This window comes from Canis aureus, chromosome 2, assembly GCF_053574225.1.
Source record: "Canis aureus isolate CA01 chromosome 2, VMU_Caureus_v.1.0, whole genome shotgun sequence".
Taxonomy (NCBI): Eukaryota; Metazoa; Chordata; class Mammalia; order Carnivora; family Canidae; genus Canis; species Canis aureus.
In genome coordinates, this window is record NC_135612.1 from 69,168,148 (window position 1) to 69,312,326 (window position 144,179).

General features: G+C 42.7%; 1 protein-coding gene and 2 long non-coding RNA genes across 3 annotated transcripts; 2 read left to right on the forward strand and 1 right to left on the reverse strand.

Annotated features, from left to right (window-relative positions):
* Positions 1-35,204: 35,204 nt before the first annotated feature.
* On the reverse strand, positions 35,205-39,235 carry LOC144290951 (uncharacterized). Its single transcript, XR_013358423.1, has 4 exons — positions 38,208-39,235; positions 37,202-37,329; positions 36,540-36,648; positions 35,205-35,917 (listed from the first exon to the last, which is right to left on the reverse strand). It is a non-coding gene; the product is annotated as an uncharacterized LOC144290951 (long non-coding RNA).
* A 4,084-nt stretch (positions 39,236-43,319) lies between these two features.
* Positions 43,320-73,861, forward strand: HS3ST1 (heparan sulfate-glucosamine 3-sulfotransferase 1). The gene is made up of 2 exons (XM_077878165.1): positions 43,320-43,462; positions 72,089-73,861. Exon 2 carries the CDS (start codon positions 72,144-72,146, stop codon positions 73,071-73,073), a length of 930 nt encoding a protein of 309 aa, XP_077734291.1. The 5' UTR covers positions 43,320-43,462; positions 72,089-72,143; the 3' UTR covers positions 73,074-73,861.
* A 15,385-nt stretch (positions 73,862-89,246) lies between these two features.
* On the forward strand, positions 89,247-102,455 carry LOC144301337 (uncharacterized). The gene is made up of 4 exons (XR_013368155.1): positions 89,247-89,534; positions 91,455-91,510; positions 91,917-92,176; positions 102,098-102,455. It is a non-coding gene; the product is annotated as an uncharacterized LOC144301337 (long non-coding RNA).
* The last annotated feature ends 41,724 nt before the right edge of the window (positions 102,456-144,179 follow it).

The window sequence follows — 144,179 nt, forward strand, 5'->3', positions numbered from 1 at the left end:
CTTGGCATTGCTCTCTTATTAATAAGATTCAGACAAAGCCTAGCCTTCCGGTGCAAAAGTGAAAACCCACAATGGTTTAAAAATGATTTTCTCTAATCAGGCTGCATCTCATTAGTTGTGCTTCTTTTCTTTTAGATTCTGATGTTTGCAGAAGCATTTTGTAGGAGCATTATTTAAAACATGTCCTCCCTAGTGTGCACCTGCCTCTTCTTGCAGATTATTCTTCCTCAATCTTTCTGAGTTGAAGATTTGTTTATTCAACTTAATCTAAATCTCAATGAAGAAATTCTTCTTTTCGTCCTTCTCTTTTCAAAATAACACAAGCTAGACTTGCCTAAAAACATTTATAGAGGCCATGCCACTTAGTTTTCATATTGAAAACTAAATGATGGTAACTGCCTCACCTAGCTTCCTTGACACCCCAGATAATGAGGTTTTTATACCTCCTATGATAACTTGTCACTAAAAAGGATTCACTATTATGTCCGTCAGGGTAGGCTAGGTCATGCTGTGATAACAACCAAGTGTTACGGTCATGGGGGCTTGGCAGAAAATAAGTTTTTTCCACACACAGGGTCTAATGTGGTTTGTTCAGAATGCTTTTCCATCTAGTGACTCAGGGATCCAGGCTGTCTTCATATTATAATACAGCTGCATTCGCATGTCATTTCTTTTACTATTTTTTTCATTTCAACTTTTTATTTAAATTCCAGTTTATTAACATCTATAGTGTAATATCGTTTATTTTTAAATTATTTTTATTATATTTTTTCTTATTATTTATTTATTTTTTTAATTCAAACTCAATTTGCCAATGTATATATAGTGCATCACGAGTTTCAGATGTAGTGAACACTACATATTGTATAATATTAATTTCAGGAGTGGAATTTAGTGATTCCTCACTTACATATAACACCTGATGCTCATCACAAGTACTCTCCTTAATCCCACCACCTATTTAACCCATCTCCACCCACCTCCTTCAATCAACCCCCATTTTGTTCTCTGTGGTTAAGAGTCTGTTTTATGGTTTGCCCTCTTTTTTCCCCTCTACGTTCATCTGTTTTGTTACTTAAATTCCACATATGAGTGAAATCATGTGGTATTTGTCTTTCTCTGACTGACTTATTATGCTTAGCATAAAACACTTTAGCTCCATCCATATCTTGCAAAAGCAAGATTTCATTCTTTCTGATGGCTGAGTAATAGTCAATTGCATATATATGTATATGTATATGCATATATATATGCAACTTTATCCATTCATCAGTCGATGGGCATTTGGGATCTTTCCATAATTTGGCTATTGTGAATAATGCTGCTATAAACATTAGGATGTTTATGTCCTGAACATTGTGTCCCTTCAAATCAGTATTATTGTATCCTTTAGGAAAACACTTAGCCATACAAGTGCTAGATTATAGGGTAGTTCTACTTTTAACTTTTTTTTTTTAAGATTTTATTTATTCACTCATGATAGACACACAGAGAGAGAGACAGAGGCAGAGACAGAGGCAGAGGGAGAAGCAGGCTCCATGCAGGGAGCCCGACATGGGACTTGATCCCCAGACTCCAGGATCGCACCCTGGGCCAAAGGCAAGCGCTAAACTGCTGAGCCACCCAGGGATCCCCTACTTTTAACTTTTTGAGGAACTTCCATAGTGTTTTCCAGAGTGACTACATATGTCATTTCTAGGGTCACTTGATCATGGTTAGAGAGGAAAGGAGCACACAGGCTTGTAACTGCCTCAGCCTGGAAGTAACGTATGTCACTCTACTTCTGATTCTTTGGCCAATAAGACTCATGTGACTTCCACTTAACTGCAAGGGAGAGTGCAGAATGAGGGGGGCTGCATGAAATAGTTGGCAAGTAATGTCTCTGCCTCAATTACACGACTGATTTGATGCTGTGCTGAGCCAAGTTCAGAAGAAGCACGTGGGTACCATAGAATTTTCAGCATATTGAAATCATTATCCAGAAGTAATCTGGAGTACAAGTACACGTGTTCTGAAGACAGTATTTGACTTTGACCATTCTCCTAGATACCCTGAGCCTCAGAACATTCATCTGTAAAATGGGGAGAATACCACCATAGGCAGGTTGGGAGGAGTAGACATAGTGATTACAAAACATCTGGAAAAGACCAAATAAGTGTCTAGTTTTAAAAGTAGCAATTATCATTGTATTTTAGTGATAATGATAAAAAAGCAATATTATCACTATGCAAAATAATTAATTAGTTATATTTAATTTGCCAAAAATAATGAAAACAATTTTGAAATATAAGCATCCCTAAGACTCCCTAGCTGAGTTCAGAATCAGTTTTGACCTTACATTTAATTTACTTTTAGCAGAAAATGTAGCATATTATTACCTTTAGAATTTCCCATTTCAGATGGAAAAAAAAATCAAGCTTTTAGAGTAATTGCAAAATTTTTAAAGGGACCTCAGTGAAAGCAGAGAGGGAAGTTTCCATGGCAATATCTGAACGACACAAAGGGAAAGGAAGAAGAGAAGGGGGAGCATTTAATGAGCACTTACATGATGGTAAGTGGTGTGCTTGGCATTTTATATCTGGTATCTGTCTAAAACAAGGGGAAAAGCTATGAGATCAGTATGATGGTCATAGTTTTATGAAAGAACAAACAAAAACCAAAGGTAGAGATAGCTTTCTCAGTCAACCGTTTAAAACATGGCCCGAGTAGGATACAAGCCTACCTTTGCCTGCACCTGGTGCTCAGGCTATCCCAGCACTATTGAGCATTGAATCTTTCCATGTCCTGTGCTGAATATCCCATTTCCCTGGCCTTCTTTCTCTTTGTTCCCAGCCTTTATAGGGGCCTTTCCAGGGTTAGCATACAAAGCTGTCTCCACTCTGACCTCTCACCAGCACACCAGGCTCCTATTTCCTTCTGAAAATAGGATTCCTTAGGTCCATTGCCTTGCCTACTCACGATCCTCCTTGTAAGAAGAAGCCTATGATACCAGATGACAGAGCAGTGGTGTAGCACAGACATCAGTGGCAACCATCCTAGCAAGGATCACTTGGGCAAGAATTATCAATGGCAGCCCAGTCCAATGGAAGCCCAATCCTCTGATAAGGAGCAGAATACTTCCCTGGTCTCAAAGGGTCTCCCTGCAGAGTTTTTAGTAGTTGAAAGGAGACAAACAGTAACTATACAGTAGAGAAAGTAGATGATATATTGTGTGATCAAAATTAATATCAGCAAGGAGGAGCAGATGGCCATCACATGCCTCTGGATGTGACGTGTTGAGAAGGAAACACCATCACATATGATTATTGCTGTCAGAACACATAACCTGCATCTAATCATAGGGGAAACAGCAGACAAACCCACACTGAAGAGTAGTCCACAGCTGGCCAAGATTCTGTGAAATGTCCATCTGAGGAATCTTCCAGATGAAAAGAGACAAAGCATATGTGGCCACTAGCTGGACCGTATCCTGTACCGGAAGAAAGGGCTTTAAGGACGTTATTGAGACAACTGACAAATATGGGATATTGGAAGTTAGATTAGATGAAAGTGTTGTAGCAATGTTACATTTTCCAAATGTAACAATATTGTGGTTAGGAGAATCGTCTTATTCTTAGGAACTACACACTGAAATATTTTGAGTAAAAGGGGGGAATGTATGTAACTTATTTTCAAATGATTCAGAAAAGCAAATAATCATTTTGGAATTTATAATTTACACACAAGCTTGTGTATGTATATGCAGATGTGTGTGCATATATATATGGGGGGAGGGAAAGAGAATGAAAGAGATGAGATGATATGACAAATGTCGCAAAATATTAAAAATTGCTGAATCTGGGAAAAGTATATTGAGAGGAAGAACTATTGCCAGCAATTCAATGAGCTTTAGAAGTTTAAATAAATTGAAGTTTCTATTAATAGCAAGCAATTGCTATGTGCCCATCATTTGCTATAGATTGTCCTAGGCAGGTCCCTAGCATTCCTTCTAAATTTTTCTTAGTGGCTCTGGATGTAGAAATTATGTCTTCATTTTCATGTTTAGACATGAGGAAGTTGAAACAGGCTGCTCGTGGCAGAATGTGCCAAGGTCTTGAATTTGAATTCAGATCGGGTTTATTCCTTTTCACTGCAAGAAGGGACAGTTCATGTGATGTCGGGCAGGAAGAGGTGAGGCTCCAGCTTCCAGCTCACAGCCTATTGGGAGGGTAGAGAAGGAAGATAAAGTAATTAGATTCCTCAGTGTGCTGTGGTAAGTGCTGTTAAATTCTTCCACCCAGTATTTATTGCGTACCTTAACTGTGTGCCAGATGTTCTGCTAAGCTCTCTGGGACCAGAGCTGTGGACAGCAGAGACTCAGGCTCCACCTTCCCAGAATTTCTGTTCCATGGACAGATGGGGCTGACCCTGGTATGCGGGTGCTGGAGGCTCACAGGAGGGGCACCTACTCCACACCAGGAGGTTAAGGCATGTTTCCCAGAGGGTATCCTACTGGTGTCTTAATGGTTTTTCAGAGATAGAAGAACCTAGGAAATCTTGCTCATTCCTGTGTTCTGAAAACCTGGCACATAGGGAATTCACTATTGCTGAATCTAGAAAAAGGATATCCGAGTGTTCTGTATTGTGTGTAGTCTGTACTAGCCCTGATCTCATGAATGAATGGTTGGATGAAGGAATGAGTGTGTGAATTCCCTCATGGGACCGCAAGAAACCCAATGGGATCAGGTCTCTCAGAAATTTACCCTCCCTGTCATCCTTCCAGGTCATCAGAGCAAGCCAGTAGGTTCCAGCAAGCCTGTCCCTCCCTGATCTAGCAGTGAGTGGCCTTGGTGGTGGTGGCAGCGTGGTAATTAACCACAGTCATGGGTGTTCCCACTGTCCTGGCTTCTGTGTTTTGCCTTTAAGATGAGAGGAAATGCTTTATTAAGCAAAGCCATTCAGATCTCTCTTTCCTTCTCTCCCTTTTTGTCTTGATTTGCTGAACACTTTTTTAGGCTCTTGTGTTCACAGAAGAGAACAAAGCCACCTTCTCGAAGCTGTACCCTGGGTTTCGTTTTTGCCAATGCCATCCAAAGCCAGCAGCCCACGTACTTTTGTAGGTCAGAAACAAGTGCCCTCCAGCTTCCTCCAAGACGTCAGAATCAGCTCAGTAACGGAACGGTGTGCTTTCAGTTTTCCTCAGTGCTTTGGCATGATCTCATTTCATTTACAGAGTACACGTACAGAATGTTAGAGGCTCTTGTGGAGAAAATACTTGGGGATTTTTCACACTCCTTTTGGTAAACCTGGGAAGGAGCCTCGGGCCTGCCCCAAGGGGGAGAGGAGGTCTCCAGCTGGCCCACTTCTCTGCCCTTTGCTCAGCCAACCCTGCCAACTGGAGCTGCTTGCTTATTACTGTTCCATACCCTGGAGTTCCAGGAAACATTCCACTTGAAAAATAGATCTCACCACCGGGGGGGGGGTAGAAAAAAAAAGTTTGGAGCTGATCGATCAGCTTAAACACCTTCATAAACAAACTGAGGCTGAGAAAGGGAATCATTTGCCTGAAATCACATAGCTAATTAGTGATAGAGCAAGGAACGAAGTCCTCATCCTGGGTATCATTCCATTTTGTACTCTAGGGCATGAAATTGCTGGATGTGGCAAAAACAATCACAGTGAATGGAAAGACCCAATGATTTGGCCCAAAAGGAGAGAGAAAAAAAAAAAAAGTAATAAATCCCTGAGAGCTGAAGTTTCTGACATGCCCCTCTGTAACTCACCCAACACACACACCCTCTGTGCCTGTGGAATCTGAGTTCCCTGACTCTGGAAGGTTGTAGAAGGTCTGCTGCATGCATCTGTTCCTCCAGGACAGGAATCCTATCAGAAATACCACTTTCCCCTCCAGAAACTGCTCTGGGCACAGTAGCTCACCACCATCTCTCTTGGCTGCTGAATGTTCTCGCAGGTAGGTAATGACTGGCAACATTCACCCCTGTCCTCGATGACTAAGAGATTGAATCTCAGGCGTCACTGAAACCACGGATGGGAATGCTTCCTTTCTAATATAAAGTGACAAGGGTTCATGATTTTCAAGCTGCTCTAAGCTGCCTTGCTGGGGGCATAGAAAGACAATCTGCTTCCAGGTGAGGGACTCCAGTCTCCCCTACAACTTTCAAAAACCGTGGAAGAGAGCAAGTCCCCGAGCTACACAAAGTTCCTTCGAGAAGGCAAATATGGGTCTATTTTAGCTCCTTCCCATAGGGGCACCGTGGGCAGGGAGAGGCTGCCTGTGGGTGTCACTCTGTGCCCTCTGGAGGTGCTGGGCAGGAGCAGGAGGCCAGGGCAGTGACTGCACTGAACCAGCAGCTCCAGGATGGGGATGGGTCTTCGGGCAAACCTCACACCCTTAAATATGCTTCCTCCTCCTATAGAGAAGGTGTCTGACAGCCTCCTTACTTAGAACTTCTTGTAGTTGTTTTCATACTGTCTATCCTTCCTTCCCTGTGACCTCTCCCTCTATCTCTCTCTCTCTCTCCCTGTCTCTCTGTTTTTTTTTCTTTTTTTTTCTTTTTTTTTCCCTCTCTCTCTCTCTTTGTATCTTTCTGTGTATCTGTCTCTGTGTGTGTCTCTCTCTCTCCATCCCTCTGTCTCTCCCCACCCCCGTCTTTCTCTCTCTCTCTCTCTCACCAAAAGATACCACTTTTTCCTGTTCAATCCCTATAGAGAGCACCACTCTTATTTATTTATAAAAGAGTAACAACAGTGAAATTACTGAGAACCATAGAAAGGAGTTAAAAGCTAAAAGCTTGAAGTGTTGATGCTCTGTGAAATTATCCTGATTTGATGGATTCTAGAGCTGGGCATTGCCTTCCTCTGTCATGTGAATAAAATGTTATCTTTTCATTTTAAAGAGATCGTTATATTGGTATCTCTTTGATGACGTATATGGGTTGTTTCCTTTCTGTGAAGATTGAAGGTTCATTTTCGTACTTACAAAGGAAATTAAGGAATATCTATTTAATGTTTGCAGCTCAGGATCTGTACTAATAGTCCTCATTGCTTTTCTGCTCTGACTGCCCGGATGAGCAGAAGATGAACACATATTGTTGTTGTTTGTTATATTGCATGATGGTAATATTGACTAAATAAACAAATGAAATGACCTGTCCAATTTTCCACATGAATCAGAGATTAGAGTTGACCCAAACATCTTACTTTCTTTCTTCTTCTTCTTTTTTTTTTTTTTTTTTTTTTTTTCCAAATCACCTGTCTTGGAATTAACCTGAGTTTGGCTTTCCTCTCTTACACCTGCAGGAACACCTGTGGAATCCGTGAAGTGATCACATTGACTTGTTCCTCTGAGCTTCTTTCTGAACATGTAGAATGGAGCTAATACTACTACTTCAAAGGGTTGGGGGCTGGACTGAACAAGAAAATATGTACTTTAGCATGGTATCTTATATATTTAATAAGCCCTCAATAAGTGTAATGTCCTTTAATTTCCTAGAGCTACTGATATGGTTTATAGTTCAGGCATAGATTTGCAGCTCCTGTTCTATAATGCAGATCATTGAGCTTGGAGAAGCACAATGAACTGATCGAGATCACATAAATGACAGGCATCAGTGGAAAGCCCTAGTTCACAATCAGGGGTGATTTTGCTTCCAGGGGACCTCTGGCAATGTTGGGAGATTTGGGGATGTCACCACAGGGGAATCATACTATTGGCATCCCAGCATGCAGAGGTCAGGGATGCGCTAAACATCCTGCGATGCATAGAACAGCCCCTACAGCAAAGATTTGTCTGCACTAAAATGTTAATAGTGCCAAGGTTGAGCAACCCTGGTTTTCGATCTATGTGTTCTGACACCAAATCAAGAGTTATTTTAATTCACCTTACATGGCCCAAAGTACCTCAAAGCACCTTGTAAAACTAAAGTGCTATTTTTGTTATTTGAAAGGCAGTGTAATATAATAGAAAACTTTAAAGTTTGACATATCTGGGTCTATTCTCAGCTCTACCACTTATTAACATTTAATCTGAATGACCTCAGGCAAAAATTAACTCATCTGAGCCCTGATGTCTCTGTTTGTGAACTGTAACAGGATGCCTCAAAAGTTAGAAAGAATATAAGTGAATGAGCTCAGTGCCAGTACACAGCACAGGTCCCTTCATGGCAGCTAGGACAAAATTATTATATAGTTGACCTATCATTTATGGATCTGGGTGTTGATACACGGGATAAATTTCATTTTTGTCAACAAATATTTATGAATACCTCATATGTGGGAAACACTGAAGGTGCAAAAATGAACCAAATGGAAAGGTTCTTGTCATGATGGAAGCTACATTACAGATGAAGGGAAATGGATGAGATGTAAAGACAGGGAAAGAAATCACAGAGAATTATAGAAGGTGGTCAGGAAGGTCTTCTAGGAGGAGGCAATTGGAGTAGAGATCTGAAGGGGGAGAAGGCACAAGAGTGAAGGGAAAGGAACAACACCCTAGAGGAAAGGACTAACAAATGCAAATCTACCAGGCAAGAGGCATTTGAGAAGGAAAGCAAAGATGTGGGAGCATGGAGCTGCCAGAGGAAGGCAGTAGAACAAGGGTCTTTCACCCTGCAGAGAACCACAGGGAAGAGCATTAGAGGGATAATGAATTGTCGCTTAGCTCCAAATAATGCCCCATTGCAGGTTTCCACCTCCAAGAATGAACCATGAAGTTTATCACCCCAGAATCCTGCCTTGAAAAGAAACCATCAATTGACTTGAGGTCTAATGCCAGATCTCCATAGTGAGGCTTTGTTACAAAGAAACATAATGTTCTGAGTTCCTCTAGGTTCACTGGAGATGGAGAGCCAAGAGGGGCCTACTTTCTAATTACTGAGGTAGACAGAACTCAGGGCATGCTTTAGTGAAGGTTAAAAAAGCATGCCTCTTCGGACTCCAGTAAATTTTAGGGATTTGATCAGTGACAAAAAAGACCAAGCAACTAACATGTCATGGTCCTCATTTATCTCCAGCTTGGGGTTTGGCTCCAGCAAGAGTGAAGGCTTGACATTCAGGAACATTTGGGGGAACCCAGGACATAATGAGAAACTGATGACATCATTCTTCAAGGAAAGCTTGGGAAAGAGGCCAGCCCCCAGGAGAAGTGCTCCATGTGCCCACAGTCTACACAAGCAGAGGTGAAGCTGAACAGAAGTGGAGGGAGAAGGCCAGACAGTTGGCTCCAAGGAGCCGGTGATGGTGTCCAGAAGTTCCCCACTGACATGAGGAGGCGATAGAACATTACTGAGAGCACAGATGGTCTAGCAGATGCTGAGAGTCATTCCCTGAAAGAGGTTGCATCGTGAGAGGACGCTTGTCTCTCAGTAGAAGAGCCAGGATCTGGAACTCCAGTCATGAGGTTCACATACTGACCACTGGGCAGTCTTCAGTTCGGGGAGGGCACCGCACCAGATCAGTCATTGGCTGATTCCAGTGTAGACTCTGGTGGCACGCGCGGATCTGTGAGCCCCTCTTCTCCATGTCCCCCAACGCCATCCTGGTGAAAAATAAGGATATGGGGAAGATAATCCAAAAGACTATTTAACACCAAAAACATTTAGCACTAAGGAAATGCATTATTCCAAAAGGATCACTTCAATTATTAGATAGGATTTAGCTTTCCAAATTGAACTAAATTTAGATATTCTTCCATGGCCCAGTAGAGTAGAAAAACTAAATAAGAACTAAAAATAGAAAGGTATTTTTTTGTTTTTGCATATTTTAAGTGTACTATGAATACATGTGACCCCACAACACACACAAAATAATAAGTAGTTGAGTTGATAGCAATCTAGAACTTTCCCAAATTGAAGTTGAGCAGAAAAACAAAATTATCTGTTTCTCTAAATAAAAGAAGAAAATCAAGCCAACATCAGATAGGAAAAGAGACTATCCTTTTGTAAGAGAGCCAACTTCTCTATGAACCTTGGATATGTTTAATCTTGTCCCTTGTACCTGGTACCTATCTTTTCCTTTTCTTTGTCTTTGGGGCTGCCCCAAACTCTGTCTACTGACCTGTTCATTTCTGATGAGTCAGCTCCCTGCTAGAAAGAGCCTGTCTGTGGTGAGAGCTGCCAATTCTGGACTCAGGGCTTATGGCCAGGGTTGCTAGAGAGAATAGAGGATGCTTACTTACATTTGAATTTCAAATAAACTTTTTTTTTTTTGTAGAAGTATGTCCCAATTTTCCCTACAATACTACAGGCGGCATAATTTTACTTAAAAATATATTGTTTACCTGTTTTAAATGTAATTGGAAACTCTGTATTTGTTAATCTGGCAACCTATTTTGAGCAATAGCAAACCTAGACTCTGATCTTGTGCCAAATCAAAGGGTAAATGGATCCCACCTCACTATCCATCTATACTCTGCCCCAAATTGAGAGACAGGCAGACCTTACCTCTAGTATTTATAGATGCATAAATATGAATGTAAGTATAATTATAGACATAAATATATTTTAAAACAGGTTTTGGGGGCAGAATGGCCTGGAAGTTTAAAAATGCCCAGCTACCCTGGATCTCACCGTGGAAAAGAGGAGTGCCTTCTCTTCATATCAATGTCACTGGACCTCACAAGGATCTCCTGGTAGGTATCATTATGATTATTTTACTAAAGAGGAACTTAGTTTCAAGGGGTAAGGCGACAGTGAATCACAGTAAAAAACAAATTAGATTTAAAGCTTGTAAGACCAAAATTTGAATTTCAACTCTACCCAGATATTACTACCAGAAATACCTTGATATATTTAAGCCTCTAATTGTCATCTTTGGGAAAATAAGACATGGAACACTGGGGAGAGGGAGTGTTTCATTCCTTAATGTACACAAAGTATCAAACGGTACTTAGGGAGATACCCAAAACATGATAGCTACTGGCATTAGTTTCTATGTGGTTAAGTTTCCCAAAGTGACGCCATGACTAAAACCAGGGACCTGGTATGTAGCATGATCATGGGCACGTAGAGATATTTTAAAAAGCTGATTTGAATTCATATCTAGTACTCAGATAACTCCTTCAGGTTAAGCATTTGCCTCCCATATAGCCCTGTTTTGAAATGCAAACCATAATGGAGTATTCTAGTAATACCTTGAATCGTGGACTCTTTTAATGAATTAAATTTATTGAGTGCATTTTCTCATCAACAGCAGACTCGGCCAGGGAAATCTCCTGAGTATGCTATTAACGTTTTCTTATGGGGTGGGCCCAAGCTTTGGGTCACCTCTGAGTAAAGATAGGGGTAGAAAGTATGAGAAGAGAGGGTAGTGACATGAGCAAAGGTAAGGAAGGATGTGGGAAAACCAGGGGCACAAATGGGGATAGCGAAGATCAGTGAGGGACTATAGGAACAATTTTGGTTCAAACCACTTTGGTGGCAAATTATCTTCCCCAACCCCCACCTCTTTAAGAAGTACAGGAATAGCCACAGTATTTCCTAATGAGGCACAAAGGAGTAAAGTTAGTGAAATATATATTTGAGTGAAACTCAGCCTCCTTTTTTACACTGGCATTGACAGCTAGGAGTCCTGGGAGGTGGGAGGGAGAGGGCTGAGTGTGAGCACCACAAATGCACACTGCACATCCCTCTGTCCCAATGACTATTGAAATCACACCTATTTCCAACTCCAAACCACCTCTGGAGCCCTGCTAGGAGGTTTACTTCTGAAGGGGTTTCAGTGTATGTAGAAAATCAAATATATTACCCGCACTTTCTTTAGTGTTCAATGTAATTATAATAAGTATATTAAGTGAATTTTCTCTAAACATTTAAACTTACACAACTAATAAATCAAAAATGTAAGTTTTACTAATCTTCTTACACATTTAGAAGTTAATTACAAATCTTAGTCAAATTCCTATCTCAATAAAAGCATAACCCTAGTGTGCCACATTCCCTTAAGTGCTTCACACACCTTAAAATCGGCATGATATTCACAATAATTATAAAATATTTATATTTATACTAAGCCTATGATAAAATTAGTGATTCTATAGAGTTAGCTAATTTCTCATTTATTTATGTACCACAATATAATTTAATGCATCTTTCTAAGTTACGGTCCCCTACCAAACAAAAACATTATGGTAGACCTGCTGAGATTGGGAAGTTGTCCATGAGTTAATTATTGACCAAAACAAGGGACACGATTGGGACTTCCAAAGTGACTCAAACCCTAGCAGCTATTCCTTACCTAGGTTCCTCTTAGAATCATGATAGACTCACTATGTCAGTAAGAATGTCTCCAGGCATGCCTTTTCCTGCAACCTGATGTCTCTGCACTCTTCCTTCATTACATCTGTGATATGGAATATGTTGTAGCCAAAATTGTATCCTTCATCAAATTCATAATTGTAAGTTCTAACCCCTAGTACCTCATAATATAACTGTATTTGGAAATAAGATCTTAAAGAGGTAAGTACATGAAAATGATTAAGTGATTAAAGTCATAAGGTGGACCTTCATCCAAATGACTGGTATTCTTATAAGAGGAGGAAATTGATCTTGATGGGGCTCAGGGCACATTGCACCAAAATATACAAAAGCGGCATATTGAGTATTTTGAATTAAAGTTACTTGAGAAACAACCAGTGCAAGAAGGATACTCTGACTCTCCTCTCTCTGTCCTCCTGAAAGCAGGAATAAAGCTGCCATGTTCAAGGTCCCTTTCTTGCACCAGGAGGTAGAGAGATATCCTTATCACCAGAAACAAGGAATTCAGGGGCCAGACCCTGCATAAATAAACTCTGCTTAATTTCCTCCCTAATTAGTACTAATTAGTACCTAAGCCTAAGTGCCTTGTCTTGTCAGTTCTACAAATTTATTCTTTCTTTGCCTAAAAGCTATATGAACTGCCTGCTCTGGTCACTTCTTTGGGTCTCATATTTCTATGAAATCCTATAAGTACAAATTAAATTTGCTTTTCTTTTGTTAATCTGTCCTATGCCAATTTAATTATTAGACCAGCCAAAAGAACCAAAAGGAGTAGGGGGAAATTTTCCTCTCTCTGATGGTCTCCAAGGAGTCTTGGTTCTCTTTAGTTTAAGAACCATTTAGGATTGGAGAATGAGATGTGGCTGCCCAGTGTCCTTGCCAGTGCTTTCCACGTGAGTCCTGGGGCACAGGAAGACACTGCCGCTAGACCTCTCTATGGGCAGAAGGGAAAAAAAAAAACTATTTCTAGTCAGGGTCATGAAGTTCACAATTACACTTCTAATTTAACTTTAGGATTAAGAAGTTATTTTAATTTATTTCCACTTCAGTTTGCCTAACTTAGATTTTACCCCATCACCGCAACTGAAATTGTGTCTCCTTTTGTTTTTATTTTCTCTTTATATTTCATTGACCACCATTTGTAATTGCTTTATGGACCCTAAAGAACTCAAAGCACCTCATAAATTGTCTCTATCTTTTTTCAACGGTCAGTATAGAGACAAGGTAAGTCAGTCTCTTATACAGATATTATAAACACCATCCATACAGTACAGGGTCCCATAGGGTCATATTTCCCAAGCCTATGGCCTAATTTTCTAAAGATGCAATTTACAGGCTGAATGACCTTTACTCACTTTCCTGTCCGGATCTCACTTAACTCATCTATAATTCTTTTTTTTTTTTAAAAAAAAGGGGGGAAAAAAGGGGGAAAAGGGGGGGGAGGAAAGGGAAGGGAAGGGAAGAAAAAGGGGGAAAAAACAGATCTCAAATTTTGTGATTTGAGAATGAATTAAGTCTGGGATCGAATCTGCTTCATTAACTAAAAGATCCTGACAGGGTGAATGTGGAGCTGAGACACCCCTGTCCCATAAAACCAAACACTAAATGTCACTCAGCCATTCCTTCCCCATCTGAACCTGAAGATTAAAAGGATTAAACTGTGTGAAAGCATTTTATAAACTTAAACCATGTGTAAATTGTCTGCATTTTTATTATGAATTACCCATCATGAGTTATGTCAGGCATTAAGGTGTTAAGGTGCTCACCTAAGTATCGGCAGCAAGGTCCTCACAAAGTCTGCATATCCTGGATTTCCAATTCAGTGCTCTATCCACCACCAGATTATGCAGCATTTCAAATATGAAAATGAATTCCATGGATGAGAAGCAATCATTCACCCATGGGCCAGGCTCTCATCTTTCCCTGCACACCTGTCAGGAAGAGACCCAGCCAGAAAGGCCCCACTTACCTGAGATAAAGGCCAGTCCACTAAGGACTGTGACGCCAGGCCCTCTGCCCTTAAGTCATGCAGCAGACAGCTGCATTTAGGTTGTAAGTCACGCAGGCCTTCCTGGCCTATTTTATTCATCCCAGTTCCCAGGGATGACACTCCATACTCTGAATTAGAGGCATACCTTTGTTTCCATTTCAGTAGAACCAAAGAAAGAAAGCTCATGATACAGCAGTTTAATTAGAGTATGCAAATCACTATGCTCCCATTTCCCTCCTGTGTGTTCCAGACCTCGCCTTCTTGACAAGAGGAGAACACAGTTCAGGAAAGGGGGAGAATGGAAACAAAGAAGGCAGTTGGCCCTCCTCCACAGCAGTAACAGGTGGTGAAGGATGAAGGACCACAGTCTCACTGCCATGGGTGCTGCCACGTGACATCATTCACATGTTGACCTTGTGAGATGTCTCTTTGGCATGGCTAAAAAGTACAAAGGGTACACTGCAAACAGCACGTGGCTTTTGTAAATTTATTTTTAATAAGTATATGTTACAGTATACTCTTTTATGTACAGTTTTATGAGACCTGGCATAGGCCAGTGTAACCATAACCATAATTGAGATATGGGACAGTGCCATTAACACACAACAGCTGCTTTGTACTCAAACCCTTTGTATTCAGATTCTTCACCTACCCTGTAACCCTGGCGACCGTCATCAGTTCTTCATTCCTATAGCTTTGCCTTTTACCCAATGTCATATAAATGGAAATCTGGTTTTGTTCATTTGCATAATGTGTGATATATTTGAGATTGGTCCCTGTTGTTGTGTGTTCTTGTTTGTGGCCCTGGGGCAGTCTATTGTATGGATACACCAGTGCTTGTTCATCCATTCATCAGTTAATGGACATTTGTGTTGTTTCCAGGTTTGGGTGATTACCAAAGAAACTGCTAAAAATATTTACATACATGTTTCTGTGTGATCTAAGTTTTTACGTCCTTGGATAAAGACATGTAGAAGTAGAATTGCTGAATCGTGGTTTGAGTGCATTTAACTTTGTAAGAAATTGTCAAACTGTTTTCCAAAGTGATTGTACAATTTGCATCTCCATTGGCAATGTATCAGTCTACAACCTCACCAACATTTAGTATTGTCAGGTATTATTATTGTTGTTGTTGTTGTTGTTATAGCAATTCTAGCGAGTATGTAGTGGCATTTTATTCTGGGTTTAATCTGCATTCTCCTTATGACAGATGATGTTGAGCATCTGTTCATGTGCTTACTTGCCATCATTTATTTTCTTTAGTGAAATGTATGTTCAAATCTCTTGTCCAATTTTAAATGAGTTGTTTTCTTATTCCCAAATTCCATAAATAATTTGTAAGCTTACAGTTTTTATTAACTTTTATTAAGTAAAAGCTGAATAGCCAAGATTACTATAAACAAAATTTAAATCACTGATAGCAACAGAAAGTTAGATTTTAAGAAGCCCAAATATTTATAGTTCTAGAACATTGCTTCTAAAAGTTTAGTGTGCAAATGAATCACCTAGAGATCTTGTTAAAAATGGCGATTCTGATTCAGTGGAGTAGCGCTTGAGCCTGAGAATTTGTATTTCTAATAAGCTTGCAGGTGACATTGATGTCAATGATGCCTACATCACATTTTAACTAACACGTATCTATAAGATCTTGGTTCAAATCCTCTTTTCTAACCTCAAAACTGGCCAAAACTCATCATGGAAGTAAATCTTCCTTTACTTTGGGAAGAAAAAGGAACGTGAAATTAATAAAGCTCTCTAGATATACTGCTAAAATTTGAATAGGTATGTCATAGAGTTCATGTGCCAAAGATATGTCCAAGATTATGCTGTCACATTGGTTGATTTTGCTATGTAAGAATAGAGGGATTTCCTCATTGAAGTCACGCCAATAAAGAAACAGTTATATATGTCCCTTATTAGGATAAACTATGTTTTTATCCTCAAAATACTTTGTTGTAGTCATTGTTTGAAGTTACCTTTTTTTAAGTTAAAATTTTTTGTATTTTTCTCCCCATGATATGGAAGCCAGTGGGTTGTTCAACCTAGGACCTTATTTTATTGTCCAAGTCTCTTTGAGGCTGGAATTTCTGTCTCATTAGCTAATTTTAAAAGAATTAGAATCCTACTAGCCTAAAGAATAAAATTATTTATGATTTTGGAAAATGTAAACACTTGTTGTAAAGGTGTTATATATACATTAGTTTGTAACCAAGATAAGCCATTGAGATTCAGGAAGAAAATATTAAAACTTCTATTTTCATTAATTTTTAAATTTAAAAAAAATAAGAAAATTGCATTTCACTGTTGTTGAGTATATCAATTGACACATGGGTCCTCATTCTGTCTTTATGACATAAAGTAGTAGATAAAGAATTCTATTTTGGACATAAGCTTTAAATCTCTGAGAGATATTTTAATGTAAATGTCAAGTAAATAGTCTGGTAGTCACAAGAGAAGGAGGGTTGGATCCATAAACCAACAAGGTTCCTTAATAGAGAGGGAGTGTATAGGGTTGCTTCAGTAACAAAGGAAGGCATTCATGGAAGGGATTTCTAACATTTAGAGTTTCAGTAGAGGAGGAGGAACAATCAAGAAATACTGAGGAAGAGGCAAAGAAGTCAAGAATGGCATGGAGAAGCAAGCAGGCTCCCAGTAGAAAGTGGTATTTCAGAAAATAGGGTGCCTGGGTAGCTTAGTCAGTTAAGCTAAGCATCAGATTCTTAATTTCAGCTCAGGTCATGATCTTGGGGTCATAGGATTGAGCTCCCCACCCCTACTCCATTAGGCTCTGCACTTAGTGCCAATTTTGCTTGGGATTCTTGCCCGCTGCCCTTTCCCTGCTTGTGCACACCATCTCCCTCTAAAATAAAGACAATATTCAAAAAAATAAAAGTAAATAGTAGGCAGAGTTTCAAGAAAGATTGAGTCTGTGCATTATTACTGGAGGGCTTAGTAAAATGAAGGCAGAACATGCCTATTGGATTTGATTACTGGGACCTATGCCACTAGTGATCTCCACAAGAGGGAGGCCATCACTAAAAATCCCATGTGCAAAACGCAAGCACATTTATTGTTGTTGTGAACAGAGTTTTTTTTATTTTGGGTGTAAATAAATACATGAATGCTCTAAGTAAAATTTGGGGGACTTAAAAATTTACAAAAGATGAAAAACAGAAATGTGCTTAAAATTGATTACCAATAACACTATCATCTAAAGGCAATCTTTGTCATAATGTTGTGTGTCTAATTCCTGTGTCTTCTTACTTGGTAGTTTTTTGGTTTTCTAAAAGCTCTTCCATATAATTGAGATTATATATTATGCACTGATTTTTCACTTTACTTTTTAACAAACACATTTTAAATGCTTTGTAAGCATAGCATACCATAAAGTGAACATACCGTACAGATATTCATCCCATTTAGATCGTTTCCAATTTGAAGGCTATTATAAATAAAGCTGAATGAGCATCTTTCGGTAGAAACCTTCCCCCCAAATATTTTGGATAATTTTCTCACAGAGGAATATCCAGGAGGTAATGTTTAGGTTCTATGTTATGAGTACCTTCAAACTCTAAGGAAAGACCTACTTTAGACAAATATTGGTTTGCTGTAGATGAAGAGAAGCACCCCAAATTGACCCCAAAACAATATAAACCCTTGGCAGTTTTAATTAAGCAACTTCCACAAATATAACTTCCCATTTCCTTTTCTTGTGATTTGAAATATTACTTTTCCATCTCTTCCTCCAAAGGTCTAGAACTTCCCTAATACTGAGCAGTAGAACATCACTTCTTGTAAAAAGACAGTAGGGTGAGGGGAGAAAGAGAGAGGAGGGAAGAGAGGAGAGAAGCTAAGACAAGAAAAGAGGTCATTTGCTGCCATTAATTTTAAGAAAGTCTGAGTCTTGTATAAACTTTTTTTAAAGATCTTATTTTATTTATTCACTCATGAGAGACACAGAAAGAGAGGCAGGCAGAGACATAGGCAAAGGGAGAAGCAGGTTCCATGCAGGGAGCCCGACGTGGGACTCGATCCCGGGTCTCCAGGATCACACCCTGGGCCGAAGGCGGACGCTCAACTGCTGAGCCACCCAGGCATCCCATAAACTTTTCTTTTTTTCCAAATATTTGTCTTGTCAGAAGTAGGAAAACTGGTATGTAGACACTTATCAGTTTTAGCTTCTCTCACAACTGACCTCTCCTGTCTGCTATCTGCAGGCTCCCATTTGGGAAACCTCTATTTTCTAGAGTCTTAAGGAGAAGCGCCTGGCTGTCCCTAGAGAAGAAAAAGCAACCACAGCTTTTCTAGTCCTGGCTTGATCATGAGGAGGCTGGGATATAGATTGGGCTCAGCAAATGGACAGTCAATGCTAGGGTTTGGCTCTTGAGGGAGCAATGCCATCATAAGGGTACAGAGGTCTATTTTTATTGCCATGACGGTCTGAGCAGACCAGCCCATGCCTGTGTTTGACCTCTGCTGTAGTCCTTGATGGTCAGCTCTTCCTGATTATTACCCATCTCCACATTTGGTCCTCCTTGTTGTTCTATGAGCCCTAAGAATCCTCCAATAACGCTTTGCCTATGTTGTCATGAGTCAGTCTTTGTTGTTTGTAAGGCAGTCTCTGCTTAGGCCGGATAAGCAGGGTCAGGCCACATGTAGGACTTTGGACTTCATCTTTAGAGCAATAGAAAACCACTATTTTTTGCAACACAGGACTAATTATCTGTGGAGAGAGGATGAGGAGCGTTAAGTAGGAAGAATGGCAGCAAGAACAAAAAGGTATAAGCAGGTGAATACTTGAGGTCTTCAAGGAGCAGAAAGTAGGCTGCTTACCAGGAGCAAGGGCACACTCAACTTCTGTGTCATTCAGAGGCTCTGAATATCAGGGAAGGAACGTCATGTGACTATATGTGTCTGGAAGCGGTTACAAGGACAAATGAAGATTCCTGGAAAGACATTTTATGTAGCTCCTGTGTAGACCCACAGAGCCATGTTTTGTCCAGTTTATGGGGCCAAACAAAATGAATAATTTGATAGTAATCTTTCTTTCTGACAGCTCTCGACCCCCCCCCCCATACTCATCTCTGACATGCTAGACAGAAATAGGCCACACAAGCTTAGAGCCTCCTCTCTCACCTCCGAGAAGAGTTTCCTAAGCTTCACTGATAAGATTCATCTGCAATTGTAGTTAAAAATTTAACCTCCCAGGTTCTTGCTTCAGAAGGTCTGATTCAGGGGGACAGGAGTGGAACCTGAGAATGATTTTTAACATGTTCTGTCATATGGTCCTTGTCACCATGGAAGTTTAAGAAATATCACTGTGAAGTCTCTTACTTGATAAAGGTATGGAATACACACCTAGCAGGGATTTTTCTGATCATCTGTAGTTTCATCTCAAAAAGGAGTGGTTTGAAGGTCCAGAGTAAGCGTTCTTGATTTTTCATACACCAGTATCTCTTGGAGGGCTTCTAAAAATACACATTGTTGTTCCCACCCCCAGAGTTTCTTATTCAGAAGGTCTGGATTGACATCTGAGAATTGGTATATCTAAAAAATTCTTAGGAACAGCTGAAGCTCTTCTGGTCCTGGATTAGATTTTTGAACTACTGACATAGAAGGAACACAACGTCCCCAGGTGCTCAACACATAATTCCTCAAAGGAAACCCCCTCCCAATCAATAAACCCTCAGAACAGAGGATCCTCTGTACAGAATTACAAACCCTGAGGAACCAGAGACCTAGACTTTCTCTCCCACAATATATCAGAAAATAAAGTCTGGAATTGTCAGTGTGGTCAACAAAAATACTTGACTATATAGTTCCAGTTCTAACAAATAGAACAAATAGAAGCGAAGTAGGAGATCGAAGGGAATGGATATCTGTATAGAGGTGATGTTTCTACAGTATAGCCTTGGGAGACCCATGGCAGAGTTAAAGCAAGGAAACTGAGGCAAAACCACCAGGGCCTTGGGACACATCCATACATGCTGGGAGGAGGATAGCCAAGATACAGGGAAGGTTGTGCTGAATGTGGTGCCAGGGTGAGGCCTGGGGAGTGTTGATAGAGCCAGACTGGAGTTTCCCACTCTCCCCTGCCACGTGCCACGCTCTGGTGAGACACAGAGCATCATGCACAGAGTTAGGACCACAGGACCCAAAGGATCTACCTTTAAGAAGGCTTTGGGTAAATGCCAGATAATATAATGTTCTAAGCACTTTTCATGAAAGAACTCTCTTAATATTCACAGTAACCCAGTAAGTAAATACAACAAACATCACCTTTTACAGATTAAGAAACAAGGCAACAGAAAAGCCAAGTATCCTGGTGGAAGTCACAAGGTAAGCACTCAGTGGAGCCACATTTCAAATCCAGATCACTTGACTTCAGAGACTACAGGCCTAACCTCAACATACTGCTATTGCTTCTTAACAGAATGCATATTTCTTGATCATCTGCTACTTTCAAGTCATTATTTTAGCTACTGGGAGTGGGGACTACAGGAGGGTGAAATAAAATAGATAAATACTTTCCCTTGCCTTGAAAAGAGTAAAATCTGGTGGGATGGACAGACTTACTTACAGCAAACCCCGAAACAAGGCAGATTTCAACTATAGGCATCTATGTTTCGTTAAAAGCTACGGGGATACAGAGAAAGAACTGTGGGGCTGGATGGTAAGTTGTGGAGATCCCCAGGATCCTTTAATCTAGGCCCTAAGTGGATTGTAAGCAAAAAAAATAAAAACCAGTCCCTCCAGTGTTGATGCTTGAAAGAGGATATCTTGGAGGAAGTAGCAGCTGATTGTGAGGCTCTGACCTCATTTTTCAGATTCTCCTTTACTTTGCACCCCTCTCTGATTCCTGCTATCACCATCCTGCTGGCTTCAGAGGGTAGTAATCTTTCTCAAACACTGGCCCAGACACAAAAGACCTTTCTATTAACTCCCCACTGTACAGCTGAGGCCAGGCTGAAATTAACAATAATGAAAATCAATAAGCCCTTTACTAAATGCTCAGGCACAGAAACAAGAAAATAAACTGTCCTATAATATCAAAACTCTGTCTAAGAGGACTGCTCTGTCCACACAGAACCCTGGGGGAAGGACATGATCCCTGTGATGTGTGTTCTTCTTAGACCCTGGAATCCTTGAGTTCACAAATGCTATTTTCATCTCTGTCTGATATCTGGACTCCTCAAAGTCTAGACAAGGAGATGGAGGATGACCTTCCCTGGATCTGGTGCCTGCCCTCTTAGGTCCAGCCTTCTATGTTCCAATTCACCTCTTCTCCAAGTAATTGGAAGTAATTGGCTTTTCTTTATGGCCTTTCAAAGAACACCATGGCTACCTTGTCTGAAATCAAGTCGGACACTTGTTAATTAACTGCCTGAATTTGATACAGGTACCTTATCTTCCTGAGTATCTACTTTTCTGTTGGTGAACTTAGCCGTGTGAATTAGTGGTTAACTCAGTCTCCTTTCTGACCTTTCTATAATTCTAGGCCCATTTGTGGGCCTGACTCAAGTTGCTCATCATATATATTTTGCCTCAGGAGTAATAATACAAAAAAAAATTGAACCTGAACCTGAAAGGTCAAGTCTATGAGGAAGGCACATGTGCCTAAGCTCAAAGATCCATTGCTTTTAAAGGACTAGACTAGGTGAGTGGTACCTGGGCTCCTGGGTTCTCTGTACGTATATACATAGTATTGAAGGTACATTAGTGCTAAGGGAATCTAGGGGCTGTTTCCATTTCTGGCAAGCTCAGCCACAGTAAAAATAGTGTGCCTGGTACAAATAAAAGGCTGAGTCATCAACTTCTCCCTCAGGCCCCAGTGTCCAGTCTGTGAGCCATCAGAAATGACTAGCAGGATTCAAGCTATTGCTTTCTTATGATCTACAAACCATTGCCCTGGTCATTCACCAAAGGGCCATTAGCACATGTATGGAAGCAACAGAATTTTAACATGAGGGTGATGATGATGATAATAAGGTTCAAATTCAAAGAGGATAAAGCCCCAGTGGAAATACAAAAAGGCTTGAGGTGACCTTATTGACATTACCATCATCATATTTACTGTGTATTGAAGGCCACACCATTCACTGGAGGCTTTTCACCAGTAAGAGGCCTAGAGTATTGCATGTTTCTACTTCGACAGGAGGTCTGAGAGTGCCAGACCCAGAAGACATAACAGAGCCAAGATGGAAATGCCTCTCAATGAGAGTAAAGGTGAGACCAAACCTGGAAACTCTGCTCCAATGGAGAATCAAAGCTAGGAGACCAAGATGGTAGAAAACAAATATTGAGACCTGGATGCAGAACCAAAAGATGCAGAAGGTAGAAGAGGAGAGCCAGGACCACTGAATGAGATGGATGAGTAGAAGATCATTCTGGGCAAATACTAACAAAAACCAAAACCCAAAACCAAACCAAAACAAACCAAAACAAAACAAAACATAACACAACTCTACTTCTGAAGTTGGATATTAAGAAGGCTTTTTATATCCTAGTGGAATAGTACAGGGGAATCATGAAAGTCTCTATGTCAATCCAGCTCAGAAAAAAGAGACAATGAGCTTGTGTTTTCTGGGTTTCACGGTGAATTGGCTTCCAACTGAATTTGGTTTCCACCACCTAATTGCCTGGTGTATTAGCTACATATTGCTGAGTAACAATGGACAACAAGCTTAACAGCTGGAAACAATACACATTTATTATATCATTGTTTCTGGGGCTCAAGAGTCCAGTCCCGGCTTTTATTGGTTCTCTGCTTCACAGTCTCATCTGGAAGCTACAATCAAGGTATTGGCCAGGGCTGCAGCCTCACTTCAAGGTTTGACTGGGGGAAAAAATCCTCTTCTAGGCTCATGTGATTGTTGGAGGCATTCTGTTTCTTGCAGGCTATAATAGAGGGAAGCTCAGTGTCTTGCTGATTATCAATTTAAAGCTACTCTCATATCCTTGCCATGTGGCTTTCCCCTCAGGGCAGCTCACAACATGCATGGCTCCTTCATAGCCAGAAAGAGAGCATCCTAGCAAGACAATGTTATAATCTCATGTAATATAATTGTGTGCATGCAATCACCTACATCCCATCACCTTTGCCATATTCTAGTGGTTTGAGGCAAGTTAGAAGGCACATCACACTCAAGCAGAAGGAATTATGCAAAGGCTTGAATACTAAGAGATGAAGGTTATGGGAACCAACTTAGCATCTGACATACATAAATAGACCTGCTAGTTGGTGCTGAATCTCAATACTACTCTACTGTTCTCCTTGAGAAATTAAATAAAGATACCACAGTATGTGATGTAGCCTGATATACAGGCTCCTGAACCAGAGTACAGATTTCACTAGGTATGCCAGAGTTGATGGGACAAGGCTGTTTCTCCTACCTTGGCTAGTAACAGAATTTCCATCCCCAAGATTAAAGCCTTCCTTTTCCCAAATAGACGGGAACCATGGACCAGATGAAATGAGGCAGAGAACTTAACAAGGAAAAGTATTAGGAGCTATATTGGGGTTCCCTTAACCTACTGCACGAGTTGAAGCAAATTTTGGTAATAAAGGCCTATGAATAAAGCTTAAGGGATTTGGTTGACTCAGTATGAGTCAGCAGTGTGATGTGGCTGCCAAGAATAGCAAAGGCTGTGTTAGACTCAGTGTAATTAGTCCAGATGGAGGATTAGTCCAGAGATGACCCTTTCTCACTTGCACTGCTGTGGCCACCCATGAAGGCTAGTGCTAATTCTAGATCCCACATTCTAGAAGGAACATGGGTAAATTAGTGTACCTGCCAAGGAGAGTCCCCCAAAGGTTAAGGAGGTTGAAGATAACAACAATGGAAGATAACAACGGGATGATGACTGGGAATATTTAATCTGCAAAGGCAAGCTTGTGAAGCCAATAGGAGCATTGTTTTAAAACACTAGTCTTATGGACAAGATATTGGGCAGGAGGGAGGGTCATATGAGCCCAAGAGATAGAACCAATGTCCATAGTGGAATTACTGGAGAATCAGATGTCTGCTCATAGTTAGAAACATTTCCCACTGGGCAGAGCCGCCGTAACAGAGGACAGATACTTATCACTGGAGATCTTCCTTAGGTCATGCAGTTCTTGAACAAACACTCATTAGTTCCTACTGACTGCCAAGGACCAAACTGTGCAGATGCCCAACAAACAAAATGTATTCCCTATCTTCAAGGACTGTACCTTGAGGACAAGTAAATAATTTCAATGAGAGACTGAAAGTAACCAACAACCCCCAAGCCTCGTACTTTTATTTCTTGCTCATGTCATATGCAGGAGGCCACAGCTCGCTTCCTGTGGCTCTAAGTGCCTTCTTATTCTGGGACTTGGGACAGAAGAACCAAAATGCTGGTGGAAACTTTTGATGCCTTTGAAAACTTGGGCTCCAGTGAGGCTAACTCGCTCATTTTGCCTTGGCAGCAACCAACGTGTCACTACCAAGCCTCGCCACAGGGGTCGCTGTGAGTCACACAAAAATTGGCATGTATGTGCTACAGAGAAAAGGAACCAAATGATGAGCAAAAGTACAAGTTTCCTAGTGTCCTCAGACTCATTCTGTGGGCATTAAGAGGACGAGATTTTGTGGAAGGTGCAACTATTTAGAAGGGCTTCAAGGAAGAGGGGGATCACTCTTGACTGTATTGGGCTAATCCTCCTCTCTTTCTAAAATCTCGCTATGTTCACATTTTTATATGGTGTAATCCATTTCATTTTTTTTAATTGAAATTCAATTAGCCAACATACAGTACATTATTAGTTTCAGATGTAGAGTTCAACAATTTGTCAGTTGTGTATATCACCCAGTGCTCATCACATCTCGTGCCCTCCTTATTTCACTGTGAATATTCAGAAATCAGTTAGCTCTGGTCTGAGCAAGATGGTTTTCTTGCCTGGGAAGAAAAGTGCAAAAACAAACTTTCCACTCGGGGAGTGAACTCTACAGAAATTTAAATGAGGTAAATGAAATTTAACAGTTGAGAAATTACAACTGTGGAGAAGTAGGTTAATCCAGGGACAAAAGAGAGTGAATCAAGAGAAAAATATAAGATGCTGAATTTAATTAAGGGACCTAGAAGGAAGATATTAGTAGCCATTCTCCATGAGGAATAATAAATACTGCATGTCATTTGGGTTGTAAAGGCCTAAATTATGGTCCTCCTCACGCTTCCCTCCTGAAAAAGAAAAGAATTTATTTAATCTATCTATGAAAATTTCACAGATGGAGGGAGCAAAGCAGGCTGATTACAGTGTGTTTATTTGTTTGTTTATAAGAAATTCTTATTGCCTTGGCCACTGGGAGCAAAGCAATTCCCAGTATGGTAGAAGAGAAAAATGGTCCCTTTTATCCTAAGTGTGGCTGGTGAACCAAGGGAAGTTGGATGAAGCAGGAATGGGCGCTTGGCCCAAAATACTTCATTGCTCACATTGCACGTCCTTTAATGTTTAATACATTTTATTTCTGTGTTCGGGAAGGTTTTGTTTTTTTAACCTCCTGGTGCAAAACCATTCTGCTAAAACTTTTTGAATTAACACGCCAAACACCAACTGCAATGTGCAGGGGCTGTGAGATGCTTCTTCAGTAATTTTCAATTTGAAAACTACCTTGTTCTCCTTGGAGGAAAAGCGCAATTTTAATATTTTAAAAACAGTGTGCTGATGGTAGTAAAATTACAGCAGCGTTTCACTTCCAAAGTTACCCTTGGGGTCCTGGGTGGGCACAGCGAGGGGTGGAGGTGGTGAGTGCCAATCCTTCTGGCCACGCAAGACAAAGTCACATAAACAGAAGTGACCACTAAGAAAAGAGGCACATCTGAAATAAGACAAAAGCATTTATTTGGGGTCTCAGAATCACAACTTGGGGAGCAGAGATTTGGGAAGCAACACAAGTCTTGTCCACTAGGGAACAAAAGTCAAGGGTTTTTAAAGGCAAAAAGGAATGCTTGTATACCTTGTTTACAAGGAATTTGGGTTGATGTTGGTGGCAGAAAACTAATCTTGGCTACCTGTTATTGGTTGTTAAGGTTCTCACTCACTAAGTAAAAGGCTATTACTCTGGCAACTTGCAGGTTTTTGTGCACAGTCCCTGGGTTACTTGCAGTTGGGCCCAGTTCAAAAGTTCATGGTTCCATCTATTGAGAACATGCATAAGGCCCATGTCCTTAATGATTCCCTGGTTCCATTTTAAGACCTTGACATAAGTAATTCTATTTTATTTCAACTTTCACAGAAGGAGGAAGGCCTCTTTGGAATTCTGTACCCACAGCCTGTTAACAGTGGTCTTGGAGAATAACAATAATAAACATTCATTGAACACATGCTGTGTGCCACATATGGTTCTAAATTTTTACATAGATTCACTCATATAATCCTGGCAACAGTATCATGTGAGATAGGTATTATTATTCTTCCTATTTTCTAGGTAAGAAAACTGAAGCCCAATAGCTTGCCCCCAAATATGTAAAGATCTTCTCTAAGTCAATAACAAAAAGGTAAACAATCCAGTGGGGGGAAAAATGGACAAAAGACATGAATTGGCACTTCATAAAAGGGGATAGCCAAATGTCATTAAGTGCAGGAAAATGTGATTGATCTCATTTGTCATCACAGAAATCCAAATTAAAACCAGAATGACACACCACTACATGCTCAATTGAATGCCTAAAATTAAATAGACCGATGGTTCAAATGCTGGAGAAGAAACTCACACACTCCTGGTGGGGAAGGAGTCGGCCCAACCTCTTTGGAAAACAGTTTGATGTTAACCACTCAAGTCAAACATTTGCAAGTCCTGCAATAAAGCAATTCCACTCCCAAATGTAGAGCAAATATAAATATTTGCACCTGTGCACCAAAAAAAAAAAAAACAAAAAAAAAAACATGCACAAGAATGCTCACAGAAGCATAATCTGCAAAGTCCTAAATTGGAAACAATCCCAATACCGTCAACAGTAGGATGACTAAGAACATTCAGTATGTGCATACAGTATATGGATGAATCTCAAAAACAACACTGAACAAAGGATTGAAACACAGAATACTGTAGGACTGCATTTAGACAAAGCTCCAAAGTTTGTAACATTAGTTTCCAGTTTTGAAAGTCAGGAATGTTGTGACCTTGGGGGAGGACAGAGGGAATGATGATGAAGAGGAGGCATTGTGGTCTTGTGGAATTACCTCTGTGTTCTTTGCCTTGACCTGACTGGTAAAGGAAAGGCTATCCATATGTCTTAAGCCACTTCTTTATTTCTGATTCAAGAATTGGGCTAGGGCGAGGGTTAACGAGGTGGAAGAACGAGTGAGTGACATAGAAGACAAGTTGTTAGCAAAGAGGGAAACTGAGGAAAAAAGAGACAAACAATTAAAAGACCATGAAGATAGATTAAGGGAAATAAACGACAGCCTGAGAAAGAAAAACCTACGTTTAATTGGGGTTCCCGAGGGCGCCGAAAGGGACAGAGGGCCAGAATATGTATTTGAACAAATTCTAGCTGAAAACTTTCCTAATCTGGGAAGGGAAACAGGCATTCAGATCCAGGAAATAGAGAGATCCCCCCCTAAAATCAATAAAAACCGTTCAACACCTCGACATTTAATAGTGAAGCTTGCAAATTCCAAAGATAAGGAGAAGATCCTTAAAGCAGCAAGAGACAAGAAATCCCTGACTTTTATGGAGAGGAGTATTAGGGTAACAGCAGACCTCTCCACAGAGACCTGGCAGGCCAGAAAGGGCTGGCAGGATATATTCAGGGTCCTAAATGAGAAGAACATGCAACCAAGAATACTTTATCCAGCAAGGCTCTCATTCAAAACGGAAGGAGAGATAAAGAGCTTCCAAGACAGGCAGCAACTAAAAGAATATGTGACCTCCAAACCAGCTCTGCAAGAAATTTTAAGGGGGACTCTTAAAATTCCCCTTTAAGAAGAAGTTCAGTGGAACATTCCACAAAAACAAGGACTGAATAGATATCATGATGACACTAAACTCATATCTCTCAATAGTAACTCTGAATGTGAACGGGCTTAATGACCCCATCAAAAGGCGCAGGGTTTCAGACTAGATAAAAAAGCAGGACCCATCTATTTGCTGTCTACAAGAGACTCATTTTAGACAGAAGGACACCTACAGCCTGAAAATAAAAGGTTGGAGAACCATTTACCATTCGAATGGTCCTCAAAAGAAAGCAGGGGTAGCCATCCTTATATCAGATAAACTAAAATTTACCCCAAAGACTGTAGTGAGAGATGAAGAGGGACACTATATCATACTTAAGGGATCTATTCAACAAGAGGACTTAACAATCCTCAATATATATGCCCCGAATGTGGGAGCTGCCAAATATATCAATCAATTATTAACCAAAGTGAAGAAATACTTAGATAATAATACACTTATACTTGGTGACTTCAATCTAGCTCTTTCTATACTTGATAGGTCTTCTAAGCACAACATCTCCAAAGAAACGAGAGCTTTAAATGATACACTGGACCAGATGGATTTCACAGATATCTACAGAACTTTACATCCAAACTCAACTGAATACACATTCTTCTCAAGCGCACATGGAACTTTCTCCAGAATAGACCACATATTGGGTCACAAATCGGGTCTGAACCGATACCAAAAGATTGGGATTGTCCCCTGCATATTCTCAGACCATAATGCCTTGAAATTAGAACTAAATCACAACAAGAAGTTTGGAAGGATCTCAAACACGTGGAGGTTAAGGACCATCCTGCTAAAAGATAAAAGGGTCAACCAGGAAATTAAGGAAGAATTAAAAAGATTCATGGAAACTAATGAGAATGAAGATACAACCGTTCAAAATCTTTGGGATGCAGCAAAAGCAGTCCTAAGGGGGAAATACATCGCAATACAAGCATCCATTCAAAAACTGGAAAGAACTCAAATACAAAAGCTAACCTTACACATAAAGGAGCTAGAGAAAAAACAGCAAATAGATCCTACACCCAAGAGAAGAAGGGAGTTAATAAAGATTCGAGCAGAACTCAACGAAATCGAGACCAGAAGAACTGTGGAACAGATCAACAGAACCAGGAGTTGGTTCTTTGAAAGAATTAATAAGATAGATAAACCATTAGCCAGCCTTATTAAAAAGAAGAGAGAGAAGACTCAAATTAATAAAATCATGAATGAGAAAGGAGAGATCACTACCAACACCAAGGAAATACAAACGATTTTAAAAACATATTATGAACAGCTATACGCCAATAAATTAGGCAATCTAGAAGAAATGGACGCATTCCTGGAAAGCCACAAACTACCAAAACTGGAACAGGAAGAAATAGAAAACCTGAACAGGCCAATAACCAGGGAGGAAATTGAAGCAGTCATCAAAAACCTCCCAAGACACAAGAGTCCAGGGCCAGATGGCTTCCCAGGGGAATTTTATCAAACGTTTAAAGAAGAAACCATACCTATTCTCCTAAAGCTGTTTGGAAAGATAGAAAGAGATGGAGTACTTCCAAATTCATTCTATGAGGCCAGCATCACCTTAATTCCAAAACCAGACAAAGACTCCACCAAAAAGGAGAATTACAGACCAATATCCCTGATGAACATGGATGCAAAAATTCTCAACAAGATACTGGCCAATAGGATCCAACAGTACATTAAGAAAATTATTCACCATGACCAAGTAGGATTTATCCCTGGGACACAAGGCTGGTTCAACACCCGTAAAACAATCAATGTGATTCATCATATCAGCAAGAGAAAAACCAAGAACCATATGATCCTCTCATTGGATGCAGAGAAAGCATTTGACAAAATACAGCATCCATTCCTGATCAAAACTCTTCAGAGTGTAGGAATAGAGGGAACATTCCTCGACATCTTAAAAGCCATCTATGAAAAGCCCACAGCAAATATCATTCTCAAAGGGGAAGCACTGGGAGCCTTTCCCCTAAGATCAGGAACAAGACAGGGATGTCCACTCTCACCACTGCTGTTCAACATAGTACTGGAAGTCCTAGCCTCAGCAATCAGACAACAAAAAGACATTAAAGGCATTCAAATTGGCAAAGAAGAAGTCAAACTCTCCCTCTTCGCCGATGACATGATACTCTACATAGAAAACCCAAAAGTCTCCACCCCAAGATTGCTAGAACTTATACAGCAATTCGGTAGCATGGCAGGATACAAAATCAATGCCCAGAAGTCAGTGGCATTTCTATACACTAACAATGAGACTGAAGAAAGAGAAATTAAGGAGTCAATCCCATTTACAATTGCACCCAAAAGCATAAGATACCTAGGAATAAACCTAACCAAAGATGTAAAGGATCTATACCCTCAAAACTATAGAACACTTCTGAAAGAAATTGAGGAAGACACAAAGAGATGGAAAAATATTCCATGCTCATGGATTGGCAGAATTAATATAGTGAAAATGTCAATGTTACCCAGGGCAATATACACGTTTAATGCAATCCCTATCAAAATACCATGGACTTTCTTCAGAGAGTTAGAACAAATTATTTTAAGATTTGTGTGGAATCAGAAAAGACCCCGAATAGCCAGGGCAATTTTAAAAAAGAAAACCATATCTGGGGGCATCACAATGCCAGATTTCAGGTTGTACTACAAAGCTGTGGTCATCAAGACAGTGTGGTACTGGCACAAAAACAGACACATAGATCAGTGGAACAGAATAGAGAATCCAGAAATGGACCCTGAACTTTATGGGCAACTAATATTCGATAAAGGAGGAAAGACTATCCATTGGAAGAAAGACAGTCTCTTCAATAAATGGTGCTGGGAAAATTGGACATCCACATGCAGAAGAATGAAACTAGACCACTCTCTTTCACCATACACAAAGATAAACTCAAAATGGATGAAAGATCTAAATGTGAGACAAGATTCCATCAAAATCCTAGAGAAGAACACAGGCAACACCCTTTTTGAACTCGGCCATAGTAACTTCTTGCAAGATACATCCACGAAGGCAAAAGAAACAAAAGCAAAAATGAACTATTGGGACTTCATCAAGATAAGAAGCTTTTGCACAGCAAAGGATACAGTCAACAAAACTCAAAGACAACCTACAGAATGGGAGAAGATATTTGCAAATGACATATCAGATAAAGGGCTAGTTTCCAAGATCTATAAAGAACTTCTTAAACTCAACACCAAAGAAACAAACAATCCAATCATGAAATGGGCAAAAGACATGAACAGAAATCTCACAGAGGAAGACATAGACATGGCCAACATGCATATGAGAAAATGCTCTGCATCACTTGCCATCAGGGAAATACAAATCAAAACCACAATGAGATACCACCTGACACCAGTGAGAATGGGGAAAATTAACAAGGCAGGAAACAACAAATGTTGGAGAGGATGCGGAGAAAAGGGAACCCTCATACACTGTTGGTGGGAATGTGAACTGGTGCAGCCACTCTGGAAAACTGTGTGGAGGTTCCTCAAACAGTTAAAAATATACCTGCCCTACGACCCAGCAATTGCACTATTGGGGATTTACCCCAAAGATACAAATGCAATGAAACGCCGGGACACCTGCACCCCGATGTTTCTAGCAGCAATGGCCACGATAGCCAAACTGTGGAAGGAGCCTCGGTGTCCAACGAAAGATGAATGGATAAAGAAGATGTGGTTTATGTATACAATGGAATATTACTCAGCTATTAGAAATGACAAATACCCACCATTTGCTTCAACGTGGATGGAACTGGAGGGTATTATGCTGAGTGAAGTAAGTCAGTCAGAGAAGGACAAACATTATATGTTCTCATTCATTTGGGGAATATAAATAATAGTCAAAGGGAATATAAGAGAAGGGAGAAGAAATGTGTGGGAAATATCAGAAAGGGAGACAGAACGTAAAGACTGCTAACTCTGGGAAACGAACTAGGGGTGGTAGAAGGGGAGGAGGGCGGGGGGTGGGAGTGAATGGGTGACGGGCACTGGGGGTTATTCTGTATGTTAGTAAATTGAACACCAATAAAAAAAAAAAAAAAGAAAAAAAAAAAAAAAGAATTGGGCTAGGGGCACCTGGGTGGCTCAGTCAGGTAGGCGCCTGATTCTTGATTTCAGCTCAGGTCATGATCTCAGAACTGTGAGATCAAGCCCTGCCTTCAGCTCCACACTGGGCATGAAGCCTGCTTAAGATTCTCTCTCTCTCCCTCTCCTACTGCCCCTCAGAAAACAAATAATAATTCTGCTATAGGTCTACATGCCCTTCTTTAGAATTCCATGCACAATAAAACAAGAATGTTTTTTCCTTCACCAGGAAAATACTGAAGTGTTTATACATTAATTGAATTTTTTAAATCAAACACCTTGTCCCTACTTGTACCTGTTTCTAAGAAACTGGGAATCCAAATGTACAACAACTGTTATGCTTAAAAAAGTTAAACTTAAAAACTCTAAGTACAACAGACTGGCAGTTTCAATTTCATTCTTTATTTCCCTTATCATTTACCCAGTCTTAATCCAGGAATTGCCTTTGGGTGACTAGTGGAATTATTGTCTTGTTTTGTTTTTTCCTTATTTCTAGTTTCCTGTGATTTTCTAAATTAGCTATAATGAACAAATATTACTTTTGCTAAAATAAATGCAAAAGTGTACTTTAAAATGTAGCTGAGGGCAGCCAGGGTGGCTCAGCAGTTTAGCACTGCCTTTGGCCCAGGACGCAATCCTGGAGACTCGGAATCGAGTCCCACGTCAGGCTCCCTGCATGGAACCTGCTTCTCCCTCTGCCTATGTCTCTGACCCTCTCTCTCTGTGTCTCTCATGAATAAATAAATAAAATCTTAAAAATAAAATAAAATAAAATAAAATAAAATGTAGCTGAACCCCTGAATACAGAGAGGTGGAAGTATAAAAGTAATACTGTCTTCTCTTGTGTATCACTCTGTATCTGCAAATGCTTCTTTCACTCCTCACTTTTGCAGTAAACTCAGTAGAGAATTTTGCCTTTTCAAACTCTTCTGTTGAAAGCAAGCCCGTGATTCTGGGACTCCAGCCCAGGTCCCACCTCTTTGTGAAGTTTTCCTTCCTTGACCAGCCAGCTCGAAGCAGAAAGTCTCTAATGGTCAAGTTAAAATGATCTTATTTCTTTGAACACATCAAATATTTTGAAGGTTCGTACATGTTCCTAGGACATAGCAGTATCCATCTCCTGACTGAATGAATGACTTATTAATCAATAAGTGCCTCAGAATTTAATTCCGTGTTTACTTTCTTTATTTTCTATTATAACATGTAATTAGAAAAGTCATGTGGAAGTTACAGGGAGAAAATGTTATAAAACACAACTTTAAGGTGATGTTCCCAGGATCTTAAGAAATAACACATTGCATTTCTTTGACTTCAGGATGTTTTCTTTTTACATTTTATATTTATGGAATTGGATGGTCTCAGGATGGATGGCACCTGACTGTTATTGTTGGCCATGCTGCTGTCATGACCCTGACGTCATTGCCTGCTTCCAAACTGGTCTCTGTGGTCTCTGTCTCCTGAAGTTCATGCTTTCCAGTGACCTCAACCTCTTCAGTGTGGGCTGGACCTACTGACTTGCTTCCAACAAATAGAATGTGACAAATGTGGCAATGTGTCACTTCCAAGATTAGGTTATAAAAAGATAATGCCTTCCATTTTAAATGCCTTCTTTTGGTGTCTTACTTGTTCACTACAAGGAAGCCAAATGCCATGTTATGAGCATCCCCATGGAGACACCATGTGGCCAGGAACTGAGGGAGGTTCCTGGAATGGTCAGGGAGGACTGGCCCTCAGTCCAACAGTTGCAAGGAACCGGATCCTTCCAACAGCTAAGTAAGTGAGCGATCCTCAATCACCAAGCCTTCCCATGACTACAGCCCTGACAATCGTACGCCTTGCCTAGAGCCTGAGTTACTCTAAGCCAGAGGATCCAGGTGAGCCATGCTCGGATTCCTGACCTACAGGCACCATGAGATAATAAACGTGTGTTGTGTTAAGGCGTTGACTTTCAAGGTAATTTGTTATGCAGCAGTATATAGTTAATACACTCATCTGCTATCACTTCCACGGAGATATTAGCATTATTTGATGTACATGTGGCAAATATAATTGTTTTTAAATATTTTGAAAAAGATGTACTAACAATTTGCATTGGAATAAAGAGGTAGCAGGTAGGCAACAGAAACAGGGCACTGGGGTAATATGACTTTAGGAAGGCAATGTTCTTATTTGTATGAACGATCAGGAGTTCTACGCTCTCTTACAAAGCAACACCAAGTACTTTATGAGACTGTGTTAGTTGTCTAGGGCCACCCTAATACTGTACCACGAAGTGGGTGGCCTCAACGACAGAGCTGTATTTCCTCATTTTTCTGGATCTTAGAAGCCTAAGATCGAGATGTTGGTAGGGTGGATTTCCTCTGAGGGCATTTCTCCTTAGCTTGTAGATGACTTCCCTCTCCACGTGATTTCACAAAGTTGTCCCTCTGTGCATGTCTATGCCCTAATCTCCTCTTCTTATAAAGACACCAGTCCTTGGATTAGGGCCCATACTAGTGACCTCATTTTCACTTAATTACTTCCATAAAGCCTCTAACTCGAAATAGAGTCACATTCTGAGGTCCTGGGAGTCAGAACTTTGCCTCTTGAATTTTGGCATTGGCACCAGGGAACTCATGACACAATACAAGTAAACATATTAACCTTCTAGGTATTAGGATACAGACATCTTTGGAGGTCATTGTTCTGTCTCTATTTGGGTGCATGATGGAAGAAAAAGTGTGGAGAATTTCTACATGCCCCGCATGAATGGCATGTCCCACCTGTGAGGGGACTAGAGCTGGCCTAATCAGAGGTAGAATAATGTGCTCCGCACAAGAAACAGCTCCTATTCTCAATTATTCCAAAGAAAATAAGCTAGTTGTTTGATTTTCCATGGGGCCCACTTCTTGCTGTGTTTTGCCAGTTCAACATCACTTGCTTTTCAGGTGAATGCAAGTCAGATCAGGCAATATTAACATTCTGGATAATAGCACCATCTGAATTCAGGGACAGAATTAATATTTTCCATATGCAGCCACTCAGAAAACATTGACCTGCTATGTGCTGCACAGTAGCTGTGTCATCTTACCTACATCTCAACGTACTGCATTCTGCATAAGTACCATTACATTTGTTTGTTTTATTTTTTTTTAAGATTTATTTATTTATTCATTGGAAAGAGAGAGAGAGAGAGTTAAGGGGGGAGTTGGGAGAGGGAGAGAGTCCTCAAGCAGGCTCCCTACTGAGTGCAGAGCCCCTACCAGGCTGGATCCCAGAGCCGTGAGATCACGACCTGAGCAGAAACCAAGAGTCTGATGCTTAACCAACTGAGCCACCCAGTCACCCCACATTTGTTTGTTTTATAAAGAAAGAAATGAGTTCAGAGCAGACACACCAATGGACTGGACTGGCAGAGGTTTGTACTCAGCTTTGCCTGAACCCAAAGCTTTGCTCTTTAGAACTGGCCTTCTTTGTGCCCCTGTGATTTTTCAGGCAACAATGAGTTTTAGGGCAGATGTTGTCTGTTCCCAAGAAGAATTGTTCCCTTAAAGGCCCCGTAATCCAGAGGTCATTCAGGTGCTTAGGAAAGGAGATAGGGTTTGCTGTATTTCTTCTTTCTAAGAAAGAAAGGACAGGACATCTGACTTAGTTCCTTTTTGTAATAACAATGGATATGGCTTCAGTGTGTACTATGTGGAAAGTGGTTTACAGTTAACAAGAGAAGAGTGTCTTCATTTCCCCCCCTTTAGTGAGCAAGAAATGGAAGCTAAGTAACTTGGGTGAAATCACAGAGCTAATATTTCAGAACCCCAGCAACATGATTCTGGAACCTGCCCTCTTGGGATTTGTGATATCTACTGAATTCTGGGGAGGTTCATTCACATTCTTTTTCTAAGTATGAATAGGGCTAAAAGACAGACTATGAACACAATAGATTTACAACCACCCCAGGAAAGACCATGGCCGTGGTAATAATTAGAGAACAGGACAGGACATAATGAGCTCTGATTTCTGGCAAGGGGTACATGAATCAGCAGCCAGGAAAGAAAGGAATCAAGGGCATTAATCAGTTTTGGGGTTTTAAACTGGCCTCAGAAATGGCACCCCTCTTCCCTGCCCATGCAACAAAGACTAGGATGAATGAGAGCCCAGTAAGTCTGGTCTCACTGATAGAAGTGAAGCTGGAGAATGTAACCATGTGAGAGCCAAAAGGTCAACACCAGAATGGGACGCACTTACCTGGGGAGGGAGAGACAACCCTAGACCAGAGCAGATCTCTCCAGCTGGGAGGACACCTAAGGAACAGTAAAGCCTAGCAGGTTGGATGCTCTCTGCAAGCAGCTTGCTCCTGAGAGGAAGAAGGGCAGAGCTGATGAAGCATCTACAGGTTTTCTCCCCAAGTTTGCCAGTAAGTAAGTCCATCTGTCTCCCTAGGCAGGTAGAGTGTTCCTGCCAAACACTGCCACTTCTAGAAAGAGGGGAATTCATAAAGGCAGGCCAAGGGTACATAAAGAACAAGAGCTGGGAAGGGCATTAGAGCTATCATAGGATACCCAAGACAAATTCTGATTTCCAACTGCATGACGACTGTGTCCAGCTCACTTCTGATCTCCAGGGCTGGCAGAGAGTCGGAGCTATAGAACTCAGTGATGCTGAAATGAATGAGCAGGGACACCAGTGCTGAGGTTGGAGGCACCACAAGAAATTCAGGGCCCCAAGGTGAGATCAAGTATGCTGGGAGCTGCATCTCCATAGCAGCTTTTGTTTTTAAGGGCTGATTGAATGTGGGGAGAGAAAAACAATTATACTGAGAACTGAGCTTTTTAAGCTTAGCATTTCATTTTGTCAATTAGTTTACTAAATGCAATTATAACAATACCATGAATATTGGATTTAAATACCTTATGGATAGTTAAATTTCTAGAATGTAAGTACATTTTCAAGGCATGAAGAGGAACTCAGATCTCTGCTTCTTCATTCGGAGATAAAATACAAAATACACTGGAGACCTCTTCCTAGTTGCATAAAGCTAACACATGCAGTAAAAAGAAGAAAGAGAAAATTATATCATGAGATGGAAAGAAAGCATAGAAGGACTTGATTTTGACCTGGTTCTAAATCCAGCATTGCTAGCTCTGAGACCCTCAGGAAGTTATTTAACTTCTCTGCATTCATATGAAAAATAGGGATAAAAAGAGAATGCATTCAAATTGCCTAGCCTAAAGCTAATCAGCAAATGCCATGATTTTTATTTACCTCTACATACCTCTTCCTTGTTTCCCATACTGTTTGATGGGTTTTCCTAACTTTGTACAAGTCAGTCAATTTTATAGCAGTTTACAACAAATAGTGCTACAATAGATTGAGATATGCTAAATTGATCACTTAAAATATGAAAGCCTATATATATTTTAATTTAAGAGTTAAATTGTCTGAGCTTCAAAGCATGCTAGGAAATACTACCATCATAAAGGAGGGGCTCTTATGAGTGTCATTGTAAACCTCTTCATAAGCACAGTATTCCAAAAATCTGGGGAAAGAGAACTCTAGCATCTTTCAAGAGATGCTTGCTTTGGCTGGGTTTTAAATCTGGAATCAAAACAAAACTTAGAAAAGAGAAGGCAACCCTGTCAGTTTTTAGGGACAATTGGGCCGTGCTGGAAAACTTCAGGGGGTACTCCCAGGGGAGAGAGCTGCTAAGAAAGGTATGCTGCTTGACGCTGACAGTGGGGAGGATGTGAGAGTATGATAGTCACAGTCCAAATGCTCCCTGGATCTCCCTAGTGTTCAGAGAATCAGGAGCTCGTGAGAATCATCCGACTGAATTGTAATTTTTCTGTTCATGCATGTCTGTGAGCTCCTTCAGGTAAGGGATTAAATTTTATACTTCTCCATAAATATACCTACCACAGGGCTGCTCTATGGGAAGGACATAGCCAGCACCCAGTCGATGTTTCAATTCAATTGGTGAGGCTGGAGAGAAAGGCCAAGATCTTAATTTTTTAATTTTTTTTTTCCTGAGAGTTGAACTTAACAGCGTCCTTGAATAAGGCCAAAAAGAGAAAATCAGCAAGACCTGCTCATCAAAGCATCGGTCAGCTTTGGTCCCAGCAAACCTAAAATCAAAGGGAGTGTCACAATTTCCCACTGCCCTGAAGGCATTCCAGCACGCAGCAGGGCCTGATAATTTGAAAGAGGGGGCCATTTCAGGCTTGCAATATTGCAATTTTTGCAGCACAGATGTGTGTGATTTGGGGCAAGGTTTGACACGGGATCAGAAATAAAAGCAATATGTTATCTAGGACTGTTTATTCAACACAACAAATGGACTGCAGAAAATTGCATTTATCATACCTACTTTATCTGAATCAATTAGGCATTCATTCTATACAATATCGCCATCTGCACAGAGCCAGTCACAGGACCCCAAGGTACTTTCAGGGCCTCTCAAAAATGTTTTAACTTCTTTTAGACCTTTCAAGCCTCAATACATATGGAAATAAATGAGAATAATATATTGGTCTTTATGTCGATGCAGTCATGAAATTTAATTTTTAGTTCATTAATTAATTTTGAAGCCGAGGTCCCACAGAGGTCAAAGTTATAACTCAACCCTGCAACCACACATGCAGAGAATAAATCTAGTGTCATAAAGGGGATAAGCATCCTGTTTTCAAAAAAGCATAACATAATCTACTCATCATAGATGGGTGGATTGTTTTTAAGGATGTAGGTAAAGTTGGGAGCTGGACAGGCTGGGGGAGGGGAGAGGCAGGAGATGGGGGCGGTGAGTCAGAAGGAGTCTTGATCCTACATTTTTTTCTGGATTTGACCCTCATTCTCTCTCTCCCAAGCTGGCTGCTCCAGCTAATTAGCAAATCAAAAGAAATGGAAACAATTCTAGACCTGAGCACAATCAAATTAGCTGGAGTTATTTGAGGATACCATTTTCACACAGCGTAATCATGCTCTCTTTGTTTTGGTCAAATGAGTGAAAATCATCTTTCCAACCCAATGCCCGCCCTCCCCCACCACCTCTTGCCCAGCCAGCTCTCTGGATGGTGGCATTGCATATCTGTTCTCATCAGTTTTGCACACGATCTTTTCTATAAAGACAGGAATGCACAATGTACAATTAGACAACACCTATCAAGCTTCTCATACAACAGGGACTTTTTAAAAATACATCTGACTTTTCAGATGATTCAGCAGTAAGAGCCATTAGTGCACCATCTAAATCAGGACTTGGAAAGTTTATTAAAATTGGATTTTTAACCTGATCCCAATTTCCTCTGCTTATAAAGAATCCCATTGGACTCCTTAATATTCATGCTATTAACCTGAAAGATTCAAACTGTCATTATGAGAGGAAAGACTGTACAAGGTAGGTAGCCCCACAGGCAGGAGTTACAGATAAAATCATAGTGAGCCCAGGCAGGTAGAGGTACTGTGGATCCTGAATATCTTCAGGAGAAGCAGCTCTCTCTTTGTCTCTCTCCTTTTCTCATAAACTCCCTCATCCATGACATATTTGGGGAAAGAAAACAAACAAATAACAAAAGCAAATATAAGCAAACCATTTAATTACAGAGAGCACTGGACTAGGAGTCTAGTTCTTACTAGAATGGTAGCTGCCTTGGATAAATCACCTCTACCCCTAGTGTCCTAATTACTCCCACTCACTCATAACATGACTTTAAACTTCTTGTGCCTAAAATAATAATAATAATAATAATAATAATATAAATATAAATAAACTTCTTGTGCCTTTGTTTTCACAAAATGAGGAAATCATATAGGCACCTGGATGGCTCAGTTGTTTAAGTGTCTGTGTATGTTTGGCTCAGGTCAAGATCCCCAAGTCCTGGGATCAAGCGCTGCATCAGGCTCCCTGCTCAGTGGGAAGTTTACTTCTCCCTCTCTCTCTCTCTCTCCTGCTTCTGCTCTCTCTCTGTTTCACTCATTCTCCCTTTCAAATAAAAAAAATATAATCTTTATTAAAAAGAATAATAATTTCTAAGAGGGTTGGTACAAGGACAAAATGTATATATCCTATAATCCATTTTGCAAGGACCTGGCCCAAAAGCCTTGAATGCAGCCCAGCTGGTATTACTGATTGTTGGTTGAACTCATAGCTCATTTGTTTTTGTTTCCATTTTATTGTCTCAGCCTTCCTCTTCTGCAGAACATAGTTTGTAACTTAACTGATGCCAATGAGTTTCGGTAAAGATGGGTTGTGGGGGTCAGTCTACGTTCTCCTTGAGGTTAGATTCTCTGCTTCTCTAGGGCAGTGCTGGTGTCTTCACTGTCCACCTCTTGCTCAGTACTGGCATAGTGTTGAACACATACTAGGTGCTCAACAAGACTCTGGTATCTTATGATATCAGCAGCATACAGATCATCTATTAAAACCCTCTCATTTTCCACGTGATGACACCGAGTAAGAGAGTCTTAGGCCACATATGTATGAACAGCAGCCATTCTTCAAGTGGACCACCACCATGTCTCCTGTGAGCCTCCATTCATACACTGACAGCTCTGAAATGGAAACACATCTGGCCTAATTCAGCAGTCCTTGGAAATTGTTACAAACTCTTTTTTTTTTTTTTTTTTTAGGAGTATACCATGTTTCAGACACCATGCAAGGCTCTGGGGAGACATCATCTATGGCTCTCATCATGATTGTGCTGCACCCTCAAAGTGTTTCTAATGTAGTGGGGAAGACAAATCTTTAAGCTGATGTTGTCAATACAATATCCGTGTTGTTACAGCAGAGCTGAGTTCTGGTGGCATATAAATGCCCAGTTAGGAAACCTAACTTATGCCCAGAAAAGGTCAGAGGAGGCTGTTGAAGAGAAATGACAAATGTCTTGGCAGAGACATAAAGCTAACTATGGACGAAAGAGCCAAATGATACTTTCTTACTGTCTAAACATAAGAACGTTGATCATTGATCAATGAACATTGCTAAAATTAAAAAAGAAAAATGACAGAAGCTAAAAATGCAGTCCTCAAATTCTTAATCCTTTGCCCCATCTACTTGGAGCTGCTTCCTGCAAGTGAAGCTTAGAGCAGAGACTCAGGGCTGGGGCCTAAGTTCTAGTTTCTTTTCAGGACTCGTAGTAGGGAACTAAGCAGCTCAGTTAACCTGTTTTTGGCTCCCAGCTAACGGAATCACTGCCAGCCTCCCTTTGCATCTGGCAAATGAACAGTGGTCTGTTGCATGGTCTGAGTCCATGCAACAGAAGCACTTTGAACTCTCAAGAAAAAGTAATCACACAAACTTACAACATCAAAGCTGCTCCCTATTTTGAAGAACCCATGATCTGCACTGGGCTTAGCTTCTGGTAGGAGCTTAAGGATACCAGTAATTGGCAAGCGTTTATCTCAGACTACCATTTGACCTGCACAACCTCCTACACGATTTTACGCAGCTTCACAGAATGGGGGGGGGGGGGGGGGTAGTGGTGGGGGAGTAAAATCACTTTTTTTAAGCTAATATAAATTTAAATGCTGAGACTTTTCAAAATGGGGCTTTAATGTGACTTACAAATTCATATATATATATATTCATATATATCTAAAATACACATATCAATATTAGTCTGGCTCAGAGAAGAAGACAGGGTTACAAAAACCCCTAAAAGCTTATTTTCCAACACAAGTCTTGGTCTTGGCTTCCCAGATGCTATTGGTCTTATCAGATAGCCAGAAAATGCTGGTCATTGCTTAGCTTTCTAAAAGGGCAGTAGGTAACAACACATGAGCAAAGGGGTCGACTTCCTATGGCAACCATTCCATAAATGGCAAAGCATTTTTATACCGAGCAAGATTACTGGCAGATTTCTTTTTTAAAAAGTTAAATGACAAAGTCGAATTCTTCCAAATATTTACCTTCCAATGTTTAAGATATGGAAGATCTACTGAAATCTCACCTAAAGTAAATTACTTTGTTTTTCATTTGGCAATTTTTTTTTTTTTCTCTTTCCTTGCTCATTTCCTCCTGTCGGCTGGCCTGCCTAGGAGGGCAGCTTCCTCGGGCTCGGTCGGTAAACGGGGCAGCGGGCAGCGGGCAGCGGGCAGTCGGGCCTCTGTAAGGAGATCCCAACCCCACGCCCCTGGACATCTGAAACCTGAAGTTGAACTACTTGGAGGCTGGTCGAGTTCTCCCCCCCAAAACCTCCAGCTACAGGATCGGGGTGGGGGACACCCCCTGCTTCATTTCAGAGCTGACGTTTGCCACCCTGGGGTCTAGCAAAAACCAGAGGCGAACTCTCCGCGCTCTCCCGGTAAATCCGCATCCACTCCGGGGCGCGAAGCTGAAGGGCAGGGCGTGCTCGGTGGCGAGCCCGAGCCGGGGCGCTCGGGACCCCGCTCCCTGCGCGGGGGGTCCGGGCCGGGCAGCCGTGTGCGCTCCGGGGGCCGCTCCGTTGGCCTCCAGGGCGGCGCAGGGGGCACGCGCGCCTAAGGTGGGCCACCTGCGGGGAAGGAACCGGGCGGTGAGGCCGCACGGGCAGGGGCGCAGACCGGGGACCGCGCGGGGCCGGGGAGCGCGGGGGCGGGGGCGGCGGGGCTGGCGCACGGGCCTCGCCTTCCCCAGCAGGGGGTCCGCAGGGGACCCGACCTCCCAGCCTCGCCGCCCAGGCGTCCCCCAGCCCACAACCGGCCCCACGCTCCCGGCCGCGCGGGTCCCCGCCCCCGGAGCAGCGGCGCCGCGGGGCGGGCGGGCCGGGATGCGCTCGTCCGCTACCTGTCGGCGGGAGGCGAGCACCGGGCGCCCGCACGCCGCGCCGGCGGGACTCGGGGCCGCAGCGGAGCGCGCCGGGCAGCAGTGGGCGCTCGCGATCCTCCGCTGCCCTGCGCGCTCTCCCTCAGGGCCCGGCCTCCTCCGTCCCCTCCTCCTGCTCCTGCTCCTCCTCCCGCTCCTCCCCTCGGCGGGACTGCTCGCCTAGCCTCCCGCCTGCACAGTCCCCGGCGCGCCGGCAGCCACCAGACGCCGCCACCGCCGGGTCTCCGCGGGTGCCCGCGCCCCTGCCTCGGCCGGCCGTCCCGAGGCGCCCCGAAGCTCGTCCGCCGGCCGCCGGTGCTCCGCGGCCCTGCCCATGGCTCAGCCCGAGAGCCGACTTCGGGCGCCGGACCGGCTCGACAGCGGCGCGGCTCAGGTGAGTGCAGCGCGCTTGGGGCGGGGGCCAGCCAGCCTGGGGAGTGGCAAGACGGGGGGGGGCGGGGGGCCCTCACCTGGCGTCTGGGACTTGGAGCGAGCGCAGAGCCCAAGGTGAGTCGGGGCTGGAGCAAGTGGAGTGGATGTTGGGGGAACGAGGAAGGAGAGACCCGGGGTTTCCCATCCTTCTCACCTTCTGCTTGCCTAATAAGCTCTGCAAATCTTGAGGGACTGTTTTCTGTTTTTTCTTTCTTTCTTTTTTCTTTCTTTCTTTTTTTTTTTTTTTTTAATGGACAGACATTCGGGTCTGTGACTTTGTGCATTGGATCCTCTCCCAGCCGGGTCAGGGGGCTCGCTGGTGCCCGCCGCATCTCCCCAGGACGGTGCAGGGCAGCCGGAGCGCCGCGCGCAGCAGAGCCCGGGTACCGCTCCGGCTGGGAACCGGGGCCAGGGATACAGTCAGCAAAAGTCAGTGAGTCGAGAGAGCATCCCGGGGGGGGAAACCGAGGTCTGCTTTGCCTTTGCATTTGGCCAGAGTGGAGGAGAAGGTGGGACACCTCCCGAGGGGCGGGGATGCTCGGGAGGAGAGAGATGAAGGCTACGGGCAGTAGGTCGCCTCTTTTCCGAATGGCAGTTCTACACCGTCCTGCTTTTCATTTTACTTTTTACCTATTGTTTTTTTCCCCTGCGTCTTTCTATTTGGAGCACCTTGGGTGGTGGCGGCAGGTGAGGGTCGGGGGAGGCGTGGCGCCCACCCGCGGAGCGAGCGAGTCGACCCCTCTCGGCCCCAGCGGCGCACTCGCACGCCTGCCGTCTCCAGGTGCGCTCTCCCAGCCGGACGCGGACCGCGCGCTGCTCCCCCTTCTGGCCCCAGCCTGTCCCGGGAGCCGGAGGGCCGGCTTCCAGAGCCGGGGAATAGGATGGAGAAGCGGGGATGCAGGACGCGGGTGCGGGGTGCGCTGGGCTCGGCGGTTGAGTGCCGGCGCTCTGCGCCTCCCAAGTCACCTCCTCCGCCGCCGGGCGCCCGCGCTTCCCCGCGCACCCAGGCCGCTGGCTCGCGAGCGGGGCCGCATCCCTCCTCCACCCTCCACCGTGCAGGACCAGACGTTGCCTCGCGGTGCCTCGCCTCGCGCGCGTCTCGCTCCTCCCCCAGCATTATCCGAGGGCTATTTTTATCCACTACTTGCGAGAAGATGCTTTGGGGAGATTCTGGGGAGGCGACTCCAAATCCACTCTCTTCGCGCTGCGCTCCCAGCAGCGGCACCCTGCTAGCTGGGAGCAGCTGCAAGGAATGACCAAGGGATTGCGGGTGGAGTGTACCGGGTCCTCCTCCCTCGGTCAGCGCTCTCGAAACCCGGCACCGCCCTCGGCTGCGCCGCCCGCCGCTCGCCTGGGCAGCCGGTCCCCCGAGGGGTCCCTAGTGTCCCGGGCTCTTTCCTTGGCCGGCTTCTATGGCTGCAGCCCGGGCGCACGCAGGATCCTTTGGGTCCCAACTCGTGCGTTCTCGCTCTGCAGCCCAATCGCACTTTAAAAGATTGAAATGCAATGATCAGCTTCCACTCAAGGGTTAATTCCAGGAATTCCGTCTTAAAAAGGAGCGGGGTGGGGGGAGGGGGAACTTAACCTAACTTCTGCCTGCCTGTATTTCTAAAGCCCGTCCTTTGGCGCTTGGAATTATTCTTGCTTTCGGCGTTTTCAGTAAAGATTGGGTGCAGTTAGAGTAAGTCTGACCTCGAATAAGCCTGACCTCGTGAAATTCCAGGAGGTGGACGCTTCGGCTGCAAATCCGCATCCCCGTGTTACCCTTTTTTATTTCCAGGGCTTACGTTCTTTTATTCCCATAAAATTGAAGAAGGAACGTGTTCAAATGGACCATTGTGTTACATAAGGTTTTCTCCAGCGCTGGGAAGAAAAAGATCAGTTTCTTAAGGAGCCTTTCCGGGCTTCCGTGGGTCCCTCTAACTCTCAGCCGAGTGTGTGTGTGTGGGGGGTGGGGGGGGATCAACAACTTCGTGACTGCGCACTCACTCCTAAGTCCCAGGAGTTAATTAGGACAGTAGCATTGAGTGAGGGTTGGTGAGGCAGCCTGGTGTAGGATGCACTGCAGCTTTAAGATGGGAATTTTTTTTTTTTTTTCCTTTGGGAAACTGGTGAGAAAGTGGTACGTTAAACTTGGATTTGAGATCTGGAAAAGCCCAGGGGTTTTAGTTCTGTCATTGGGAACCCTGGTATGAAGCGATGAATCCTCCAGCTTAAAGAGGTGCTTTGCACAGCGTAGATGTTCAGAACCCTTTCCTGGGACTCCACAAGACAGTAGAGGCTTGTGCTTTTGTTGTCAAAAGAGGAAACTCCTTTGCTGGAAAGGCCTTGAAAGAACTCTTTGAAGGGAAAGCAATGTGGAAGCTTTTCTTACCTGGAATCACCGTTTGGTGGTGACTGGAGGGGCTGGAAACATGGACTGCTTTTCCCTCTGCCAGGGCATCTACCCAGGGTAGCACATACCCACCGTGAGTACTGAGTCTGTTCTCTCTGTTGAGGCTAGAGATTGGGGAGAGCAACACTAAAATATATTGATGTCCTGATGGAGATGATGGAGAAGTCCTGATGAGTCAGGGCTCAGACAGCAGGTTGCAGGGCTTGTCTCCAAGCTAGAGTCCTTGTTCAGAGAGACAGTCTTAGTCTTGGAGGGGGTGAAGGTGAAGCTGGGGAGTGGTAATGTTCTAGCTGCTATGTAGGAAATGCAGGAACTTTTCAGGGGGTCATTGAGTTGTTTCCCACAGCTTTGATCTATCTTCCTTCAACTCCACCAATGACCCAGTGTTTCCCTCTGAAACTGCCCTAAGTGGGGAGGCTGGCGAGCCTGCTAGCTGGATTTGGAGCCAGCTTCTTGCCCTAGACCCGAAGCAAATTATCTTTCCCTCTCTCAGGGAGAAGATCTCTCAAGATTCTTCCTCTGAAAAATAGACTGAAAGGTTATTATGAGAAAGTGAGAAAATGTATGTGAAGAGCATTTCGGCAATTCTAAAACCCTGGTGGAAAATGTTCAGGGCTACTTAACGTGCTTTTCCTATTGGTCTATTTTAATGTTAATTTTAATTACAATTTGTGTATGTCTGCGTGAATCGCATATGCTCAACTTTAAATGGAGAGGATTTCATATAATGGGCCAGTATCTCCTTGTGATCACCTGAAATCCATTAGTGCCAGGCCTCAGTGCTTCTCAGAATGGTTAGTTTCCTGTTTTCAGAATCAGAGTTAAATTTTTTTAGAGTTTTTTTTTTTCTTTTTAACTTCATGGATTTTATATGTCCTAAGTCATATCTATATATCTATATCTATATAACTATATCTATATGGAGGAAGGGCCTTGATGCTGATTAATCAGAAACGGAAGATAGTTGCAGATGAGCGTATCAGTTGGGGAAAAGTGATACATGATCAGTTCCAGGAGATGACCTGAATCTCCCTTGTCTAAAACTGTCATCAGCATAAAGCACAGGCTCTCATTTTCGGTGGTCCAGATTTGCCCCCAAGACCTAGCTAAGTGCCTAGCCACTTAATAAAGGCTCCATAAGTATTTTTTGAAATGAGTGAATGAATGCTTGAATGGAATCTTCACAGCAACCCTGTGCTGTGCATGGGCAGATGGCATGATTTCTATTTTAAAGATCTGGAATCTGCAGATCAGAAGGAAAGTTAACTGATTCTCTGAAGGTACAAAGGATTCCAGATTGGAGTTCTGGTCTGTCTGTTCTTGTTCTGCTCCGCTGCACTGTTTGCATTGCCTATCCCTCCCCTCATTACCTAAAGTCCTCCTCATCTGTAGTGGACTTCAGCGTGTTGGTAGGTGCTCATGGAGGGACTTTTCAAGAAAGCTCATGGAGCTTTCTCTCTCTCCTTATTGTCTCCCCGGGCCCTGAGCCGAGGTCCGTAGGATGATCTCACCTGGGACCTGGCATCTTGAGGGACTAGCTAAAGGACACAAGGACAGCTAAGTGTTCATTTACCACCCAGAGTCGTGAATCAAGTGGCGTCAGCAGCAGCATGAATATCTCAGGATTTCCCCGGGGTGCTGTTCCCATGGCATGATCCTGACATGTTCCCTGACACTAACTAAGGTTCCCTTCATTCCTTCTCTTTTAACAAGCCTGGCTTTTCAACTTCTAATCAATTCCTAGAGGTAATCCTTAGTCTTCAAGTAAATTCCTTTTTCTCTTTGAGTTAGCCAGCATTGTAGCCAGCTGATGGACAGCCTCTCCCGATCCATCTTCAGGCCTGCCTCCGGCATGAAGCTTTCTCAGCCTCCTCTACCCACAGGGAATTAAGCTCATAGCATTTTCAGGCCATTAGAATAATATTTACCGGGCCATAGTTTGTCAATAGTTATGTGGTACCACCAGAGTTCTAGAAAAATGAATACATTATTCTTCCGAGGAATGGCTTGAACATAACAGAAATAGATCCCAGTGGCATCTTTACTTTTTTTCTCCATGTTGCCTGCTTTTTGGTAACTTTCCAGCAGGGGTCGCACACCGAAATGCATTCGGAGGCCAGGCCTGTCACAGCCTGAGTGAAAGGGGCCTCAGGACCTGGGCCTGGGCCAGAAGTGTGGCCACTGGAGCTCAGATCCAACCTAGGGTTGCCAGTTGGACCTCCCGCCAAGCCCTGCCACATTTTATTTTCCTTTTTTTTTTTTTCCTCCTAAATGGGCTGTAAGTTCACAATTTTAGATAGAACCTACTGAGTTTTAAGTGCCAGCAGCTAAGTCAATATTTTAAAGTAATATGTGGGCCAAGCAGAACTCTTCAGTAGGTAGGCCTTATATCTGTCCCACAGGCCTCCGGTATATGGCCTCTGGTTTCTGGGGTTAGAAGAGAAATTGGTGGGAATATGAGACTCAGTAATATTAGTTACCTGGAATGTTGGGGCAATGGTGTATAGGGTGTGCTGTGTAGATGGCAATCCAGTGAGTTGACCTTTGTGTTTATGGAGTGTTTGCTTGTGTTGTTTCTGTCCCCTGTTTTAGGAGGCAGTTACAACGATCACATTTAGTAGACCTTTAACATGTGCGTACTGAGTTCCGACCATGGACCAAGGATCCTGCTACTCGCCGGTCATCAGTAGGGGATAACAGATGGAAATCCTTGCCCTTGTACTTGCCTTCTAGAGGACGGGACAGACAAAAGCAAAATAAAGAAGTATGATCTGTCCTACATTAGGTAGTGATGTGCTAAGAGTAAATCAGGGGAAGATCCATCTGAGAATCCAGGGTACCTCAGGCGGGTAGCCAGGGATCTCAGTTCAGTCTCTGACTCAACATATTCAAAGCACAATGTCATTGTCTGACATGAAAGATTTCTGCGTGTTGGAGGTTGAACCCTTGATTATATTCTCGGAGTTGCTATTGTGGGTAAACTCCTGATAGCAGACTGTTCTCTTAATTTTAATGAAATTGACTACTGAGCCCATTTATTGAGTGTCCACCTTGTGCCAGACACTGGATTAAGTGCTGGAATACATTCATGAATGAAACCCATCAAGGACCAGTCCTCAAGGAAATTGTAGACCAGCATGGAAGACATTAATAAATGATGACAACAGAGTAGGTAACTAAGGTGAGCAAGTAGCGTAGGAAGGCTGTCTTTACTGCTGAGTTTGTGATATTCGGCACCTTCTTTTTGTTTTTTTTGGACTATATTTATTGGGATGCCTGGGTGGCTCAGCGGTTGAGCGTTCTGTCTGCCCTCGGCTAAGGGCTCAGGGCATGATCCAGGAGTTCCCAGATCAGGATCCAGTCCCATATCGGGCTCCCCGCAGGGAGCCTGCTTCTCCCTCTGCCTATGTCTCTCTGCCCTTCTCTCAGTGTGTCTCTCATGAAATGACTGTATTTATTTATTCATGAGAATATTTTATTTCATTTATTCATGAAGTATTTTAAAAATTGGTTCTATGTGTGAACCGTACTTATGCCCTTTGAAACCCTGATACACCCTCCCCCAAACTGCCCCAGGCTTTTGGATATTGACTGTCGTCACCATGGTGGCAGTTATGCAGGAAAAAAAAAATAGGTTTTCTCCTTATAGGGAATTTACAGTATGGCAGTCATATAAATTAGCATGTTTTTGCATACAGGTGGGGTGGTAAAGGCCCTGTGCTTGGGCCTCTGCTTGTGGACAGACCTTTCCTGGAGAACACCTCCCTCCAATCACTGTGTTTATTTCTTTCATTGCAATACTTTGTCTCATAGCAGGATTTGTGGCAGTAATGTTTATCTTGCTACTTGTTCCTTCCTCGGCTGACTTGCTTACCCTCTCTGACTCTCCATCAGAATCCCTGCCCCAGGGGAGCAGACATCTGGACCAGCACCAGTGTTTCTCCCACCAGCTTCTAGAACAGTATGCCTCCTTCCAAGTGGTTACTCAGAAAAGAAACAACAGGCAACGTTTCTTTCTGGGGGAACTAGGGAAGGTTTCATGAGGGAAGAAATATTTAAGGAAAGAGAGAGGCATGGAGAGAAGAGCCAAAAAAGGATGATAAAACAGAGTCAACATTTGTATAGACCCCCCCCCACAAACCCTCACTGAGGCCTCATTGGTCCCCATTAGGGATTCCCTGTGTGGTCAATCCAGGTGAATAACTGGCATCTTTACACCCCCCTCCCACTTCGCTGAACAGATCCTGGCTGTGCAAAAGCACTCTGGCATGCAAAGAATGAAAGAGATTTTAAAAGAATTTTTAAAAAATGGGGGAAAAAGAAGAGAAAAGAATGAAACATCTAATAATTCCTTATTTCTGTTTAGTGTGATAAGTCTGGGCAACTTTTCTCAGATCCTCAGGAGGAGGACGGACGGGAGACCCCAGATCCACAGCCGCGATTCTCCTCCACCTGCAGTGAGCAGATGGCTCAAGGTGGAACTCCTTAAGTCCCTGGAGGACCAGAGGAGCCCGTATTTTTATATAAACGAAGAAATATATTTAGATTTAAAACATTCGCATCTCCTTTCATTCGTGGAGAACTTCCATTTCAGCATTTTCCGAGATGCATTTTGTGTCTTGTTGAATTTCCCCTAGAATTCCTGCCGATTAGGTACACCCTGCAGTAAGCTGTTTTATGTAAATGTCTCCACTCCTTAGTTTAGTAAATCAGAGTCCTGTATCAGCAGTTAAATACAGCAGGAGAAAGGTGATTGCAGATGCAGCTGAAATGAAAAGCATGCTCGCCTCGCTGTGCTCAGAAAAATAAATACTCGAGTGGCGAGGAGCGAACGCGGGCTGGCTGCCTCCTCCAGAAAACTCGCTGGCACTTTATTTAAATTACGTCTTACACCAGATTTTTTTTTCCCCCCAGTGTCCTGGATAGGAAGGAGGGAGAAGGTGACAGGGACAGATTTCTGGGATTAGATTTTGGAGTTCTCCCTGTGGTGGGGAGAGCAAGGCTTTTGAAGTCACATCTGTTTGAATTTGTCATCTCGCCCTTACGGACTATGTCATCCTGAGATATAGACAATTTTCTGGGCTTCAGTTTTGTCGTCGTTCTAATGAGAATGATAGGAGAGTGCCAATATGCAACGCTTAGCCTAATGCTCAAGAACACGTATGTTCTTGTGTGGCATTGCCAGGTTTTACAACTAAAAATACAGGACATCCAGTTAAATTTGAACTTCAGAGAACCGACATGTAATGTTTTAGCACAGGTGTATCCCAGATTCTAAATATTAAGGGATTATTCCTTGTTGTATGAAATTCAAATCTAACTGAAGGCCCTGCATTTTATTTTTTTATTTAAACATTCCTATTCTTGTGGCGACGGTTCTGAGTGATTACTTTGGTGAAAGTCCTGGAACTTTAGGAAGCTGGAACAGGGAGGGCACAGTAATCTTGATGGTGATGTCATCTTGACCTTGGACCAGGGTGTGGTCCAAGGAGAAAAAGGAAGGGTTGTTTTCTCTGGTGAGCTAAGCAACTGATCAAAGCAAGGCAAAAGCTTATTTGTTTGCTCAAAGAAGCAAAAGAACTGTGAGTCCAATGAGGTCTCACAGTGCACTTCGTAAGTGAGACAGATTCTCTCCCAAGGGGTGACAGTGTGCGCCGGATTATTCCCAACACCCTCTGGAAGACAGTCTTTCCACCCCATGAGGTCACCAGGGTAGCGTCTAGTCCACCAATGCAGTGCCTTATTCCACACAAATACTGCTCCGAGCACGTTCCTGTAGGGCTGGGATTGCAACGACGAGGCCCACACAAGGGCTCCATTGAGGCCACTGAAGGAAACTTTGTGCTTTGAAAACCCACACCTGCAAACGCTCCCTCATCCGCTGAATCCAAAGCTAATAAAACTGTTCCGGGGCATTCCAGACTTGCTCCTCCAAGTAGATGACCTCAGGTGATAAATTGAGTCAGAGAGCTCCCCTAAGACCACTGGAGTAGGTTGTTCTGAGGATGGCAGTGAAAATGTTGCGTTTCCATTTTAGGTAATAACCTGGTGGGGAACTAAATTAACAAGGCTTCTGTTGCATGTGGACTTTCCAAAGCAGTTTTAGGCTTTCTTAGGTACTGAGATATTGCTCATGCCCAGATCATTAGTTTCTGTTGCAGAGAACATTACTAAATCCGCATTTAACCCGAGATGCTCACTAGCCATGTGCTTCTGCGCAGCCTGGACCAGAAAGGGGGCAAAATGACACAACAGTTAGCACACAGGCTTCTGCAACTTGAGATCTGGTTAGAATCCACTTTGCCGCTTCTCAGCCACACCGCAGGGGGCGAATTACTTCTCATCGCTAATAAGCCTCCATCTCCACATCTGCAAAATGGGCATAAATTTAAATTGTTGCAGATGATCGTTTAGTGCACATTAAACCAAATGAGTATGGCAAGCATTGCCACAGTGCCTGAATCATGGTTAACATAAAAAGAAAGGCCGTTATTGGGATGTCAGAAGCCAGCCGTAAGCTCTAGATTGCACAGGGTCACGTCAGAGACCAGGATTGATCTCACGCATCATATTCATGGGAGGGCATCTGAGACTTTTGCTCTTTATTTCTCTAAACTTAATTTGTATAATTTAAGCAACACTTATTTCATTTTCTGAGCCAAGAGGTGAAAAACAGGCATGGAGAGAAGGTATAGAAGGGGCTGTTAGGGCAAGTGTGGTAGAGAGAGGAGGGGGATCCCAAGAAAGAGAGAAGGGAAGAAAAGGAACTGGACAAGCCAGGGCAGGGAAACTATTTAAAAAAAAACAAAAACAAAAACAAAAACCATAGAGACTTTTAACACTGGGAAACACACTGAGGCTCACTGGAGGGGAGGTGGGTAAGGGATGGAGTAAACTGGGTGATGGACGTTAAGGAGGGCACGTGATGGGATGAGCATTGGGTGTTATACGCAACTGCTGAATCACTGAACACTACATCTAAAACTAAATATGTACTTTATCTGGGGTAATTGAATTTAAATAAAAAAATAATAATAACCAGAAGAGTTCGAAGAACAGGGAAGGCCAGGACGTGTTGTAAAGAGGCAGTCTTCAGGAGACTTGGTCTAAATCCCCATGGTGTCATTTAAGTACATGCCATCTCCCCACCCTTCCCCAGGGCTTCTCAGGACCCCAACTGAATGCCCATGCCCTTGAGGGAAGGACACAAAGCTGTCTTGGTGAGATGCTGGGCGAGAACAAGGAATGGGATATAAAAAGTGAAGCTCAGGCCTCCCTCCCATTCTGTGACAGCACAAAGTCACAGATAAAGACAAAAGACAAAGGGACCCAGTGCCATCTTGTGGAGGGACTGGCCATGGTGCCTTTCATGGTCCTCTCAACTGCAAGGGGGTTTGTTGCTCTTGGTTTGGTTTTAAATCTGCATTTGTTAAGCATCAGCTCTTCTAAAGAGGGTTTCAGGGCGGTGTCTCTCCTGCCCTGTTACTCCCCGTGAAGTGGTTTCATGCTTTTGATCTCTAAGCCCTGTCTGCACACAGCATAGGAACCGACCATTTCCATGGGGATGGGCCCATCCTCCTCAGTCTTTCTCAAGGGGAGAGCATCCTCTGGAGATCGTGGTGACTCTGGCCACAAGAGGATCCCCCTTGCTCCAGAAGGGAGCTTATTATATGACTTTGGAGGAATGATTTTGTTTTTGCAAACCTTAGTTGCCTTACCTGTTCACTGGATTTGTACTTCCTCACGGGCTTTTGTGGTGAGAATCACATGATGTAATACATGGAAAACACCTGTTTGAGCTAGTACAGACTAAACGTCCATAATGCAGTAGTTCATAGCACCTGTTACCTTTTTGTGCTGGTAAGGCTGATTTTATTTGAAAAGCAAGGAGGTCCTTGAGGATCTAGCTGTGTATCCCTTTCCAGCCTGCTTCCTCCTCCTGGCTGATCCCCCTCCAAGGAGTGAGAGGGCCGTGGTGTTCCCAGGTGGCAGTGGCCCCTCTCATCATCCTGCTCTAACTTAGGAAGTGAGCAAGGTGGGGGGAACTCTCTCCTTTTAATCGGGAAAGGAAATCTTTCTGAAAAGCCTGTGCAAGATTCCCGCATAGGGGGACGGCTGGGTGGCTCAGTCAAGCACCTGCCTTCTGCTAAGGTCCTAATCTCAGGGTTCTGGGATCAAGCACCAGCTTGGGCTCCTTGCTCAGTGGGGAGCCTGCTTCTCCCTCTCCCTCTGCCCCTACCCACATGTCCCTCCATGCTTGTGCACTCTCTCTCAAATAAATAAATACAATCTTAAAAAAAAAAAAAAAAACCCAGTAGGTTCCATTTACCAAAAATTTGCTCACAAGCCCACAGGTCAGAATTACAGAAGAGGAAATAGAGGTACACAGTCATTTGAAATGGTAGAAGAGAGCAATTAATTGAATACAGTAACCCCGAAATGGTCTCTCTTGCCTTTGAGCAACTATTACACTCCTGTTCGTACCTTGCAGTCCTTGCAGCAGACGATTGGTCCTGCTCAGTTTCATGACTGAGCTGTCTTCAGCTGAAATACAAATCTTCTATTCTTCTCCTTTCACTTTGATTTTCTTTCCCAGCTTTGTAACTTTTACTATCTTTTGCAATCTGCAGTAGTTCTCTACGTTAATCCCTCCCCATGACCCAAGCAAATTTTGCAAAACCTCATCAGGTCCCTGCCCTAACCCCTGATGTTTAGAACCTAATGTCCTGGATCCCCATGACTTAGGGCATTAGCATTTCAGTGCAGGACCCTTAAACACAGGGAGAGATGTGGGGCTAGCCACGTTGATTCATGGCAGCATCGCCTGGGGCAAGGTAATAATCTCTAAACTTCACGTAGTCTTCATGACTTTTAATTATGCATTTTTATACACTTACCTATTTAATGTTTAATCTGTTTCAGTAGATTAAATTGTAGGAGGCTGGAGATGTTGTCCAGAGCCCCCAAAGCTGGATCAAACCTGAACCTGCCTGGCAGACAGTTGGCATCCAAGAAATGATTAAGGATACCCTGTGTTTCGGAGTTGTGGGGATGAAATGTGGTGATTCCTACAGAGTATTTAATGTGCTCAGTGGATGATCAAAGAAGGCTTAGCTTTCCTTTTGTTGTTTTGTTTTTTATAATAAAAGTAGTACAAATTCACCTCCTGCAGCATGGCACTCCGGTTCCCATCTTTCAAGCCTCTCCCTTGCTGTTACCTGTTTTACAGGACACCTCACCTTCAGACCACAGCACAGCCACCCCGAGTCCCCTCAATCAGTCAGGATTGTGGACATTCCACCCTGTGTGGTGGGAGTTGTTCCTTCTGTCGTTCTCCCCAGGCTCAGACTATCATTCTCTCAGGCTTGTCTAGGGTGTTGTCCCGATCCACTGCCCCCACTGCGTGATGAATATGCTCCTGGTAGCCCTGTGGACCACCCTAGAGTTGTGCTCTGTTTGAAGGTCAGCATGGCCGTGTGACTTGCTGTGCACAAAGTGAAGTGATGTGTGTCACATCTGGCCCAGAGCTTTGAGAGCCGGCTCATGCCTTGTGCATTTGCTTTTCCCCTCTGACTCGGTGACATGCGCTATTTGAGACAGCAGGTGCTCTGTCTTTCTAGGTCTCTGCGAGACTTCACTGAGCAGAGGCCTGCCACCAACCCACATGCGACAAACAGCTAAGGGAGGAAGTGCTGCTTGAGGAGGGGGTGTTTATCTCGCTTAGCCTAGCGTGGCCTGACTGGGGCCCTGCCTTTTCAGTCGTCCTGGAGCGTGCCTTCCCACACAGGTGACACTGGTGTAATTACTTGCCGGCCCAGCTGCATCCCTCAGGAAAAAGCTTCCCCGGAGGGCAGGACACACCACTGCTTCTAGAGCTGTGCACCCCCTCATGCCGGGTCTGGGATGTCGGTGCAGGATTGCTGAGGGATAGGGGGACCTTCATGGTGAGAAGGGGTGGGAGGGTCTCCTCCGGTGGTGGGGTTGGGAAGTTAAAGTGCCATTATGAGAAATAGAAATAGTTTCTGAGACGAGGCTGGTGTTGCACTTCCTTTCTCTGGAGCTTAGATGGGTGACTATTCTATGTCCCCCACCAGGGAATTAGGGTGTCCGAGAAAATGTTTGCTGGGTAGAGTCACTGCTACCCAGGACCCTGCCTATCTCAGCCATGACCCCAGCACATCCCAGCAGGACCCCAGCCTCATCCAATCCTGTTCCAGGGACATCTTTACACCTTCAGTCTTGATGCTCGGGCCTGCCTTGCAGGCTTATGATCACCAGCCACTCATCCTTCACCACACAGATTCCTGAAGAAGCAGCAGAAGGGCTGTGGGTTGGCATCGAGCCGCTTGTTAGGATCCTGGTTACACAGGCCACAGGACCTGCTGATTTCAACTCTCCCATGTGTTCACAAGTGCCTTCACCTGCTGCCTTTTCTCACTTGAGTAGTGCTTTATGGTCCTCTGCTAAAGATGGCACAAAGGCTAATTATCTCATAATCGTTGTCCTTTAAAAACATTACATTAAGGGCCACTTTATGCTTTGAATTCTGGCTTTTTCTAATCATTTGCATCTCTCTGCATAGCTATCTACACAACAGAATTTTCTGCTTTCACCGAAGAATGCTCTTTTTCTGATTTGCCAATTGGTGGAATGTTGTTCTTTCTTATGACAATTATTTATTTAAGCAGACTAGTTGTTATAAAACCTAAATTATGGCTATTAGTGTCCTTCTGTTCTTCTCTTCAAGCCAAGGTCATCAAGCTACTGCTGATTGAGCAAATATTATTGAGGTCCTATGTATTAAGGATCGACCTATCCTTTGTCAGATGGGCTAAGGGTTTTTTTTTTTTTTTTTCCTATAATACCTTATTTAATTCTTATAGCCACTCAGGATGATAGAAAAAGCATTCCCTTTCTTTGGTGGGGGCCCAGAGAGGAAAATGACTTCTCCATGGGCGAATAACTAAGACAATCCCAGTAGATCTGAACTCACTTGCTTAGATCTTTTGTCACCATTCTCTCATTTCCGTATGTCCTTGTTCATAGGCTTTATGTCAGATTTTGATTAAAAGCATTGAACTTGATTTTTGTCCAACCACCAGACCTCAGAATGTTACTCAGGGGTCTCTTCCATGAAGCATGTCCCAAACTACCCTCTTCTTGGCTAATTTTGAAGTTGCTAAAATAGTGTCTATTTCATAACCTCATTGAGTTAGAAGTATTTGTTTCCATATCTCTCCTCCTAGACAGTGGGACCCCTGGGGGCTGAGAGGGGACCCATCTTCTTCCGGTGTCCCTGGTCAATGCTAGGGAGAGGGCCAGCATTCAGGAGGCCTGAGGTCTGTGTCCTGGGCCTAGACTCCTGGGCAGTGTCTGGGGAAAGGAAGAAGGAAGATAGTATTCATAAGAGGAAGTCCCCTTGAAATCCAGTTTTCTAATCCATTTTGGTAACTCACATTATTCAATGTCTTTGTCTCTGTGACTCTAAGCATTTGAAGATGAATTATGGAAAGCCAAAACCAGAAATCTCAGTATGATCCTCAAAGCCTCATTTAATTGGAACCATTTTTCCTTGTCAATCCTACTCCTTTCCCATGACATATTGGACACTAATGAGCCTGCTGGTTTAGGATTGGTACCAATCTGGAGACAAGACCCTCCTGCATGTTCAGACCAGTTGGTGGGGGGGATGAAAGTGGTTGTCAAGGTTAAAAGGCAATGTAGCCTCAGTCACTTTTGTTCTTTTGGCACCCCTGGAAACTCATTGTCTTAGAAACATCCTATGGGCTGGCAGATTGCAGGGCCTCAACATTCGTGTTGGCTTCATTAATGTGTTAATGGCCTTGAGGGATGTTAGAGATCAGGAAGTCTTGAAAACTCAGTTCATCATTGGAGCTGTCACATAGGTGCATACACACATGCCTATAAACATGAACACAGGGATCCCTGTGTGGCGCAGCGGTTTGGCGCCTGCCTTTGGCCCAGGGCGCGATCCTGGAGACCCAGGATCAAATCCCACGTCAGGCTCCCGGTGCATGGAGCCTGCTTCTCCCTCTGCCTGTGTCTCTGCCTCTCTCTCTCTCACTGTGTGCCTATCATAAATAAATAAAAATTTAAAAAAAAAAAAAAAAAAACATGAACACATAAGTACTCGCAATCACACGTGCACACTCATACAGATTTTGGCCAATAGATTCCTTTTGGGAGGGATTGGCTGGGGTCCCTCATGAGAGAACCCTACTAGGGTCCCTGCAAACTCAACTGACATAGCTCCAAGAAGGAGTAATATAGAAAATCCCACGCAGACTCCTGTTTCTCCTTCACTCCCTCCCCAGCTAATAATGCCTTTGTTTTTTCCTTCTGGTTCACCAGGAGTTGGAGAAAGAAGTGCAGTCAATGGAACATGGTAATGCATTCTCACATCATTTTTCATTGATCTTGAAACACAAAAATAAACTATTTCTAAATGTCAGTCTGCTACAATTCTTTTTAAAATTATTCTATTTATTTATTCATGAGAGACACACAGAGAGAGGCAGAGACACAGGCAGAGGGAGAAGCAGGCTCCCTGTGGGGAGACTTGATCCCTAGACCCCGGGATCACGACCTGAGCCACAGGCAGATGCTCAACCAGTGAGCTACCCAGGTGTCCCTGCTATAGTTCTTATCTCATGACACATGAATGTGGCCAGAAGGTTTTAAGTGTGATGCATGTATGGACATTATTCTGTTGACTGTGAGTCTTTCTGCCCTGCTAACAAGCAGCCTGGCAGGAGCTCCCTTACAGACCTAACCCCAATGCATTTGCCACACTCTTTGTGCGCCCTTCCCCCCAGTTTCCACCTGACCCCTGCAGTGTTGCATGAGGCATTTGAGGGAAGGGACAGGATGTCAGTTTTGTCTCCAATTCCAGTGCCTGGTACATAGCAAGTCTATTTAGATCTTGGCTCTGATTTATGGGTATCCTGGATGGACAGATGCTTTGGTTTTCTCAGCATGCTAATATTCTTCAGAGGTTTCTTCTTCCTTTATTTAGAGAGATTCTGAGTATTCTATGTGGTAAGAACCAAGTAGCTGGACTCCTGTGGCAGGCTCTCATCCCTCTTCTGTTGTCCTAAGCAATTCTGCTCACTCCCAAACTTACATATCTCACTCTAAGCAAGAAAAAACCCTGGGGTAAACTCACTCCATACAGCTGGGAAGGTTTTTAAGTTGACCCTTTAGGGTACAGTAAAGGGAAATCTTAGCACACTACACGCAACCCCTCTGCCCCAACCCCAGGCTGAAGGGCTTCTTATAATTGTATATTTTATTGTCACTGAGAAACATCCCATATAATGCTAGTCATCTTGTTTGGTTCCAGTAATGGCCAAGCATCCTTCATAGATTATCCCCAAATCTAATTAACCCACCTTTTAATCAGGTCTTAAGTTCAATTAATATTCATTGAAGGAACACTGAATATGATCTGAATAGAACCAAAGAAGCAGGTGCAGTTAGGGAGATCCTACTCAGGGGAACCGTCTTTTCCTGCTAGAAGCTCTATTGTTTCCCATTATTCAAAAGACCTCAGCAGTGTAGAAATTTAATATATGTTGCCACCTTTAACCTTTGAAGTGTTAGACTGATGCCAGCACAAGTGATGAAACTATATGGTTTACTTTCATAGTAATCATTTTGTTTGGAGTTTTGCATAATAGTGTCTTGCCATGACAAACAGTTTTGTTTCTTGATTCTCTAAAGCCCTCACATTTTAGGTAGATACAAGAGGGCAGAGGATCTTCGAATTTATGACCTGAGTGTTTCCTGCTGTAAACAAGACTTACAGTAATTCTGCGTCCTTACCAAGGTCACACAGAAATCAGGGAAGAACTTGGGGCAGAACCTTACCTCCAGAAGCCACAGCTCAGCATCCTGTTCACTTGTGTGTATAATGGGCTCTTTTTTTTTTTTTAAGATTTTATTTATTTATTCATGAGAGACATAGAGAGAGAGAGAGGCAGAGACATAGGCAGAGAGAGAAGCAGGCTCCCCGTAAGGAGCCCGATGTGGGTGGGACTCGATCCCAGAACCCTGGGATCACGCCCTGAGCCAAAAGCAGATGCTCAATCACTGAGCCACACAGGTGCCCCTAATTGGCCCTTTCAAGCAAAGAAGACTTTGCAGAGATGCATTTTATGTGCCCGGAATGATCTGTGCGAGCGATATTGACTGCCTGAGTAGGACCTTTCTCAGCGAGAATGTTGGAAGCCGGAGATCAGTGGCAATGATGACGTTTGGCGAGGGTTTTCTTATTAGCGCTTCATGTGTTAAGTTCCATTTAATCTTCATGACGATCTACAAGGTTGACGCTGTTACCAGCCCTACATTTCAGGTGACAGAACGAGGCCCACAGAGTCACATAACTTGCTCTTGATCTCCAAGGGGGAGAAAGGGATGAACCAGAATTCAAACCCACCCCCTTAACCACCAGCCTCCCCCATCTGAGCTCTTATAATTCATCATGATTCCCGAATGTCTTCCCCTAATGCCAGGTTGTTTCAAATACTTTGTCATAAGAAGTGAATAATATTTTAAAAGTACAAAATGCAAATCATTTTGCATCAACATTCAGAAAGAATAAGTGAGCGGGCTGGTGATGCTTTAACTTCACATGTAGTATGATAGTTAATCTGACGATACTGAAACAAGGTGACAAGAGATCCCGGAGAAGGTTGTGTCAAGTGTGAGGTCTAGGTGTGCTTCTGGGTAGATTACACAGCCCTTCAGGAGCGAGATAATAAGACAGGTCCTCCCTGGTCAAGTAAACCCTGTATAGAGAAAGTAAAGCTCCAGTCAGAGGCAGATAAGACACTCATTTTGTAGAACTTGGAGCTTCTGAATAAAGGAATATTCAAGTTGATTGATGTTTTTCACGTTTGTCAAGTGAGGGATAGAAAGACATCATAGTCGCATGTGCATGTGTGTGTGCAGTAGAGGAAAAAAAAAAACAAAACCTGTGCTGTTGTTTTATTCAGGGCCATCACGTGAACAGCAGCTATTTAATTCAGGACGGGATGAAACACGGGTGATACAAAATCAAAACCAGCGATGGCAGCCCGCTTTAATTGTCCCTATGTGCCATTTCCCCTCAGCTCTTCACAGGCAAGGCACGCTTCTTCCTCACTGATCCGCTGGTGCGTTTCACGGTGCCTGTCAATGCCAAGTGCTCACTTCAGTGTCTGTTTTTAAATGATCGTGTTAAACCAAGAACAGGCATAACTCAAAAGGAAAGACAAAATCTTGGGCCAAACATGAGCAGCGGTTTCCAAGATTTTCCCTTCACTCTCCCCAACTTGGAGCGCGTAAGTGATGTCACTGAGAGTTAGGCTCAGGACCTGGCGCTTCCTTCCATGGCTCTTTTCCCTCCTGTCTTTCTAAATCCCTGAGCCCGAAGCATCTCCAGATGCCACACCTGCAGGCTGGGGCAGCTTTACACCTGCCACTGTGTCCCACAGACCGTACCTCCCAACCAGCCCCAGCGTAGGAGCAGACCCCAAGTCTCCTCCCAGATGATGCCAGGACATCCGTTGTCCTCTCCAAGGGATCATATAGGGGCTTCCCTGCTCTTCCTCCATCCATCTCAGTGTCACCTCCGGGCTGTCTCATAGCTGTGGCCAGATCTATGGTCACACTGACCATGGTGAGGACTCTCCTTCTGTGTGTGTCTTCTACTTTACAGGGTGCTCTGAGGACAACGGCTGGATCGTTTCTATATCCCCCATAACTGAGAACAATTTTAGAAACATTGTGGGTGCCTTGAAAAAACAATCACCTCTGGGCAGAGTCTGGACCTCAGGCATCATCAGTGTGCAGGCTTACCTGTCAGTCTTTTTTTCCCCACCTTCACCTTATGTGGCAACTAATACCTGTCTGTGATACTCATGAAAATCAGGAGTTTTCACATAAATATCCATAGCTGGATCTTGAAAACTTCAAAGATCAGGCGCTGGTCCTTGGTCTCCAACATCTGGGCAGTTGACAGAAGCTGGGTCCTTAAGGCAGATCCATGCTTGCTGCAGTCCCCACCAGCCAGCCAACTTTGTCCCCAGATATCACCTGTTACCCCAAGAAATACGCAGCAGTCCCAGGGAAACCTCTTGTCTTTGCTTTTCCCTGTTAAGGGCTGTGGATTATTTGGCCTGGGCAGCTGTAATGAATACCATTGACGACGTGGCTAAAACAACATACATCCCCCCCCCCCCACCATCACCACCCGCCAAGCCCCCCCAGTTGTGGTGGTGTCTGGGAAGTCTGAGATCAAGATGCCCTCAGACTCCGCTCCTGCTGAGAGCTCTCTTCCTGGCTTGCAGGCAGTGTCCTCGCATGGCAGAGAGAACACCCTGGTCCCTCTTCTTATCCCATCACTAATCCCGTTGTGAGTCCTTCCCTTATGACCTCATCTAAACCTAGTTATCTCCTGGAATCCCTGCCTCCAAATACCATCCCATTGTGGATTAAGACTTCAACATATGAATTTTGAAGGAACACAGACACTCAGTCCATACAAACTGGCTTAAGAAATGAGGTAAATCCCCCCTCCACTTTGCGTCTAGGGGAAGAATTTCCTTTGTTTGCTCACATTTATTTCCAGCCCCAGATTATCCTAATGTCCTCTGCCCTAACACAAGAGATGCACAGATTTCCATGTGTCTCGTGTCTGCTGGGGTGGGAAACAGGAGACCTGGATTTCCAAGTTGGTTTAGCCTCTGCACTCTTGACCTTGAGGTTCCCATGCTCCTTCTACCTTACCCATCCTGCAGGGATAAGGACCAGACAAGATGATGGCACATGGCCCTTGGGCTTCTGATACCCTGTGTGTCTTTGCTGGCTATTTCTGGGGGACATGCTAGGGATTTGTGGCTGCTCATCACCTGTTGGGGGTGGGGGGCGGTGATGACTCTCTGGGCTCAGAAGCTCCTACAGTCACATGACCCCTGTTGGGGGTGGGGGTGAGCCCACCTGGAGCAGAGACTGAAGCTGCACACCCCCAGGTACGTCAAGGCAGTGGGCCTCCCTGCCTTCTGCCTACCAGCACGGCCCCTTTCCACTCAGCTGCGCCGAGTAATAAGAGAGGCCCCGTCCGCCCTCCTGTCACAGAGCTGCGCCATGTACTGCCTGTGCCAGCGTGTTTCTGCTTCTAATGAAGGATTTATTTAGGTCACTGCTGCCTTCTGTGCACAGCCAGGCAGATTAAACACGTTGAGCAGCTCCTCCTCCTCTTCTCTCGCTGGGGCCTCACCGCTGCACACACCTGGCCACTCCTCGCTCGTGCAGGTGCAGGGGGTGTTGAGGGAGGACCCACTGCATGGCCCCTTCCCAGACAGACAGCCAGGAACCTTTCTGCATGTCACTGTCCTCTCTTCCTTGAGCTCCTCTTTGGTTGAGTCACTGCAGTACTTTGGATCATGAACAAATGTGTTTGACTAATTATCATCCCCAGATCCCATTTATACCCCACAGCCTTTCTTTTTTTTTTTTTTTTTTTTTTTTAGGGACAAAAATAGCTACCATGATTTGAGGGCTTGCCATGGGCCAGGCAATATGGCAATATCTTCAGCATCCACATAGAGCGTTTTAGTTAATCCTTGCAATTAGTATATAGAGCCAGTGCATTGGATCTAAGGCTCCAAGTTTCAATGCTGTCTTGTGGATTTGAAATTATAGAGCTGTGGTTTGAACCAGCGTTTTTGGCTCTAAATCCTCTGTTAATTTCAGCATGTTCCCTCTAACCCCCTCTGCAGCTAATTCCACCTCTGTAGCCAGGCTGGTCCCTCTCTATTTTGTCTACCATGAATAGTTTCCAGTCCTGGAATTAAAAACAAACTGCCCCAACAATAGGAAGAAACAAAAACCAAAGGAACATTGGCCGTCCCCGGCCCAAGGCCATGGCGAATAGTATCTGAACCTGAATGGGCCCCGGGCATTTGGAACTCATGGGGTCCTTACCATTCTAAGGGCTTAGGGTGGCCAGGCCAGCTCCCCCAGGGAGCTTGTTAGAAATACAGACTCTTGGGCCTCTCTCCAGACCTCCTGGATCAGAATCTGCATTTTGAGCTATATCTCCAGGGGACCGGTGTGCACGTCTGAGTTTGAAAAGCACTGTGCTAGGCAATTACAATGGGGCATCCCGAGCTCCTGGGAAGGACACTGTACTCACCCCCTACCAGCAACTATTCATTCAGGTCCTTTGGCCCTAATCTTTCATCTCCTTGGAGAAGAATCTTATGTGAACTGGCTTCAGACTTCCTATGGGACACGTTGCATTTTTCATCCTCATGGTTTTGTGGAGTTCTCAGAGGCTCAGAAACAAGACTGTGATAGAAATATTGTGGCCCCAAATCCCTGTCACGCCGTGCTGCCCTCCCTGGCTTGCCCAGATACCTTCTTCCTTCAGTTCTCCAGAGTTCTGTTCGTTATCCAGGTAGGCTTTTATAAATAGGGAGAACTCCCAGCGCTGCTGTGGACACCAGGCAGCATAGTAAGGCTGGAGGAAACAGCGTTCGAAAAGTCCTCTTCGTTCTCAAGGGGAAAATGGACCAATTACACCTCCTTTCCCCAGACAGTCGATGTGACCCAGGGAAACTTATTTACATTATGTGGACTGACCTTGGGTCTTTTCTGCCCTGAACCCTTTCCACCCCATGTGAGGTAGGCCTCACAGCAATTACCATAAGTAAATCCAAACAAAAGCGGGTGTCAACATTTGTTGAAGAGTGTCATGTGCAGGCAATTTCAAGAAAATAAATATTTATGTAAGTCTTGAGATATCACTGTCCTTTCATAGACTGACAGGCACAAGCTGAATCTATTTCCTCCTTCTTGGTTTCCAAGCTGACCTGCCAAGGATGGAAATTTGACACCACCACGCTGTGCTCTTCAGTAGTTGTTTAAAGGTGAAAGTGAAGATGTTTTTGACTCCTAAAGTTGAACAAAAAAACTTACTCTGTTGATTGCTCAGAAGTTTGGTTGGGTATGGAAACGGCAGTTCTGTTGTTCTTACTGAGGTTTCAGTACATTCCAGAAAATTAAATCACTCAGCACCCTTGGATGCTTGTTCTTGTCTGGCAGTATAATCTCTCTCATCCTTTCTACTCTTCTCATCTTCGTGGATAAGCTCTCCCCTCTGTCTGGAATGCATTTCCCCTGCTGCCCACAGGGAGATACCACCACTCAAAGGAAAAGAAGCACAGCAGGCTTTAGAGATGGCCCATGGAATGTTCGTTCTCTCACTTCCTAGGTCTGTGACCTTGGGAAGGTCGTTGAACTTTAATAGCTTGATCGAATATCTGTCATGGGGAGAAAGGCAGGCCATTCACATTTGTTGAATGCCTGCTGTGTGCCAAGCCCTGTGCTATATATTTGGCAAGGGTAAATGTCCTTACCAACTTAATGCCAACTTAATGTTGATGGCCTCCATATGGAAGTAGGTTTTGCCCATTTTACAGAGGGGTATTTTGAGCCCTTCTCAAAAGGGCTGCCGTTCAGACAAGGAAGACACTTACCTGAGTTCAGAGAGCTATAAGGATACCATCCTGAATCTGCCCAATTGCAAAAGCTCTTTTTTTTTTTCCCCACTACTGCACATTACCTTTTTGTTGCTTTAAAAAAGGAAGATAAAATGAGAATAACCACCTCCTAGTTTTGTTGCGAGTATTAGAATTCTGAGTTCATTTGTGTACTCATGCTCACTGCCTGGAACACCCTGAGCACCCAGTTAGTAATCTCTTCCTTTCCAACCCTTTCATTATATCCCTTATGGGACTTGTGGTTGAGCATTTTGAGCCTCCTTGCCATCCAAGAGGAGCTACTGGTCTGTGCCAGCTGTGCCACTAGTATTTGTTGAGGGGCTGGAAAGGTGTCCATAGACAGAGGGATTATAGGCAGCACTATTTCTGATGCATTAAATTTACCTCTCGTGGAATATTCTAGTTATTTCTCTTTATCCATGAATGTGTTGCAGTGGTGGGACTGAGGGAATATATTGTAGTTAATTACATTTGAAATCTAGGTCATGATGTGAATTATGTAATAAGAAGACTTAAGGAGAAAATTAAAATATTTTGAAGGGTTATTTCACTGCTTCCCCTCCTTTTTTAATTAAAATATTTTCTAGACTCTCAGGTGATCTTGTCCAGTCACCATTAGAAATCTTGAGACCCTCTTTCAACATCTGGTTTCTGCCTGACTCTCTCGGGATGAAGAAGTAACTACCATCTGATACAGCCTTTTTCATAGACAAACTGTTCAGAATGTCCTTCTATTGAATTAAGAGCCTTTCTCAGTACCTTGGGCCATTTGCTTAACCTTCTGCTACATCAACGTGTTCATTCAGCAAATAGGATCGCTAGCACCCACTGTGCACAAAAATCATACCAGGCCCCAGGGGATGCAGCAGAGAGGAGTCAGGACACCATTTGGGAGGTTCTGATATTGGCATTGCAAACAAGCAAATATAGTTCTGGATAGTACATGAGGAATATAAAACAGGATGATGGGAAAGAATATGGTTAAAAGAGAGCAGGTGGGCCCGTGTTGTAGGGAAAGCCAGTGTTTGAAATAAAATCTGAATGACAAGAAAGAGCCAGGCCCAGAAAGCCTAAGCCTCAGGATGCTTAGAAGAGAGGGAGCAGCAAATAAATGCCGGAGCCCAGAGCTGGGAGGTGTTCAAAGGAACAGAAAGGTCAGTGGGGTGGGAGCTTGGCTTGAAGAAGCAGATTGAGGCCAGAGGGATAGGCAGCTCCCATCCTGGGGGATCCCTGGGCCTGGAAAGGAATTTGGATTTAATTTCGAGTGCAAGGGAACCTCCATCTGAAAAATCCTGTGGGCTGTCCCTGTGTCACCCATGCCTGGCATGCAGTGAACACCTGCGTGGTAGGGCCCAAGGAAGCCTAATGTTACTGATGGGGAAGACTTGCCTTTTTACATTTTTGCAAATCAGAGCTTGGCTTATCACTGCAGGACCAAGAAAACAGCATCTTTGATAAAGGGGAGTGAACGGAGAGGGGGCTAGATCTCTCTTTGGAACCTTTTAATCCATCTACAAAGGGAAGAGGAGGGTTTGTTTTGCTCATCCTTCCAAGAAACCCTGTCCCTCATCAAAAGATCGTTACCAGGTATGAATGTTTGACAGGACCAGAGAAGCATATCGTCAGGCCCAGCAACTACATGTACCCTTACTCCAGGCATCACCAAGGAGTGAAAGGGGCAGCGACATCCCTGACTTTGTCTGCTCAGGTGGAGTTTCCTAGCTCAGCCTCTACCTTTCTGGACAAGGCCCTGAATGTCTCTGAGCCTCACTTTCTTGCAGGGAGATCAGTTCTGTTCAAGACTTGGCAGTGAGCATCACAGGGGCCCAGTGTGCGAAGTTGCCAGCCTAGTGTCTGCTCAGTAACAAGTGCTGCAGATGGGAGCTGCCATCATTGCTTTTGGCAAAGCAGGAGGCCTGGGCTCCAGGTACAGTTGAGCATTCTTTCACTGCCTGTGCCAGCTCAGGGCTTCAAACTTCCAGAAGGTTCCATTTGTTCAATATTACCTGGTTCGCTCCTGGAGAGAGGATGATCAGTTTCTCCTTATCCTGCCTACAATTTCAACTTGGCTTCCTCCTACTTTGTGAGTGGGGTGAAGGGATCTGACTATTCAGAGAGCACTTTCTCCACTTAAATTAAGAATTGCAACTCTGCTGAACTCTGTGTACCCCTGCACTCCCATTTCAGCTGCAACCAGCCACATATGGCCTGAGATGCGCTGTAGGAGTAAATGGATACGCACTGGATTCTGGGGACGTGGTGGAAAAAAAAATAAAAGCAAAACATCTTCTTAATTTCATATAGGGATTATGTGTTGATGAGATACTGTTTTGGATGTTTGGGTTAAGATAAAAGTATTTCTTTTTCTTAATGTGACTCCTGGGTCATTTGAACACTTATAATAAAAGCTATAATAATCAATGCTTTGTCACAGGGCGAGAGATGGCTAAGTGTCAGACACTGAAATAAATGGTGGTTACTGCCACCTTTAGGAGGGGTGACTGTGGCCTTCATGAGCATCTCTTGATTGCCTAGAAATGCTGGGATTTTTCTGGGAATGTAGTAAAACTCCATGTTGTACTTTTATTTATATAACTCACCAGCTGCATGACTATTATGGGGCAAGGGCTGTGCTTGGTGTTACGGAGAGGAGAAAGTATTGGCAAAAATGGAAAGTTAATCTTATAACTCAGTTAAAATGTCAGATAGGTAGCATAAGTTCCATAAATTTTGATATTTGTCTGATAAATGAAAAAAGTGCCTATGTGGCTCACATTAATATTTCTATTGATGAATGCCTCTAGATACAGGTCACCTCAGTCCAGTCTCAAGGAAACCATTTGAGGTGGTGCACTTGTTACCATTATACAGGTAAGAAAACTGAAACCAAGAAGGGTCGAGTTGCTTTGACCAGAGGCAGGATTTCTGACCCCACAGCCTGGCAAATCCCTGTTGCCTTCCCTCCTGAATAGAACAAACAAATGAATCTGACCCTGTGCTATTCTGAAGTCCCTACCCTTTGTGTGAGCGGATTCCAGACTCGCTGGTCTGGGACTGTCATGGCTCGCTAGGTTTTTGAGGGCCTGCCTTCTTTAGGACCCCCAAAACATTGTCCTCATTTCCTGTGAAGGCCCCATGCTAGGGAAACAGCAGTAATGGCAGACAGATGAGGACAGAACTGGAATTTCAGAGCCACAGGGTTTAGGCCTAGATTTTCTATGTGACCTTAGGCAAGCTATCTCGGGCCTGGTGGCCACGGCTCTCACGTGCACTCGTGTCAGGATCCGTATGGCCATGGTGTCCTGGCTCACGGGCTCACCTGAGCCTGAGAGTCATCTCTTTCCTGAGAGTGTTAGTAAAAGGCCCAGAAATTTTGGCTGTGTCAAAAGTTCAAATTACCAGATTACCATGGGAGGAAGTTGGCTGGCAGTGACCACTATGTGTGCATAATATGTATTTTATAGATAGATAGATATCTGTATATGTGTGTATATATACATATGCATGTTTTATATGTATATATATAAAACTTAGCTAAAGTTCCATACATATACATGCTATACATATGTATATATACGTATATTTATATATATATAGCTCATACATATACATGCTTCTCTCTCTCTCTCTCTCTCTCTCTATATATATATATATATATATATATATATGGTATGTGTGTATGAGACTTTAGCTAAGGTTTTTTTTTTTTTTTTCTATATACCTCAAATAGTTTTGGAATGTAGAAGGCTTTAGACATAAGTAAATACATCTTTAGAAAGTATTAAAGAGAAGTGAGGAGCATTTAAACTACTAATTGCCTGTGTGTTTTTTTTGGTGTTGTTTTTTGTAAAAAAGTATATATATATTTAGGTTCTTTTCTGCTGTCTGTTGATAATTCCCCTTTAGGGGGAAAAAAAAAAAAGCTCAGATGTGCGCTATACCAAGCAGGATGCCTCATAATAGAGAAGCATGAATAGTTAGAGCAGCTGAATTTCAGATCTGGCCTCTGACTGTGTCATAGGTATTGAAGGATTGGGATCTGTGATTGCTTCTTGAGTCTGGAATCAGAGCTATGAGATGGGATCAGCAATAGCCATCACTAAGAGCAGTGTGATCCAGGGGTACCTGGGTGGCTCAGTCAGTTAAGCATCCAACTCTTGATTTCATCTCAGGTCATGATCTCAGGGTCATGAGATCGAGCCTCCACTTAGTATGGAGCCTGCTTAAGATTCTTTCTCCCTCTCCCTCTGCCTCCCTCACCTCTGTCACTCTCCTCCTTTCTAAAAAGAAGGAAGAAGAAGAAGAAGAAGAAGAAGAAGAAGAAGAAGAAGAAGAAAACAACGATGTAGTATAAAGTAGTCATTCTCTCCTGCACTTCACCCACCTTACTCCTTGCACATGTGCACACACCCATACAGGAGCATACACACATGCACAAACATACACAAGCATGCATTTGCGCAGGTGTACGTACACACCCCAAATATGTAAAAGGAATCACAGTGGCATCCATTTGCCTTTATAGGTCGAACCCACACTGAGAAAGAAATGAAATTTTACTAAAACATACTAAAGCATTCAAGTGAGTAAGGAAGAGTTCTATGAAATTGAGCTTGTTCAATCAGTAGAAAACTTTGGACCACAGCTGATCGGTCATCCATCCTTAAACATTTTTTTCTCTTTTTCTATGTATTTTTCCTAAATAGTTATATTAGCTGCTTGTGCAAGTCGCTTTTCCAGTATTCTGTAATTCTCTAAAAAATTCCAGTTTTTAGTTGCCTTTTTGGGTTAATACATTTTAATATACATTTTTTCAAAGCAGCTAATACAGTTGATATCTGAGGGAGGTAGAGCAATTGGTTTGATTATAAAAAATGGAAAACCACAAAAATTTATTTATGCATTCTGGACAAGTTTAAACTAATATAGTGAATTTTAAACCTTGCATAAAGAAGACGATGGGCGCTCTTGATGGAGAACATTTTTGCTGGCTCTATCAAGCCCCCTGTTCCCAAGGCAGCCTGTCACTAACTCTTCCCTAACTGTGCTCGGACAGAGATGACTTATAAGTACTTTCAATGTCCTCTTTCCAGGAGACGGTCAAACACTTCTTGATGATTGTAGTTGTTAATCAGTTCCCTGAAATGTGGGCGTGACTCCTCTGTCTTTGGGAACCCCCTGCCATCTGGCCCAGCAGTGGCTGTGTCCTTGTGGGACTTTGATGACTAAATGTTATAAATTTCAGGTTGGTAAAGAAGAGAAGATATAAAGGAGGCAGTTTGTGGAAAGAGCTCTGCATTCAGAGTTTTGGATTTGGGTATGAATTCTGAAGTGGACTAAATCTGTGTGTCCATAGGCAAGACTTCTATCCATAGCTGTCCTGCTTCCTACCTTGCTCTATAGGGTCACAGCGCCAATCAGCTGAGCAGACTTCATGAGTGGTGCAGCTTTGCACATGGGAAAGCCACCTCACCTGTTTGTCCTTCTAGGCTCACTTCAAACATTTTCTCTACCATGAAGCCACCCCAAGTTGTTTTAGGCAAAATGAGGGAATGTGTGCCCTCATACTACCCCACCTAAAGTATAATCACAGCAGATATAGCACAGATGCCTACAGTCAGGTTATATCAAAGAACCTTTGCCACAATTATTCTGCAATACCGACCACCCCCAAACTCAGTGGCTTACAGCCACAACGGAGCCAGGATGGCTGTGTTGCACACCGTGGCTTGTGTGGTGCTCTGCCGTACGTGTCTCTCCTCTTCCTATGGAGCCAGGGCACATCTTGCTCACGGTCAAGGTAGAAGTGCAAGAGGGCAAATGCAAACACGCAAAGCTTCTCGAGGCCTAGGCTGGGGACTGGCACGTTGTCATTCCCACTCCCAGGCCTTTGGCCAAACCCAAATCAAATTGCTGGGGAGCACACTCCCCCCACAGTGCAGCCGAAACGAGAATTGGATGCACGGAGGAGTAAAGAATGGGGACTAATCATTACAGAATGATCAGTCCTGTTAGATCAGGAGCCCCTGGTGGGAGGTGGGCAGGAACAATGTCTGCTTCCCCATCACCAGCTCCTCTGCCTGGGGCTGGCAGGTAGTAGATATTTCCGTGATGTTTGCTGAGGTCCAAAAGACCTCTCCGACCCTTTCCTTTACAGCAGAGGTTGGCAAACTGACCGGCAGGGCCAATCTGCCCGGTTTTTTGTTTTGTGCAGAGAGCTGGATAGATATAATCGTTGGGGAAAAAAAATAAAAAATCCAAAGAAAATAGTATTTGATGTTGCATGAAAATGATATGAAATTCCGAGTGCAGCATCCATAAATATTAAGTTTTAGTGGAACACAACCACCCCCATTCCTCTGTGCACTGGGGCCACCTGAGCAAAAGGGCACATCCCGGGAGTTGCCATAGAGAGCTCTGCAAAGCCCGAAACCTTTCCTGAGCGGCCCTGGGCCCTGTACAGAGTGACAAAGCGAGGGAGCCCCAGGGAGGGGACTGCCCTCCCTGCCCCCCCTGCCCTCCCTGCCCTCCCTGCCCGGGACTCCGGGACTCCGGGGTTGTCGGCTCCACCAGGCCCGCTGTGGGGTGTACCGGGGGCTAACATCTCTCCCCCTTTGTTTCCTAGTAACCGGCGGCCCGCGCCCCCCATGTGTCCCTGAGCGGGAGGCAGCGAAGCCACCATGGTGTCCCGCACGGCCGCGCTGCTCCTGGGCGCCGTGCTGCTGGCCGCCCAGCTCCCGCTGGTGCCTTCGCGCCCCGCGGCGCCGGGGGCCGAGCCGGGCAGAGCCGCCACCCTCCAGGGCGAGGGCCGGGACGGCGCGGCCCCCAACGGCTCGGCCCAGCAGCTGCCGCAGACCATCATCATCGGGGTGCGCAAGGGCGGCACGCGCGCGCTGCTGGAGATGCTCAGCCTGCACCCCGACGTGGCCGCCGCCGAGAACGAGGTCCACTTCTTCGACTGGGAGGAGCACTACAGCCAGGGCCTGGGCTGGTACCTGGGCCAGATGCCCTTCTCGTCCCCGCACCAGCTCACGGTGGAGAAGACCCCCGCGTACTTCACGTCGCCCAAAGTGCCTGAGCGCGTCCACAGCATGAACCCGGGCATCCGGCTGCTGCTCATCCTGCGGGACCCGTCCGAGCGCGTGCTGTCCGACTACACCCAAGTGTTCTACAACCACGTGCAGAAGCGCAAGCCCTACCCGTCCATCGAGGAGTTCCTGGTGCGCGACGGCCGGCTCAACGTGGGCTACAAGGCGCTCAACCGCAGCCTCTACCACGTGCACCTGCAGAACTGGCTGCGCTTCTTCCCGCTGCGCCGCATCCACATCGTCGACGGCGACCGCCTCATCAGGGACCCTTTCCCCGAGATCCAGAAGGTCGAGAGGTTCCTGAAGCTGTCACCGCAGATCAACGCCTCGAACTTCTACTTCAACAAAACCAAGGGCTTTTACTGCCTGCGGGACGGCGGCCGGGACCGCTGCTTGCACGAGTCCAAAGGCCGGGCGCACCCCCAAGTCGACCCCAAACTCCTCAATAAACTGCACGAATATTTTCACGAGCCAAATAGGAAATTCTTCGAGCTTGTGGGCAGGACATTTGACTGGCACTGATTTGCAATAAGCTAGGCTCGGAACCTTTCCTATTGTAAGTTCTGGTGTACATCTAGGGGAGAAAAACAACAACAACAACAACAAAGAATTTTAAAAGGGCATTTAAGCTATAATTTATTTGTAAAATCCATAAATTACTTCTGTACAGTATTAGATTCACAATTGCCATATATACTAGTTATATTTTTCTACTTGGTAAATCGAGGGCATTTTGTATTGTTTTTCATGGTTGTTAACATTGTGTAATATGTCTCTCTATGAAGGAACTAAAATATTTCACTTCAAAAAAAAAAAAAAAAGTCCTGGAGACCCTGTCTTTTTTGAATATAATTAACTGGCCCCTGACTCAAAATAGCCATCTGTGTTGTACTCATTGCAGAATCTATATTCTCTTGTTACTTTAAAAAGAAATGTTTTTTTTTTTCTCCATGGCTATTATGCTTCTCTCTCGCCCTCTCCTTTCTTCATTGTTCATTTTAATTTTTAATGTTTCTCTGTGGTCATCAGATTTATTTTTTACTCGCATTGTGAGATTTGTCTTCACCGAGATCCCCTATTATTGTAGAGGTGGCAGGTTCACCCATTCCCGACTTCAGCGGGTCCCTGAGCATGGATTTTTTTAACCCCCTCAGAGTGGACCGAGCAATATTAAGACTGGAGAAATAGTCAATACTAACAAGAAGCTCCCTTGTCACACATCTTTGCCTCAAAGCGTGCTTGCGTACATTTCCGATCTCAGCAATGGGCAAAATCTAAAATAAAGGGGATTGAAGCACTGGCCTTCAGAATGGTCTTGGGGCTGTGTACTTTGCCCCAGGTGGCAGCGGGTCTCTGGAAACCCACTTTGAAAAGAGAAATTGCAAACTGGGTGTGTCCCCATCTTGCAGGTTCTGTGGAAAGCCGACTCATGGTGTAGACTTTTGCTTAGGTTGGGAGTTTGTTCATCTATTTCCTGAAAGATCGATATCCATTTATAGACACATATTACATATGCACTGAGACATAAATATGTGTGTGTTTTAAAATCAACTCTGAATTTGTAGTCCGGAAATGGAAAGGAAATTTAAACTCCCAAGGGTCAAAACTGCAAAGAGAAAAGCACAAAGTGGAGGTAGCGCCTAAGGAAGCCCTTGTACCTGCACTGGGGGGAGAGAGGCCTGATTTCAGTTTCATTTCTGCACCTGAACAGCTGACCACTTTGTTGGAGGTGGGCCCGCAAGCCCCCTGAGTCGTGGTTTTCTCATACGTTCTTACTCAGTTGGCCTTTTACAGAATTAAATAGACTGGATGTTTTGTTTTGGTTTTTTTTCATATTATGAAAGCAAAACATAATCATTATGTAAAACAAAACAAGAAATACAAAATAGCCAAAGAAACCCGTTTCCTAACAAGAGTTTATCTTTAAGGCAGAGGAGTGAAATGGACATTATATACAACTCATTGAAAATGCCCCCAAACAATCCTGGGAAGTAGGAATTATTATGGCGAGTTCAAGGAGGAAGAAATAGGCATGGAGAGGATAAGGAGCTTGCCAAGGTCACACTGACTCCAAGCCAAGGCTCGGAGTCCACTCAGAGCCAAAGTACAGATTTGTGGTGTTTTGGTTTTATCCTACCCTACTCTTTCTGAACTCAAAAGGAAAGGCCCAGACTCAGAGACAATTCTTCCTGACTTAACCTGACATTCCTTCCCTGGTGCCAAACATCTCCCACCTCAAGAGGTGTGACTGAGCCCAAGGAGAGGGGCAAGAAAGAGCTTGCGCTTTTCTCAGCGGTGCGATCAGGGAAGTGAGTCACCTTAGAGGCAGCAGCTGCAGCCTGACCTGACCTTGCTGTGGCCGAGGCCCCACCCCTGGCCATACAAAGACAGCAGGAAGAACGCCTCCCTCCTCTGAAATCTTTAAGGTTGTCCTTACACAACCAGACCCCCCCCAGGGGGGTGTGGCCACAACATTTCTAACAGGCTTCCCATTGACATGGCACTTTGTAATCTGGAGAATGCTTCCCTCGCAGTGCACCGTTGGATCTTGCTTTATCACACCCATGAAGAGCTTAAAGTGAGTTTCCAAGATTGCCCAGGAATTTGGTGTGGAGACTCCAGTGTGAGTTTTCAGTTTCCAAAGCATCTTTTTTGCAAAATACCTATGGGGGTCTGTGCCCCAGTGGGGATGCTATGCTTGAAGCATGCATGCAGTGAGGGCATCAGAGATGCTGGGCAGGCATGGAGGAAGGAAGGACCCAGCACTGGGACATGATCTAGTGGCTCAGGCTAGCACAGTTCCTGGTAGGGGTGGTCCAGTGTAAAAAATGATAAAGTGGGTATAAAGTCAATAATTGTAGATTTGGGGTGCGGGATCCTGACTGAGGATGTGTTCATGGAGTTCTACATGGACGAAGAGGTCAGGAGTCCTAGCGGTTCTCTGTTACTCCCTTTATGGCAAAAGTCCAGCCAGTCTTTCAGAAGATACAAGGACTTGTACTCCAGTAGCCCAGGCATTTTGATCTCATCTGAGCACTTCCAAATTCAGAGAAGGCCCCACATTGGACCTGGGCTTGCCTTCCTAGGGGCACAAATGCAGTGACTCTGGAGCCAGATGGGCTCCTGATCCCTCTCCAAATGCCGAATCAATTCTATTAACAGAGATGCCAGCTACAGGGAGTGAAGTTCCTGCCCCGATCCGCCCAGGCCCAGGGGCAGCCTGGGAACCACCAGGTGGGGCGTTCCAAAGAGGCAGCTGGGAGCAGCTGAGAGCAAAGCCTCAGCTATTGTATTTGATGCTTCCGAGGTGGGACAGCCCCTTCCTGCCCCCTCCGTCCAGTAATCAGGTAGTGCTGAAATCCCATTGCCACTATTTAGTTATCAGCTCTCAACCTAAAAATGTGCTAGTTTAGCAAAAATGTCCATGTGCCTCTGAGCACAGGGAGGCTTGTTCTTTCAATCCTGGAGACTATTACTCAACTGAAGGGAGATGTAGGGCAGAGGAGTCCCATGCGCAGGGTAGGGTGACTGCTACTCAAAGAGGTGGGATCCAAGATCACCACCGAGAGTTAAAGTGTTCACTCTATGTCTTTTTTCCTTTGAGCCCTACTGTGTGCTTAGCATGGTGTTAAGCCCTCAGGAGTGAAAAACAAAACACAATAGGCACTAAGAGTCACTAATTCTTCTGGGTTTAAATAAAATGCTTGGAGAGGCTAGGAAGGCAAGAGAATGACGCTAACTGCCCTTGGACTGGCCAGACACTATGTTCTGTACTTTCTCGGGTCATTTGGGAACGTCGCTGGGAGGAGTCAGCTATCCCCAGCACAGAGACAAGGAAGCAGATGTAAGAAATGGACCTACCCTCATTGTTGGAGAAATAAGAGAGGGATATCACTCGCTCCAGGGTGGTAGTTGTTCCTGAGATGGGGAATGTGGCATTGAGAGTCCTAAACAGAAGGTGAAAGATGGCAGAGGCATCTCTCAAAATGTCACTACTCAGGAGTAGGAAGAGAAGAAGGATCTTCCCAAAGGGCATGATCATTAACACCCGGGCCACAGGGAAGCTTCTTGGAGGAATTGCCATGATGCTGGGGAATGGAAGGAGGAGGATGTAACCAAAGCAAGGGCATTCCGGACAAGGGCCCTGAGGAATCAAGACAGTGGTGATGACGGAGTTGGGGGAAGGAGAAAGGGGATGCGGGCAACACATTGGGAACTCACTATGCATCACTTTGTGGCCTTGACATCTGCTTTCCAAGTGGTGGAAGTTTTCTTAGCAAGCACCCGTGTATCTCTGTCTCTTGCACAGGCATATCTTCACAGAAAAATAACTATCATTTCTTGCACACCCCACTATTTGCTTAGTGTTTTAAATATGTTGCTTCTAATCCACAGAACAATTATGAGAAGTAGGAAATGCCATGATATTGATTTTACAGAGGAAGAAACTCAAACTCAGACCACAAAGGGCTTGCCCAGGATGCCAGAGCCGGTGATCTGTTAAAACTGGAACTTAGTCTCCGATATCCTTGCTCTGCCACTTTGTGATCCGTGCAATCTTGGCTGAGGGGAGGGAGAAGCAGAGCATAAACATCTGTCTATTACTCAGCACAGAGCATGTAAGAGAAATGATGGGCACCCAGGATGTGACAGTGCACAGATAGGTTATACCAGAAGGTCTTCAAGCAGGAGTGGCTGGGGACTTGATCATGTGCCTGTTATAGGCACATGATGAAGCAGGCTCCTTCCTGGCAGACATTTATTTAGGAAGCCTGTACTTGGACTCACAAAGGACAGCAGGGTGGAGCTCTCCAAATGGCAAACAAGGAGTGAGGACCACGGCTACAAACACTCAGCAGAACTTCGAGCTGCTTGGCTGAAATATCTAGATGTAGGAAAATGGCCTTAGTTCTACAGTTCATGCTCATATCAAGATATTTACTCCCTTTCCTCCAAATTCCCGTTAGGTCACCTGAGAGAAAAAGCATTTAGAGCCAGGAGTCCTGGGTGTGTATCCCACCTTTGTCAATTACTGGGCATGTGGTCTTGGGTTCAAATTCTCAGAACCTCAACATCTTTCTCAATATAAGTGGGCTGATTCCGTTTTGGGGGGAATTCAATGAGATAAAATAGGTAAAAAAAAAAAAAAAAAACCCTCTAAAAAAAACCCTCTAAACTCTATGGGGATATGTATGGGTTAGTGGTTAAAAGCATTTCGGATTTTAGGAAACAAACCAAAACTGCTTTTGAACCAGTCTACAGACCCCCACTGCCTTTGTCTCCCTGTCCACTTCCAGCTATGGGGCTGTACCTACTCTTGTTAGTACCCCAACCAGATCCCATTCTTAGTAAGTGTCCCACCTCCAGCTGCCAAAAGAGTTGGTGCTCAGGGCTTCTGGAGGATTCCCCTGAAGGAGCTGCCTTACCTGGAGGTGCTTGGGGACTTGAGCTCACTCAGTTTTCCTGCTTTCTTGGGGGTTGCCTGTGACTATGATTAATGCACATGGGAAGGCTTGTCAAATAGGATTGAGGGATAGCAGTCTAGCCTGCTGGTCCTGCGGTGGAATGACCTCTGTGCAATTCATGCTCCAGAACACCAAGCAGTATCAGGCCAATGCCAGACTTCTCCTGAAACCACACTTTGCTTAGCTTCTTTCCCTAGTTTGTCCTGTGTCCTTCATCGCCTTACCCATTTCTTTCATAATCCCATTCTCAGTAGATGACTTGCCCAGGAAGACAGGGAGCCTCATCCCAGGCTTTGCTTCTAGGGCATCCAATCTAAGATAGGTAACTTACAGAAATGTTTTAGTCTCTGTACTTCATGTGGATAATATGACCAACCCACCAGATAATTATAATTCTTTCAGTTAAATAAGAGACCAGAGGGACTGAATCTGTGTTATTGGCTGATACACAAAAAATGCTGAATATAATAGTCAATACAATTGTTACGAAGTAATAGTTTCTTTTTTTGGCTTATCAGACTATCAAAATAGTGTTAATGCATCAATAACAAACAAATTCCACCTTCCTAAAGACTTCCTTGTTCTCATAAATATGAAGGCACTGTTCCATCTTATTTATATTATAGAGGATTGTTATCTCTACTGTTCATCAAATAGTTTATGTGGATCTTTTGTATAGATAGTTCTTCCTCTTGATTGAAAAACCTTGGCACCTAACACAGTGCCTGGCATGGAGTAGGTAAGAAATACTTGTTTGTGGATGGAATCATAACTCCAGTCCAGGAGTCAATCTGATGTGAAAACACCCACTACCATGTCCCAGTTTTGTGGTCTGGCTGGCCTCCTGGGAATACCTTCTCTAGCACTTCACAATATACTGCCTCATTTAAACCTTACAAATCTCTGAGCAAATAATCAATCCAAACTCTATGTTTTTGCTGACCAGATCCCCAGCAAATAGGGCACTGCAAATGTTTACAGACTAAATGACTCATGGAGGTGCCCAGGCTCTTCCGCTATGCCATAGTGCCCAATGAATCCTGAATATTACACTAATAGAGAATCTAGTATTCTCCAAGACAGACCGTTACATCACCAAACTGGGATTTTAAAATTCACACTTCCTGTACCAAACTTCTCTTCCTTAGCTTCCTCCCATGGATACAAGGTCTACAACAGGGTGTCATAAAGAACAAGCCTCATACCAATTTCTCGTGTTGGCACACTGGAAAGAAAGAGCACTAACCTTGGATTCTAAAGACCTGAACTTAGGGATTTGGCTCAGCCTTTTCCATAACTATGTGATATTGGGTGTTTTCCTTAACTTCTCTGAATTCCAGGTACTTATTTGTAAAATAGGATAAATGATGATGACTTCTTTGTAGAGATTCTATGAGTATTACACAGCTAGTGGACAAGTGTAAATAGTGAAAATAAAAGAGATCCTAATTCTATACTCTTCTAATATTGAAAAGTAACTCAGATCTCAAGATTGGTATCATCCCCTGTAGAGGGTAAGATAATAGGTGAGTGTTTACCAAAAGCTAGGTAGGTATTATCTCATTTAATCTTCACATCAGCCTATGAGCTGGGGACTACTATTAACCTTTTATGGCTGGGCAGTCCGAGGCACAGAGATATTAAATGTCACACAGCTAGTAAATGGTAGAGCCAGATTTTTTCCTTGAGTAGTCTATCTTCATAGCTAGCATATTTCACTTCCAGGCTACTTTCTCTTTTAATGCAAGAGACTTTCTTCAAAATATCTGCTCATGGAAAGAGCTAGAGCATGAAGAAGACAAAACTAGAGATCAGGAACCTAAGACAAATACCAGCAAAACATAGTAGGTGGAATTCACGAATGGCTGGCTGTGCTCCTGGCCCTTATTAAACATATTCTATGTGGTTCTCACCCCTTGAAAATTCACAGGACTTGCAAATAAGTTGGGATATCTACTCTCTTAATTAGGTTACTTCATATGGCAAAGACAATGGGGTGTGACTGTATATGATATAGGAGACTAACTTAGTGGACTGGAGAGAAAGTCTCCCACTGGCTTTGAAGAAGTCACCTATACCATGTTGTGAGAGGCATAGAAGGGGGTCGGGGGGTCAGTGTGCCAAGGGACTGTAGGGGCCAGTAATGCTGAGAGTGCTCTATTGTCCCATCCACCTGCCCCTCCAACCAACATTGAGCCAAAAAAAAAAAAAAAAAAACAGGGATCCCTGTGTGGCGCAGCAGTTTAGCGCCTGCCTTTGGCCCAGGGCGCGATCCTGGAGGCCCGGGATCGAATGCCACGTCGGGCTCCCGGTGCATGGAGCCTGCTTCTCCCTCTGCCTATGTCTCTGCCTCTCTCTCTCTCACTGTGTGGCTATCATAAATAAATAAAATTAAATTAAATTAAAAATTAAAAAAACAAAAACAAAACAAACAAACAAAAAAACCCAAAGCCCTTAGCCTCACCTTTGCAAAGAACTTCATATTCCAACAACCTGTGAGCTTGGAGGAGGGCCCCAAGCTCCAGATGACAAAGCAGCCTGGGCTGAAGCATTTAGGAGCTGCCTGGTGAGAAGGAAGCAAAGCTAGCTACAACTTGTTCAAACTCCTGCCCCATGGAAACCGAGATGCTAAGTGTATGTTGGTTTACCCTGCTAAGTTTGTAGCTATTTGTTATGTGTACATAACTAATACAAAAGCAAGTCATGATGCCACTCATCATGGCTTAAGCTCACTTTTTCTTTTCATTTTTTTTTATTACATAACAATTTTTTTTTCTGTAGTTCTATTGCTCCTTATAAACACGATCAGTGATTTTGACAAGCATTAGGATGTCTCTCATTTTGATTCATAGTTCATTATTCCATAGGATAATTTACAATAATTTCACAACTTTTCCACAAAGAAATATTCATGTTGGTTTCAATCTTTTGTTATTGTAACATTTCTTCAGTAGATACGCCTGTATATTTATCTTGGAGTATATTAGCTACATAATTGTCATTAGAATTGATTTCAAAAATTTGTAATGCTGATGCAAATCATATATATATATATATTTAATATTTGATAAGAAGTTAAAATTTATGGTTCCAAAATTGATTACCAATTTATACTCTCACCAACAAAGTATGAGGTTTCCTATTTCAGGAGACCATTTCAGTGAATAAAATCAAACTTAATATCTTCCAATTTTATAATTGAGAAATAATTTCATTGCAGAGTTGCATTCCACTTATTAGTGACATTTCCCAGATATATATATTGATTTTTAGATATATTATTTGCAGACCTCAGGACTTAAGAATATGACCTTATATGGAAAAGGGGTGCTGCAGATGTAGTTAGCAAAGATGCAGTGATGAAGGGGGTGCGGTGGCCTCCTAATTCCATTGATTCCTGTGCTTGTAACATGACAGTCAGATGGAGACAAGGAAGGAAAAAGGGCTGCAAAAGGGAAACCTCCCAAAATTGTCCTCAAATTTCTTATAGTTATGGAGAAGCAAGAGGGATTCCTCAGTAGGTTCCAGATAGAACATGGCCAGTCCCTATAAACTTTGGAACTGTGTATGAACAGCAGAAAAGCATTTTTATTGTTTTAAGCCACCTAGTTTGTGGTACTTTGTTATGGCAGCCCTAGAAGCTCACTTTTTCTATGATTTCTCTTGAAAACAAACACAACGCAAGGTTGTTACCCAAGGAATGCGTGTCAATTGTATGACAACCAGATCCTTCAAGTAAGACTGTTCAGAGAACATCATTATCAACATTTTGGTATGTTGTAATGGCTCCACATTTTTCCAACTCATGAGTATGTGTGTATCTGTGTACGTATATTAAAATTAAGTTATGTCTTTTTGATAATTCACCCAAAAACTGGAGGAAAAAAGAAAACCAGTTGATATCTGTTGATGCAGCTCAAAGTGATCTTAGAAGTCAGTTAAGCCAAACTTCCCGTTTTATGGATGAAAAATGTGAGGGTATGGAGAAGTAGTCAGTGGTCACACTCACATAGTTAATAGCAGAAACCAGATGGTCACTCAGAACAACTTCCTGGTACCTGTTCAATTGCTTATCTAACTCCCCACCTGACAGTTTGCACCCTAAGTGGAAGATAGTGCCTCACACGGTCATTTGCATAAAGCAGATATCTAGTTGATAGTGGTCCAGGGAAGTTACATTCCTCATTTAGTCATGTGTTTGTTGTGGTGGGAAAAGCAATAAAAACTAAGCAGACCTGGTGTTCCAGTCACCTACAGATGTGCAAAAAACCACTCTAAAATGTAGTGGTTTGATGCAACAATCGATTATCTCTTCAGGTTCTGGGGGTATTCTGGGAACAGACTCTAGGTCTCGCTCAGGTGCTCACCTAGAGTCAGGTAGTAGCTAGGACTGACATTGTCTGAAGTCTGGCCTGGGCTGTACATCCAAAGGCTTCTTTCACTGCATGTATGATGTCTCAATTGGAATGACTGCAACACATGAGGCTGCCTGGGTACCACTGTTTCTCTTTCTCCATGTGGCCACCTTGGACTTCCTTGCAGCATAGCAGACTTAGGGGCATTGGTGGGACTTCTTGCATGGCAACCAGCTGTCCCAAGAGTAGGTGTTCCAAAAGACCAAAGCCAAAGTTGCAAGGGTAACATATCAAACTACTTCCACATTCTACTGTTTCAATAGGGCCAGCCCAGATTCAGTATGATAAAGGACTACATAAGGAGCTGAATAATAGGGGGTGTGGTTTTTGGGGGGCCCTCTTTGGAGACTAGTTACCATACTTGGCTGTTCCTTGACAATGAAATGGACAGAACACCTACCTAATGGATCTCTGGTCATACTTAAAAGGGAGATTAATATAGGTATGAGCTTTCATGAACCTTAGAGTCCATTATACTAATGTAAGGTGTCATTATTGTAAGTCCTTGGGCCTGCTATATAATTTCAACTATTTTGACCTAAGGCATTTGACTATTTTCAGCCCAATCTTTTGATCATATGTGATGGCGATTAAGTGATTTTGCATAAATCATTCATTCCATAAGTAGGATGCCGACATGCACACTGTTTTGCTTTCACTCTTTTTTTGACATAGCCCAACCAAACCATCTAAGGAAAAAAGATCTGCTCAGAACAAACAGTAAACTGGGGTCAGTGTGGAAATTTTTGTCTTTTGTGGGTACAAACCCTGGCAGACCTAGAGGACCTCTTGGATAATTTGTCACACATGAGAGAATGTTGCTGAGACATTTAACACTGCATGTTAAAAGCTGTACACAGTATTTAAAAAAGAATGCATGGTAGACTCCATTTCCACTTTTCTTAATTTGGAAGTTCTATCTTTAGCAGCAATTTGCATTTTCCACACAATTAAAGACTGTACCTAGTTCTGATTTGCACTTCAAGTATCCAATTCAGCTGCGATTTACATTTTTTCCCCCTCTATTTGTCTGTTTATCTGCTTCCCAGTAAGAATACTGGGTTTCTAAATCTTGCTATAATCACATGTAATGTGGGTGACTCTGGACAAATGTGATAAACCATTGCAGAGGGTCAGTTTGCTAGTATATTAAATGGGAATAAGATTTTATTTAAGGAATTACTGTACATCTTTTTTTTAAAGATTTTATTTATTTATTCATGAGAGACAGAGAGAGAGAGAGAGAGGCAGAGACCCAGGCAGAGGGAGAAGCAGGCTCCATGCAGGGAGCCCAATGTGGGACTCAATCCCGCGATCCCGGGTCTCCAGGATCAGGCCCTGGGCTGAAGGCAGTGCTAAACCACTGAGCCACCCAGGGGTCCCAGGAATTACTGTACATCTTAAAGGCTATGAGCACATCTAGGGACAGAGTAGGCATCTGATACATGTGCATCTATTGTTCTTTTAATTCACCCTTTGTGGGCCTGTCCAATGGATCCGTGAATAGAACTAACTGCTGGTAATAGAATCATCCTTCAGCTATTACCTTCCAACGTGAACACCAAAACCGACACATCTGAAGGCAGTGAGGTTTTCTGTGCCTCTAAACAGTTTATTTGCCACAGGCAAATAAACACAATGTTTGAGACAATTACCCAGATAATAAAGGTCTGTTCTTTTCCTGAAATATTCAAATAATGAAGAAGAAAAGTTTGAACACTCTTTGTTTCTTTCTTCTCTATATATAACAGATGCATTTACAAAACAGTTGCATTCTCTTCCACAGGTCCCTGGGTGTGGCTACCCGTTATCCTTGAAAAGAGTTCCTTGATCCTCCTTTTATCTTGTGTTCTAGACTTTAGACCCTTCAGAGATCAAGTGACTGCATCTTGGGGGCACATCAGAGCTCTGTCTAAAGCTCTGTGGGAAGCTGAATAATGGCCCCTAAAGATGTCCACACCCTAATCCCCCAGAACCTGTGAATATATATATATACCATAAAAGGAGAATACAAATCCAATCTTAGGCTGCATTTAATTGCAAGCAACCCAACTATGTTATTGATTCATTAGCAGCATATGCAGAAGGATTTCTATAAAAGTGCTAACTCTATGCGTCATCATTGCATGACAATTCCAGTGATTTCCAATCACTGCATTATTTGACAGTTTATATATGGGAAATAAACATTATACTTAATATGAAGCAGACCTAATTACACCCACTTTTCATGTGTCTAACTTCTGGCTTCGTTTCAAACCAAACAAATCATTCATAGTCATCATCTGAGCTACTGTACACAGTTTTCAAGTTCTCCCATCCTGAGAAGGACACTATTGACTGTCCAGATGATGCTGTTCCCAAGCTACTGGGAAGTGTTTAGCATCAGTCTAATCTTTCCAGGGTGAAAATTAACCCATGGCCTTGTCAATTCTGTTTGATACAAATTCACCATCGCAGGTTGAGGTTAGCTAACCAAATTGTTTGAAATAAATGCTAAAAAGATGAGGTTCTTGATAAACAAAGGCAGATAATATGCTTAACCTCTATTAAAAGTAACTGAAAAAAGAAGAAAAAAAGTAACTGAAAGAACAAATTAAGGGTGGGAGGCACATTGAAATACTAGGTTTTTTGTTTGTTTGTTTTATTTTGTATTTATCCATCAGTCATATGGGCAAAGTGATTGAGTGGGTATCATTATTTCTCATATGCCAACTTCCTAGATATTGAGTGGGGAAAAAGTTATAGAACTAGAAATAAGACTGCTCTACATTTAACTTCATAGAGAGCTAATTGTGCAGATATGCATAGTCTGATAGAGAATTTGACACATTAGAGTTTACAGTTTGATTTCTATAACAGTTCAGTAATTTAAAAGAAGCCCCAAGCAGGGGAGCATTTCTCCTAAGAAGGGTTTCTAGGTATAAAGTGTTCAAGGGATTTGGGGCTGCTTGAGGAAAATGATTGTTTATTGAGTGGCACTTGGACACGGTTGCTTGGGGGGAGTCCACACAACACAAGCAAAGGGATTATCATTCAGAAGAGGAGGAGGACAGAAAACTTTGGGGGAGAGGGGGATCTGAACGGGACTTAGAAGCCTAAAAGATGTCACTCAGCAGCATGGCCAGGAGTCTCTGAGTCAGAGAACTCTGAAGGGCAACAGCTATCTGGGGACTTGTAACTACAAGTCTGTCTCTTATCAAGGGCTAACAGTTGCTGGGTGAGGCTTTCCGGGGCACACAAAGCAGGCAGTGTCCAGTTGGCTAAAAATCTGCTTGTTTGGGTTATGTTAAAAATAACTGGATATGTAAGAATTTGAGTTAGGGGTCAGCGGGCTTTTGGACTAATGAGTCTCAGCCTGCCATGAAGATGTAAACATTGTAGATGCCAAAGCACACAGGCTATCTTTGGGCCATTTTTTATAACAATAAGGTCCCAGAATGTCTGCCTTGCTGACAAGTGGGCTTCCGTTAACCCAGAAGATCCAGCAAGCATTTGTTTGTACCCATTTCCTATTGACACTAACAAAAATTACCATAATCTTAACTAATGACCTAAGACAATGCACATTTATTATCTAGCATTTCTGGAACATGGAAGAGTCCAAAGTCCATCTCAGTGAGCTAAAGTCCAAGTATGGGGAAGGAGTTGTCCCTTTTGGAAATTCTAGGGGACAATCTTTTTTAATGTCTTTTACAGCTTCTGGAGGCTGTTCTCATTCCTTGGCCAGTGGCTCCCCATTACTGCTCTTCTTCAGACACCTGCTTCCTTCTTATAAGGGCCTTTATGATTACATTGGGCTCACCCAGATAACCCAGAATAATCTCTCTACCTCAAAATTCTTACCTTGATCCCATCAGCCAACTCTCTGTGCCATGTAAGATGCCATATTCACAGGTTCTGGGGGATTAGGGTGTGGACATCTTCAGGGGCCATTATTCAGCTTCCCACAGAGCTTTAGACAGAGCTCTGATGTGCCCCCAAGATGCAGTCATTTGATCTCTGAAGGGTCTAAAGTCTAGAACACAAGATAAAAGGAGGATCAAGGAACTCTTTTCAAGGATAACGGGTAGCCACACCCAGGGACCTGTGGAAGAGAATGCAACTGTTTTGTAAATGGAAAGGTGAGGATAGAATTCATGGTTTGAAGGAGTTCTTCCAGCTTGGGGCTTCTTTCTGATTCTCAGCCTTGGGGCAGGTTGAGAGATGGGAGCTGATAAAGTCAGGCTAGTGTTCAGTTCACTCAGTCTCTTTCCTTCCCAGACCATCCCATCCTGTCTTCTCTTTTCAGTGTGGATCTTTCTATCTGTACCCTGAAATCCTGCTGTATGTCCTTCATCTGGACATTCTTTCAACACATTGCATGAGGCTTCTGATGTACGAAAAATGGAGACAAATGGCTCAGACAGTCTCTGTCCTGAAGGAGCCCACATCCCAGAGGAGGAGACAGAGATGAGAGGAAGACCACAGTTCACTTGTAAGCCCTGCTGGAGTGGTGGACGGAAGACAGGGTCCAAAGGGGGCATGATAGTCACCTGGCTTGGGGAAGGTATCACAGGACAGGGGATATTTGATCCAAGACTTGACAGATGGTCCTGAGTTTGCCTCCATGCCACCAGTGGGCACAGCCCCCATTCTTCAGTAGATTCCTGAAGGTTGTCTTAAATTCCATCTCTGCTCCTCCATCAGTGTCTTAATGATGACTTATACATACAAGGCAACAGGGAGCTTTTTAAAAAGTTGAACTAAGTGGGTACCTTGGTCACTCTGTCAGTTAAGCATCTGCCTTGGGTTCAGGTCATGATCCCAGGATCCTGGGATTGAGCCCCACATCGGGCTCCCTGCTCAGTGGAAAGTCTACTTATCCCTCTCCTCCCTGCTCATGCTCTCTCTCACTATCTCTGTCTCAAATAAATAAATAAATAAAATCTTAAAAAAAAAAAAAAAACTTAACTAAGAAGATTCCACTTCCAACAGATTCTGAGTCACACTGAGGGGCTTGGGCTTTGGGAATCTGATTTTTCTCTCTCTCTTTTTTTAAGAGCCACAGTTATTCTGATATACACAGAGTGATTCAATGGTCATTCTGTGATTTGGATCAGAGGAGGGATACCTGAGAGTGTCTCTTTGCTTGATGGAGTTGAGGCAGTGCTCCATGATGGTGGAATCACAGTGTGAGTCAGGGTGCTGGATTCGAATCTCTGTGTCCACAATTGTGTGTTTCCTGTTCATTCCTGAATCTTCCAGGCCTACCACAGTGCCTGGTTTATGCTATCTCTATTTAATGAATGAATAAATGAATCATCTGTCATATAGAAACTGACACCAGAGAGAACAGGAAGGCAAACTTTGAAGATCAGCAAAAGAAAGACAACTTGGGCAATGGAGAGCATCTCATGTTTCACCCTCATTATTCCCTGCAATCTGTGCATTGTCCTTGTGGTCAGCTATAGAAAGTGAGGCAGAGACAGCCAATAACTTCCCCAAGGACAGATAGACAGAGACAGAGTTGGAATTCTAATCCAGGTCTATTTGACCACCAGCTCCATGCTTTGGCTATCGCACCTGTTCAGAATGGCATACACTTGGGGTGCCTGGATGACTTAGTCAGTTAAGCATCCAACTCTTCATTTTAGGCCAAGTCATGATCTCAGAGCTGTGAAATCAAGCCTCATGTCGGGCTTTGCACTAGGCAAGGAGCCAGCTTAAGATTCTTTCTCTTATCAGTGAGGGTGACAAAACATGAGAGACACCTGACTCTGGGAAATGAACAAGGGTTCATGGAAGGGGAGGTGGGCGGGGGGTTGGGGTGACTGGGTGATGGGCACTGAGGGGGGCACTTGGTGGGATGAGCACTGGGTGTTATGCTCTATGTTGGCAAATTGAACTCCAATAATTTTTTTTAAAAGATTCTCTTCTTCTCCCTTTGCTCCTCCCCAACCTCACTTAAAAAAAAAAAAAAAATGAGGAGCACAGATGTACTGATTGGTGAGTGGAAGAAATAGTGAAATAGGGAAGGGCTGACAAAGGCCTCAGTCATAGGCAAAGTCTCTGTGCTGTGAGCACTGCCCATATCCTCCATGCAAAATTGATAGATGCTGGGATTTCTAAACAGTTAGGGTTTAGATACCTGAAGAGGTAAGTCATTTCAGGATTTATGAAAGAAAGAGGAGAGGAAGGAAAAGAAAAATGGGAAGGGGGGAGGAGGGGGAGGGGGAAGGAGGTGGAGGAGGGGGAGAGGGAAGGGAGAGATCAGGAGGGAAGGAGGAAGAAAAAAGACAGTAACCAAGTGGGGCACTTAATTGACTTTTTGTTCACATCAGTATTTCATCCTTGGCCAGCAATTATGCACTTGGAGTTGTTTACCATCCTGCAGGGATTTCTCAATAGTTCCCTGTGAAGGATTCCTCCGTGCTCCTCAGCGGAGAGCCAAGACTCCTCCCAGCTGGGAGGCTCCCTCTCTTTGCCTGCAGTCCCCCTGAACCCTTTCCAGAACCTGCTTCTCTGGCGGGCAGCCAGGGGCTCCAACAAACACTGTTTTCTCAGCACAGAGACCAGGTACCTTTGTACAGACGGGCGGCTGAATCTCTGGAGCAAATCCAGGAGAGATACTCATCCGAGCTGGTGTTTCTCTAGACAACACAGGGCTGTGTCCAGTTGGCTGAGAATCTGCTGGATTTCAGAGTGCGGCACCAAGTTTTAGTTCATCTATTCATTGGCTCTGTGATTTGAGACAAATACCTCCACCTCTCTGAGGCTCAGATTTCCTTCTCTGAAAAAGGTCATACAGCTAGAGTTCTTTAAGATCTTGGCATGTTCTAGAACACTGTGACCTCTCTAGAGTGAGAACAAGAGGGGAGTTTGGTCTGTTCCCTCCCCTGTCTATTCTTTCGCTCCCTTCCTCCCTTCCTGTTCCTTTCTCCCTCTTTTTTCTTTCTTTCTTTTTTTTTTTCTTTCTGTCATGTGCCAAGATTCTAAGTTAACAGGCTGCTTTAGCTGAAATTAGTACCTTAGATTTTTTTTTTTTTTTTAATCATCCTGGGTAGGAGCCAGAGAAATGATCTCTGAGAAGCTGTGACCATGTTGTGATGCTCTTCGACGAGGTAACTGGAGGATGCCTTCGCAGCCGCTCCCTCTGTCCTGAGAGCCATCTATACACAAATCTTGTTCTCAAAAAGTCACTCCTGCCATCCAGGAGGTTTAAGTGGGGGCATTCAGCAGTGATTTGAGAGTGCAAGCCATTTTTCACTTCACACGAGACCTTGATCAGTCATTCTCTAGTGGGGGAGGCTAAGTCTTCTCTGTCTTGGTCTCCAGGGAAGCCTGGCCAGGACCAGCAAGAGGGTATGGATGTAAGCTGTGTGCAAACTACACTGTATCACTGGGGAAAGGGAGATGGTGCTTGAAAGTCTGTTTTCAGAGATTTTCATGCAGGAAAGGAGACATGGAGAAGAGCAGCCCAAGGAACTGGTTTCATGAGAGATTCTGTGGCATTGGGGGAAGATAAGGGCTTCTTTGGGGCCTAGCAAAATATAGCTCCCGGTGCATCTTCCAGTCCCTATTTTCCCTTGCCATATTGACAGCAGGGACAAGTGGCATGGAGACTGCAGGGCTGAAGTCCCTGGGTGCTCTGAGGATTTTGTGTGAGCTAGAAACAATTTTTTGCTTCCAAAGTAATCTTTGAGATTCAGGGGCGCTGCTATTGTAGAAACCTTAAGTTGTATGATACAACCTGAGTTTAAGCAGACAGACAACCCACAAGGCAGTGACGGTGGGCTGTTCACTGTGAGCAGGTGAGAGGCTCCTGTTGGGGGTGGAAGAGAGAATTGGAAGATGTTGGTGAGAGGAGCTGAGTCGTGCAATCAAGCTATAGGGTTTGATGAACAAAACGTAAATATCATCTTGCTTGGACACAGAGTACATGTCTGTGGTGAACCTTTACATTGTGAACCTTTACATTGACTCCTTGGAGGTGAGGAAATTGAAGCTGGGGTTTGAGCCCAGGGCCACCTCCCACGACAGCAAATTCTCCCTATCACACAACACTGAACCTGTCCTCCATTTTTCTCTGCTCCGCTCCCTGCGCCTGCATGTGCATCATTTTAATATATGCATTTAATATATGCATAATCATAGCACATTATGTATCTCACTATCACTACATTAGAGGCAAGGGACCTTTCCTGCCAAAGACCCTAACATATTCATGGCATACGAAGCAAAAGTTAATATTTGGAATACCTCAAGCTTAGGTCCTCTTCCTATGAGAAATACTTGGAGTTGAAAACCCTTGAGCTCTTGTTTCAAAGCCATGGAGCTAGTAGAATTGAGAGGGTTTCAAATGTGGAGGAATTTGTTTTTCCTTGGCAATCTCATCACTCAAACAACCTCTAGTTTTTAAATGCTACACTTCTGTGATGTACTCTAGACTGTCATTAATAAACATGAACTTTTTAAAAAGATTTATTTATTTATTAGAGAGAGAGAGAGAGAGAGTGCTAGTATGAGTGAGGGGAGGAGACAGAGGGAAAAAATCTTCAAGCAGACTCTGTGCTGAGTGCAGAGCCAGACCTGATGTGGGGCTGGATCCCAGGACCCTGAGATCATGATCTGAGCTGAAACCAAGAGCAGGACACTGAACTGACTGAGCCACCCAGGAGCCCCCATGAGTAGGTTTTTGAGGTTTACATAAATGTCAGTAAAGAGGGGATGGGAACAGATAGCAGAAAGCAGAAAGCAGAAAACAATTGAATGTGTCAGGAGCTCCAATTCCATGGCTGGCTGCCAACTGCATGGTGTTCACCTTACCTGTGCTGTCTGTGATCTTCACAGGGGATCCACTCCCTGCTTGCATACCTTGCTGGCTGACCATTGATGGAAAGGAAGTTTGCTTTTTGTTTTTGTTGTTGTTGTTGTTGTTGTTGTTTGTTTGTTTGTTTCTGAATTCAGCATTCAAGGTCTTTTGCAAGTTTGGCCTGACTTTACTCTCCTGTCTTCTTTCTCTACACCTCCATGTAACTTAGCCACATTTCAAGCCACGAGAGTGCCAGACACACTATCTGGGAATCCCCAACAGACCGTAAGTTTTCACATCTCTATTTCATTTTTACTAGAAATATTTTCCTCTTCTTGCTGCAGTGATCTATGTGACTTTCAGAGTCCAGCTGAGATACACCTTGTGGATTTAACTTCATAGATAGAAAGATAGCATCTTCACATCTCCCAAGTAGATTTTAAGTGTCAGCCTGAGTCTTACCATTCCATTCCATGTCCTGGTCACTTTTGGCCAGAGTCCCCAACCAGGCAAAACCCAGCACTCTACCTGTGTCACCTTGTTTTTCTTTTACCTCACATGGCACTGACCTCATAGCAGGTGATCAACACATGTTTCTTGAAAGAATATCTGAATAGCTAATAGAGAGTGGCTAAATAATGTTGTTCCTCTACCTGCCAACATTTAATATTTCTTTCTCCACATCTGGTAGAGGATTTGCTATGGAATCCAGTGGTGCCAAGGACAGGACAGAGGGAGCCATTTGCCCTGGGTGCCGTCACTGATGGGCACATTGTCTGTACAGAGTTTAAAAACAATAGTGAAAGAGCCCAGATGTCCATCGACAGATGAATGGATAAAGAAGATGTGGTTTATATATATATGATGGAATACTACTCAGACATCAGAAAGGATGAAATCTTGCCATTTGCAACGACGTGGATGGCACTAGAGGGTATTATGCTGAGTGAGGTAAGAATCAAAGAAAAGCAATTATCCTATGATCTCACTAATGTGGAATTTAAGAAACAAAAGAGTGGAGCATAGAGGAAGGGAGAGGAAAATAAAACAAGACATAATCAGGGAGGGAGACAAACCCTAAGAGACTCTTAACTCTAGGGAACAAACTGAGGGTTGCTGGAGGGGTGAGGGGTGGGGGATGGGGTGACTGGGGGATGGGCATGAAGGAGGGCATGTGATGTAATGAGCACTGGGTGTTGTATACAACTGATGAAGCACTGAGCTCTACCTCTGAAATTAATAATGCAGTAAATGTAAATTAATTGAATTTAAATTAAAAAAATAGTGAAAGCAAGTAAAAATAGGTCTGGTTTTTATCACTAGCCTATATTGGCAAAGCTAACCCCCATCAGTGATAACATATTCCCCCATAGAGACCCCTCTCAGCCCCTCCCCCACTTGATAGGCCACCGCCCAGATCGCTCCTAATTTACTCCCTGGCAGAGTGCTGCACTCCTGTGCCCTGTTTTGGCAGGGCTTTCTCCTTTTTCTCCCTGCAGGCTCAGGGTGTGATCCTGGTGTGATCCTCAGTTCATCCATCAGTTCATTCTTTTTCTCATTTGACATGTATTTATCCAGTTACTAGGACATGAGAGGTATTGGGGTATTGGTGCACAAAGATGAACAGGAAGGAGGCAGTCCAGGTCTTTTGGAGCTTGAGTTCTAGTTGGGAGCACAGAAGATAAAATGTCCGTAGCGTGCATGCACACACCATTTTAGGGCTGACTGCTGTGCTGAGGATAGAATTCCAGGATGATGTGATCACAGTGGAGGAGAGGTGCCTTTAGATAGGGTTATCCATGCCAGTGACCGCGTCTGGGGCCAAGTAAGATGTGGGTTGAGGTCTGAGTGCTGAGAAGAAGCCAGAGACTTCTGAAAAGTTCCGAGGATGGAAAAGGTGCTGTAGGACAACCCATACGAAGCACCTGAAAGAGGTCGGGGACTTCATTTGTCTGCTGGCTTCTAAACCCCAATCTCAGGTCCATCTCTTAGCTCAGCTTTATTCTGCACACACTCCCGAACTTTTGTCTGGGTGCAGAGCAAAGACTGGCAAAGAAACAGAATGTGCTCTGTCCCAGTGCCATTTCTCTGCGGCTGGTACTTGGTGGTAGAACTGAGCATAGGAGCACAGACAGAGGGTTTAGTGTCTCCCTCCTCAAGCATCGTCTCCAGTTCTCCATCATAAGGCCCAGATGAACAAAGGATGGAGGTTCAAAAGCTCCCCATCACATCTGGAATTGTGGCTCATAGATTTTGAATCCATTCAATCACAGAACCCTCTGACATTATCTCATGTAACATCTTGATTCAGCAGATAAAACAAGTAAAGCCCAGAGAGGTTGAGTTACTTCCTTGAGTTAACAAATACATTATACTTCCTAAAGCAGCAATCAAATGCTGAATGGTGTGAATGGTACTTCATGCCGACTGCCTCTTCTCAAGAGTTCTAGGTGTTAGAGAAAAGAAAATGAGGTGAGGGGACTTAATTAGGTGGCTTTTAAAGAGAGTTTAAGAGGAAAATCTCTCTCTTTTCTGTATTTCATGTTCTCAAGATGTTTATGCCTTTTAAAAATACACAAGCCAACTTTTCGTAGGCACTTTGAGGGGCCATTAGTCATGTAGGTTAGATTTTGCTTGAATATTTTGGAAGCATCAGACCCATCTACATCATATCTGGCACAGTGGCCTACACTTCAAAACGTGATAATTTGAGCCTTTGGGTCAGTAACCCTGTGTGTAACTGGTTCAGCATCAGCCCAAACCACAAACCACACCAGAGAGAGTGAAGTCAGAACATCAGGCGTACGTGTACCAATAACCACCAACCTGCTGCAAGCTAAATGTTCTCCTTCTGTGGCTCCATGCTGTCACTTCAATTTGAGAAGTGGGAAACTGAGACGCCTGGGTGGCTCAGCGGTTGGGCGTCTGCCTTTGGCTCAGGGTGTGATCCTGGGGTCCTGGGATGGGGCTTCACATCGGGCTCCTTGAGGAGCCTGCTTCTCTCTCTGCCTCTGTCCCCGTCTCTCTCTCTCTCTCTCTCTCTCTCTCTCATGAATAAATAAATAAAATCTTTTTTTTAACCTACGAGGTTAAAAACCTTGAGGCCAAACCTACGAGGAGAGTAGGGACACTTGTCATCAAGGCCTGTAGTTCTAGGAACAGGAGGTAAAAAATGTATGCTCCCAAAAGGTAAAATAATTACTATGCAAAAATACATATAATTGCTCAGATACTCTGGGAATATTTTTAAGTTAATTATAATAAAAGCAAATGGGGATCCCTGGGTGGCTCAGCGGTTTAGCGCCTGCCTTTGGCCCAGAGTGTGATCCTGGAGTCCGGGGATCGAGTCCCACGTTGGGCTCCCTGCATGGAGTCTGCTTCTCCCTCTGTCTGTATCTCTGCCTCTCTCTTTCTTTGTGTGTCTCTCATGAATAAATAAATAAAACCTTAAAAAAAAAAAACAAATGACTATTCCACCTATATAATTATTAGATACTTAAATATATGTGTATATGTATATATGATTTATATGTATGTAATGTTTAACACTGTTATGGAACTCTTATAAATTAAGACATGCTCAGGCAGCTGGGGTGGCTCAGTGGTTTAGCGCCGCCTTCAGCCCAGGGTGTGATCCTGGAGACACCGGATCGAGTCCCACGTCGGGCTCCCTGGAGTCTGCTTCTCCCTCTGCCTGGGTCTCTGCCTCTCTCTCTCTCTCTCTCTCTCTCTCTCTCTCTCTCTGTGTCTCTCATGAATAAATAAACAAAATCTTTTTTAAAAAATTAAGACATGCTCATATAATCAAGTTCAAATGGTATAAACATTCTGGAAAGCAATTGAACAATAGGTATTAAGGTCCTTAACAATGAGTAGTCTTTTGCTGCCTAATTCTGCTGTAATGAATCTCTCTCCTGTTTTAAAAAGATTTATTTTATTGAGAGAGAGAGAGCCCACACAGGGGTGGGGGAGGGGCAGAGGGACAGGGAGAGAAACTCCAGGCAGACTCCTTCCTGATGGCAGAGCCTGTCGTCGGGCTTGATCCCATGACCCCAAGATCATGACCCGAGCCGAAACCAAGACGCAGATGCTCAACTGACTGCACAACTCAGGTCCCCCTCAATGAATCCCTTTTAAGGAAATAATACTCAAAACCAAGACTTATGAGCAAAGACAGCATTAAAGCAATATTATAATAGTGATACTGAAAGCAACCAGACTATCTATTAAGACATATATATGCTATATATTTATATATATAATAAAAATGTTATTGATCATAAAATATACAAAATGAGAGATCTTGCTTGAATAGTTTATGAACAGCAGCCCATCTGGCATGCAGTCTGGCACAAATCCTGCCCTGGAGAAGACAGTCTCTAACTGTTAATATTCCAAGCCTTGGGGTCAGTAATAGTTTGTATAACTGATTCAGCATTAGCCAAGACCACAAACAAGGCCAGAAAGGCTAGAATTAGAGCACTAGCAGGGTTTTCATTGATGACTGCATCTTCCTGGCTGAGATATGGTTGTGCAGAAATTCTTACACAGTCCACAGTGCTAGAGGTGGATGATTGAATTTTTTGGTAGCCAGGATTAATTCTGAAAAAGAAAAAAAAATAATAATTCTGAAAAACAATAGAAAAACAAAGAAAGAATAACAAAGGACAACAATGGAACATCTTCCAAAGACATTCACCGTAACTTTGTTTCTAATAGTTACAGCTTATGAACATATCAAATAAGAGCAATCTACATATCAAATCACAGGATCTGCTTACATGTGGCAGAGACATCACATGGTGTATCATGTCATGGAGGATTTTTCAGAAAGCTACATAAAAACACGGGGAAATGCTTATAATGTTAACTGGAAGATGCAGATGCAAGTGAATATATAACCGCAATAAGTAAAAACAAAAATACTTTTCTGTACCCTAAGAAGATTATAAGTCACTTAGAAAACTGGTAACTAGCTGATATGCATGTGGGAGGTGGTTTGCAGATTTCTACCTTTCTTTCCTTTTCTCTACTTTCTCCTTTTTCCCACCCCCCCACCCCCCCACCATGGCTTTCTTACTGGTCATTTAATGAAAAATTTAATAACATTAAAGATGTATTATTCATCTTCAGAGGAAGCCTGAGCACAGTCAATTGAGGACAAATTAAAGGCTATCATGCTTCCTACGACCCACTCAGGGAGGGTGTGTAGCCTCACAAAGGTACACACGCGGAGAATGTATTTTCTCAAGAAGTGGTGAGGACAGAAAACATAAGTAGGTTGTTAAAAGATCTGGATGATTTTTTTGAATGGAAGGCATACAAAGGATGTTGAGCCCAGCAGCATATTTAGGGGAAACACTTTAGTGTGAATTTGATTTTTTGCAAAATGTCTCTCAAAATATTAGTCAGAAAAGCTTCAGTGTGAAAGTGGCAGTGTCCAGATTTTTAGGTCTCCATTAAGATCTAGTACATGTAGACTTGAAGAGCTACTGTTCGGAAAGGTAGCTGAGACCCTTTTGTCTACGGCAAGGGATGGAACAAAGGGTCCATCACCTGGATAAAGAAGAACTTTCTATTAGTTAGGAACAGTGTGTGGCAGTCAGGGTACCAGTAAGAGACAGATAGAAGACTTAAGTTGGGATAACTTGAGCTGGGCTTATCTATGAAACTAACTACAAAGGTATGGATGGCCTGTGGGGAAAACCTAAAGAACAATGTGATAACTTGGACCAATAAGAAGGATAGGATAAGACAATTATAAGTATCCACATCTTGAGAGGAGCAGTGACTTCCATCAGGTACCCGTCTGTCCTATAGGCACTTAGGGCAGCACTCAATGAAGCAAGCAACCTGACTTCTCTCCTCCCGCCTACCAATATTCTGCTGGATGTTGCCTAAATATATTGGCTAAATCCAACAAGAAGCAGGAATAAATTCCATAGAGATCAGCCTCATGGAGAGAAACATTGGGTAGAGAAGGAGGAGTCAATCTAGAGCCAGACAGAGGGTAGACTAAACACAGTCCAAGAAAGGAAAGGCTAACCTCGTGAAACACTTTGTTTTTCATCATTGCTGCTTGTGAAGAGAGGCCGAAGGACCATTTCTTTGGGAAATCTAAGCAAAGTGTGGTGTTTGGACCAGATGACTTAGAATTTTCCATTTAATTCTGATACTTTGTAATTCTAAGGCACCTCAACTGAACTAGAAGCACATAAATAACCAATACAAGTGCAATTGCTTATTATGGTCACTAGCCTCAAGTCAGGAAAATTGAGTTATTTTTCCCTTTTATAGAGCAATAACCTTTTCTAGCATCCATGATGACTTTCCTTAGAAGATTTTTGCAAAGCAATAAAACCAATGGTATATTTAATTGAAGTGTAAAGTGATGTTGATGATCAACAGGCCCAACCTGGGATGAATATGTAATTAGAGTTCTTTAAGTGTCACCCAAAGTCCACTGTGTATGATAAGTACATATTAATAAGAACTAACATATATTAGGTGCTCACCATGTTCCAGGCACTGAGCCATTCACTTTATATTAACTCATTTGATCCTGCCAGTAGTCTTTTGAGCTATGTACTATTGTTGGTTTCTCCTTCTCTATGCACAAAGCAGCCAGGGAAAGGTACTGCTCAGTTACCTCATTCTAGGACGTGCAATTTGCTCATAGTCCCAGCTGCTGACCCCCCTGAATCCACTACCATGTCTGATAAAACCACACTTCCCTTGGGCTACTTCCAACCCAAAGACCAGGAATGAAGGGTATTCCACTTCCATTCCAATGAGATGCAAAACTCCTCCAAAGGGTCACTGGCCCAAGAGTACCTTTTAGCTGAGCCAAACTTTCCCTGAAACTGTTACAAAGATCCTTCCTCTCTTCTTCCTTCTCTTTTCTCATCTTTCACAGATATCAGACCCCACAGAAATCTGCAGGTTCTCCTTACTTTCTCCTACTCCCTCCCTGTTATAGATTGAACTGGGACTCCCTCCACAATTCATATGTTGAATTGTAATGTGACTACATCTGGAAATAGGATCTTTAGGAGGCAATTATGATTTAATGCAGCCGTAAGGGTGGACTCCTTAATCCAATAGGACTGTCCTTTTATGAAGAGGGAGGAAGAAGGAGAAGGAGAAGGAGAAGGAGAAGGAGAAGGAGAAGGAGAAGAAGAAAGAAGAAGAAGAAGAAGAAGACAGAGGAGGAGGAGGAGGAGGAGGAGGAAGAAGAAGAAGAAGAAGAAGAAGAAGAAGAAGAAGAAGAAGAAGAAGAAGAAGAAAAGAAGAAGAAGAAGAAATTAAAATGATATAATTAAAAAATAATATGGAAGAGGAGGAGGCAGGGAAGAGAGAGATCACATTTCTCTCTCTGCCATGTAACTACATGGCAAGAAGGAGATCATCTGAGAGCCAAAAAGGGTGTTTCCACCAGAAACCTGAATGCACAGCACATTGATCTTGGATGTAGAAGTCTCCAGAAATTGTAAGAAAATAGATTTCTATTGCCTAAGTCATCCAGTGTGTGGTAGTTTATTATGGCAACCCCAGGCTGACACTAATACACTCCCTCAATAAATGTCTTCACACGTCGAACACCACATTGGCACCAGGTTCTCAGTGGATCCAAACAAGCACAGGCACCACCAGGAGTTTCAGGGGCTTGCCTAAGTTCATAGACCCTGGGTTTGGCAAAGCTGGGCCTCAACCCCAGGCAGTTGGACTCAAGGCTCTACCTGCTTGCTCACTGGGCTACCCCACCTTGAATCAGTGATTGGCTTGACTTGCCTCGGGGCACTTTCCGGGGAACAAGTTCTATCCTCTTTTAGCCAAAGCATTTCTGCCCTTACCTATTTTGTCTGACTTGAAGGCAGACACTCATCTCATCCTATCCGAGACTTCTTCACTCCAGCAAACATCTCTAGTACTTTCTATCATTCTTTGTGAGGACACAGGCCTCAGATGCCTCCTCAGTCCCCCTCCTGCTCTCCAGTGGCAAGTTAGACAGAATTGAGTGTAAATGGGCTCCAAAGTTCCCAGCTGTGAAATCTCAGACACACTGACCATCGTGAAGCTTTGTTTAATTATATGGAAAAAAAAAATGAGACTATCCATTCCTAACTCCTGGATCACTTGGAGGATTGAGTTAACATTTAAGGACCTAGGACATCAGCTAATATATAAAGCCATCTATAAACAATAGATCTGGGCAGCCCTGGTGGCCCAGTGGTTTAGAGCTGCCTTCAGCCCAGGGTGTGATCCTGGAGACCCAGGATCGAGTCCCACATCAGGCTCCCTACATGAAGCCTGCTTCTCCCTCTACCTGTGTCTCTGCCTCTCTCTCTCTCTCTTTCTCTCTGTGTGTGTCTCTCATGAATAAATAAAATTAAAAAAAAAAATATATATATATAAACAATAGATCCCACCCCAATTTGGACCCATCTTTTGATTTATTTGAACTGGTGGCTGGTAAATCTGTTACCCAAAAGTGCATAAAATATTTTCAGTTGAGATGATGGCCTTTTCTACTCCTCTCTCATGCTGAGATTTCCAATAGACAAACTCAGGACATTCTATTCAGCAGCTCTGCCTAGTGTTGACATTTCCCCTTATGTTCCTGTGAACCGAAAAGAAACATGGTTATTTCCTAGCTTGGTCATCTCATTCCCAGAATTTCCCATGAACTTGGTAATCAAGCCCTGACGAGTGCCTGAGTTAATGCACAGCCTATGTGAGAAGTGGCTTGTTCTGGGAATGTGGGGGTGGAGGGAGAATGACTTCCTTAACTATTTCTCACTACTATCTAATCTTCCATGAAGCACATACAGCTTTCCACCATTTCTAATCATTCTTTATCTGAACCCATGTTGAAAAGTTGAAAACCAGTTGTTTAGGAACACCCAGGTGGCTCAGTGGTTGAGCATCTGCCTTTGGCTCTGGTCATGATCCTGGGGTGCTGGGATCAAGTCCCACATGAGGTTACCCACAGGAACCCTGCTTCTGTCTCTACCTATGTCTCTGTCTCTCTCTGTGTGTCTTTCATGAATAAATAAATAAATAAAATCTAAAACAAACAAATAAACAAACCCAAACAGTTATTTAAGCTATTTTTAAAATCAAAAATAAGAAGTAATGTGCTGTCCTGAGAATCAAGTGACCTTCAGAGTAACATAGGTGAGAATTTCGTCTGCTGCTAAGGAGCTGATTTAGATGATTTCCTTAACTTTTCTGTGTTTGTTTTCTGCAACTAGAGAAGAAGAATGATCTTCCTTTTCCTGAGACCTCTTGTGCGGCTGAAATGGGGTTAGGAACCTAAACTACCTCGGTGCCAGCCTGCAGAGGCACTCGTGTGAATGGTCATCGGTGCTGTGCATGCGTGAGCCCAATATTTTCGTGACTCTGGCACCCACACCACCTCTTCGCCTTTCAAGATGTTAGTTATTCAAAGCTCTTCAGGGTTTTTGAGAGCTTCCAATAGACAATTTCCACTGTTTTATTTCTAAGAAAGTCTAGGTTGTCTTGTTAGAAGTTGGAAGTTCCACTTATGATTAATATCATCAGTAGACACTGTTAGAGGTTTTTGTTCATTTGTTTGCTTATTTCAAGTAAAAAGAATTGTTAATTCTCTCCAATAAATGTGGGCTTTGTTGAGAAATCAAATTTTAGTTCTCACATAATATTCTTTTGGCTGTGTTTATTTCCTTGCTTCACTGATCTTTAAACTGATCTTTTGGAATTTACGAGAACACCTGGAAAGCCCCATTGGATTGTCCCTTGGTTATTACCTGTATTGCCAAATACCTGTGGCAGTTACTGTTTCCTGTCACTCACTATATGTTCTGAATGAATGACACTATTTTCTGAAGTACAATGCACTTCATCTAATTCTTTTTTTTTATAAGATTTTATTTATTTATTTATTCATGAGACACACACACACACACAGAGGGAGAAGCAGGCTCCATGCAGGGAGCTTGATGCGGGACCCGATCCCAGGTCTCCAGGATCAGGCCCTGGGCTGAAGATGGTGCTAAACCACTGAGCCACCCGGGCTGCCCATAATTCTTTTTTTTTTTTTTTAAATCCAATTATTTCTCAAAAGTGATCTTCTTGAATATGTCATCATGTCTAAAAATCGTTATTTTAGTTTTTTTTTTTTCTTTCTCTAGATCACTCTTCACGTGTCTCTTTTAATGACAAGTTCTGATGTTGGCATGCATGTGTATGTGCTTGTAAGGCATCATTATTCCTTCATAAGACCAAGCTTCCAGATGCTTTTGGCCGTTGAGTAGATCATGATCAGATGTGCCCTTGACTGGGGTGCAAGGGCTCTGTGATATGTTATAATGGGTGCCTTTTATGTACCATAAGTTTGTGCTGATGGTTCTTCTACATACTGTAATATGACAGCTCAAACTTCTTTTCCGCATGTGTCATCCACTGAAAAATAAACTGAAAAATAAATAAAATATTTATTTTAGGCCCCTGAGAAGAATCTGTAAGTGCCAATTCCTGCCTTTGCCTTTCTGACATCCTAGCTTCTGAGTGGACTAGGACATCCATCTAGAACAAGACACGTCCTGTGTCTGCACTATTTTTGCTCAAGGCAGGACAGGTGTCAGCAGCCTCAGCCCCTGACTCCAGCAGGAGTCTAGAGAAGTGGTAGTGATCCTGGAATTCTGCTTCTATCACTTGTTAGCTCTTTGAACTTGGACAAGTTAGCGCATCACCAGTAAAATGAGAACAGTACCTATTTCAAAGGCTTACTTTGAGGACAAACTGTGGTTCTGTTACACGTAAAGTTCCTGACACATAATAAACCTCAGTAAATGTAACTTATCATCATTATTATCTTTCCTCTCCTTCCAGGTGGCCCCTGTTATTACGCTGAAACCCATCTACTCTGTTCCAAGCCTGCCCTCATTTTTGTGCAAAGAATTATGATTGACACATGGGGGTCAGACTTCATGGGGCCATGCTGAACCTCATCACTTCTTGGTGACTTTAAAAATTTATCTCATCTGCAACTTACTTTCTTAGGTGTAAAAGAGGTGTCATATCACCATTAGTGGTGCTATTAGTGGTGCTGTAAAGATTACATGAGCTAATTTTGTTGTGTTTAATAAAATTCCTAGGTACCATTGGTACTCAATTTTTTTTTTTTTTTATGAAAATTAGTGCCAAACTGAGCACACATAGGTAAAAGTTTTGAACCAACAGAATATTGGATCTGATCTTTTAAGAATCCCTCCCTTGTGGTCACATGCTGGGGATCACTCTTGCTTGCCTGCAGCAGTCAACCTGCATTCTCTAGCATTGTATTAGGTTTTGGTTTTGGTTTTGGTTTTTATAGGCCACTGTTCTAAGAAACAGAGCCCTCACTTTTCTTCGGAGCCTGGGAGTACAGAACAGATATCACAATCTCTGTTCTTATTGCTTTCCATAGAACATCACAATTCACATAGGGGCACTAAATGCATTAACATGTGGAAAAGTGAAACTCTGCTAAATAAATATTCATAAAGCACAATTTGCCAAATGAATATCTGTGCTAAGTGAACATGCATAAAATAAAACCTCATTGAACAGGTACAGAATTTAACCAAGTTATAAAATTCATTATCCAGTGAGTACACTCATCCATTAACAAGTTAATCAGCTTTCCCTGCTTTAAAAATGAATTCATAACCAAAATGGCTTATTATACTGATCTTTCCTCATTGAAGACTATTAATATAGGAACATCGAATGTGGAGGGAAAGAAGGTAGCTAGCATTTATTTTTCCTTTTGGTTTTAATTGGTTTAGTGACAAACTGATGCTTCAGTGAAAACCCTATGTCAGTTGAACGGTAAGGAAAAGATACAACATGTTTTAGTTTTGCTGGTTTTTGTCTGTTTTTGACATTTCCTAAATGCCAATGAGCATGTCTCATTTAATTTTTTAAAGAATTTATTTATTTATTTAGAAAGAGAGAGAGAGCAATCACATGGATGCATGAACCGGGACAGGCAGAGGAAGAGGGAGAGAAAGAATCTCAAGCCGACTCCCTGCTGAGCAGAGACCAGGGCAGAGCTTGATCTCATGACCCTGAGATCATGACCTGAACTGAAACCAACAGTTGGATGCTCAACTGACTGGGCCACTCAGGTTCCCCTCTCATTTAATTCTCCCCCCTGGTGGGGGTAGGAACCATTAACCATTTTAACTGGCTTATTCAAGGTTATGTGGCACAAGTCCATCTCAGAGCAGGGACTGGACCAAGGGCTGTCTTACTGGAAGCCTGGACTCCCTTTATTTAACACCCTGCCAAGCCGCCATCCTAACTAGGAACAGCCCTAACTGGTAGGTGTTAGACAAACTCTAGGAACAAATCTCTCTTATACGTGTTTGACTAAGTTCACAGACTTGCTGCTCAAACCTGCAGTCTTAGGATAGTGTTCTTGGTAATTTTACTCTTGTCAACTCAGAGCACTGATTTGAACGCAGCTTCCTCACACTGGAATTTCTTTGGGTTAAAGTGAAGGGGAACACAGAGGTCCTCTTCCTTAACACGAGCTAGAAATCAATCAGGTTCATCTTGTTGAAGAGCAACAATGCAAGCATTTAAGGAATGTCAAGGTGATTCAGGTCATAGGAATTCAGAGCTTGGTATCCACCACATGTTCACTACCCTCATCTCATAAACAAGGAAATTGAAACTGTCTCTTTTATTGGCCAATTTGAGAAGCTTGGAAGTAAGAATAAATACTTCAATGGTGTTTTAAGCTGAAGCCATAATCATGATTATAGGATGAAGTGTGACTCCTAGAATTCGTGTGTTGACGTCTTAATATCCAAGATCTCAGAATGTGACCTTATTTGGAGACAGGGTCTTTATAGAGGAAACCAGATTAAAGTGAGATCATTAGGTGACCCTAACCCAATGTGACTGGTGTCCTTATAAAAAGCGAATTTTTTGACCCAGAGACATATAGAGGGCAGAGGTCGTGAAGATACAAAGGCAGAAGATGCTGGATGAGCCTGACCAGGCTGCCATAACAAAGTACCACCGACTGGGGGTGAAGGTGTAAACAACAGTAGTTTGCTCACAGTCCTAGAGGCAAGAAGTCTGGGGTCAAAATATCAGCAGGGGGGTTTGTCTGAGGCCACTCTCCAGTCTCATAGTTGGCTGTCTTCTTCCTGTGTCTTCACATGGTCTTCCCTTTGTTCTAGTCTCCTCTTTACAAACTGTTGAATCAGGGTCTACCCATATGACCCCAAGGTAAGTTAATTACCTCCCTAAGACCTTATCTCCAAATAGGAAGATAAAGAGGTCCTGGGGATCAGGGCTTCAACATTTGAAATTTAGAATACATGATTGACCCCGAACAACAGTCAGTCATCTCCAAGCCAAAGAGAGAGGCCTGTGGTAGATACCTCCCTCTTGTTCAACAGAGGAATTTGACCCTGTCCTTGGATTTCTCACCTCTAAAACTATGAGAAAATAAATGTTGGTTGCTTAAACCATGGAATTTGTGTTACTTTGTTACTGCAGCCATCAAAACACCAACACAACAATGTTTTCCTGCAAGTGTCTGGATGGAGTCTTTGGTCTCCATGTGCAAAGGTATAGAAATTAAGTTGAGTCAAAAAAAAATGAGGTTGCCTATGTTTGCACCCAAGTGTGTGTCTTGTGAAAAATTGTCCCTGCCTCCTACTGTTTAATCTCTCTTCAAGTCACTCCATTGGGTTTTGAATATTTTATAAATGCCCCAATAATGTGGTAGAAAATAACATACATCATTTGGGTGTAGTAAGTATCCCAGACAAAATTAGTGGGGATTCCAGATTTACAAAAAAAAAAAAAAAAAAAGCTTAAAAAATTTAAATGTTAGAATAAGTGAAAGCACTTTAAAACAGAACACTTTTTCTCCTCCCCTAAACATGCTTCTCAAAAGACAATGCAGCACCTTCTTCCCTCAATCTGTACCACCTCTTGTCAACCCTTCACATCTTAGCCTGAAGCATAGCAATGTTGCCCTGCACGCGGGACCTAGTTTCTCCCTGCTAAATCCTGACAATATCTGCACTCTTTAATATGTGTTATGGGTTGAATTGCTGTGTCCCCTCAAATCCTGTTGTTGAATCCTCACCCCCAGTTCCTCAGAATGTAAGCCGCACCTAGTTAGGCCGGTGTCCTGATAAAGAGGGAACATTTGGAGTTGGAAAACCTATAGTAAAGACCATGTGAGGAGACATAGGGAGGAGAATGACATCTATAAGCCAGGGAGAGAGGCCTGGGGCACATCCATCCCTCACAGCCTCAGGTGGAACCTACCCTCGACAACCAATTTCTATTGTTTAAGCCACTTAGTTGGTGGTGCTTTGTTACAATGGCCCTGGCAAATTGGCACAGAAGGACTCAAGGATCTTGTCCCATTCTGCTCTTACCTGCCCTAATCCAGTCTCCCGTTCTTCTGCCAAAGTGCCAGTTTTATCCCCTGCGGACATTGTCCTCTACCTCTGACCTCCAGCCACTCCTGGCATAGTGCTTGTCCTAGAGCAGGTTTTTCATAAATACTTATGGAGTGGATTTCACTTGCAAAGAGCACAGATTGGATCAAGGAATCTTAAGAAACTCAAGGAAAGGTCTACTGGTCTCGCCTAGGTCACACCTCAAGATGAAGGGTTGCACAGAAGTTGGTTCTGCATCCTAAAAGCAGTGGTTAACATGGTCTTTGCTGTTTTGTTTTACATTTGCTTTTGGTTCGTGATAACTCTTCTGATGGGAAATGTCTGTAAAAGATGATTATAGGGATTATGTTTTATTTCCAAATACCATGGTGGACTGTAGTTGATTTCCTTTCTGGCATCTTGGAGACGTTGAGGCCTGAGAATTTCCGGGTTTTAGGTTACCACAACTTACGTTCTCTTACCCTGATTCCCTGATGGCTATGCCTGAGTCATATCGTAGGTAGGATAAAGTTGTACAAAGCTTATCTCCCTGAGTCTCAGGAAATTACACTGTTTGAAGTGATTGCATTTTTTTGGAATTGGTAAAACTTGGCTCATCTGAGTTCTGACATTTAGAATGATGAACTTCTTGATGATTCTTTTGCAGCAATAAAGCATATTTTCCCATGTTGTAAGGTAGGATGATTCTTTTCTGAAAAAATTGTTTTCATATTTGTATCTTGGGGGATCATCATATATACCCTTATGCTACACTGAAATGCAGTGGTACCCTATGGCTCTACAGAGGTACATAACCTTGAAGAGATTAGAGGTAAAGAACCGTGATTTTTCTGGGTGACTATTCTTTTGGAGCTCTGATTTCTTCTTGGAGGTAGCTTGTGTTAGTGGAGAGATCACACATGTTGGCATAAACATTTGAAGTCAGTGGAGTTTTGTTAGATAGGAATGTTCTACTGTAACTGCAAATCATAAACACAGTGCTGGCTTGTGATTCTCAGCCTACTTGTAGGTGGGTGCTGAGCACAGTGCTTCAAGATAGACGTAGGATTGAATCACACTGTTTCACTTTGCTAGGGCTGCCATGCCAAAGCACTACAAACCGAGTGGCTTGAACAACAGAAATTTATTGTCTCACTGCTCTTGGATGGCAGAAATCCAAGATCAAGTTGCTAGCATGATTGCTTCCCCCTGATGACTGCATGAAAGAATCTGTTCCACACCCTGCTCCTGGTTTCTGGGGCTTTATTGGCAATCTTTGGAGTTCCTTGGCTTATAGAAGCATCATCCTGATCTCTGCCTTCATCTTCACACGATGTTCTCTCTGTGTGCATACTTGCCTCCAAATTTCCTCTTCATATAAGGACACCAGTCGTACAGGCTTAGAGCACACTCCAATGACTTCTTTTTAACTTAATTGCCTCTGTAAAGACCCTCTCTCCAAATATAGTCACATCTGAGATACTGGGCGTTAGGACTTGCACGCAGGGATTTTTGGGGAAGGAACACAATTCAACTTTTAACATCTGGCATTACAGTGACTAGCTCCATTGCTGAGAAAGTCCCTTGACCTTTCTTGCATCTCAGTTGCCTCATGTGTGAGAGGACGCGAGTTCTACATACCTCCCAGAAGGATGTGAGTATTTCAAATGTAATACAGAAAAGCTTTTCGTGACTGCCTCTATGCTACTTGTGGTTCCAGGCCAGGATGATGACACCATGACATAGTAGGGCATGCACGTCAGACCACGGGGACGTTGTCACGGAGCCTGTATTTCTAATTATAATAAGGGAAGTGAACAACTTTTGGTAAGTGCCTATTAAGTTCCAGGGTGGCACTAGCTGAACTTGTGGGGAGCTCAGGCTGCTCTGGGTCTGTCTACAAAGGACTGAGTTGATTGGGCTGCAAGCAGCTACCTGCTTACACTGGACATATTCCTTCTCTTGACTGGACTGTGAGGAGGAAGAAAGTGCATTGCAGTGTCATAGCGACAGTCCCAGTCCCAAACTATGGGTCGAACTTAGGAATGGAAGAATCTTAAGCAGAAGCTAAAAGAGCCCTTCTCTGGAATCATGCTAGGGTCCTGAGGTTTGCACCAACCCCCCCGGGACACCCAAGGGTTTGTAGGTTTGAGGCATCCTGGAAGGTGTCTCTCTAGCAGGGCAGCATTAACTTGAAAGGACAGTAAGGATGGGTGCCCTGAGTGTGGTGTGGATGCCTCGGGACACACACCTGAAAGCGTGGGCATGGATTCTCTCACTCCTCATGTCAGCAACTCACTTACAAGCACTTTATGAGGGAGGCTGCTCAGAAAATTCCAGAAATCATAGTGGGATGGAGGTGTCTTCTGAAAGGGACTGAGGTCAGGGGATTATGCTGGAAAGTGGTGTCAGTAATGCTTATGGGAGTGTATCTGCATCCAAAGCTGAGAAGACTGGAGGGATTTCACTTTTCTCACCTAATGTCAACGTCACAAGATCCCATGAGGCAGTCATTATTTCCCATTCTAAAAATGGGGACATCGAAATATCTCCAGAGAGGCTCTTTGCCCAAATATTTCCCAGATGATCGCTGTATCTCCTGCATGGTCTAGACCACATGTACCCACTACTTATCCTGGCTTGTGCTCAGTTATTTTCTTTCAACCACTTCTATTGTGCTTAGAGCTGTTTTGAGAAAACAATATATATGAAATCAAGAGCCCACTATGATAATATGGCTTTAAAAAGACACATCAAAAAAAAAATAAAAATAAAAAGACACATCAAAATAAATGTATAGTTATTAAAAATTAAAATCCTTGCCCAGCAATTCCACTCTTAGGTATATACCTAAGAAAATGCAAATATATATCCACAGAGAATCATGCATATGAGTGTTCAGGGCAGCATTTTTCATAGTAGCCCCCAAATGGAAACAACTCAAACGACCATCAATGCATAAGTGAATCAATAAAAGGTAACGTGTAAAAGGAAAAGTTTATTAATCCACAATAAGAAATCTGGGGTACCTGGGTGGCTCAGTCCACTAAATGTCTGACTCTGACTGTTGGTTTTGGCTCAGGTCATGATCTCAGGGTCCTGAGATTGAGCCCTGTATCAGGTTCAGCACCAACTCTGCATGAGATTCTCTCTCTCCCTCAGCCCTCCTCCTGCTCATACTCTCTCTGTCTCTAAAATAAATAAGTATATAAAATCTTTAAAAAAAAAATTAGCAGTACTGATTCCACAATGTGGGTGGGCCTTAAAACACTATGTTAGGTAAAAGGTCTCATATTGTATGGTTCCTTTTATTTTTTTATTTTTTATTTTTTTAATTTTTATTTATTTATGATAGTCACAGAGAGAGAGAGAGAGAGAGAGGCAGAGACATAGGCAGAGGGAGAAGCAGGCTCCATGCACCGGGAGCCCGATGTGGGATTCGATCCCGGGTCTCCAGGATCGCGCCCTAGGCCAAAGGCAGGCGCCAAACCGCTGAGCCACCCAGGGATCCCATATGGTTCCTTTTACATGAATTATCCGGAACAGGCAAATCCATGGAGATAGCAGATTTGAATTTACCAAGGGACAGGAGGAATGAGGAAAGATGTAGTGTGGACAAGGAATTTTTATGGGATTATGACAAAGTTTTGAAACTGGACAGAGATGGTGATCGCACCAAATTATGAATACACTATGCCTGAATTGTTCACTGTACCATGGTTAACAGTATGTCATGTGAACTTTGGATCAGTTAAAAAATCACCATTGATGTGTCATAAAATTGCCGTGTGTATTCACAGAGGCATTAACCACATACTTTGGGGAACACGGGCTTCAGGTCCCTTGCCCTGAAGACAAGGCCACGGTGGTTCCAAACTTTTATTTTTGGCTCCTAAACTCTGCCCTACTTTGCACGATGTGGCCACAGGGTCGGAAATGGACTTCCCCTGCTTTTACTTCAGCGGAACATTCTCAGACAGCGAGCTGTGCAATTGCACAGGATAGGAGATGGCAGGGGCAAGAGGGCAACAAAGAAAGAATGGGTGCCAGACTGGGGAACCTTGCCCCCAGTCAGATCTGCACGCGGAGCCCCCTCTGTGGTTGTCGCCTCGGCTGACCCTGTCACTTTCAGGTGCAGAAGGACCGTTGTCAGGCAGTTTGGAGGCAAGAAGGAAAGCCTGTGGCCCTGTCCTATCTGGCTTGTCAGGCTGCCAGACTGCTGGAATCACTCTGGACACACACTGACAAGCCTTGTAATTCCAAGGGCTGCGGGCTGCTGGGGGTGGGGCGCAGAACTGCAGTTTTAGCAAAAGATCCCATCACCTCGTGCCCCAAACTATTACATGTCTTTGCTTTATAGTAAAACTTTTCCAAAGGGTTTCTCAGCCCGTCCAGCTCTATTTCTTCCTGTCTCCCCCATTCCTCAGCCTGTCCCCAGAGTCTGTCCCCAGCCATGCAGATGTTGTCTGCATTCTGGCATTGACCTTGAAAGGTGCCTTGTGGGAAGACCCCGTAGAGCACTCTTCAACCTTATCCCCACACCCCCTTGTTTGCAATGCTCCCCTTCTTAGTGCCCATAATACCTGTCTCCTGAGGCTTGTCTCCCCCTCTGTCTCCTCCACTGGACTCCAAGCAAAGCGAAGCAGGGAAGATGCTGGCTTCTTTCTGAATCCAAGTGCCCAGCAGTGCCTGAATCCTTCCCCTGGGAGATGGAACTAATGATTGTCTCAGTTCTTCCAGGTGGAAGATCTGGATTCCATTCTCCAAGATGCAAAACACTTTGAAACAGAAGCAGTGGACTGTGTCATGCTTTAAATTCCCCTGGATAGCATCCAAACTCTGAAAATTTTAGTTGGAAATCTTCAAATGCTCCATGAAAGGCTTGCCCTGACTGAATCTCCTGCGTAAGAAGGAAGTAGGTGTCTTCGGTTCTGGAAGCACCAAGACGGAGAGCCACCTGGGAATCAGACGGAATGGGGTTTAATTTCAGCTCCATCACATAGTAGATTGGTGACCTGGAGTGACCAGAGCCCTGGTTTCCACATCTGTAAATCAGTGAAAACAACACTCACATAGTAAATACTGACATAATACGCACCTGCCATGATTAAGCTAAATCAAATGAGGTTATGTGCAGCCACTTTTGCTATGATGTGATATGCACTATCATGCAATAAAAAACCCTGGGCTCAAAGGAAAAATGGAATTGTTGGCACAGCACTCAAAAACCTCATCACTGACACATTTTAACCAGAAAGATAGGAACTTAATAAAAACTATTGCAGAGTTTTACATGCAATAAGGGGATAAGGAATAAATATTTCAATAAATATGGCCCTTGACCTTGAAAAAACTCAGAGTTTGGAGCTTGTGAGTGATTGAAAAGTATATAAAATTGGGTGGACAGTTGTTACCCGGGATGTGGATAGGAGATTATGACTCATGGCCCATGCGAGGGCCCCGGGGGCTGGTAGGTGTCTGAGGTGTTTGATATCGTGTATCCCCACATGGCCCCTTTCATGTGGATGCAGTTTTCTTTGTTTATCTAGCATTTCTTATGGACAAAATTCCACAAAGCAAACACAAAATGTGTGTTATGCTCAAATTGCTCCCTAGTACCTCAGTTATGCTGGGAAACATTTGTGTTACAAAAATAAGCCTTGTATCAGAGCTGGCTGTAAGTAAAGTACTAGTAGGTGTCCCTGGCCTGCAGTAAACATTCATTAAATTATTTGTTTTTCCTTTCTTTTTCACCCTCTCTTCCCCCACAAAATCTGATATTTTTGAGGTATATTTATACCCCCACAGACTGGAATCCATCAGCCAATCAATAAATATTGTTGAATGGTTAGAGCAGGATGGGCCACAGCATTTGGGGAAAGGCTGCTGTGTTTGACAGGGACTCAATGACAAGGGACAATAAAGGAATCCTGATATGTGAGGGCCCCAGAGTTAGTGCAAGGCCAGACCCAGCTCACCCTGTGCTGGACCAACCTTGTGTATTGACCTCACTGGGAACTGGGCTGGCAGGTGGAGGGGCGACTATTTCTCACAGTGGGAAATGGAGGATTTCAGAAGTAAGAATTGGCCATGCCGTAGCTCTCGCCTGGGCTAAAGAAGGAGTCTTAGCGAGGTGATAGAGTCATGAATCTGGTAAGTGACAGTCAGGACTTGATCTGAGGAAGAATTGGCTGCAAGCCCAAGCTTCTTCCTTCCTATCACTCTTTATTTATCCATGCCTGCAGCAGAACCGGCCAAGTCTACAAGGTGCTACCATGGTAGAGTAAACTTTCTACCTGGCCTTCCACCAGTCATCCCATCTGATCCTCAACACCCTCATATCATGTAAGATCGTTATCCTCCTTTTGCAGATGAGAAAAACAAGCTCAGAGAAGGAAAGTGACTTGCTCAAGGACACACGTGAGGGTGTGGAGAGCCGGCTGCGTTCTCCTGCGGAACAGGGTGAGGATAGAGCTGGCTGCCTCTCCTTCAGGGCAGGGGAGGATGGATAAGGGATGGATAATGAACATCAAGTGCCGTCTGCTTTTGGCGGAGGGCACTAACTGTATCAGCACAGAACATCATTCTGCTCTTGCCCTAATAGAAGCATAAATATGGCCCTTCTCTGCAATGAGCAATTTTCTTGGCTCTGCTGACACAATGGGAAATATCCTCGGTGAGAAAATTAAATATTGGTGTCTCAGGACTATTAGAGAAACAAATGGCATCACACCCTTCCTCCTCCCGCTGCATCCCCATCTCTCAGGCTGGCATAAAGCCCTGCACAGGGGCCTCGTATCCCAGCTACCAAAGCAGAGATTTTTGAGATGTCTGGAGCTTGGTGTTGGAAGGTAATTCATTCATTTACCATTTTCACACACTTCTATTGGAATCAGCATGAGGTTTTACCAGCGATTCGCATGTGTGAGCTCCAATCTGGGTTCTGCATCTGAGCAGCTGTAAACTTGAGCAGGCTACTTATTCTCTGAGCTCTGGGTTCCTCTGGACTTGTTTCTTCATCTATAAATTGGAGACCACCATCATCACTATAAGCATCATCATGGATATACCTCCTTTACTGGATTGTTTCGAGAACGAACTGTGTTAACCTCCCAAGTCTAGAAAATAGCCCGCATATGCTCAAGAATGTGATTTTCTTTTCCTTCCCAGGGGGATCTCAGAGCCTGTGCTTAGAAGGCAGAGCCCTGTCCTCATGGAGTTCTTTGTCTGGCAGGCTCAGGGACCCATGTGCCTGTCTTCCAGCCTGCATCTCAGAGAATAATCAACTTCTGGAATGGAAAGAGCCCTTAATTTTAAAAGTCTGTTTTGCAACCACCATAGGAAAGTGTTTATAAATTTAGCATCTAAGTACTGAAAAAAATACAATGACAAAAGACTGCCATAAATTAATAACAATTTAAAATGCATCTGGATTTTATTCCACAAAACATCGTTACTATGCATTTGAAGAAAAGTATTGGAACTTATAAGGGCTGGGAATTCTATTTGAGGTGGAGACAAACCACGGGTTTGAGAGTTCAGAAGCATGCTATACCTTCATCCCCCTGGCCTACAGACTGAGAATTATGCCACAAAAGCAGTCCTGGAGAGACACCTGCCTCCCTTGCCTTTGAAGAAAAAACACAGTGACTGAAAAATTCTGTGATGAGGAGACAAGACCCCAAGAGAAATGAAGTGTCCAAAGCTGTAAGGTGACACCCAGTGAGAAGACAGTAAATCCAGGGCCTCCATAACATGCACAGAATGTTCGCAGGCAATTTAGGGATGGAGGGTGGAGGTGCTCCCCAAATATATCATTATGCGTCAATCACACAGATGGGAAAGCAATAAATACAGAAACTAATGCACTCTGATAAGATCACCAGAAAATTAAGCAGCCATTCTAAAGTGACTGTGACATACACTTCTCTGTTGGGGGAGGAGAAAAACATGGTGGCAATACATTTGACACCACATTTGTTAATTTTTGCTTCTGGTTTGGCTCAAGATGTACATATTTGGCAAAGTCTGACAACAGAAGTTCTGTTGAAGTAGAAAGCTGAGCTTTTGAGGGTAGGAGTATAAAATTCATCTGAACATAATTGTTTAGTTTTCGCTCTGGACTGATGCTCACAAGCATGCATGGGCACAAAAAGAAGTACCTGATGTGGTTTCTGGTAAAGATGGTGGTAAAGATTCAATGTTCCAGGTGTGGGCTCGTGCCATATATCAAAAGATCCCTTGCAAATGTTAGACCCTACATATTGAAGGCATCACTGTCACTTCAAGCTATAGTCTCCTTTGGATACAAGAATAGCCTCCTAATTGGTCTCACAACCTTCACTTCGCCTCCCCTTGCCCCCAACCCCACTGTCATCATCCATCATCTTTGCAACAGCCAGAGGGAGCTCTTAGACTTTCTCATCAGGTCGCAGACTCCCCTGCTGGCCTGGCTGCAAAGCCCTCTCTATTTGGGATAATCGGGGTCCCCACTTTCTCTCTGACTTTGACTTGGACCTCTACCTCTCTTGCTCACTGGTTTTTCTTCTTTGCTTCAAACATGCCAACCTTGGGCATCCTTCTTATCATTTGGATATCAGCTTCAGAATCACTTCTGCTCAAAGGCTTTTTGTCTAACCAACAGATGCTCATACAGATCATCTTCTTGTCATTCCTCTTTATTTCATAGTCATTCTAGCAATGGTCTCTATCTGAACTTTTTCTGTTTATTTATTTGCTAATTTATATATTGTCTGTGGATACCCTACTACAAAGCAGGCTCTGTGAGAACCAGGAAGGACCTGGTCTGTCTTGTTCATACTATGTCCCCAGTGCCTGGAATGTAGATGGTGTGTGATAAACTTTTGCTGAATGAATGAGTGAATGAGTGAAATAACTTAGTAGAGCCACAAGGCTTTGGAATGGTCTGGGGAAATCTGCAAAGCTTTTATGAAGAAGAGAAGTTTGAAGGCCCATGGAAATATGAATGGTTAACTAAGTAAAATGTGTTCAGCTCCTGCAACTGAGTCATTTAACATTTGCTATACCACTTGGTCTGTCACAGCTGCTGCAGGAGGAGGTGGGCAGGTCATGCACTATATCCATATGTCCACTCCAGATTGCATCCTTACAATCCCAAGATTATCAACCTAAGTCAACAACATGAGGCTGAGAGAAAAGTGTTGAGAGGGAAATGGGGCCTTTCTTCACAATGGGTTGGCTCCCAGGAGTTCACAAAGTGTTTCCACACCCAAATCAGTCTCTGCAACAGCTTTCAGACGTGGTGACTCTCTGCAGTCGTCAGGTGAGCACGGCATTCAGGCAAACACAGAGGGTCTGGAGCTAGAACAGGGTGCTTAGGTCACATTCCAGCTACTTGTGTTATGACTTTGGGAATGTAATTAAATGACTTTGCCTCTCAGTTGACTCTTATGTAAATGGATAGGTATATAATAATTTCATAGAGCAGAGGAGGAGATTCAGTAAATCAACCCACATAAGGTGGTTAGCATGGTGCCTGGCACATGGAAAGTATACAATTCAAATTAATTATATTATTATAATAATTTTTGTACTAAACCAAGGCTCAGAAAGTAACTTGACTTCCTTAAGATCATATAGTAAAGCAAGTGGCAGAAGCAGGAGTCAAATTCAGATCTGGAAGACTCTAAAGCTGAGTGTTGCCACTGAGCCACATGGCTGCTCTTCTCCTAGGGACTCAGTCACTAACAGCCAATTCTGTATAATTTATATACTTGTACCATGCCTTGACATTTTAATACATGCATATTCATTTTTCTCAATGGTGCAGTAGGCACCCAGAAGGCACATTGCAGGAATTTCTGATCGGTGCTCAAACACATCTTGTCAATTCATAAACTTTGACTTAAACTATGTCTGAAACCATTTATTCTTTTTATTGTCCTGATGATTCCAAAAGTGAATATGCCTCTAAACCAACATTCTTGGTGTCCGTATGTTATACATTGCCTGATTTTAGTCTTTCAGGGTTTTTTGTTCCGTACTGAATAGATCAGTCAATCAAAATAAGTGTCCAGTGTGCTCTTAGCCATTAGGTAAAAGCATCACTATCATTTGATTGTCTAGAAGAGTAACTTGTATAGCAACACAGATCAGCCCTTGCCTTGAGAGTGCTTATAATAATGAACCTGAGTTGAGCACACAGTTGTGCAGCAAACATTAAAATGCACTTAAGAGACAGGAATGGCTCCACCCTCAAAACCTAGAGTTTCTTGAGGAAATGGGTATCCATGAAATAATCACAAGATGGTGTGGTAAGTCTCACAGTAAAGGGAAGAGTAGAAAAATCCCACAGTTAGTAATGCTCAGAGCAGGCACCTGGAGAGGCTAGGGGAGAGGAAACGAGCCAGGGATAGCCTCAGGGGTGGGCTCTCTGAAGAAGCTAATGTCTGAATTGAATTTTGTAACATTCATAAAATTACACCATCTAATGAAGGTGGAAAGGCTATTCTGTAGCTAGAGGTGGAAGGTATTCATAATCAGTTTTGAATGGCTGGACCATGAAGTGTCAGAATGAGTCTCTGAGCACTCTCTAGACCATGCTAGGGAACTGGAACATTCCCCTGCAGGTATAGCAGAATTCCATGATCAACGAACGGTAAAGCAAGGCAGAGACACAACAATAGCGACATTTATTCATACTTTACTATGAGCCAACACACAAATTTATTATCGTATAGTTCTGGAGGTCAGAAGTTTCAAATCGATTGGCAGAGCTGGTTCTTCCTGGAGGCTCTAGGTAAGAGTCCATATCCCAGTCTTTCCAGCATCTAGGGGCTGCCTGCATCCCTTGTCTCATAATCATACACCATCCCAGCATCCACCTCCATGATCACTTCTCCTTTTTTAACTTGGACCCTCTGCCCCTATCTTATAAGGATATTTATGATATCTTGGGCCCTCCTGGATAATCCAAAAACTATTCACATCTCAAAATTTTTAAAGGTTTGTGTTGTTTTAAGCCACTAAGTTTGTGGTAATTTGTTACAGCAGCAATAGGAAGCTAATACATGGAACCAGATATTAAAGATTGTCTTTATTTTACTGATGAAGAAACAATCTCGGAGGGGTTAATTTGCCCAAGGTCACAATGTTAAAAAATAAGGTAGAATTTGTGTAACAAACATTATAAATCCACTCTCCAGTACTGCTTATTTCTGCATGAACCCACAATTCTCTTGAGTGAATTGAATGGAGGTTCGTTCTTGTCAGTTTCTTCCTCTCCTCGTTCTTTATGAAGCAAGCTTTATGCGGTACTCATGCCCACCAATATGTCATTCTTTACAAAATAAATGAGAACGGAGAGATCTTTTACTCCTGCCAAAAAACCTAAAAGAGAGGAGGAAAAACACGGGTTATTAACATCTCAATGAGATTAGAAAATCTGAGTTTAAAAATTAGATTGGGTGATAAAAAGCACATTCTTCATAAATATTTAACCTCCATCAGCATGACTGTAATTAGAGAGCTGAGCAGAGCTCACTGCTGGCAATGGGCTGCCCCCATCTTGAGAGGGAAGGCCTCTTTTGCAGCTTTATCATCCCTCTTTGAGAAATAAATGATTGGAGTCCAGGAAAATGAAATACTGCATCAGCTACCAACATTTTATATGAAATATCCCCCAAAATGATGCTTTTTAAATTGTTGAACTCCCAGCAAATCTGCCTTCTATTTTAAGGCTATAATGGACCTGAAAGCTATCTATAGTCATCTCAAACATTTCTCCCATTTCATTCTTCTATATTCCTCTGCAGTGGATTGATTTCAATAATGGTCCCAATTTGTTCAAGTCTCTTGAATGCATACCCCACAGTAATGCCCTTTGACATTGACTCTGACTCCAGGCTTAGCCATTAGCTTGCTTTGGTCAAAAAGTGGTAACAAACATGAGGGAAGACTTGAAAAGCACTTGCACAATAGGAGTTGCCCTCTTCCTACTCTTAGAATTTTGAATGTGACAAGCTTGGACAAGCCTATTAGATGATAAAAAGCATGTCGTCTGGTTGCCTTGTCACCCTAGATGGGAGACAGCCAACTGGCACATATGAAATTTGGCCATCTTACACTATCAAGCCCCAGAAAACTACCAGCTGGCTGCTGACCATGAGACCGGCTCAGCCTAGCACAATCATCTGGCTGAACCCAGCCTAAATTGCCAATCTGCAGAATCAGAAAATAAAACAAAACATTGTTTTAAGTCACTAACTTTTAGATTGGTTTGTTATACAGAAAAGCAAATCTAATATACTCATCTGCATTCAAGCATACTCTTGCATCTTCACTGTTAAAATAAGCACAATAAAATAATACAAGGAAAAGGAAACACAAAGCTCATTCTTGCAAGGCAGCTACTTTACAGCAACTAATCTACACCACTGAAGGGGACAGCACCATTGGTGGTCACTAGGTATTTCTATCATCTTCCCTACCTACTTTCTCAGCCCAACTTCACTTTTATAGCACATTTCTTAAAAAGGCTGCCTACTTACACTATACTATTTCTTTAATTCCCACTCTCAATTTACTCCAGTGTGATCTCCAACCCCACTACTTCACTGAAATTGTTTTTATTGAGGTATTTGTTAGGACTCTATCATTTTGTGACAACCAACAGAACCCCAAATTGAATAAACTCACAAGATGAAAGGGAAAGTTATAATTAGGATATAGAGTATCTCATAGAACCCACAAATGGAATCCAACACCACCTCAGCTGCCAATGGAAAGATCTCTTGTTCTCTGTGAGTTCCACCTTTGGGACTCTTCTCTTGTTTGCGTTTTTCTTCTCTGTTGCTGCAAACAGATAGTGTCTATTTGTGAGCCTGTAACACAGAAGAAATGGTGGCAGTTTACTGTCTCTGGGTTGCATCACTTTGGTTCAAGACAACAGCTAGGCCTGTCATCCCCCAGATGGATTCCACATTCCCAAGGACCTTTTCAATTAGCCCAACTTGAGTGAGGCACTGACCAGTTGTGCCTGGTCACCAGGGTTTGGTGTCATACTGCGTCACCATGCAGAATCTCTCATGACAACCACATAGATAGAATGGATAGAGGGAGGTGCAGATCTCAGAACAGGAGAAGATCCAGAAATGTGGTGGATACTAGGCAGACAAAGCTATGAGTGTCCATTATAATTCATCTCTTGGTTTCCAGTCACATATTCTTTTCACACATACAATTTTAAAACTTCTTCACTCAAAATGTACAAAAACCTTCCTACCATGAGTTTTGATAGCAACTCTCAGAGTTGCAGTTTTATTCTTTTTTATATAACTAAATAATTAATGTCTGTCTGCCCCACTTGTTTATATATGCATGAAGGCAGGTACTAACTTGTTGCAGGGAGTTTGGCCCATGATAGGAACCCAAAACAATATTTATGAATGACTGAGTGAGCACCAAGTAATTTTTAGGTTTGGCATCTAGAAATAATATTGTGGGTGACTGTTTTCTGATCCACAGTGTGTGTGTGTGTGTGTGTGTGTGTGTGTGTGAGGTGAGCAAAGTAAGACATCACTGAATTCACATGGCTAATATATGGTAAAACCTGGACTTCCATATGTATACTTTTGATTTCAGAATCCACATATTTTAACTATTTTCTTCTATAGATTTTCCAAACATACTGATACACAATAATGGAGGAGACACAGGATAATGACAATAAACTTCACCAAGAAAAACAAGAAGGAAAGTTATAGTTTATGCTGATTATTGATCCAGAGTATAAACCACATTCTGTGTGACAAATATAGTGAGATCAATGGCAGAATAAATGGAGCTCATGGAGATGAATTTTCTGAATCATGTCTTTGATTAGGGAATGAGATTCAAGTTCTGCTATATGGCTGTACCCAATTCTGTGCACTGGGAGATTTCCTTTATATATAAGCCTTCAGGTTTTGATGCCAGAAGTCTTTATCATCCACTGTAGAACATTGCCCTTACTTTGAGCCACATTTTCATTGATTAGAAAGCAGATGTTAAAACTTTAGTCTCCAAAATGAGAGGCATAGCAGAAGTTCTTTGGGAGAGAAATGCAGGTTCTGATTGTCTTAAGTCATCTGATGCCTCCCAGATATCCCAAATTCATATTCTTATTATCATACACGATGTCCTGAGATCTCAGATCTCTACTTAGGAGTAGAAAATCCTTTCATTAGTAAAGGTATTTTCTTGTCCTCATATTCAATTTTTTGCTTTAACTTAAAACAGCTTAAATTGGAGAATATTCTCTTATTGTATCTTACAGGATGCTATCAATAACTGCACACAATAACTTTATGATGACCTGATAAAATACTTTTAAGCTTTAGTTTCAATACATATATCCAAGATCCCAAATCAACAGATAATAGTTTATAATATTAAATTAGTACAACAACAAATATGACAAGCCTCCTAGTCCAGAATGAATACTTTATCATTCTTCCTCCTACCCATGACCCTACCAATTCTGGCCCCTGCTACTTATAATACTACTTGTGGTAAATGTATGATATAGTGGTTTAGACCATGAAGTTTAGACTCCAGAGTACATGTGTTAAATCCTAGTTCCACTACTCACTAACTGCATGACATTAGGCAAATGATTTGACCTTTATGTATGTACCTCAGTTTCCCTATGTTATGAAGTTACTAATAGGGTTAATTTGAGCATTTAAGATTAAACAGTGTGTCACATTTTCATAATATATGTTAACTATCATAGCATAAAATCATTTATTTGTCAAAATATTCTTAGAAATTAAAAAATCAAACTTGAACTAGCTGAGGCATATAGAAAGGTTTATTATAATGTTATAGGTTTATGGAAACTAAGGCCAGAATGAAGCTAGAACATGGGATAAGTGGGACCCACAAACTCACACACCATTATACATTTTTCTTGCTGCAGAAAGGCTTTCCCATTTTATGGCTTGAAAGAAGCCAAATGGCCACAGTCAACTTTCTTGGTTAACTTCTCCTCAGTGTAAGATAGCAGCCAAGCTTGGCTTGAATACTAATTAAATACCATTTGCTAGCTACATAGTCTTATGGGTATTGTTTAGGCTAGGTACTTACCCTTGACTCAAACAACTGTGGCCAGAAGTCAAGATGGAGTTATACCAGTGGTCATCTTCCAGCGTAACCATGTAGATTGAGTAGGGAAAGAAGGAGATTTTTCACAAAGGAGCAGAGGTATAGAGAACAGTGTCCAATAAAGAGGAAAAGAACAGTAGCTTTCTACCCCAGACTCAGATAATATGTGGTGAAATCTAAGAAATAGTTTTCAGTATTCCTTTTAATTGATTTCTCAATAGTGACACAATTAACCAAGTTCCCTTGAAATACTATGTTTATTTGGAGGCTGTGATGTACTTCTTCCTCTCCTTTTTTTTTTTTTTTAAGTTTTTCATTATCCTTTCTATGCCTGTGTTCTATGTATCCTTCTCCACCATCCCACATTTGAATGCTGATGTTTCTCAATTTTTTTTTCCTGTAAGTACTTTTGTCTTTGTTTTTTTTTTTTTTTTAATTTCTAGGCAATCTCATTCACCACCAGTTTCAAAAGTCATCCATATGCTAATGACTCCAGATTTATACCTGCTCTTCAATTTTCTCAGAAGCATTGTAACCTAAACATGTCCAAGAACTCCAGGTTCCCCTTTTGAACTTGTTCTTGATCCATTATTCTACCACTTGGTGTTTTATGTATAGTCTCTCCAGAAATAGGCAGAACAGCATACTTGACTGCACTGAGACTTCTATTTTATTGAAAGCACCATTTACAGCAATTCTAGAAGCTGAAAGGGAATTCCTGAATTCAAAGTAATAATTTAGTGGAAAAGATTGCATCAAATGTCAAAGAGGTAGTTCATTTAAGGTCATTAATGTAGATTTGTGTCTCCAAAGCTGAGATGTTACCTGATAGCGTAAGTAAATATAAGAGTTGTGAAGCTTAGTCATTTATAGATTGTAAGTTTTGAAAAGTCTTACATAAATGAATATGACTGTGTGATATTCAGGGATGCTAGGAGATATAAACTACATGATTAAGAAAGTTGCAGAACTGGGATTTTAAGCCCTGTTCATCCAGCTTTAAGGGAGATATAAGAAAAAAAAGTGATGGGGTTTCAGAGAAAGGAAGTTCACAAGAATGTCTAAGCCATAATTGAGAAACTTCTCTAATCCCTGAGCCCAGAAAAGGGTGTGGCCTTTAATAGCAGCTAAATCCTTGTGTATTGACTGAATAGGGAGCCACTACATCCTGGAAGTCCCTGAAATCCATCATAGCAGCACAGGGGTGCCAATGAGTCTAGGAAAGGGGGGTCCTGCAGACAGCATTCAGACTGGTACTTGAGGGGAAAAGAGATTAATCACCACTTTGGGGTACGTCTCTTTCTGTGACTGAGTTTTTGATTTACTGAAAACATAAAGGAAACTATTTTTGGATAGGAAACACTAACACATTTTCTAAAAGTGTGTACTTTTATTGTAGAAAAATAGATATGTGATTATTGGGGCAAAATGAATTTGTATTAGGGAAGATGAATTTTAGCATTTAAATGACATTATTTGAATCCTGAGATGATACATTTGGAAGGTAGCCTAGAAATAATCCAACTCCAACCCCTTATCTTGCATTTGTGGATACAGTCAAGGGAAGTGAGGCATGGGACAAGTCTGTGTGCAGAGAGAATTGTGGTGCCACCTTAGACCTCAAGAATTAATGCACAGACTTTCCTCTTCTATCAGCTTATTAGAGCAAGTGATATAGGTTAGTTACATCTGAAATGTCTAGAAAAGGAGTCCATCCTAAAAATAATCATGTGTCCTTTAATTTTGCTTATTTTCCTATAAGATAGAATAACTGATAATTAATGCATGTTCATTAATACAACTTAGGAAATATAAAAATATGATACCAAAGATGTCAATGTAATGGCAATAATAAATAATAATAAATACTCTGCAGTTCCTTTTTTGTTTGGTAGTTTGTGACCATCAAATTCCCACTGTTATGTGTGTTAATTTATGAAAATAATTTTGGGGGGAAACTTTAAAAAATAATAACTCATCTCTAGTGCTATCACGTAAAGATAGTCATTATTATTATTTGGGTGTGTATTGTTTCTCCTAAAGATGTAAGTCCAAAAGCATAAGTTAAGAATGTTGGCTCTCCCTTGAGGGAAATCTCAGCCTCCTGCCTAGAAACTGTTGACTTTGGCTGTGTATTCTGATGTCTGTATGGTGGTTTCTTCATCTGTGATGCCAAGGTACTAACGGGGTTATGAGGATTTAATTGTGAAGCATTAGTACATTCCAGGGACAAAGCATGTTGAGTTTTTTCAGCTATTGTTATTTTAATATATGTTTTACAATCTATACTTGAAAAATACAGTATATGTTAATATCCATAATATGTCTTAATATGCACGTGTCTAATATCTATAAGCAATTGCATGTTCTACTTCAAGTTGTAATTTATGAGAAGAAATTTTCGTGATATAACATTCACATTCAAATATCATTTTTAGGGATGCCTGGGTGGCTCAGGGATTGAGTGTCTGCCTTCAGCTCAAGGTGTGATCCTGGGGTCCCAGGATTGAGTCCCATATCGGACGTCCCTCGAGAAGGCTGCTTATCCCTCTACTTATTTCTCTGCCTCCCTCTGTGTGTCTCTCATGAATAAATAAAATAAAAAATATACATCATTTTTGTAGGTAAAAATAAAAACATATAAGTAATCAACACTCTGTTGACATTTAAGGTCTTTCAAAATTTTTGCAATTACAAATAATGCTGTGATGAATATGTTTATATATACTGCCTTTTTCAGAAATATACTTTTTCAGTATACATACTGTTCCATTTCAGAAATGGAACTATCATGTCAAATATTATAGATATTTATAAAGCTTATGATGCATATTGCTAGATTGCTCTCCCAAGGGGTTACAACAATTTACACAAAAATTAGCAATGCATTAGATTTTTTTCATCTTTTAGTACCCTTGAAAGCATTCCATACTGACATTTAAAAAAAAAAACAACTTTGCAAATTTGATATTTAAGCAAAGAGGTTTCATTGTGATGATTTCAATTTTGTATGACTTTGATGACTGGTGTGTTTGAACATCTTCATATTGCTTTTTAAACAAATGCATTCCCATCTCTATGGAAGAGAGATGATTTTCTCATTTATAGACATCCAAGCATTTTTCTTATTGATTTATTTGAGCTATCTGTTCAATATTGATAATAACCCTTTACCATGTTTGCTACAAATATGATTTCTCAGTAATAAATCTACATGATCTCTTTCTATACCCTTGGTTTCTTTGTTTATTAGTTTGTTTTAATTTATATTTGCACTGATTTGAATGTTCTGATAAATTTATGTACTGAATGCAAAATTGTTAAAATTTAGGAATTGTATTTCTGGATATATATTTTTTGTTCATCAGTTTGTTTTGGCCTAGGTCAGAATCATACCATTTTGTTTTTTATAATTCTATAGTATTTTAATATCTCATAAAATATTGTTTCTCTCACAATGGATTTCTGATTCAAAACAATTTTCTGCTATTTTTACATACTTTTTTTAACAAGATAAATTTGGATTAATCTTTCCTAGTGGAAAGTGGACAATCTGTTGTGATTTTGATGGAAATTACATTTCCCTTTAAATCTATTTGAAAATAAATAATAGTTTAGAGTCTTTAGTCCTCTGATCCAGAAATATGATCTATATGTTGATGACTCAAGTATTATTTTATATTTTTCAATAATATTTTTTAGTTTTACACAAGTAGCCCTGCATATTTCTTATTGAAATTATTTCTGAGTAAGTATTTTATTCCTCTGGCTATGGTTAATGGGATATTTTCTGATTACATATTTTTAAATCTAGTTTTTGCTGTATATATGTCTACTGTTTGGTTTACTGAGCTTTCATTGACCCCAGCAGTTCTTTGGGTGGTGCCTTTCATAAAAAGTGCCTATATCTTTTGCTGTACAGCAAATTTTCCCCAATCTGAATGGTTTTAGACAACAACTTTCATTATCTCACATTTTCTGTGGATCAAGTGTCTACATGCAGCTCAGCTGGGTCTTCGGGTTCAGGATCCCTCAGAGGCTTTAATCGAGACAGGACAACCTGTGTCATCTCAAGGTTTGATGGGGGATGAAAGTCTCAGAAGCTCACTTGCTCAGCTTTTGGCAAGATTTAGTTCTTTGTGGGTGGTTGGGCTGAAGGCCTCAGTTAACATGCTGGTTGTTGACTAGTGGCCACTCTCAGTTTATTGCAACCTAGTTTTCTCCATAGGCAGCTTGCTTCCTAAGAACTAGAAGAGCCAGATAGACAGAGAGGGCAAGGGGGGGAGGGGGATGCCACCAAGATGAAAGTCAAAATTTTTATAACTTTTTCTAGGAAGTGACATCCCATCATTCTTGACATATTCTATTGGTTAGAAGTGAGTCACTGGGTCAGGTCCTACCCACACTTAAGGGGAGGGGATGACACATGTAGTGAAAACCAGGAGGGTGGGAACCATTGAGAGTCAATTAAGAAACTGCCTACTATAGTACCTTTTGAATGATTTAATAAAAGAATAAACCCAACCATAATTTTAATTCTGATTAATCTGCTACATTTACGGCTGGATGATCAAAACAATAGTTCACTTTCTCCGTAAAACTCATAAAGATTGGGCATCTCCATATAGGAAGTCCACAGCTGTTGTTGAAACCTTAGAGGCTGTTCTTGCAGAGCTTCTAGCTGGGCTGACCACAATGTACTCAGACCATGCCAAATCCAGAGGATGGCCAGCATTCAAGTTATCATAGTGGGCCAGGACACTATTCTATATTGTTCCCTCACCCAATCTTACACAGGGAAAAAGGAGTTTAGGGTACATAGTTGAAGAATTATGCATAACATTGCAGCGTATATAAAGTGGAAATGGTGTTTCCCCCCACCTCCAATCCCCAAACCAGAGCTGGATTGTACTTTATTAGTGAAGAATTAAGTTGCTGTCTCTTTCATTTCTTTTGAAATAGAGAATCGAAAGTTCAAGGGGTCTCTCCAGTGTTCAGAAGTTTGCAATCCAGGACTCTATAAGCACTACACGAAATGATACTAATCTCTTAAGGGAGTTCTTTGAAACTGAGTGCTTTATTCCATCTTCAAGGAGAAAGAAATGGAGTCAATGATTCCCTCTTGCAATAATAGATACTTTCTCCTGAACTCAGTTGAAAGGAGAAAATGAAAGAAGTGTTAAGTGAGAATTGACAGTGCTCACACTGGACTGCCCAAGTAGGGTGATAATGAGCTGCAGAGTCTTAAAAATGTCTCTCCTTATTATCATATTCATACCGTCATGGTGCATATTTCCTGAATCAAACACAGACACCTCACCCCAGACTTTTCCTTTTCTCTTGAAAACTAGGTGGTTGAGTTTAGGGATAATGAGAGTGACTTAAATTGAGTAAGAAAAGAGGGTGCGATGGAAGGAATACACTGGGAGTGTGGCCTCTGGACCTCGGTTTGCATCCAGCTTCTCTGCTCTAAGCTCATTGTCTCTGAAACGTTGGACAACTTTGTCTGGAATATATACCCATAGACTGAGATGGTAACGCATTTCTCAGAATTCATTCATTCAATAATTCTTTCCAGACGTTTACTGAGAACCTATTATGTTCTAGGTATTATTCTTCTTTCTGGAAATATGGCAGTAAACCACCCAGTATCTTAGTTAAGAATGTAAGTAGACAGATGCATACATGGATTCAGTAGCAATATGTGACAAATTAGGCTAATGTGATAATACAGATGGTCAGGCAAAGTTTTTCTGAAGAACAAAATTATGTAAGGTGATGAACATGGTGCTTAGCGCATAGTAGGTGCTCAAAAATGCAAATTTCAGTTTGTCCCTAGAATCATTATGCTATCAGCTAAAGGATAGCATATGAGAAGCATTAGATATCCCACTGATATTATTTTATATTTTGTAAAACTCTGAAAACCTTAGAAGCAGCCTTGGAGTAGCCTAGCCTCTTTTACTTTATAAATGGGGAAACTGAGGCCAGGAGAAGGGAACTTACTGAGCTCAGGTAACAGAATTTGATTTTAGTCCAGAAGATGTAGCCCATAGAGTCAAATGGGTTTTGTATTGATGCATCAGCCTCTGCTCTGGGCAGCTTGAAGATATTAAAGTCCTGGCATCTGTGAGATTGGCTTTTCCCAGTTCTGGAACCAAAGAAACCCTGGCCTGGAGTCTCCTCACTTCTGGCTGAGGACTTCCACAGCCTGTCTATCTCCAGCCCAGGGCATTAGGGGAGCAGCCATGGGGGTGAGTATGTTGGAGAAATACATTAGAGACAGTGGAGAGAAGCATGAGAGGTCCTCCTGTCACAGTCCTGTCCCTTTTCATCCACTCTGTCCACCAAGCCAACAACAGACCTGACCCATTGCTCACCTGCCCACCTACTGGCTCCTCTTCATCAGAACAAAGCCAGATTCTTTCTGCAAAGAGGTGACTCATGGTCTGGCACCCTCTCCACTTCTCTTGGCACAATTTGGGAAACCAAGCTGGCTGCCATTTCAGGAGCATATCATGTTCCCTATGCCTTTTGCACTTGTTCTAGTCTATGGCTACAATATCCCCTTTTTTCCCCAATTCCTCCAAAAAATGCCTGTTCATCTTTTGACACTTGGCTGTGGAATCACCACCTTTGGTCAGCCCACAGTACTCCCACTGCCTGGCTGGAGCTTACCACCATGATGATTGCTATCCTTTCCCTCCCAGTCCTATCACAGTGCCTGCTGCCACACACCCCTGCACCAACTTTTGTCTCTTTCCTGGTCTGTCTCTTCCAATAGACCATAATTAGTTCCCCGGCAGGGATGGTGTCCAGTTTACTATGGAATCCCAAGAGCCCTACCCTATGCTTGGCATAGAGTGAGGCACCAATGAAATATTTGTTGAATAAACCAAAGGATGGATGATTGGTTGGTAGCTACAGCCATCATTAGGTCTGGTCACTGCCCAGAGGAGTCAAGGCAGAGCATGATCGTTTTCTGTAGGACGAGACCTTGTATTGTATTGTTTTCTCTAGGATGAGACCTTGATCCATGGACCTCTAGCCAAAATCATGTTGGATTTCTTTGATCTGAAATGTTTGACCCTGTCTTAGTCTCTCAGGGCTGCCATAACTGAGTCTATTCCTTCTTAGGGGGACACCTAGGCATGACCTACCCCTTGTCTAGTTCTTTCACTGATCCTTTCTATATTCATTTGCTAGAGCTGCCATAACAAAGTACCACAAAACTGGGTGACTTAACCAAAAGAGCTTTATTATCTCATGGTTCTGGAGGCTAGAAGTCCAAGATCAAGGTGTTGGAAGGTTTGGTTCCTTCTGAGGGCTCTGAGGAAAAGATCTGCCATAGGATTATCTGCCCTCTGTACCTGTCTATGTCTGAACTTGCCCTTTTGCATTGGATTATGGGCCCACTCTACCCCAGTATTACATCTGCAAGGACTCTATTTCCAAAACATATCACAATCTGTGGTAGTGGAGGTTAGGACTTGAGCATATAAATTTTGGAAGGGATAAACTATAACAGAGTCTGTAGCAGGTTAAGTAACATTCCTCCAAAATTCATGTTTAGCCAGAATCTCAGAATCTGGACTTAGGTGGAAATAGTGTTTATGCAGATGTAATGAGTTAAGAATTGCTTAACAGTCACTTTCTGTTCTTTAGCCTACAGTTTGTGAGGTTTTGTTACAGCAGCCTGAAGAAATTGTTACAGACTCTAACAAGGGCCTGCATCTTAAATGAGAGAAGTCCAACACAGATTTTGCCAGAGTTCCACAGAACAGGATCTAAGTCCTAGAGAAAGAGAACATAGGAATCAGGTTCCATGGTCAGGGTTCGCAGACGGAGTATCAAACCCAAGAGGAGGATAGTGTGGCTCTGGTGTCAAAGCATTGTGCTCATATCCTAACTCTATTACAGAGTGGATGCACCTGAGAAAATGACTGAACCCCTCAAGGAGTTTGATTCGATACCAAGTGAGGACAGCAACTTCTGCTATGACCAGAGTGAGGAATAAGAGAGATAATGTGGGGGCACCTGGGTGGCTCAGTCAGTTAGGCATATGACTCCTGGTTTCAGCTCAGGTCATGATCTCAGGGTTGCGAGATCAAGCCCCTCGTTGGACTCCACTCTCAGTGCAGAGCTTGAGATTCTCTCCTTCTCCCTCTCCCTCTGCCTCTCCTCCTCCTTGCATGCACATGTGTGCATGTGTGCATTTGCACACTCTCTCTCAAATAAGTAAATAAAAAAAGTCTTAAAAAAGCAAAAGAGATAATGTGTGACAAGTGTTTAGCAAGCATATGGTCAAAGTAATAGGGATAGACAGGAAACCAGAAACCTGTTCAAAGTAGCCTGGCCATGGTGGAGATGTTTATATAGTGTCTGCAGCGTGATGGCCACATGGGCCTCCAGCACCACAGAAAGAAGGACCCTGGGCTCTCTCCAGGCCCCAGGAGGGTGAGGAAGGAGCTCTTTATACCAGCAAGTGGGTCAAGCTCTTCTAACTGTGTGGGGTGGCTGGGTATGGGCCAAATCTTCAAGAAGCTGTCATACTTTCTGCTTCTGGGGAAGGCGGGAGAGGTGCCAACACTCTCTTTACTGAGCTCTCCACCCTCTACCAAACAGCAGAAGAGCAAACAATCCTCCTCTTGCAAAACCTAAAACAATCCTTTTGTCAGATTAACGGCCCTTCTTCTCTTTGTTTACTTGCATGTGTCCTAAACTCCCAGGATGCTCTGTTTCCATGCACATTGTTTAACCAAGAGAGAAGCAGCCTCCATAGCAATGATTGGCCTGGGGTTGAGGCCCTTTGTCAGAAACACTTTGTCTTAGGCCTGATGGGGTCTGATTTCATCATTTCTATGTAAATGAACCTCCTCTGGCTACTGAGCCATGAAGTAGTCAGAGGATTTCCCAGGAAACCTTTTTTAATAAGAAAAGTGCTAATTTGTTTATTTTACCTCATTATGTCTTAACCCCTCTCCTTCCCTCTTTCTGGTCTCTCATTTCCCTGGAATTCTCTTTAACACCACTTTGGTCCTGCTCTACTAAGGCTTCAGGGAATATAGGAAATTACTAGACAGGGTAAGGTTTGGCACCAGATTTTACTATTTGACAAATTTAGCTAACCACAAATCCCCCACCCAGTGCGTGATAAACAACTTGAAATTCCTTCCACACTCAATAGCCTTTGCCACCACCACAGACAAGCTCTTCCAGGCAAGATGGCGAGAAGTGTCATGAGGCTGCTCACTCACCCCTGGAAAAAATGATCCGAATGAGAAACTCATCCCAGGGAAGTCAGGCGGCTCTCTCAAGGCCCTGAAGTCAGAGTCAAAACAACTTCACCTCTATCCACCATGTGCCCTTAGGCCTGCCATTCTCAACTGGGGGCACTGACAGAAAATGGGAAGAATTACCATTCCAGGCTGGTAGCCTACCTGCAGAAGGGAGTCTCTCTGCCTCTACAGCTGAATAATGGAGCCCAGGCGCCGGATGCACCTGAGACCCACTGGTTTCAATCCAGGGAAATGGGCGGTGCTAACTTGTCATGCCAATAATAGTCACAATATGCTACACTTTGCACATTTACATATCAAGGATCATAGCGTGTTGGTGACTACAAAGTGTTTTGCAAATGTGTTCAGCAGGGTCAATATTACCATGACCATTTATAGACAGGGGACTGAACTTGCCCATGATTACATGGCTGTGTTGGTCAGGATCATCCTGGGTCCATGTGACTTGGAAACCTCTGATCCTCCAGCCACCGTTCCATCAGAAGGCAGTGGAGGAGAGCGCTAATGAACTCAGATCGGGGCAGGTAGCAGTGGCCTTTGAATACCTCCCTCCGAGCCCTTCCATAGGACACTGGCCAGCCATCAGTTATTTTTGTCAGGATCCTTATCTATGAAATGGGAGTTCATTCGTTCCAGCTTCCTACAGACATTTAGTGAGTGACTACTTGGACCGGGTGTTAGAGACACAGGAAAAGCACAACAGACTCCAGCTCCTGAACTCTGGCTCCTGGGAGTTGGAGGAAGGTGGAAAATAAGCAATCCTTAAGTAAAGGAGGCTGTGCATCACTTGGCTATTGGGGCTGTGTGAAAGGTAAGGCAGGGAAGGGAGATCGGAGATGCAGGGCAGGGAGAAAGCCGGGGTGCAGTCTTGTAGACAGTGTCTAGGGAAGGCCTCAACCAGAGGCTGGCATCTGAGCAAGAGGGGGAACCGAAGTAAATACCTAGGCAGTTGTAGGAACAGCATTCCATGCAGAGGGAATGGCAAATGCTCTGAAGCATACCTGGCAGATTTGAGGAGATCAGGGGAGGCCTATGTGGTGGGGCAGAGGGGCTATAGTCAGAGACAGGAGGGAGATGGTCAGAGCTGCCATGGCCGATTTCACTCTACGAGGAGGAATCACTGGGGGCTCTGAAAGAGTGACTGGTGGGATGTGACTTATATTTTCAAAGTATCATTCTGGATTTTAGGTGGAGAAAGGATTATAGGGTAGCAAGCTCAGAAGCATGGAGGTTACAGCTGCGAGCCAAGCAAGAGATGATAGTGGGTTGCATGCAGGTGAGGTGATGGCTGGGGAGCAGTGAGTGGTGGTCAAACTCTGGATATAACAAGATATTAATTGAATGGACTTTACAAGGCTGTGGTACAAAGAGTAAATGAGTTGACACAGATAAAACATTTCCAATAATATCCCAAGTAAGTGTTAATTGTGTTTCTCCTTGATAGAAACACTATTCTTGGTGACAGCACACTAGGAAATTATTATATTATAAGGTTTGTCCTTCCTCCTTCCCTCTCCCTTCCTGCTTTCTTCCCTTCCTCCATGAATTCACGTGTTCCTTCAAGCCTGATATTTGTAAGGATTAGACATGTGGGGTCTGGAGTCCTACAGACTTGGATTTAAGGCCTGGGTATGCTATTTAACAGCTGCACTGTCTTGAGTAAGACTAAGATTTTCAACTTCTCTTCTTAGTCCTTTCATCCCTAAAGTGGGCAGAGCAATGGTACCTACCACAGGGGATTTATTTGAAGATTGAACTGATCTGTATAAAACCCTTAGTCTAGTGCTTCATGTTGTAAATTCTCAATAAGAGCTGTTTTTTTAATCATTGTATTGTATTATTGAATTTGAGTTAGCAGCTCCTAAGTTTTATGCTATATGTAGAAGGTGTGACACTATATTTAACACATCAGTCCTCTAATGGCTCATATACAGAGAGAGCAGCCCAGAGAAGCAGTACAGAGTAGGAACAGAGAAGTCATACAAAGACCTGCATAGCAGAAGAAAATATGGCGTGCTCCAGGGTATTACCCAGTGGTACCTAATCCAGCCTATGAATTCAAGGAAGGCTTCCTGGAGGAAGTGATGTTTAAATTCAACCCTGAGGGATCAACAGAAGTTAGGCAAGTTAGGAATTGGGAAAGGGTTCTTCACAACATTTAGGCAAAGGAAACAACATGAGCAAAACTCCTGAGGCAGGATAAGGCATGATCCAGTCAGAAATGGTAAGTTGTCTGAGAGATCAGTAGAGAAGCCCTCTGTCAGTCAGGTGTTTATCAAACTGATGCAGTAAATGAAATATTCAGAAATTGTGAAATTGTATCTCTTCTTTCACTCACAATTATTCTGTTTGGTAGAATGGAGTTTCAAAAGGAATTCATGATTGTAGCACCTGTCTTAGTAAATGTCCAAATAATGATGTCAATTAGGAGAAAATAAAACTTTTTTGATCCACCACCCTCTCCCCAAGACAGCTTCTCCTCCTATGTCTCATTGCCAGTCCCCACCACCATTTTGCTAATAGCTTCAGCACCATCCTGCAGTGAAAGCAGGTCTGTTTTCCAGCTTTTTCTCCTCTATCTCTCTTTATGCCACTAGGACACACACACACACACACACACACACACACACACACACACAGAGGCACATTTCTTCATTTAACTGGACATAGAACTGTGTCACTTCTACCTCCATAATGTCTCCTACCTTCTCCCTGTCTTTCTAACCTCACTGCCATGATCCATGGCTGTGACGTCACTCACCTAGAGGGCTGCAAATGCCCAACTCATCTTCTGGCCCCTTCTGCTCCTCAGACAGGCCAGTGACTAGAAGACTATTGCTATCAGATTCATCTTATATCAGGGTTCAGCAAACTTTCTCTGTAGAGGGTCAGATAGTAAATATCTTACGTTTTATGGCCCATAGGTTCTGTATTGCATCAACTCAACACTGCCGCTGTAGCCAGAGACAAGCTAGGAATGAATGGGTGTGGCTGTGCGCCAGTAACACTTTATTTACTAGGTCAGGCAGAGGCCAGATTTGACCTTGCCCTACAGCAAAACTTAGCATCACCCCACAACTGCTTCCCGTGCCTTCCAAAGTAATGTCTCTGGCCTGAAGTTAAACACACTTAATACCTCTTCTCATCTACTACTTCAATCACTTTTCTTCTGGATGGCTCCCCACCCACACCGCCACCACTCCCCACCTGTCACTTCCTCTCCCCATAAGGCTCTACCTTCCTGTGCCCCTAAATACTCTCTATCTTCTGAACATGCTCCATGTTCTAATTTGGGTCCTCCAAAATTGGCTTATTAAAATCTTGCGGATCTCTCAAGGCCATCTCTGTCCCTGGTTCCAACTCCCAGGGGTCTTTGTCACCACTGGAGTTCATCCTAGAGAGCCAGAATAAAGTGTTGGGCATTAGAGTTCCTCTTGGTTAGCCTCTGTGGGAAAGGAAGTTCTGTCACCTTAAATGGGATGCCAAGATCCCTTCCTCTTGCCTGAAAATTCTTTGTCACTCTTCCCATTGAGAATCAAGGTCTTTGACCCTCCCTTTTGAATCTGGACAGGCTCTGGGACTACTATAACCATAGAATATGGCAAAAGTGAGTCTGTGTCAGTGTCCAGGCCCAGGCTTAAAAGACTGACATCTTTTACTTTCTGCCTGCTGGAACATGGCTTCTGGGAGCCCTAAGCAGCCATATCCAACTCTTACTACTCTGAGACTATCCACTATCATACTGCAGGTGCCAGATGTTGGCATTCACGTCAACAGTATTAGATGAACTCAGTCATGCCTATCTAGGCACCAGATATGTGGGTAAAGTCATCTTGAACCCCCCCACACTAACCCAGCCAAATATGACTTCCATTAGCACCACATGAAACAGAAGAATTATCTGACCAAACGCAACCCAAATTCCTCACTCACAAACCATGAGTTTTAAAAAAATGGTTGTTTTTTTAAGGCATTGTATTTTAGGTTAGTCTGTAACATAGCAATAAATCAGCAGGACATAAGCTTCTAGATTAGCTACACTGTTCTCTTCAACTCTTTTCCAAGTCAAAGGGCTTTTCACATTCCCATTTATTTTGAAGTTTCTTTTTTTCCTGCCTGAAATTCTCTTCCATTGTTATGATCTCCTTATATTCTTCACTTTTTTCCTACTAGAATTTTTATTTCATCTTTTGTGCACCCATGTAGAATATTACTTCCTCTGTGAAGCTTTTCAGATTTTTCCAGCAGTTATTCACTAATTCTTTGACACTCTTCCAGTTCACAGTTTTAAATTCATCATGGTGGCGATCGCCATGTTTTCTGAATTTTCTTTTAATGTGGTTGCCTTCCCCAGTGGGTTGTGATCTACTCAGAGGCAGAAACCATGCCTTATTCATCTACACAGCATGGTTCTTGGAGTGGTTGCTGACAATTAGTAGCCACTTAATAAATATTTATTGAATGAGTGAATACAAGAGCTGAAATTTGCATTCTGGTAGTTGACATGTGGATTAAAAATGTTGAAGGAGACTTGCTCATTTACCGACAAATCTAATTCAAACTTTCCCTTTCCTCATTCCAGAGGAAAAGATGAATAAGCATAACTTAATTCTAACATATAATGTATGTTAGGAATGGAAATTGAGGCCAAGCTGTGCTGTGATAACAAGTAAACCCTAAATCTCAATGGTTTAAGATGGTGAAGTTTTTTCCTCACTCATGTCATAGTCCAATGCAGATTAGGCAGTTTTCCTAATTCAGCTTTTTGAGCTTCTATCTTATAATTCTGCCAATATTGGAGTTATTTCCTTCTAGGCAAGCAGATAGGAGAAAGGAACTCTGGAGAGCAACTACCACTTTTAATTGCTTGAGACAGAGTGACACATAACTTTTGCTCACATTTCAATTGGCAGGCACCTAGCAACATGGTATTCACCTAAATACAAAGAGGAATGGGAAATGTAGTCTTTCTGTGAAGTTGGAAGATGAAAGGGTATGGCAAATGCATCTTATCTCTCTTAAAGAGACTGTATTAATTTTTGGGAATCAACAAACAGTGTCATAATCTAATGGCTCAAAACAATTATTCACTTTTATCTTATAGTTGTTGTGAGTCAGCTGAGTACTCCTTCAGGTCTCAGATGTAATGGCTGGGATTCGATGGTCTAGAACAGTAGTTTTTAACTGGAGATGACTTACACCCACCACCACCACTATCACCAGAAGACACCTGGCAATGTCTGGACATATTTTTAGTTGTCATTACCCATTAGTGGATACAGGCCAGAAATGCTGCGAAACATCCTATAATACATAAGACAAAGCCCTGCAATAAAGAATCATCTGGCCCAAAATGTGCATAGCAGGGAGGTTGAGAAACCTTTAGGTAGTGTGATCTAATTCAGAGGTCTTGGGCAGTTCAATGTAAGGTCTCAGCTGGGATGGCTTAACTCTCCTCCATGTGACCTTCCATTTTCCAGGAAAGTGGCAAAAGCTTCTTTCTATGGCAGGTCTCAGGGTTTAGAGCAGCAGAAGAGAACAAGTTCCAATATGCAAGCATTTTAAAGCCACTGTCTGGTCTGTTTGTTAATGTCTCATTGGCCAGAGCATTTTATCTCTTGAGGGGAAGAGCTGGAAATGTGGCCATTTTGCTATTCAAAACAAAGATCTTGAGTGAAATTTGAGTTTTGTCTCTAGTCCATACTCCAAAACTCTGTTTAACAAATATTTGTGAAAATTCAATGCATTACAACAGTGTATATTTATGACTTCCTCTTTCCTGAGTTCCTCAGAACATTCATAGTGATTTGTGATGTTCAGAGTGTGGGTCCCAGTGTCAAATTTCCTGGATTGAAATCCCAGGTCCACAGCTTCCTGCTGAACATAGTGCAAGTAGCATAACTTCTCTGTACTTCTGTTTCCTCATCTGTAAATTAGGAATAATTACCAAAGTAACTCCTGATAGGGGTTTTGAGAAGATACAACTAAATAATACATGTAAAATGACTATGCACTCTCTAGAATATAGTAAGAGCTCAATAAATAGAACTTAATTACTGGGAGACAGTGCTTTTTGTTTTGTTTTGTTTTTTTATTTTTTTATTTTATTTTTTGTTTTGTTTGTTTTGTTTTGACTTGGGAAGGAGACACACATGGATTCTAAGTCTTTGTTAAGGTGACATGACTTTGTTTTTTTCTTTCCTCCTGCTTTTTCTTAGGTCACAGATGGAGAGGTAGCAATGACAACTCATTATTGCTAGCTTCTGATAATTTGAGTGCTGGGCCAGCACAATGATTCTCATTCAAGTCCTTGGTGATTTGGAGAAGTGAAGTCTAAAAGGAACGTATGGGCACCATCAACCATCTGAAAGCCAGCCAAGTGGAGGGGGATTAGATGTGTGCACTGTCACTTTGGAGGAGAGAAAAGATCTATCTTTTGGATGGAAGTTACAGGGAGTCTGAATTATACTGAATATAGGGAAAAACAATTTACTGAACCTAAGAGAAAACAATCCCAGAGTGTCAAATGATGGGTTGTTCTTGTGTCTTAAGCTGGTTCCTCAGAAACATGATGATTGGTGTGAAAGTGAAATAGAGAAGTGGGGAGTAGGACAGGATGGAAAGGAGACCAAGGAAGTATATGATATCAAGTGTGGGATACCAACCTTTGGATGGTGAATTTGGCTCACCTTCACAGGGAAGCCAGAAATAATGAAGATCACATCCCAGGGGTCCTGAATTGGGGCCAGAGAGCTGGAGTGTTTATACTTCTACATTCAACTTGGTTATGCCCTGATCATGGCATTCATTCCCAGACACTTCTGGCTCTTTGGACTTTTGTGCTTCTTGGCAATGAGAGTGCTTATGTCTGAAGGTGCCCTCCAATTGCTGCTGTTGGGAGCGAAGGCACACTGGAAGCTGGTGAACACAAACATGGTAAAAGGGATCCAAAGGAATATGGCGGAGCACTGACATCTTCTGTTAAGCTTTGTCTATAGGGATAGTCCATTTCTGAGAAGGTCCAAGCAGAGATGACAACTAAAGATATGGCCTCTCCACACATATTTTTGACTCTGAGAGTCACTTAACAAAGGCTTTCTTGGGATCCTTGGGTGGCGCAGAGGTTTAGCGCCTGCCTTTGGCCCAGGAAGCGATCCTGGAGACCCGGGATCGAATCCCACGTCAGGCTCCCAGTGCATGGAGCCTGCTTCTCCCTCTGCCTGTGTCTCTGCCTCTCTCTCTCTCACTGTGTGCCTATCATAAAAAAAAAAAAAAAAAGGCTTTCTTTAGAATAAAACATTACTATTGCTTGGCTGTATTTGGCCACCTCCAAAAAGAACATGCTTGGAAAAAACCTTCTTCCAAATACCTGAGCCTGGTCACCAATTGATGTATGTTAACCAGGCCTTCTCTGTGGTTATTCAGTGGATTCTGGTTTCAGATAGACTTGGTTTCTTATCCCTGTTCTCTAGCACAGTTTGTAATATACCCCTTTATATGGAAAATGAGATAATGCCAAATAGAGCATAGAAAAACAAAAGATCAAAACTTAGTATCTTCTGTTTCCTAGCTACAGGACCCTGAGAAATTACTTATGCTCTCTGTACTTCAGGCAATACTCTCTGCCACAGAACATGAATTTAGGCTACATAGACGTAAGGTCCCTCTGGTTACAGCTGCCTGTGATTCAAGGAGGCAAAGATGGGAAGAAGTAGGGCCTGGAAGTTTAAATGTAGTGACATCTATAGAGATGACCTTACTCCAGAGGCAGAGAAACTTCGTTGCTCACAGGTGGAAGTGACAAACCATAACCTGCCTAGAATGGCGTTTATATTATTTGGTTGATGGCTGGATTTAGAATTTGTTTGTTTCTCTTTAAGATTCTTTCCAATCCTGAGGTTTGGAAATCTGGAAATGATGAACAAAACCATAATGCTAACGAGGGTTACCTGAGAGGTGCTGAGTTTGTGAGGGAGGAAAAGCAGCCATGAATCAGGTAAAATATTGTGCAGTGAGCTGATCTTCCCATCAATGCTGGGAGGTTATAGTGCCACAACTGAATAGCTCTTTGAAATACTTTACTAAATTACTCTGTTGGGTACCCCTTATTAAGCAATCTGCTTCAGAAAGTTCTTTTTTTTTCCCCCCATGGCTGGCAAAGTCTTACAATTTCATTATGCTGGGGGGCTTGGTACTGTCTCTTTTGAGAGATTTGTCTGCCTGGCAAGTGGCCCGAATTACCTTCCTTGTTGGGCCTTGATAAGTGTCTCTGAACGAAGGGAAAACAATTTGTACAACTCTTCCCGTCAATTGGAAGCTGAACTGTGGGACTGAACAAAGCTTCCCTCCATCCCACAGTGCCAATTTACCCTTATCAAGTGCAACAGAGAAAATGTGGCGGTGCGTTACTGTGAGAATAGTAAAGCACTCCCAACAAAATGAGAAAACAGTTATTGGACCAGTTTTATCAACCCAGAGCTAGCTCTGCAGCAATTTTCATACAATTACGCTGTGTTAGAATCGCCTCACCATATGGCTGGGCATTGATCATTTTGCTGTGATGTTAATTTAATATGTAGTGTGGATGTTTTCTTGTTTTGTTAATAAAATTTTTATTTTGGTATTCTGATTCTATCATAGAATGTATGAGTATTGACAGTTTTTTTTTTAAATGTTGATATTTATAAAATAAAAATCTCTTTCACAAACTCCACACTATTTGAACTTCCATAAGAAACCTAGAGAGGCTCAGGCTACCATTGTTGAGTCCCAGAGACAGAAAGGATGTCTGTGTTAAGAAGTTCCTAATTTGCCCTAAGGTCAAACCAGTGGTAACTGTCATGTCAATATCCAGTCCAGATTTTTCCAGCAAGACACCCTTTCCATGCTGGAACACTGACCTTCCTTTAATAGAATTGCTTTATAGGGATCTCTTTAGGACATGTCCAAGAGCTCTCCCAATCTACTGGAGAAAGGAGGTGTAATCATGAGTGGACATCTGTCCCTGATGTGAGATCTGGGAAATCATGTACCCTGGAGGCCAGAGGCCAGCTCAGACAGATAAGAGAAAGTTACCAATGTAATATAAAGGGGTCATAGAAAAGACTGGAGAGGACCACTGAGAAGCTTTAGTTTTGAAATTGTGTTTCTCAGATCTGCTAAGATTGTGTGAAGGCCTCTCAGAGCCCAATAAGGGACTTCTGTGTTTCTATTTTCTGCTTCAGCCAAAGCTGTCCCATTGTCCCCTGGTTTTAAATATAGGGATTTCACAAACAGTTCCCTTTGGAAAGAAGGTCCACTATGGGACAAAATGTGTGAAAAGTTTGATCTAATCCAGTGCCCTCTCTTTCTGGAGGTGATAAAAACCAGCTTTAGAGGGGGGAAAAATCTACATCCTATAGGAACCACAGCTACATTCCATCTCCTAACTTTCTATTCTGCACACCTTTGTTGGCAAGGTCAATGGATTAAAACAAAGACCCAAAATCTCACTAGTGTTAATGTCTAGGCTTACATTAGCCCTATGCTGTAGACTGCATTTGTAGGTTGGGGGTATAGGGTAGTTGGGAAATCCATATATTAGAGAAAAGCAGAAAGTCTAAATTGCTGGGGAGGGATGTTTAAGTGCTTGTTAACTTTCTAAGGACTTTTTCTTCACTAATATTTTATTATTAATTCAATTAAAATTATTATTCATGGTTAATTTCCATGGCTTCTGTCCATTCCTGCCATCCAGCATCACCTCTTAAGTAGTTTTTCTCTTCTACTTCGCCTACATCAAATTAATCTTATACACAATCATTAAAAAATACCTTTCTAGGATGCACATCTGACCACGTTACTTTCCTATTTGGAACCCGTTTTTTTCTTGGACATGATGACATCCTAACATCTTAGTTGTATTACAGAATGTCTTTCCCTCTCATATATGCACTATTACTTCTCTGGCTTCATTCCCCACTGCTAATCCCATTGTTCCACACATTCCAAGCACAGCCATCTATTTTTCCACCACACACTCATCACTACTTCACACATGGACTCCCAGGCACATGCAGTTCCTCTTATGTAAAATACCCTAATGGCCCTTCTATACCTGGAAAACTTACACTTTAAGATTTATACTAAGGGTTGCCTATATCATGGGAACTCTTTGGGTTTTGTTTTGCCTATACTTATATATGTTGGATAGATATTCTCTAACACATCCGTATGTAACAATTGTTAAACTCCAGTAAAATCTGTACCTTTGACTATATCTCCTATTTGTGAACATTTCCAGGACAAGGGCTACATTTATACTTCCTTAAACCTCATAACACCTAACACAGGACTCGGTGGATAATAGGTGCTTAATAAACATCTGGTGGTCTTAAATGACTCTATTTCTTTTTCTTAATTAATGTATACTGTATTATTCGTTTCAGAGGTAGAATTCAGTGATTCATCAGTTGCATATAACACCCAGTGCTCATTACTTCAAATGCCCTCATTCCTTAATGCCAATTACCCAGTTACCCCATTCTCCCTCCGTCCTCCCTCCAACAACTCTCAGTTTGTTTCCTATGGTTAAGAGTCTTTTATGGTTTGCCTCGGTTTCTGTTTTCATCTTATTTTATTTTTGCTTCCCTTCCCCTAAGTTCATCTGTTTTGTTTCTTAAATTCCACATATAAGAAATCATATGGTATTTGTCTTTCTCTGACTGACTTATTTCTTTTAGTATAATACTTTCTAGTTCTATCCACTTCATTGCAAATGGCAATATTTCAGTCTTTTTGATGGCTAAATAATATTCCTCTTTGTGTGTGTGTATGTGTGTGTGTGTGTGTGTGTGTTTGTGTGTACCACATCTTCTTTATCCATTCATCGTTGATGGACATCTGGACTCTTCCCATAGTTTGGCTGTTGTGGACATTGCTGCTATAAATATTGGGTGCAGGTGCCCCTTCAAATCACTTTGTTTTTATCTTTTGGATAAATACCTAGGAGTACAATGGCTGGATCATATGGTAGCTCTATTTTTACTTCTATTTCTGATCCCATGTTATTTGTCGAGTCTCTTTGAAGGAAATAAAACCTGTAGTACAACTAAGATGTTAGGATGCTCAATGACTTAATATGCAAATGTGATTTGTGAAATGAGAAAAAAAGGATGCCATTTGTTACATCCTCTAAACTTACTTGTCCAGAGAAACTTTTTTTTTTTTACCCCCAGAAACATCTTTTAGCATTAATATTCTGTAGAATATACTCGGAGGATATTGTCATAGTCCAGGGCTAATTATCTCACTCTGTTGTGGAAATACATACTAATCAATATGCTATACTCTACCAATTTATAGAAATGACATTTCCTGGACTGTATTTAGGAGTCTTTGAGGAGCTGTAAATCCCTCTTCTTCTTTTCCCTCTTCTTAGTAAGTGTGAATCGTGATTTCCCCAGTGACCATCCCTCAGGTGGAATTTCTCTCTCTCCATTCAACTTTGGGCCTAATTAAATGTCTGCCATGGTTTTAACAGATTCTACTTAGGAGGTGAGCACTAGTTCTTCTTGAGAAGAGTTGTTTCAGCAAATATAAACGAGCTAGGAGAACAAAAGCAAGAGTTGTGTACAGAGGCACAACACAGTGCATTTACATGACATTTCTACGTTAATGATTGGTTCAGATCCATTCATCATGTGTTTATTGAGTGCTTGCTTGATTTTAGATTCCAGGCTAGGCTTTTTTGATACCAGGATAAATAAGAGCAGATCTTAACCTAGGGCAGCTCAAATTTTAGTGGAAGAGACAGACATATCAGCAGACAATTTCTGAATGTGAGAAATACCTTAGTAGAAGAAAGCAAATGACAAAGAGACTGGGATGATTTACTCTGGGGGATGTTGTAGAAAACAGTCTCCAGAGCAAGCAACACTTGCAGTTTTTGCTGAAAAGTAAGTGTTTTCTCTAAAGATAAGAAAGGATGTTTTTCTTTAATGCATGAGACAGGAGGAAAAAAGGATCAAGGACAAAATCCTGGGTTAGGCTAACAATTAAGTGGCCAGCATCAGAAGTGAATCCAGGCAAGGGAACTGAGAAGGAATATTTAGAAAATTGAGAGGAATATTAGGGAGGAAGATGTCCAGATAGACAAGTTAAGAGAAAGTTCTACGAAGAAAAAAAGGGTCAAAAAGCACCAAATGCTGCTGCAGAAAATCCAACAGTCAAAATCATTGGTTTAAGGTTAATATATTCAATCTTGGGCTTGAATACTTTGGGGCTTCCAAAGACAACAATTTGGACTTCCATCAACTTTTTCCACAGTAGGCATCACTCAATGAAAACCTTAAATGTACTTATGATAACACAGTATAGACAATTGTTACTGAATAAAAGCAAACTTTAGTTAACAAAAATATTTTAAAAACCTGAGGATGAGGATAAAGGATGGAGGGAAGTTTTAAAAAGCCTTGGTGGGAACTGGGAATATAGAGACCTGATATTTTTATCCTGGATTCTACCTTTCAGCAACAGTATGGATTTAGGGAAATCATTTCATTCTCTGGACCTGAATTACCTGTACAGTGAGGAGACTTAACTAGAAGGGTCTCAAAGGTTCTTCCAGACAAGCAGAAGTCCTTATCATGCTTATGTTGAATGACAGAGATTTCATGCTTCCATGTCATACCACAACTTCCAATGTACCCTTTTTCCTCCATCATATTTTAAAGAAGAAGTAGAATTTCAGACAGATTGGAGATTTCCTTGGACAAAACTGAACCTAGAGGAACCTAACTAGTCAACGACTGGAGAAGGGAGAGGAAGCAGGACCATTTTTCCTCCCTTATTTACACAGAGGAAGAATCCTGACTCTTGCATGATTCCCTGTGTGACCTGGAGCAAATTTCTTCAATTCCGTGTTTTAGTTATCTATTGCTGCATAACAGATTTTTACTCCAAAATGTTGTGACTTAGCCCTGGGTGGGGTTTAGAGCCCTTAGGTTTAGAGCCTGCCTTTGGCCCAGGGAGCGATCCTGGAGTCCCGGGATCGAGTCCCACGTCAGGCTCCCAGCATGGAGCCTGCTTCTCCCTCCTCCTGTGTCTCTGCCTCTCTCTCTCTCTCTCTCTCTCTCTCTCTCTCTCTATGTCTATCATAAATAAATAAATCTTAAAAAAGAAAAGACTCTTTAAAAAAATGTTGTGACTTAAAACTATAGATGGGTATTTTCCCTTACTGGTTCTGCAGGTCAGGAATTTAGGATAAGCTTGGTGGCTAGTTCTGGCTCAGGTTTTCCCTAAGGTTGTCAGATGTTGGCCAGGGCTGCAGATGACTTGACTGAGGTGGTGATTCACTTCCAAGCAACTTTCTCACATGGCTGCCAAGTTGGTGTTGACTACTGGAGAGGTTTTAGGTCTTTTCCACGTGGGTCTCCCCACAGAAGTGCTTGAGTTTGTCCTTAGTACATAATGCCTAGCTTTCCTCAGAATGAGCAATTCAAGCAATTCAGGCTGAGTCTTTTAGGACCTAGCCCCAGAAGTCATGTGCTGTTATTTATGCTCTATTCCACTGGTCATACAAGTCAGGGCTGATTTGATGTGGGAGGGGACTATACGGGGCAGAAGCATCAACAGGAAGCATCACTGATGGTCGTGGTCACCTTAGAAACTCACTATGGCACCCTTGCCGACATCATTGTCTCACGGCACAGAGCAGGTGCCCCTTACTTATTCTCATGCATATGGTGCAGGATATGCCAACTCAGGAAATGTTAGTGCTCTCTGCTTCTGATTCTCTTATTTATTTATTTATTTATTTATTTATTATTAATTGATTAATTAATTAATTTCAGAGAGAGATAGCAAGAGAGAGCATGAGTGGGGTGGAAGGGTACAAGGAGAGGGAGAAGTAAGCTCCCCACTAAGCAATGAGCCCAGTGCGGGGCTGGAGCCCAATGCAGGGCTCAATCCCTGGACTCTGGTATCATGAACTGAGCCAAAGGCAGATGCTTAACCACTAAGCCACCCAGGTGCCCTGATTCTCTCTTTCAAAATAGAATTGAATACATTGGATTATGAGGAATTGAAGAGACTTTTCTGAGAACAGATCCT

What these genes read in the sequence shown, in the direction of transcription:
- HS3ST1 (XM_077878165.1), top strand. Translation starts at nt 72,144, where the DNA reads ATGGTGTCCCGCACGGCCGCGCTGCTCCTGGGCGCCGTGCTGCTGGCC.